The sequence below is a fragment of the Pelodiscus sinensis genome, chromosome 12 (genome assembly GCF_052426305.1).
Source record: "Pelodiscus sinensis isolate ZL-2025 chromosome 12, ASM5242630v1, whole genome shotgun sequence".
NCBI classification, from domain to species: Eukaryota; Metazoa; Chordata; order Testudines; family Trionychidae; genus Pelodiscus; species Pelodiscus sinensis.
Genome location: NC_143063.1, coordinates 46,657,402 through 46,763,370, shown reverse-complemented (window position 1 = coordinate 46,763,370; position 105,969 = coordinate 46,657,402). Strand labels below are relative to the sequence as shown.

The following is a 105,969-nucleotide window of genomic DNA, read 5'->3' as shown; positions in this document are numbered from 1 at the left end:
CTAGCACCATCTGCCCTTAGTGTGAAGAAGTCTCAGCTGGGCTTGCCAGGGGTCACCTCCTCAAATCCACTCACCACAGGCAACACAAATGATCTTCTCTATGCCTCGGAGACCTTCCTGTCCCTCTGCAGGTTAGCAACTGGTGCATCCCAAACCTGGAGAGCCTGCACACATGTCTCTGAAGTGTTCCAGCCCTTGTTCCATTGCCCCTTCTCAAGATCTGCTTCCAAAGAAACAGTACACCCCTGCTTCCCCGTGCCACCTGAGATAACTGCTCTGCTTAGCACACGACGTGTTTACACTGAAATCAAGAATAGGTTTATTTTAACAAAATGGAGAAATCAAAGTAATAGCCGGTGACAGTATTGGAAACAAAAAGATTACATTCAAAATCTAACACACATTATAGAGCCTAGACCTAATTAACAAGATACGCTCATGTCCTGTATCAGAGGGGTAGCCGTGTTAGTCTGAATCTGCAAAAGCGGCGAGGAGTCATGTGGCACCTGAAGTGTTGGAGCATAAGCTTTCGTGGGCAAAGACCCACTTCGTCAGATGCATGTTTTTATAAGACAACCATACGGTTAGCTTATCTCGTCAGGGAAGGAAACACAGTGTCTCTTGATGTCTTAGATATAGGCCTGAAGAGCTCATTGTCCTTATTCATAAACAGGATAATTCCTTGCTGATTGTTTCTTCCTTGGGCTCTTTCTGATTTTTTTTTTTTTAATCTCTCAGTTTTAGCATCAGGGTCAGTATGCAAATAGGCGTGCGTTGTGAGGCGGACAACATGGGTATGATCAGACAGGAAGATAAAAATCTGTTTCACTTGCCTGAAAGGAACATGTGCAGCATTGCTACATAACATCTTAAATATTATCTGTACAACACTCTGCTTCAACCTATGCCAGAGGTTGGCAATAAAAAGGCAACAGTTCACCATAGTTTGTCCCTGGTGGGCCCCACCACTATATTTACCTGCACCTCCACAGGTTCTGGAAATCGCAGCTCTCATTGGTTGCAGATCGCTATTCCTGGGCATTGGGAGCAACCGGAAACAGCGTGGAACAGGACACTGCTTGGCACAGCTCCCGTTAGCCAGCAATGGTGATCGGCAGCCAATGGGAGCAGTGATCGCTGGTATCTGCGGAGATGAGGTAAATACAGTGGTAGGGGCCCTCCAGGGACTAACCCTGGCAGACTAGATCCAGCCCGTGGGCCCGTATTTGTCCACCCCGACCTATGCCTTCTACCAGTTGGTAGGTTCCAAGGTCATATAGCTTGTCTAAACTTACACAAGAAATACTCTGCATTCAAAACCTTATGTTCAAAAAAGAAACGGATCGATTTTTCCCAATACCTACACAAGTTGGCTAATTTTAAATGCGCTTGCAAGAGCTACAGTTCATTTAAAGTAGTTCAGATCAATTCAGGCTTTGTTAGAAACAAACATTTTACAGACTTAATGTTACCTGTAATATGAATATCTCCACTCAGTTGTTCAGAACAGTCCATTTAAAAAAAAATGTTTCTCTAGTGTTTGCAATCCAATTTTGTAGCATCCTACATCTGTATGAGTACTGTACTAGAAAGTAAAAATGTTTCTGTTATGATTACAGTGATGCATACAGAAATAGTGAGTTTAATTTCACTGTTAAAGATGAAGTGTAAAGTAAACAACACAAATAGTGAAAAGTGGTTTTGATTTTCAAGTTTTGTTTATTTACGGAAATGTTGGCCCAGATTTCTTTAACATTTACTCCCATTTCAAAAGTAGCTGTGTCAAGTGCCTCATTTTTTGAGTACCCAGCTTGAAGGAATCTGATTTTCAGAAAGTGCTGAGCATCTTTTCTCTGTAAATTGGGCCCACGTAAAGTATTGCAGATTGCTCATCCAAAAATAGAGGTGACCAAAAATCAAGTTACCTTTGAAAATCTTTGTCCTTTTAAAAAAAAAGTTTGGTGTAATAGTTTTGTATACAGTCAACAAGTTGGGTCTCAACTGTTTGCACATGATTACTGTAATTTTGCCTCGAGTTATGATGGGTGTATATAGATTAAATTATTCTAGAAGTCTGAATGGTGCATTGGTAATGAAAGCCCCGCAAATCCACGGATATTCGCTTTTTATCTTTGGGTATCCTCATCTGTGGACATGGGTATGGATATCCACGGATCATTTTTGAGGACACAGATGTGGATACAAATTTTGTATATAAAATCCTGCAAATTTGTGGATATCCGCTTCATATCCATGTGGGTATCCCCATCCGCGGATGTGGCTATCTGTAGTTCATATTTTCGGATACAGATGCGGATACAAAATTTTGTATCCACACGGGGCTCTAATGGTAATATCTAATTTTTTCTAAACGTGTATAATGAGAGAGGTGGATAAATGCTTATATAAACAATTTAAACTTTTAAAAACAGTCACATTTCCAAGACCACTAGATGGCACATTCTGACAATACAGTACAATATTTTGTTTCTTGTTCCCAGGAGAGGGAAATGCTGGTAGAAAACAACTGGGGAAAGAAACCGTACTACAATTTGAGGGTGAGATCTTGCAGACGTGTATGGATGAGTAATCTGAGACATGGGAGTTGTCCCAATAACAGAGCTACTCACCTGTGCAAGTGTTAGGAGAGTTTGATGTTAAAAGTTGGAAATTTTAAAAACAAGACTTAAGCTCTCTTCTGGAGAAGTTGTTTATGTGCAATGGACACTCATGAGCAAAGGGATCTTCCAATGGTGAGGGTACTGGCAGACCAAAGTTCAATGCACTTCTCTGCCACAGACTCCTTGGGCAAGTCGCTTATCTTCTCTAGGTACATCTACACAGCCTGCTTGGTAGATTGCTTTTTATATTGAGGCTGGATTTTGGGTTTTCTTTCTGTTTCACAGCCTGAGTTCCAAACTCAAGTGACAACTTCCAAGAGCTGCTCTTGTTAGAGTGCTAGCTACAAGCTCCACAACTTCAAGTCTAGGGCAGTGCCCCTGCCTCAGGGATGTGGTAAGGACAAATCAGGTAAAGGCTGTGAGTTGCTCACATGCAATAGTAGGCCGGGTCCAGAGTGGGCCTAGTGAGTAAAGTTAGTTATATGCTTAAAGAGCAGTGGATTAATGCTTGGGAAACCATTTAGAAGTACTGCCTTAAACTAGTAGGGAAGGGGGGATTGGTGTTCTAGTCCCTGACTTTACCCCTGGACAAAGACGGATACTTTTAAAATCAGTTGGGTGGGAGAACCAGGCGTCCCTTGTGTTTCAGAGGGGAGGAGGGGTTTATTTTCTGGTTCTCAATGCTATTCCTGCTCCAAGTTGTTACTGTTCACATGCCTGGTGCTCACATCCACACAGGGCTGTAAGGCAGTGGGTGCACCCAAAAGCCATCAGGGCGCTATTTAAAAAGCTGGCAGGGACCCGGGTTGCAATAGGACAGTGTCTGTAAGGAACTGCAGGTTACTTTCCCCGTTGCAGCCCCATGAATACATTAAGGCTGCGTCTAGACTGGCAAGTTTTTCCGCAAAAGCTGTCTCCACGGGCCACTTGAGTTTGCACAAAAGCACTGATGTTCTACTCTCCGAAATCAGTGCTTCTTGCGCAAATGCTTTAACGTTCCCATTCGGGCAAAAGCCCTTTTCCAGAAATGTTTTTGCGCAAAAGGGCCAGTGTAGACAGCTAAAAACTGTTTTGCGCAAAAAAGCCCCTTTGGCGAAAATGGCGATCAGGGCTTTCTTGCGCAAAACCATGTCTAGATTGGCACGGACGCTTTTCCACAAAAAGTGCCAATCTAGATGCTCTTTTCCGCAAATGCTTTTAACGGAAAATCATGCCAATCTCGATGTAGCCTAGGCTACAGTCTAGACCGGCCAGTTTTTCCGGAAAATCAGCCGCTTTTCCCGAAAAACTTGCCAGCTGTCTACACTGGCGGCTTGAATTTCCACAAAAGCACTGACTTCCTACTGTAAGAAATCAGTGCTTCTTGCGGAAATACTATGCTGCTCCCGTTCGGGTAAAAATCCCTTTTGTGCAAAAGGGCCAGTGTAGACAGCTGTGATTTGTTTCCTGCAAAAAAGCCCTCGCTCGCGAAAATGGCCATCGGGGCTTTTTTGCGCAAAAGCGCGTCTAGATTCGCCACGGCCGCTTTTCCGTAAAAAAGTGCTTTTGCGGGAAAGCTTTCTTGCAAGCCTAGATGCTCTTTTCCGAAAATGCTTTTAACGGGCATTTGTGGAAAATCATGCCAGTCTAGACATAGCCTAGATGTGTGTATGGCGGGAGGGGGGTGCAGCCTAAGTTGGTTTCCTGGGGGGCGGGCAGTAACCATCAGCGCCTTAAGAACGGAGGCTCCCGGGCACTGAGTCTGCCCCTCTCGCGCCGGGCAAAGGGCAGCCGCGCCTTCCAGCGCCTGGTCCTGTCTACACGGCTCCTTTGTGCGCTGCTCCGGCGGGAGAGCGCGGGGGACTGCGGCGCGGCGCTGCGGATCAACCCCCCCCTCCCGGCGGCAGGGCAGGGGCGCAGCCACCCGCCCCCCATCCTCCCGCTTGCAGCGCTGCGCCGGCCCGGGCGAACACGTGCGCGCCCGGCCCTGTGTGCGAGCCCGGCCCTTCTCTCCGCCCCCGGCCCTTCCTTCCGCCGGCTCTTAAGGGCAGCAGCAGCCGGGCGAGCAGCGCGCTCCCCCCGGGACTCCGGCTCCAGCATCCTCCGGTCGCGGGGGCCCCCGGCCGCCCCTAGCGCGGCCCGGCCATGTCCGGCAGCGGCGGGCTGAAGAAGCGGAGCTCGGCTGGCTCGGCGCAGGAGGAGGAGCGGCAGGTGATGGAGAAGATGCTGGAGCCGGCGGGGCCCGGCGGCGGGGCGCAGGAGAACGGCTGCGCCGGGGCGCCGAGCCCGCCGGCCGGCGAGCTGGGCAGCCCGGACAGCGTGGCGCTGAAGCGCTCCATCACCCTGGTCAACGGCGTGGCCATCATCATCGGCACCATCATCGGCTCCGGCATCTTCGTCACCCCCACCGGTGTGCTCAAGGAGGCCGGCTCCCCGGGGCTCTCGCTGGTGGTGTGGGCCGTCTGCGGGCTCTTCTCCATCGTGGGCGCCCTGTGCTACGCCGAGCTGGGCACCACCATCACCAAGTCCGGCGGCGACTACGCCTACATGCTGGAGGTGTACGGCTCCCTGCCCGCCTTCCTCAAGCTCTGGATAGAGCTGCTCATCATCCGCCCCTCCTCCCAGTACATCGTGGCCCTGGTCTTCGCCACCTACCTGCTCAAGCCCCTCTTCCCCAGCTGCCCGGTGCCCGACCAAAGCGCCAAGCTGGTGGCCTGCCTCTGTGTCCGTGAGTATCTGGCCACAAATGCCCCCTCTCCAGCTGCCCACGGTTGGCTCGCTGCCCTCCGTGTGGTGTTGCCCCGTCTGTCTCGCTCGCTGGCGGCTGCCCCTCACTCTGTTACTCGCCTCCCGGGGCTCCCTGCTGGACCCACGTGCTCCCAGCTCTCACCTGCGCTGTCTTCTCCTTCCGCACCCTGGCCACCGCTCTGCCTTGCCTGCTTTGCTGGGGGAGACCAACCCCCGGTCAGGTTTGAGCCAGGCCCTCGTCAGGATGCTGACAGGAAAAAGTAACGGCTGGGGGTTGTAACTGCCACCCGGCAGGTTCCTGAACAACCCCCCCCCCCCCCCTTTCTGAAATGATCTCCAGAAATGGCCTCCCAGCGCCGCATGTGACAGGTGCAGGTCTGTGCCTAGGGGCGAGAGGCCTGGGCTTAGCATCCAAGGGTTGGGGAGGAAAACATCCATTGGTGGGGGCGAGGCACTCGGGTGCCCTGTGTGATGGAGCGCTACAATCACTGCGGTCGTCTGTGTGAGGAGAGGTGTCAGTTGGGGGGGCCGGTGCTGAAAGTGGTTTTGCTGCGTGCAAACTCTTTTTAGCACCGTTTCTGAAAGTGTGGTTAAGCTGCTCCCTGGCTTCCAGGAAGCAGCCTTCAGGTGCATCCAGCACTGTCACAAGGTGCTTTTTCTTTTGCTAAGTAAGGCACAGTGGGGTGAGAGCGGTGTCCCACACTGCCCTGCTAAATCTCGGGGCGCTGCCATCCAGATCACCAGCCAGAAACTTGCCCTTCTGCTGAAATCAAGACGGTTTCCTTCCCCCTCACTGTCTTGAAGTCCAGTGGTTCCAAAATGGAAAGTTTACCCCAGCTTCCATACCCCTAAACATAGGGCCATTTTCCTTCTTGGTTCCAGTGCCATTTGAGCCGAGTTGGACCCAGTAGTCCGCTTCTAGATCCTTGTTAAATCAAAATATTTCTCTTGCTATTCATTTTGGAGTAGGGTTTAATTTGTGTGTGGGTTTTTTTTGCATGTGATTGTCTTCGGGTTTAGTACTTGTATCGAGCTCTTACAGCGTGCCTTTCATCCCTACTTCTCAAAGCACTTTGCAAAGGAGGGTGGGTGATTGACTGTATAATTGTATTGCCTATGTGTATTTTTTAAGGTTATGGAAGGATTCTAGTTACTTGGAATATCTAAATGGGCCATATTTATACTAGACTTCTGCACCATTTGATGATGGCTGTTCATTGACAGGTGCTGCATTTGGGCACGTGGGTCTCTGAGTTAATTCACGCACAAACTGCCGTATTGCTTCACCAGCACCCTGAAAAACTGGCTTGGCTGGAAATGGCAAGCTAGGTAGATTGTGCAAACAGATTATCTGTACCAGGTTTAAAATTTCTCAGCTGGTGGCTAAATGGTTAAGTGTGTCAAGATTAGCATAAACCGTGGCCACGCACCCATCTGTCTATTTTGTGATAAACTAGATTGAAGTATGTGTGTTGTGGGTGATTTAGGTAGATGTAGCACCTCATGGAGAATGAGAAGCCTCAGTTAGATGAGAATTCTGTTGATTTCCTCAAACCTGTATCAAGCATCTTTTGCACTGGTGGCCTTGGTGCCAGCATGCAATATGTTTTATTGCTGCAAATGATACCACTGAGAGGGTCTGTATATGTAATGTTCAAATTATTTGCTTGCCACAAAATGTCTAGATTTAGAGTAACATAAATACAGATTTCTTAATTACAGTAAAACCTGTGTTATCTGGCACGCTCGGGAATTAGGGTGTTCCGGTTATCTAAAAATTCCGGCTATCTGAGGGTCCCATCAACCTAGGAAAAACCAATGGACAATAATAGTAAAACTCAAGTTTTTAATATTGGTAGTTTTGTAGTGTGAGGCAGTTGGTCTCACATTTCTATCTTGAATTAAAGATGATTAGTACTACTTCAGTAAAAAATTGTTAAGCCAATCATGGTCGACCAAGCTAGGCCTGTGTGCCTGAAGATGTGACAGTATTGTGGATGGGAGCCATGCCGGATAACAAAGTTTTCTGATTAACCAAGTGCTGGATAACAAAGGTTTTACTGTACTTCTGCTGAAACAGTGCAGGGCTGAGTCTGAGAGTTGAGTGCTGAATGTATCCTGGGTTTTTTGGGGAGGGCAGTTATAATGCTTTTGGGTTTTTTAGTCTATTTTTAACAACTTTTTATTTTTATGTAGATGTTCCAAAAACTAAGGTCTTTCGGGCCTTTCTCTTTGTATATGCTGTAATAAGTAATCTCTTGGTAATATTCCATAGCAGGGATGTAAAAGGTTAACCAGTTACCTGGTAAGATTAGCCTTACCTGCAGGCTTACCTGTTAACTGGAGGGTCAGGCCTGGGAACAGCCCCCCTCTCATGGCCGACAGCCTGGCAGAACGCTGCTCACAATTGGCCCAGTGGGAGCAGACCTCGCTTGCAGCAGACCCAGCTGGGCAGGAGGAACCCCCCCCATCCACAGCAGGCTGGCTGGCAGGACCCCAGTTGTGCGGATCTGTGCCTGGGGCAGACCCCAATGCGGGACCGAAGCTTCTTTGCACCAGCCGACCACAGTTAAACAATTAAAATTATATCCTTTAACTGGTTAACTTTGTAATGGGTATTTACATCCCTATTCCATAGTGTGCCAAGCAGTGCCATGTTGAAACGCACCAGGAATCTTTAATGCACGCTGCATGGCCAATTAATGGGCAGCATGTTGGCATACTTTAGGTCAGCGATGGGCAACGGGCTGACAGAACCAGAGCCGAGCTTTGATTGGCTGCAGAGGGAGCGCATGGCTCTCACTGTCACTGTTGTGTGCAATCAGCATGTGCCTTGCGCTACGTGTGTGTCACATTTGTAATACCGGTAGGGGAAAAAAATGGAAACCAGCGGAATCTGGCAACCCTGAGCGTGGGTAGCGGTAAGCAAAATGTCTCATGGGCCGCACACACAACCCTGATGGGCTTCCGATGGCTCATGGACCACAGGTTACCCACCACTGCTCTGGATTTCTGGATCCCAAGCCCAGAAAGGGACCACAGTGGCTATTTTGACTGACCTCGCTGTATAGTACAAGACCTAGAACTTCCCCCAAATTAAAGCTTTAGAAATCAGCCCCCCATCATTCAACATTACAGCTCTTTGTAGAAGAGCCCTTAAGTGCTACTCGCCATGATCAGCGTTTTACTGGAGTCTGAGTAAATACTGATTTGATTTGATGTTTTTTAAATGGGGGGATGTTTATTGTTTAAAACCTAAAATCTGAGGTTTGGTGGCAATACTGCTTAACATTTCTCCTCTTCAAAGCTCTGTATATGAATTAGACCTCCCAGCAGCCTGTGAGCTAAGGTGATTATCCCCATTTTACAGATGGGGAAATGGATGCCGGGAGTGAAGTGACTTGCCCAAGGCTGCAACCTGTGTCCAGTAGCAGAGCAGGAATGATAACCTAGGCTCTCCTGACTCCCAGTTCTCTAGCCTCGTGGTTCTCTACCTTTCCAGTCTATCGTACCTCTTTCAGGAGTCTGGTTTGTCTTACACACCCCAAGTTTCACTCCACTTAAAAGCCATTTGCTTACCAAATCAGACATGAAAATACAAAAGTGCCATAGCACAAAAATTGCTGGCTTTCTCATTTTTACCAGATACATCAATTGTAACAGAATAGAAATATCAAACTTACATTTCAGGGTATAGTATCGAGAGTTATTGTCTGTATGAAATTTTCATGGGTAGTGACATTGCTAGTGCTTTTTATGGAGCCTGTTGTACAAGTAGGCAGATAGCCGGATGAGTTGATGTACTCCCTGGGAGACCTCTGCATTAAGGATGTTACAGTGCGGTTAGTTGACTAGTTGATAGGCACTTCTGCATTCCTCCTTTGAAATGTACAAGAGCCCCTGCTGGGGCTCTTGTACATTTCAAAGGAGGAATGCAGATCAGGGTGCACAGCTCAGGGCCAGCAGGAAGTCCCGTTGACTCCAGGCTGCATGCGGCGTGTCTGCTTTGAAATGCACAAGGGCCCCATGATATGCACAAGGGCTGCATGCTGCTAGGAGCCCAGGGTCAGCTGGGGACTTCCCAGCTGACCCCGGGTTCTGGGGAAATGCTGCAGGGAGCCCGGGGTCAGTTGGGAAGTCCCCAGCTGACCCCGGGCTCCACTGCAGCTGCCCCTTTGAAATGCACGAAGGCGTCACTATTGCCACCGTGAATTCAAAGTAGCTACTTTGGATGCAGACGAGCATTTTGCAAAGACAGATAGCACTCCCGTGCCTGTTCAAAAGTCTGAGGGGTCGCCTTGTTAGTCTGTAACTTAGAAAGCAACGAGTAGTCCTGTGTCACCTTAGAGACTAACAAAACACATAGATGGCATCGTGAGCTTTCGTGGGCAAAGCCCACTTCTTCAGATGAGCTTGAGCATCTGAAGAAGTGGAGTAACCCAAGAAAGCTCATGATGATAATATATATATATATATATATATATATATTCTTGTTAGTCTCTAGTTAGTGCCACAGGACTACTCGTATGCTTGTCTGATTTGTGTCAATGTGTCCCTGAATGCAGCAGGAGAAATTTTGCATAGATTTTGAAATGCAGCCAGGTGAAACTGGGATAAAAGAGAAGCTAGTAGAAGACAACAGACAATAAACAGACACACCTCAGGATTTCATGAAATTTTACCCAAACTGAATACTTTCCTCTTTTTAAACTCCCTTTTTTAGAAGCACCTGTTTTATTTCCATATCTACAAAACCACCTTTGCCTCCAAGGTTAGGGTACTTCACATGCAGTCTCTGATTTCTCTTTTGCAGCAGAAATCCCTGGGAAGGTGGCTGCGCTGTGGCAACAAGCTACACATTTAGGGTCATGGGCTTTATGAAAAATCCCTCACAGCTTTTAGCTTGGATCATGCTACTTGGACTGCCTTGCATGAGCTCGGTATGATAGCTGGTAACAGTCTACTCCATTATGCTCACTCTCTCGGCTGTGTTTGACATTTTCACCATGGGACTCCTGGAATGTCGGAAATCCCCCTGCTGAAGTCGCTGAGCGGGATTATGGTCGGTTTCTCTGGAGAAGTCCTTCCCATTCGTGAGAGTTTAGAAATCCAGAATCCCAAAGCACACTAGAGTGACAACACCGAGCATTTACACGCAGTACAGTTCAATGGGGTGTTTTTGTGGAAACCAAGGTTGTCTCTCCCCTAGAAAGTTGAAAGTGTAGCAGTGACAGCGCTTAAACATGGCAATGTGGCCATAGCAGGAGTTCTGGGAGAGATCTCCCTCCACGTTCTCGGTAAGTTACATCCACAAGGTTTACACAGGTGCTTTACAGCACCTTAACTCGCTGTGCTTGCAGGAAGGGAAGTGTGTTTCTGAGCCAGAAAGTTGCAGCGCAATAAAGTGCCAGTATAGACTTATCCCACGATAGAAATGGCAACGAGTGCAAGGTGTGTTACATGGGTCATCCCTTCTTTCCCTTTTTGATAGCTACTCCCTCTGGTCTCAGCTTTATTGCTACCAGTAGCTAATATTACTCTGTTCAATTAAATAGGGTTTATAAATGCAATCTAAGTCGTGTAACCTTAGCTGCGTAGCCATGGTTCCAGTGACATCCCTAAGAACCTTATCAAGCAAATGCACAATTAAGGGAACAACTCAATCACTTCATCCAAAGCTCATCAAAGCTCCAAGCCATCGTTGCAGGGACAGGTTAATTCTGAATATCAGTGGTGTAAAATAAACCCACCCAAGACGGATCAGTGGAATACTTATTCTGTGCCCGTCCACTGAGTGCAAATACAACACGAGTTTGCCATCCAGCAGTCGGCTAGTTAGCCAGCTGCTTACCGAGACGTTAAGGACATATCACACTTCCATGGTTGTTCCACAGCAAGTCTAGTTTTCAGTTGAAATGGGGTCATTGAAAATTCACCTTCTCATAGATTTGGGTCACGACTCAGCTTACACTTATGGTAAACAGGAATTTAAATCTTTTGGAGAACCAGGGTTTTTAGTAGAATGCTCATTCCTAAACCCAGCAGCTAGTAACGTTCACACTTCTTGTCTACTCCACAAGCCAACCCATGCACTGCAGCTCTGCAAGGTCTGCTGCATATTGTTCAACAATTGGAGCTCTCCTGCCACATAATTAAACCAGCCCCAGCTTGGGGTTGGAAGCAGCCAGACAGGAGAGTTCTTGCCCGCTGAGAGTTCTTGCCCGTGACAGGCAGGTGGGGGAGGACTGCTTGAGCCAGGCGGGAAGGAACACCCTCCCCTCCCAGCCCATTTAATCAGTAAACTGGCCAAACTTAATGTTAAATTTAACGGGATTTTACATCCTACTCCAGAACAAGCGCCCAGATTCTTATCTTACTTCCCAAGACAGTCTCCTCTTTGGGATATTTATTAATCTCTCTAATATGTACAAGGAGCAAATTTCTCCCATCCTGAACTCTTGAAAAATCTCCTTTCCCCACAGAGCTGTCAGTACAAACATTTAACAAACTGGCTGATTAGCAAATCGCCCAGTGGCTGTCCCTTGTTATTTCCTCAGATCAAAATTATAAAAAGGATACCTTCTGCTTTACCTGTGGGGTTTGGCACCTTGCCAGCGATCTAAGCAATTCAAGAAATCAAAGGTGCAGAAACTAACAGGAGAGAAAAGTCTGTTACTAGAAGCATCGGGTGACATGGTAATATTTACAGGAAAGAACACACATGCAAAGATTTAACCAGAAGTATAAACAAAGTGGTACCCTAAGGGGAAAATAAAGCTTAAAGAAGCCACATATAAAAATGACGCAGATCTGTAGAATTATGAAGTCCTTTCCCATGGCATTTTGTACCAGACATACGAGACTGAACTCTGCTCCAGGAAAACTATTAGTTTTAATTATTGGGTAAGAAGAACTGTTAGAACAGTGGTCCCCAACCATCAGAGGTTGCCGGGCACCAGGGGGCGTGGCCGTTCGCCTGCCCGGCGCCCGGGGGCAGGGACACTTGCGGGGCCGAGGCCCCCCCCATAGCCGCGGGGCCGGGGCCCCCGCCAAGCGCCGCGCGCCCGGGGCTGGCTCTCTCCCCCCCGCCAAGCGCTGTGCGCCTGGGGCCAGCGCTCTCCCCCTCCCCCAAGCACCGCGCGCCCAGAGCGCGGGCGGTCAATCCACGGCACTCCCGGGGCCGGCGCTCACCGTGCGCCATGTGCCCGGGGCCGGCTCCGGCACCGCGCATGTGCCACGTGCCCGGGGCCAGGCCAGCCACGAGCACTTGGCGGGCACACACAAATGCGGGCGCCGTGTTGGGGACCACGGTGTTAGAATATATTCATATTAACCATCAGAGAAGCAAAGCAGTCCAAAGTAGTGGGTCTCAAGGAGGGGTAGGCAGATGCCTGGGGGCATGCAGAGTAAGGATAAAAGACTAGTCGACAAGCATTTGCTTATCGGATAATATTTTGACTAGTTGACTAGTCGGTATTCCCCCGCCCTCCCTTTTGCTGCCTTGATGATGAGGTAGTATGGAATTCCACAGCAAATACATAAGGAAACCTTGGAACTTAACTTCATTTACAGGTTTGGGACCCATCACAAAGGTATGAATAAAGACAGTACCTGGCTAGCACACTAGCTTTCACATGCTAATAACTTAAAAAAACCTGAACAATGGGTACTTAAGAACAATTTGCACCTTCTCTATCAGTTTCATGTAACATGAACACTCTAATTGACTCCCCCCACCTTTTTCCCTTCGTTCTCCCCCCCTCCACTCTTTATTTTGGAATTGGACCTTTAATACTCCAGTCATCTGAAGAATTGGGTTGTGCCCATGAAAGCTCATGATACCAGCTACATGTTTTGTTGGTCTCTAAGGTGCGGCTAGATTATTTGTTGTGTTTAACGTTTTTCCAGTTACAGACTAATTTGGCTCCCCGTCTGAAAATTTTGTTGTTGTGCCACAACGATCAGTATTGGTGTTGTCTGTGCACTTGCTGTTTTTCCGAGCGCGGGATGCTCTGGATATTTGCTCCTTATTTTCACAGGATTACGAATTTCGTGGGGTGCTTAGAAATGCTCTGCAGATATTATCAGTCACCAGGGTCCGGGTGTTTGTGTAATACATTCTTGAGTAGTGAGCAAGCACTTGCAGCATGTGGGTTAGAAGCCAGCTGTCCGCGTTATTTTGTGCGTTGTTTTAGGATCCATTTTTTGTCAGCACTGTTGTGTAGTGTGTATTGAAATAAGAAGGTGCAACCTCTTTCTAATATCTGTATGACGGGGAAGGACGTGTTCAGGAGCTTCGTAACTGCTGCATCCTGGAACTGCAGCTCCAGAAGGAGGCAAAAAGTCCGGTAACCACAGTGTAACAGATGTATGAGTAGAGGAGGTTTGAAGTATAGCCTGTATGATCAAGCATGCCCATGCTGCTGCTATTTGTGGTATATAGTAGGGATGGGAGCGACTAGTTGCTTATTCGATAAGCAAGTGCTTATCAGCTAGTCGACATGCTGGTCGACAAGTCGCTTCCCCCTGCCTTGCTGCCTTGATCAGAAAGAGGCAGCAATGGGGTGAGGGGCGGGGTGCCGCGTGCAGCCTGGGGGCAGCTGGATGTCCCCTGCTGGCCCCGTTCACCCCACAGCGCTTTTGCCTTTGAAGTATAGCAAGAGCTGTAGGGCTGTGGCTACGCTTCAGAGGTGGAGGCGCCCCCATCAACTAATCGAGTAGTCGATGCAAATTCAATTAGCCAGTTAATCAAAATTTTACATCCTGCTGAGTTGATGGAGCATACTGAGGATTCTGTCTTAGGAGGCGGACCCATGTTGTCCACAAAGTATGAATTCGTGGGAAACTCTCAGGGGGAGGTGCCGTGGGATTAACTTTGGAAAGGGAAAAGTGATGCTCTGGTGAGTTCTAGTCACCACAGCATCACTTTGTTTTCATTGCAAGTGAACTGTTCGTGACGGCTCCTCTTGAGTTTGTGATGCCTGCCGTAAGGGATCCTCACCATCTACAGCCAACCAGCAGCTGGATTTCTGCCCAGCCAACCAAACCTAGACCGCGGTGGACAATAGTTTTTGAAGGGTCGGACCACTTCGCAAATTTCTGAAGTGGTCCTGAGCCGCCCTGAAAGGGTCGGGGCCTCGATCAGAAGGGGTGGGGCCAGAAAACTTCCCGTGCTCTTCCCCCCCACAGACCCTGATTGGCCTGGAGATGGGGGAGCATGTGACGTCTTCGCCCCCTGCTCTCCAGTGCCTGGAGAGAACCGCCAGCCTCCAGTATCTTCTCAGGTGACTCAGCACCAGCTCAGGTGGTTTGGCCTGCAGCTGAATCCATCCCAGCCTGCCTGCCAGCTTGATGCATTTGAGCCACAAAAGCTGGCTGGAGAGAACCTCATGGACGGCCTCTACAAACTCTACAAAGTCATGACGCCTCACCTCCTCACCGCAGTTTTTACCTAGAGCAGGTTTCAACACTGGCAGGAGTCCAGGCTCTCTGGAAACGGGTGATCCCAAGTGTGAACATTACTTAACGAGCAGATGGCCTCTTTCTGATGCTCTAGCAGCTATTCTTTCTCGGTTGGTCTGGTGACTGTTAGTCACATGCATCCTTCCTTCTCATCCTGCAATTCATATGTACCTACTCTTGCCTACCTCCCTCCCCCATTCGCTCTGCCACCACCAGGAGAACAGATGTCCAGGGATTTCTCCTGTTGGTAGAAACAGTCCTTGGTACTGCACCTTGATCTTTGGCAAACAGACTACACCGCACCTTTTCCTTTTCCTCCCTCGCTCATAAATAGCATACACAAGGGAATTATTTATCCTCTTTATATACAGGCAGTCCCCAGGTTACGTACAAGATAGGGACTGTAGGATTGTTCTTAAGTTGAATTTGTATGTAAGTCGGAACTGGTACATATTGTAGGGGAAACTCTAGACAAACATTTCTCCAGAGCTCAGTTTTAGTCTCCCACACCTCACTTCCCTCAATCCTTTATTCTCAAGCTGAGGTGTCTGCTGAGAAAAGCCGCTCCGCGTCTCCCTGGTCTGCTGGGGGGGGGGGGGCGCTAGCTTTGCGTCTCCCTGGTCTGCTGGGGGGAAGCAGCTAGTGCGGGGTTGCCTCACCCCGTTTGTAAGTAGGGATCTGATGTAAGTCGGATCCATGTAACCCGGGGACTGCCTGTATAACCACATTGCCATTGGGTTTCTGATACTATGGGTAATGTTGTCTTTTTTTTTTTTTTAATTTAAAGAAAAGCTGTATTTCTGTTAAATACTTTGCCTCTTCCCCCTTCATCCTAAGTTTTGTGTCTAAACTAAAAATGTGAATCTTTCTGCTTTCAAGATCTGTTGCCTTTGCATTATGATGTCACGAATCTGATCCTGTGACTTGACAGCAAGCGCTGCACCCCAATGAGAGAGAAGCCTGTTTTAAACATCTGTATATTTAACAAGGAAGGAAAATGGTAAAGAGCAAGCAAGGGTCCATTTCCAGTACCAGTGGATCACCTCTGAACTGAAGTATCTGAATGTTGCTCTGTGCAGTGCACAAGTCTCTTGCTATTTTTCAGGAAACCCGTTTGAATCTCCAGGGATCCATTTTTGTGTAAACTCAAGACCGTTGGGACTCTGTGTCCATAGAAGCCATGTCCATGCCATATAGAGTGTAAAACAGAATCAATTCCCCTTATTCACAGTTAGTGGAGAGGACAAGAAAAATCACACTTTATAAAGCCCACTTCACAATTGCCTGTTGATAGAATCACCTTTGTTTTCCTTTGCTAAACAAGAATTTCTTGCTGGAGGTAGCGAAATGACCAACTGAAAGGATGGATCTTATAAAGACAGCACTTTCTTGACCACTAAACCTTTCCACAGAGCAGCAGAACGCTCGCCAAGAAACAAATCCAATTGAGGACTTATCTAGTGCCTATGTTTACTGGCCCTGGGTTTGATTTAGAGAGCAGGTTTACAAAAAAAGGTCTGTATAAAACCTCACCTCATGCTAGTTTTGCCCTAGCTTTTCTGGCTAGGTTTCCTTTGTGAATTTAACGTGCAAGTGTCTGAGTAGCAACACAAGCAGCAGTCAGCATTTTTACCAGGAAGCATGCTTTCTCTTTTCCTCTTGCCCTCTTTAACTAGTCACCTGTCCCTTCGCACCCCATACTGTGCAAAATTTAGCTTTGCTGAAGGCAGACCTTCTAATTTGTGATTTAAGCAAGAGTCTTTGTGTCTGACTGTGAAAGTGGGGTGTGTCTGCCTCTCCTTGTCTGTGTGAATTCTGGGCAAAGGTTCCGGTTCACCTGTCCTGGAGACTGAATTTATCTAATGCAGGATAAGAGGACAATCCTTGCTAACTCTCTTGCATAAGAATGGCTGTACTGGATTGGACTAATAGTTCTTCATGCCCAGAATCTTCTGACTGTTGCTGTACAGGGCTGTGATCAGTGTCCTCTAGTCCAATAGACTGTCCCATCTCCCATCTTGTTTCTTCAGCCCCAACTTCTGACAGCCAGAGGGTTAGGGACAACCAGACCGTGGGTTCATCCCTCCACACGTTGGCTAATACGCCTTCATGAGTTGATCGTTCGTGTGTGTGTGTGTGTGTGGTTGGTTTTTTTGTTTTTGTTTTTTTTTTTTAAACTCATGGTATTTTTGGCCTTCACAACGTCCTCAGGCAGCAAGTTCCACAGGCTGACAGTGCATGGTGGGAAGAGCTGGCGGATCAGCCGAAGAGGCCCAAAAGCAGGCCTGGCCGCCGAGGAAATCGGATTCTCAAATGCTAGGAAAGGGTCCAGGAGCCCCAGAGCCTGTTTTAAAAATCGTTGTTACATCGTTAGGCTCATCACTTGGTATCAGTACGTCTTCTGCTTTCCTGTCCTGAGCTACCTTGCAGTTCTCTGGCCTTTCTTTATTCATGGTCTTTCTTACTGTGATGGGGAATGCTAGGCCTGAAGAGATAGAAGATGGTATAGGGATCGGGTGCCTCCAACGTGCTCAGACTGGAGGAGAGCCTTAAAAGGAGCTTGGAAGCCCAGGCAAAGCGTAGTGGACGGGCTGCAGGAGAGAGGATCCTTCTCCAGGAAAAGGGAGCACAGAGTAGGCAAGTCCAAGGCACCCACTGCTCCCTTTGAGAACTCCTGGGTCCGACAGTGGGCAGATGTCCCTGCTGTGCCTCCTTAGGGCCTAGACCCAGATGTGGGTAGAAAGCTGAAGATTCCGAGCTTAAGGTCAGGAACCGGTACCTTTACCACCCTGACAGAGGTAACAGTTTGTATCGACTACACGATTAGTTGGTAGGAGGCCGCCCTGCAGAGCCACAGTGGGGGTAGCTCCCGGAGCCAGCTGGAGCTAGGACTGAGCAGTGCCGGCTTGCCCTGGCTCTGGGAGCCGCCCGCTCTGCAGCTCCGCATTTTAAATGTGGTAAGAGCCACCGGGTTCTTCCTACATTTAAAACACAGAGCTGCAGCATCTCGGACCAGCGTGAGCCCAGACTGCTCGGACCTGGCTTGTGCCAAGTCCAGCAGGCCCTGTTTGCGATGGCCAGGGCTGCCTGCAATCAGCGGCTGCTGCTGAAGCAACCTTCCCTTTTCCCCTCTGCTGCCACCTGATAGAGGCAGCAGGTGAAGGGGCAGGCAGCCCCATGGAGATGGTGCTGGGCGGAACCAGCTTTTAATCTGGCTCCCCCTAGCACCGGCTCCTGTTTCCGGGGGGAAGCGGGTAGTCGAGTGCTCCATACTCGGTACCATCCCTGCTGTTCTCCCCGTTATTTGCTTTCATCTTACACCAACCCCTGTCGTGCTCCTAAAGTCGGTTTAGGAGGTGGGTTACGTTATTGTACTAGTCACACGACTGGCATCTGAGGTCCGAGAAGCTGCTGTCGTGTCGATTGGGGGGCTCAGTCAGGTGATGCATCATGCTAACACAACGAATATACTTCATGTGATGGGTCCCTGTGTACGTAGGCCTGCCTTTGGGTTGCCAAGCCTCCAGGATGGTTCTGGAGCTTCCAGGAATTACAGAATCATCTTCAATGAAAAATAATGTCGTATCATGAAAGTTAGTAGCCCTGGCCTGTCGTGAACCCTGCAGAGGACAATAGGTCGTTCTGCGTTCAGTGTAAAGTACTCCCCTGTTTGTCCCGAAAGGAATAGGGTTACCTTTCCATGCAACATCTGTTTTCCTCATGACTTACAACATGGCATTTCTGGGCTGTGTTCTCTCTTTAAAATGTCAGGTCCCATTTCATGCCTGGGCCGTGTCCTATTTCCGCTTCGTCTTTCATCTCCTGCTTGTTGGTGAATTCAGCTCGTCTTATCTCTTACAAATTTTGGAATGTGGGTGCATCTGCCCCTCCAGTAAAGCAGCTTTGGCCAATTAGCAATTCAGAAACAGCAGCAGGAGCAGCCCACGCTGTAGGATGGGGTGGTGTAAACTGGTTGGAAAAGCTCCAGGAGCAAATTTTGGTAAAGGCACCTGCTCAGAATATGGGCACTAGCTCAGAATGACCAGGCGAGGCTTTTCAGTGACTGCTTAGCACTTAAAGCACATTAGACACCCAAACCCTCATTGGGTGGGGTTCCACCGGGGGAGCTACAGTAGAGGGGTTGTGATTTGCTTTACGTTTGCTCCCCCATAAAGCTGAAGTTAGCCCTTTCCTCCCTGAGCAGACCGTATGGTACAGACCATGCGCCTTGCTCCTGTGGTCCTGGAAGCCTGAGAATGGGACAGGACCTTACTTTCGGTAGCTCCAAAATGGGGATACTTGTCTGCCTGTCACAGAAGTGTCAGATTAATTTCATTTACATCTTCAAAACAATCTATGGCTCTTAATCATTTTTCCCTATAAGTTTGTGCAGCTGCTCAGGAATGATTCAAATGCTGCCCAGATGATTAGCTGAGTACCCACAGCTGGATTTTTGTTTCTACTGGTGGTGCACATTCATGCCTTGGTGCACATGAAAATTATTCCTCACATGAGTGGGGAAAAAAATCCACATATGGATGGAAAAGATTAGAGGGAACTTTGCTCCTGAGCAGAGTATTAACATGGGAACCGCTACAGTCCAAAACCAGATTCAGACAGCTAATAAAGCGTGAGGAGGAAAGACGTAGCTGATGGGGGAGAGGGGGCTTCCTTCCTAAAGCTCTGTATTGAGATACCTATATAGAGAAACTGATGCATCTCTGTGTCACACAGACAGTATCTCTGGATTTCAGCAGCGACTGATGCACTTCGTGTCTAGCTTTTATAAACCGTAGTAGTCAGAGCAGACCCATTAGAATCCTTTTTCTTCTTCCGTTGACTCCCTGTGTAAATGTGTCCCTTACATTTACACACTGGAGATTTTATACACCTTTAAAAGCGCTTTGGTGTCCTGACAGGAAAGATGGGTATTTGTGCTCTATACTTTATGTGCATGTCTGTAGCAAGCCCCTTTCCCCTCCAGCATCTGTTCTGTGCGCTGCACGTGATCTAAGCAGGAATCTGCTGCTACATTAGCTCAGCCAAAGCTGCTTACTTGTTAGTTTGGGGAGTGGGACTGTGTTCCTTTGTGATTGCCCTATTGTTCTGGATTTCTGGTCTTTGGCCCAGATCTTGTATCCATAGTTCCCTGGAATTTACTTTGCACTTTTTGGGCGTGACTCCTCCACTCCCAAGGTGTCGTGTGGCTCTGTGGTTGCTGGGCTGTTGGGTCATGGTGTTTCTGATGCAATTGCCCTCTTGTGCTTGCAAGCCAGTGTAAATAATGTCACGTTAGCATTGGGCCGAGCCGCATCTCTGCAGGTTGGGCAGAGCCATTCTCTGCTCTACAGTCAGAGCTGTAGATGTGAGTTCGTCTTTGCTGACTCAGCCTTGTAATACTCCTTCGGCCCTTTTTGAAGGGCCTTATTCGTGATGCTGTCAGCTGGTGATCCTGTTGTAAAGGAATTCATTCATAAAGGCTTGCTCCCAATGGGGTCAGCTGTAAGTGCGTGGGGGGCAGGAGGGGCATTACTGTGGGATTGCACACGTTAATGCATTGGTCCTCAGTCCCTCAGCAGAAAATGATCTGGGGATGACAGTGGATGAGAAGCTGGATATGAGTCAACAGGGGGCCTTTGCAGCCAAGAAGGCCAATGGCATATTAGGGTGCATCAGGAGGAGCATTGCCAGCAGATCCAGAGAAGTGATTATTCCCCTTTATTCAGCTCTGGTGAGGCCACATCTGGAGTATTGTGTCCAATTCTGGGCTCCCCCTTACAGAAAGGATGTGGATGCATTGGAGAGGGTCCAGCAGAGGGCGACCAAAATGATTAGGGGGCTGGAGCACATGACCTACGAAGAGAGACTGCAGGATTTGGGCTTATTTAGTCTGCAGAAGAGAAGAGTGAGGGGGGATTTGAGAGCAGCCTTCAACTTCCTGAAGGGAGGTTCCAAAGAGGATGGAGAGAGGCTGTTCTCAGGGGTAGCAGAACAAGGAGCAATGGTCTCAAGTTGCAGTGGGGTAGGTCTAGGTTGGAGATTAAGAAAAATGATTTCCCCAGGCAGGTGGGGAAGCACTGGGACGGGTTCCCTAGGGAGGGGGTGGAATCTCCGTCCCTAGAGGTTTTGAAGTCCCGGCTTGACAGAGCCCTAGTTGGCATGATTGAAATGGGGGGGGGGTCCTGCTTTGAGCAAGGGGCTGGACTCGACTCCTGGGGTCTCTTCCAGCCCTAGGATTCTGTGGTTCTATGTGAGGTAAGAACGCACCCTGTCCATTGCACAGCCAGAGAACTGAGGCACAGATTAAGTGACTTGCGCAGATTTATGCCGGGAGGCTAGGGCGGAGCTGGGACTATGACCCACAGCTCCTGCCTCCCTGTCCAGTGCCTTAACCACACAATCACGCTGTCTCTCCTGGAACCCCTTGGGTGTGCGTGCGTGTGTGTGCGCGCGCGTGTGTGTGTGTGTGTGCTGCTGCTGCTTGCCCAGGGTAGAATATAGGATTTCTCAGCCCTGTGTGCTGAGCGGAATCGTTTTTCTATTAATGCTCACTATCCCAGGCTGGCGCTCAAGGCGAGTTTTAAAAATGGGATGAATACAGATGCTTCCGCAGCATTTTACATGTAAGACCGAGTGTAGGCTTTTTAGGCAACCCCTTCCAGCATCTCTAGCAGAGCCTTGCTGTTCGGAGCGAAACCAGAGAGCGCAAAGGGGCTGGGAAGAGACCTGCGTATAATGTGCAGGATAAAGGGCATTTTGCAAAGGAAATGTTTACATGAAGAAAAATAAATGGATGTTAATTCTCTGTCTATACTAGGGGAGAAAGTGCCGCCTTAAACGTGGTTCATGTTTTCAAACCCTCGCATAAACAGGGCTAGTTGTACTTGAACACGTTTTCTCGCTGGGGGGAATGCTAGTTTCTCTGTAGAACAGGGGTGGGGAACCTAAAACCCGGGGACTGGATGTAGCTCTTGGGTCTGGTCCCTGAGGCTGAGGGCTTCCTTAGCATTGGGGAGCCCGCGCTGTCTGTCCAGCCTCCCCCTGCAGACCCCCAGTCCTGAACTGATTTTTCTGTGGGTCAGTGGCCCCCGACCCAAAAAAGGTTTCCCCACCCCTGCTCTAGAATTTGCTACTGAGTTATGTGTTAAAAGATGGAAGCTGTTGTAGGGATGTAATAGTGTAGTCGATTAACCGATAAGCAAAAGCGTATCATTTAATGCTATAGACTACACACTCCTCCACCCACACACACCCCCAGTAAATTATTTAGCAGGCTGGTCAGCAGTGTAGCTCAGATTTGGCTCACACCGGGTCCGGGACCTACCCCTGCTGCAGCTCTGCCTTTAAAGTGTATTAGGAGCCAGGTGGGCAGACAAGCCAGAACTGAGCTAGGCTGAATCACGTCTGGGAGCTCAGCTGTCCCCCAGACAGGGGCTGCTGCCACCCCGCGCTGCTGCCTCTGTATCAGAGGCAGCAGCATGGGGCAACAGGCAGCTGGTCCGCTAGGGAAGTTGGTTTATAAACTGGCTCCCCACACGGACCAGCTCCCGCCTGGCATCCCGAGCAAGGGGTTCCTCAGGAGTGGGGCCGGAGCACACTGGCTGCTGGCCCCACCTCTGGGGACTATAGAATGGTCAAATAACCGATACGAATTTAAGAGGTTAATCGACTGTTCAATTAACCGCTATTTAACATCCCTAAGCTGTTGTATGTTAACGACCCCTGTTCTCCTAATGTAAACATGCCCTAAGGTTGCCTTACTTCCCCTGGCAGGGAGATAGGAGCACTGTCACGTTAGCTATTTTATAGACTAAGAAAATACCCGAGATACAGATGTGGGGTGTTCTCTTGTTACACAATGATAGGAGCCCTATCTCTTGGCCCCACTCCTGCTGAGCTTTGATAGTGCTGCCTTTCCTAGCAAATAACCTCAAAGTCAGACCTCTTGGCAGTTTCGTAAGGAGGCACAGTGATATGGCCTATCTCCCCTGAAAGATATGTAGCAAAGGAGCTCGAGGGTGTGAGTTTTAATTGCTATGGGGGGAGGTTTTTTCCATCTTGCTACAGGGCACTAGTTCTTTTTCAGCCAAAAGTGCAGCCCTTGTAGGATGCGTCAAAGAGCGACATCTGCTCTCAAAGGAACCATTGTAGGTGCAATTTCAGCTCCTGCAGGTGATGTTTTTCCATCTTGACCTGAGCTGTATTCGTGTCATAAACCTACAACATTCAAGTTCATGAATCGGGGCTCCCTGAAACAATCCGATTGGCTCACAAATTATGACACACGCATACACACGGGGGTTTTTAAATGTGCTTGCTAAGTTTTGAGCCATTAGGCTACTTCGGGTCATGCTTTCATGCTTTTCTTTGCCACCACGAGGGCCAGAATTGTGTTGTGTGTGTGGGTTTGGGGTTTTTTTGGGATGAAAGCTGCAATCCTCTCATATTCACATGACTCCAGAAGCAAGAACTTTTAAAAGAAGCCCCTCTAATTGTCATGAGAGTTGCAACAAGGAACATTTCATTGTAGGACTCATTATCTGGTGTAGATTCTAGGGCTAGGAGGGGCCATGGCGCGGGGGGGAGAACCTCTTGTCCAGCACAGGCCAGAGACCTGCTCCAGAATATTTCCTAGGTTAGATCTTTTATAAACCCTTCCGGTCTTGATTTAAACATGACTTGTCATGATGATTCCACCATCACACTGGGCAGAAAGTTGCACGGTGGTGGCTGGGAGCTGTTCTGTTTTATACAGATTTGGTGCAGCTTACACGCTTCTGCCAAGCTCCTGTTGCCGCCCTGGGGTGGGTGGAGTTTGCACATGAGAACAGCCAATCCTACCCCGTGTCCTCGCCACGCTGTACGCTACAACCAGCGTGCCATGCTGGCTGAATGAATGATGCAACGGTGCTGTCCCCTTGCTTAGCTCTGCTCTGAGTCACCAGGAAATCCACTCACCGTGATGACTCATTTGAGCCACTCTAGCTGTTTCTGTTAGATCCGCACCCGGCAGGGCCTGTCCCAGCACAGGAAGTTACTGAGCCGGCCTGGGCGTGCACGCCTGCGTTTATACAGCAGCACAAGTGCTAGTCTCAACGCTGGAAGCGGGAGTTGTGTAACTCTCTGCACCTGCTTTCCACGGGGTGTGTCTTCTGGACACGATGTTGAGAGAGAGAGATTTTGCTTGTGTGTGTGTGTGTGTGTGTGTGTGTGTGTGTGTGTGTGTGTGTGTTCCCCTCTCTCCTCCACCCCACTTCAGTTATCCGTTTTCTCTCTTTGTTGCCTTGCGTGGGGAACCTTATCTGGGCTGGGGGCCACTGAGCCACAGAAAAGTCAGTCTGGGACTGTACACAAGTGAGAAGGGGGGGAAAAAAACCAGCCCCTCCCTGACGTAGTCCCCCACTGAGAAGGAGAAAGACACTCCTCCCATGCCAGAACCTAGGGGGACCCAGCCTAGTAGATTTTGTGTCCTCCAGCCCCACGGTGGGACTGAAGCGCAAGTGCGGGCTCCCTAAAGCTGGGGGATGATTCTGAGCCTTAGGGGCCGGATCCAGGCAAGCCAGGGGCCACAACCGGGCCCCGGGCCTGAGGTTCCCCACTCCTGCCTTATAGAGTGGCTGTGAGGCTCAGTTAACTGCTGGAGATCTGTGACTGTAGGTCAGAAGGCAGAGCCATTCTGTGCATAGGACAAATTGGGTGGCCTGCTTTGGAGGAGCCTGCGGTGACAGCCTCAATCGTCCTGTGGACAGGAGAGACCCGGGCAAATATGGACTCTGGTGTGGGGCAGCAACAAGCATTCTCCTCTCCCCGCCCCACCACAACGGGGTGCGCTGCTTTTCAGCTGTAATCCCCCGGCTTGTGTTGCTTGGAGGAGTGGGCAAGGGAGTGGGGCATGGGCAGAGCTGGGGGCAAGGCCTGAGGTAGGGGAGTTGCCCTGGGCCCCACACCTGGGGCACTGGGGATTGGTTGCCCCAGGCCCTGTGTCCCCCTAGGGACAGCCCAGGCTGTAGGGAAAGGAAAATTGCCGGGAGCTGGCTTATCGTCTATCAGCTAGTGTAGTTTGGAGTTTCACCGCTGTGATTGTGCCAGTTTGGGGTACATCAGTCCTGAGGTACAGGGTGTCGGCTAGTTCAAACGCTGACTGGCCTGCCCAACTGCACAGCCTAAGCCCCTGCCCTTTGTGCGCCTAGCGCTTTGTGCAGTCTCAGCAGTTTCCGCTTGCCTAAGCTTTCTGCACAGCTCTCCTGGGATGGCTCCTTCAGATGGCCAGAAGAGAAAAATCCGCTCGTTAATCACCATAACGATCAGGCTGCAAGTCCCTGGGTGACTCTGCTATTCAGGATCTCAGCGCCTGTCCTTCCCCCCATATTTGAAAATAGAAAACCCCTTCCAGCGCATCCCCCCTGGGGATATGAACATGGACACGGTTACACACAGGCTCCCAGTGCATGTAGTGAGCTGGCTTAAAAGCCGGCTCCTTGCATGCCCTAGCTCCTGGGAAAGCAACTGCTCTCCCTTGTGAATGTAAATTTCATCGGTTACACATTTACTTAATTAACTGCATTTTAACATCCCCGATCACACCCATGCTGTACCGCAGGTGTATACTCTGACCTGCTCTGCGAAGAAGGCTCAGCAAAGCCATTCACAGCACAAAGCAGCAGATCAGAGAGAGGATCATCTCCTCTTAATATCTACAATGTTGATTGTGTAGGTCGGGGAGGGGACCCTTTTTGGGGAGCCCTCGAGTGAGAAGGGGAAAGACACTCCCCACAATCTCCTCACACACCAGAGCCTGGGTGGGGGCTAGCCTAGTAGATTTTATGTGCTTCAGCCCAGCGAGGCTACAGTAGGGGGGCTGGAGTGCCAGCATGGGCTCCCCAATGCCTGGGGACCAGATCCTGGCAAGCCGAGGGCTGCATCTGGCCCTGGGCCTTAGGTTCCCCACCTTCTGGTGTAGGCCCTGCCTTGTGCCAGTGAAAAAGCAGTTCAGCTGCTGGTAATGCTGGATCGGACCTTGCCTCTCTGTGTTCTTGCACCCGTGGGCCTTTCTCTGCCCAGGGAGCTGAGAGAGGGAACTGACTAGTGTGGCGGGAGGTGGGAGGAATACTTGAGAGTAATCTCTCTCTTAAAAAAAAAAAAAAAATTCTGCAGAAAGTACCAACTTGCTTGGGGGTTTCCCACCTGTAAATCCACTTTCCCCGCCTCCGAGAAGGAGCCCGTGTCTGCACCCTGTGGAATGTGGATGGAAGGAGAAGAGCTGATCGACCAGAGGTCGAGTTAGAGGGCAGGACTGCCTTAGCCCTGCAAGCCGTCTCTGCCACTTGGGGAAGGCGCAGGGTATGGTCTTCGTGTGTTGGCCTCCATTCCGTCGGAACCCAGCAGAAAGAGACCACACTGCAGCCGTCGTGGCCTTGCTTCTGGATAGGAGAATTTGTTCATTCCCCTGGAGGCATGATCACCTGGTAGCTTTGCATCGTCCACCCTGCCTGTGCACTGCCTGCTACTCCTCCCCTCCTTTCCCCAGGAAAAACGCTGTAGCCCATTTTCACTCCCTTCTGCCCCCATCCTCCGAAATCACACCCATCCTGCCCACCTCACGGTGTAGCTGGGAAGCGAACGCCTGACCGGAATACTGCATGTCGTGGGGAAGTGTTGCTGTATTAGGATCCTGTGAGCGTGGGCTGTGCTTGATAGGGGATGGGGCAGCCTTGTGTTTTGCAGGCAGATGCGTGTTGCAAAAAGGAACGTGATGACAACCCTGTATTGGAATGTACAGTAGCCTGTGGTCTAGTCTGACCCGTCCCGGAACATATGCCGCCCCCCCCCCCGGATGACTTTGTCCTGTGTTGTCTTGTTAGAAAACTCGTCAGAAGACTAAAAATATCCCCTGCAGCCCACAGGCGCGAGGATGGGAACCAACCCACGTGCAAAATCACGGCTCAAGAAAAATGTCCACAAGATCCGCTGCCCCGGAGACAATTCAGTGAGGGCCTGGATCCGGGCCTGCTCCCAGCTGTGGGGGCAGAACTGGGTCCAAGCGCTGGGGCAAGCATAGGCTGGTAGCCTCGCAGAGAGGAAATGGGCGTAGATTTGGGTCCCAGAGGAGACTTCTGTAGCGGGTTTTCAGACGATGGGTCGCAACCCAGGGCTGGGGCGTGGAATGTGGGGGTCCTGGGGATCATTGCTGCAGGGGGATCAGGTGAGCCTTGGGGGGGGGGGGGCTAAGGCAGCTCCCGCCTGTCCTGGCACAATTCGGACTGCGCTGTGCCCCAGAAGCAGCCAGCAGCAGGCCTGACTCTTAAGTGTGTGTGGAGGGGTAAGTGCTCAGGGCTCCGTGCACTGTCCCTGCCCCCAGCACTAGGTCTGCACTCCCATTGGCTGGGAATCTGCTGCCAGCTGCTTCTGGGGACAGCATGGTCTGCGGGGCCAGGAGGGGCAGGAAGCTGCCTTAGCCCCCGCTGCACCACTGACTGGGAGCCACTCAAGGCAAGCCCTTCCTGCCCCAGCCCTGACAATCCTCAGAGCGCCCCCCCATGCCCCAAAGCTCTCAGCCCCACTCCAGAGCCCATGCTCCAGTCACATTCTGGTGGGTCACCATTTTCTTCACCCGCGAACAAAAGTTTGCAGACCGTAGGCCGCTGCCCAGCGTACGATGTACCAAGGTTCGCCTGCCGCTGCTTGCTCACTTCCCCAGCGGGCAAGCGGGACAAGGAGAGTGACCACGGGATGCAGCCTGTCGTGCGATGCTCTGATCATGCCCCATCTTGTTCGCTAGCGGCTTTCCTTCACATTCAAGGCGGCCACATGCCTTGGGCTGTGCTTTGGAGGCAGTGTGACCTAGTGGTCTGGGAATGGGAAGGCTTGCTTTCCGTTCCCACTGACCGGCATTGAGACTTTCACAGGAAGCTTTTTCCTTTCCCTCCCACTCCACAGTCTCATTAAACAAGGCAAATACGAACACTTCAGGGGAAGGACTGTCTTCTCCTGCGGGATTTGTACAGTGTCTCACACAACAGGGCCTCAATTTCAATTGGGTGCTGATGCAATGCTGGGAATAGATTGAAATAACTCCTGCTGTCTGCGTTTCCATGGAGATTATATGTACCCTGGCTTGACCATAGGAGTAATGGGGTTGGTTTAGGAGGTATCGAGGCCATGTACTATTCTTATTCTATATCATTGAAGCAGTTAACCCATTAAACATTATGTTTAACCAGTTAACTGCTTAAACGGGGGTGATCTGGGGGGCTACTTCAGCCCACCGGTTAACTATAAGCAGTAAGCATCACCCGGTAAAGATGATGATTACCGGTTAACCATTCACACCCTTAATCACTATACCCATATAAGAGGGCATGTCCCTGCTCCAAAGAGTTGTGATCTGTAAAGACCATCTTCTCTAAGACAAAAATTAGGATGGGGAAGGGATTTGGCCCAAGAAAATTGTATCTTAAATTAGGGGTGTAATAGTGTAGTCGATTAACTGATTAACAGATAAGCTAAGCCTTAATACTATAGACTACACGATTAATGCTAATGCTACACAATTTCCCCCCCCCCCCCGCCAGTAAATTTTTTAAAAGGCTGGCCAGCAGCCTGGCTCAGTTCCAGCTTGCACTGAGTTCAGGACCTACCCCTGCTGTGGCTCTGCATTTAAAGTGTATTAGGAGCCAGGCAAGCAGGCAGCCTTGCTCAGTTCTAGCTCACGTCGGGTCCGGGAGCTCAGATCTCTCCCCCATCCCAGACCAGGGCTGCTGCCACCCTGTGCTGCTGCCGCTGATACAGAGGCAGCAGTGCGGAGTGCCAGGGGGTACCTCGGGAGTGAGGTCAGAGTGCACTGGCTGCTGGCCTCACCCCCAGGCATTATAGAATAGTCGAGTAACCAAAAAGAATTCACGAGGTTTATCAACTGTTCAGTTAACCGATATTTAACATCCCTATCTTAACTATTTATTTTTAGTTCCTACATGTGTTAGCAAAAATATGCCAAACCTTTGACTATACCGAATGATGAACTCCAGGGAGCACAGACCTCGTGTCCATTAAGTATTCTCATGGGCTAGCAATTTCTGACTTTGTGGATAATATATCGAGGGATTATATTACATTTAAATAACATAGTTATACTGCTTAATATAATATGATATAATAATAATATAGAGATTTTTCTACCAAATCTTTAGAAGGCAAAGGGTCCTAAGATGGCCACAGTTGTGAGTTCCTTTCTTTTCCTTTCCTTTCCTTCTTATTTGTGCTCACCAAATCGAGAAGTCCCATGATACGCTTTATGTTCTATAGACTCGTTGCACTGGAAACTGATTTTTCTCTCCCTATCTCTTTCTCTTTAGTGTTACTCACGGCGGTGAATTGTTACAGCGTGAAAGCGGCCACCCGTGTCCAGGATGCGTTTGCAGCTGCAAAACTGTTGGCTCTTGCTTTAATCATCATTCTTGGCTTTGTGCAGCTTGGAACAAGTGAGTATCTCTCCTATTTTGCTGAGGAAGAGCAAGCAGGCAGGCGGTTAGAGCAGGGGAATGGAAATTCAAATTCCTGGATTCTTCTAGCTCGGCCGCTTATTGCGTGATCTAAGTGGGGTGAGGGGTTATGTCAATAGATGTAATCAGTAATGCACATACAACTCTTCTTTGAGACCGGTAATTATGTTCTATGATGCAACCTTAACTGAATTCCTTCCAGTATCTTTAAAAACAAACACACCAGCCCAGGTACTAAGCAGTTGTACCTTCACACCTGGATTTTTAAAGGATCAGGATAGGTTCTTTCCTCCTTTCCATCGTTCTCAATGTGACTGAATTAGTTTTCTTGCCAAATAGCTGATAGGGGAACTGCTTATATTCTTGCCCTGGGGAAGATCAGGAGTTGATTCTGCCAGTCGTGGAACAAAATTTTTGTCTTACCACATCGTGAAATCGCAGTCACCGTATCGTCTCAACACAATGCATCACAATGACTCCGTTTAGCCTTGTTGTGATGCTAAAAAATACATGCAGTAATTTTTGTATTGTCCTGAGGAGTTCTAGTAGTCCGAAGTCTTTTAAACCCTTCCACAAGGGTTAGCGCCCCCCGTTGGACAGATCATAGAACACTAGAACTGGAAGGGACCTTGAGAGGTCATCGAGTCCACTGCCCTGCCCTCATTGCAGGACGAAGCACTGTCTAAATCAGCCTGGGCAAAGTATGGCCCACGGGCTGGATTCGGCCCACCAAGCCACTAGATCTGGCCCGCAGAGGCAGTGGGGAGCCCCAGGCAGGCTCCCCTGCTTGCCCCGCTGCCTCCTACGCGGCTCAGAAATGTGGCTGTGGGGCTCTTTCTCTTTGAGTCCAGAGGGGAAGGTTTAGACACTGCTCCCACCCCCAGCACAATCCCATTGGCTGGTTTCTGGACAGACACTAGCTAGTGGGACCTGCCTGTTTGAATAACAGGCAGCCACAAAGCACACCTTCCTGCTCACTCACTCAAGCACATGGCCAAGCAGGCAGAAACATTTTAAGCTCTGCAAGTCTTTAGCTCCGCAGGCAGGCAGGCTGATAAGTTTCCTGGCGAGAACCTGCCTCTGGCACCTCAGCCTCTCCCTTCCCCGACCCTCTGCCCCACACTCCTGCCCCATTACTCCATATGCACCCAGACTTGGCACCCCAATCTCCTGCCCAAGATCACAATCCCCTCCTACCCTAGGTCACGTCCCAAAACCCTGCACCCCAGTTCCATGCCCTAGGTCAACTGGTAGCCCCGAGCAAAAAAAAAAAAAATTGTTGAGCAAACAAACAAACAAAAAACCACCTGGGGAAAATTGGTCGAGGGCGGGGAAAGGTCGGGGGAGAATTCGGGAGTTTGGACCAAAATGCAGCTCGCCCGTTCCTAAGGCCAGCTCTGCCCTAGGTCACAAACTACCTCTTTCACCCAAACTCCCTCCCAGACTCCATTCTCCCTCCTGCACCCTAATCCTTTACCCCGAGCTCCTTTCTGCACCCCCAGTCCGCACATCACCTCCATTAATACCATGGAAGAGAGTGCAGCCCTCAACCACTTTCCAAAATCTTGGGAGCGCCCTCCCCCCCATCAAAAATTATTGCCCACCCCTGAGTTAAATGATCTTAGACGGTTCTGACTGTTTGCTGGCTCAGAAAGAGTTCAAAGTCAGCCTTTTTATGCCAAAATCCCTTTGGTTGTCTGTTGGTCCCTGGACAATCCGGTCTGAATCTGTTCTAGGCAAGTCTTCTCCGGTGGTGGCATCTCTCTGCAGGTGTTTGCAGCCTGAGTGATTTGCCTTAATTGCCTTCCACTGTGTTTAGTTCTAGACAGAGGCTGTGGTAACTCTCTCCTCCCCCCCCCCCCCCACTCCACAATATGATCCCTGGCCCACAATGGTGCATTAACCATTCGTATCAGGCCCACATGCAGGAATTTCTATAAAATGTAGCCAGCAGAAACTTCTACGTAGGAAGGGCAGGGGCTTCAGCGGAGCTACTGAGCATGCTCAGTAACCCTAAATTCTCCCCACGGAGCACAGTTCTATAGGGAGCAGCTCTGCACAAGCCACCGGCTGGGGGAAGGCAGGAGGAGTGTGCTACCCGAGCTCCCTCCCCCATGATCCAGCCGACTGGGACTGATTCCCCCTCCTGCCCCAGGGGCAAGGCCTAGCCCCAGCCCCTGCCCCTGCCCCAGCCTTGCTCCTGGGAGGGAGGGGAGATCAGCCCCAGCCTTTCCCCGGCCGGCTGGAGCACAGTTATTTGGGGGAACATGGGATGGGGGGAGGTGCATTCACACCCTTCGCACCCCCTTGCATATGGGCCTGCACATGGTCCCTGAACACAGCTATGGCAACCCCACACGCTGCCCCAGGGTTGGCCTGAGCACATCTGTCCTCTGGCAGCCAGGAAGCTCTGTTTCCAACAGGGTCATGCTCATTCATTGAGAGCTAATCCGTGCCCTTATCTCTGCTGTTGGCCGTGGGTTATGAACTGCACACTAGAGCGGCAGATGTAACCGCTGTGTGCTGCACCAGCCAGCTATTGACAATCCTCCCTGCGTATTCAGCACCCCTCCGTATGCAGGACAGAAATCGGACCCCCCTTCCCCCTACAATGCTGGCTGCTGCAGGTTTTCACCAACGGAGACGGACCATTGTAAGTGGTCAGATTGTGCCCTCTATTGACCGCTGAAAACAGACCAGCAGGCAGGTGACAACCACAACAGAGAGGGAGCCTTTACTACTGGAAGATGTGTGCAGGGCTCCTTTTCCTACAGGGGCTGAGCTTGTAGCTTCTGCAACACACTCAGGCCAGGCTACAGGAAACATTGCGTAAAGTTTGCCCACTTCCTGAGGAATCTAAAATCAAGTAGATTTCTTTTTTTGGCAGAGGTATAACGTGTGAGGTTGGGGGAACCAGGCAGCTGTGTTCGTTGATGCCTGTTGCTCCGAGGAGAGCTATGTCATTACTCTTGTGTGTCTTCTGTGTAACTGTTTAGTGGGTTGCTGTCTGTTTCCTCGCAGTGTCTGCATCATCAGAAACACCCCCCAATTGTCATTATCTTTCCAGAACTGTCTGTGCACTTTACTGTACATCGTCTCTCGTGTAGGGAGCATTCTCCTTGGACTACTAGACCGTAAGGCCACTCCCATGTGGGCCTCCATACCCTTTCCCAAGACCCACTTCTGTTGTGATGACACTGCATAAGAACGGCCATACTGGGTCAGACCAGTATCCTGTCTTCCGACAGTGGCCAATACCTCAGGAAATGAACAGAATAGGGAATAATCAAGTGATCCTCTCCTTCCACCCATTCCCAGCCTCTAACGTAAAGAAGCTAGGGACACCATTCCTACCCATCCTGGCTAATAAGTATTGATGGACCTATCTTCTATGAATTTATCTAGCTCTTTTTTTAACCCTGTTCCATTTCTGGCCTTCATAACATCTCTGGCAAGGAGTTGCACAGGGGATGAACATTTTGAAATCTGGATTTTATGAAAAGAAACTTCTTTCAGGGAGCTATCCTGGCGCTGTTTATGTTCACTGTGGATAACCACATATTGATAATGCTCCATCCTAGCTTTCAGTTCTGGCAAATTCACTCTTCTACACACACACCATTTTTAATTCCTGCCTGACCTTAGGGAAATGCTGCTATCTCTGCAGAATACCTTGCTTTTTCAGAGGATTTTATTCCACTTCCAACTCCATGCCAACAGCTCCAGAGGAACAGTGTACAAGGCTTTGTTGCAAAATATGCTTTCCTCCCTTCTTGCTTTGCTGAACTTTTATCACCTTTAGAAGCAGAAGACACAAACAAACCCTCTCCTCCGTTTTCTTGACCAATAACTGCGGAATGCAGTCATTACTCTGGGACAAACAAAAACTTTGTTTTGGAATTTCCATGTATTATAGATATAATAACAGTGCTATCCATCTTTGGATCACCGTTACTCCACACAAATCTTACTCTCTGGTGTTTTTCAGACTCCCATATGCAGAAGTGTTAAAATCCATAGTAAAGCTACTGACTCACAGGTGTAACCTGGGGTGTGTCTAAACTACATGGCTCCATTGATGGAGCCATGTAGATTAGGCTGATTGGCAAAGGGAAATGAAGCCGTGATTTAAATAATCGCGGCTTCATTTAAATTTAAATGGCTGCCACGCTGAGCCGACAAACAGCTGATCAGCTGTTTGTCGGCTCAGCGCGCTAGTCTGGACACTCCCCTGCTGACATGAAAGCCTTTTATCGACCTCCCCGGTAAACCTCATCCTACGAGGCATAACGGGGAGGTTGATAAAAGGCTTTCAGGTCGGCGCGGGAGCGTCCAGACTAGCGCGCTGAGCTGACAAACAGCTAATCAGCTGTTTGTCGGCTCAGCGTGGCAGCCATTTAAAATTAAATGAAGCCGCGATTATTTAAATTGCGGCTTCATTTCCCTTTGCCAAACACACAAATCTACATGGCTCTGTCAACGGAGCCATGTAGTTTAGACGTACCCCAAGAGTAGAATTTAGCCCTGTGCATGTAGCAACCACCCTCTGTCTTTCTCCCTTATCAGCTCTTTACTCGGTCTTTTGCAATCTTACTTGATAACCTCCCTTCTTCCTTGTCTTCGTGCCTCTTCATTTTTCTTTCCAACATTAGTGTAAGCTTGTGTTAGCCAGCCACATTTCTGCCAACATATCAGAGGTATTTTATATCTCAGTCCCTCCAGCAAAACCTATCTTCTTGGAGCTGAATGTTCCTTTTTTCCATCCCTTTAACAGGCCTGCCTGGGTGCCTCCAAGTTTCGCAACAGGGCAGGTTGACTGGATTATAAATTCTCTGTTCTCTCATGAAGATGGAGGTTTGCCCAGATGAGATACTATTTACCTCTGTAAATGCGTTTTGGGATATGGTTTGCATGGAAGACGTTAAATGAGGATTTCATATTTTTAGTGGGTTGATCTTCCCATGCCCTGCAAAATCCCAAATATGTCAAGATCTGTGGCATGGGATCTTGAATTTATAAGTCACTTCGCCTGAAGCAGATAACTCTGGAAGAGGTATAATGTGTGGGGTTGGGAACCAGGCAGCTGTTTTTCCTTAACAAAAGGTAGAGTTCTCTCCCTTGTCTAATACAAGTTGAACCTCTCTAGTCTAGCACTCCCTGGTCCGGCATCGTACGTGGTCCAGCATGATTTTAGTGAGTCAGATGTCCACTTAGCATGGGTGTGGCCAAGTTTCCCACAGTCCCATAAAGTTTGTTTACAGCCACCAGTCCTGGCTCTCAGTGTTCGGTGCTGTATTAGCTTGTATTGATCCCTAAACTACTTCTACGAGCCCAGTAAGCAGCGGAAGTGTTGGTAATGCTGCTAGACAATATTGGCTTCTAGTGGTGTGGCAAATTCTGTGGTTCGGCACCGGTCAGGTCCCGAGGGTGCCAGACTAGAGAGGTTCCACCTGTACTTACTTTCATCAACCTCACAATGGAAGACGTAAGAGATCTTGCCTACTAGAGTCACCTGTTTCTCTTATGTGCCCTTTCTTATCCTCCATTCGTATTTTAGTTTCCACCTTCCCAAAGCTATTGCACTTATCCTTGCATCTCACCAGAGAGCTCTAATCCTGTACAGTAACAAAGGGGACTGTATTTCTTCTTTCTTCGGTAAACAGAAGTACACTAATATCACACAAGGTTGCACACCATCTGGTTGCTGGATCTCTTGCAGGTTAATATCAATAGGCCTTGTGTGTAAAGAAGTTGGCTCTTTAAAATGGGTAATTTTTCTCAAAGCCTGTTACGCTGAGTAGGTGGGTGACAATAAATCCCATTTCCATGGGAAATATATTTTTCTTCTGTGTGTCCTTGTTTCCTTTTAGACCAGCCACTGTACTCTTGGGACAAAAGGAACTAGAGGGCTCTGTGAAGTTGCTCTTTGGCTGGAAATTATCATTGCAGCAAAATGCACATCAAGTTCGAAATATTTTTTGCAGCAACTTGGCTGGCTCTGAGGTCTGGGGGATAGAAGGGTTGGTATGTTCCCATGACATTTCATTTTGTGTCTGAATGGAGTGAATTAACTTATTTTTTCCCCCTTTATTATTTTCCCTACTGCTGTTTTATATTTACATGATCAGTAAACAGTGGAAAGTAACAATATTGTCTCTTACTCAGATGTGGAAACTTCGGAGACTTTATAGCCTGTCTGTCTGCAATCCCCCGCCCCCCACCCCCCTAGTCCTTGGCTCTGTCTCCCTCTGTGGTGAAGTGTTTTTGTTACTTTAAGAACAGCAGTAAAATTTTATGACAAAGAAAACAGAAAACATGTGACCATATTACCCTTGTGCAAATCAGCATGTTCTTGTGAGTTTTCTGTTTACATAATGCACTGATGAAACCTCCACCTAGATTTACCCATCATTGCTCGAGTCCTTGACTCAGTTCACTTTTATTTTCATTTAAATCATTGCTCTGAGGTGGGGGGCTGGGGCTGAGGGGTTCAGGATGCAGGTTGCCTCGGGGAGAGAGGACAACCCCAGCCCTCTGACTGCAGCAGCTTGAGGCCAGGTGAGAAGCGCCTCTCCCTGGCCTCTGCAGCTCCACTGGGCACAGCTGGGAGTCGGGTGGATGTTCCCAGCTGGGGCAGGTGCAGGTGTGTCTGCCCCTTGTGCTCCCCAGCCAGAGTGAGGAATGTAGCAAACTGCACTTTCCCTTCGCTTCCTGACCAAGGGGAAGAGCCAGCAATGTCCCATACAAATCAGAGGGGGGGACTTTAGCTCCCCATCCCTAAAGGGCACCTGGGGGGAGTGAGACTCGGGGCTGGGGCACAACCCCAGCCAGCCCCTTTCACTTGCCCGGTGAGTCTGTCTCTTTTCCTTATGGTTTTATGGCATAAAACCATACGCATGAGTTGGGAGAGCTTCAGCCTCCTTCCCACCCCCCAGACAGCCAAACCCTGACCTTTAAGAGAGAGCTGCATCCCAAATGTGGAGGTCCTAGTTCTTACCATTCAAGACCGCGTTGTCCAACCAGTTCTGAAGCAGTAGCCCTTACAATGGCTACTGCCAGATAGCGAACTAGCCACGTTATTCTCAAAAAGTAAATTATTTGGTGAACCAGTGAGCCACGCTCAGGTGGCCACGTGTGGCTAGCATGTTGGACACCATGGATTTTTAGAGGCGTTCTTGAACAAGCAGACAGGCTCACTCGCTCACTCACATCAGACAAAAGCAGCGAGGAGTCCTGTGGCACCTTATAGACTAACTGAAGTGTTGGAGCATAAGCTTTTGTGGGCAAAGACGATGCATGCATCTGACGAAGTGGGTCTTTGCCCACGAAAGCTTATGCTCCAACACTTCAGTTAGTCTATAAGGTGCCACAGGACTCCTCGCTGCTTTTGCAGATTCGGACTAACATGGCTACCCCTCTGATACTTCACATCAGACAGATTCTCTCAAATATAGACTATATAAAATTACCTTATGCTGGTGCAGTTATTCTGTTTCCAGGATATGGACCTGTTTCCAGGTCATAACAGCATCCACGCTGGAGGATGGGTTGTCCCAGTGTGGAAATATAGTGAAAGGGGGAGAATTTTCTAGTATAATTTTGATGACCTTTTGTTTTTTCCTTCCGCTGTTACTACAAACTGTCTTAGTTCTCTCTTCTAGTGATCTGCTAGTGTTTACTTAGTACCTTCTGTCCAAGCACGTCTAAATGCTTTTTGACCAGGTATTGCCTAGTGAAGAGGAAATGTGATGTAGTAGTTAGAACAGGTGACTGGGAGTCTGAACACCTGAGGCTAGAGTCTGCTGCTACATTTGTTTGGCTGCAAGATTACCTAGTCATCAATGGAGCCCACATGGAACAGGTGGCTCTTGGGTTGTATTCCTGGGTCTACCTCTGATTTTGTTACAGTTTCACTAACATTTGTGGATGGATGATGTGTATTTTGGAGGGGACTTTAAGGGAGAAACCAAGAGGACTGGGGTGGCCTTGACTATATGGCAACTTTCTGATCTTGGATTGGGAGGTTTTGGTCTATTTGGGGACCGGTTCTGTTCAATATCATCATCAACAATTTAGATGATGGCATAGAGAGGACGCTTATGAAGTTTGCAGATGATACCAGTCTCGGATGGGTTGCAAGTGCTTTGGAGGACAGGGTCAAAATTAAAATGATCTGGACAAACTGGAGAAATGGTCTGAGGTAAACAGGATAAAGTTTAATAAGGACAAATGCCAAGTGCTCCACTTAGGAAGGCACAATCTGTTTCACACATTCAGAATGGGAAGCGACTGTCTAGGAAGGAGCACTACAGAAAGGGATCTAGGGGTCATAGTGGGCCACAAGCTATAAACAGTATGACAATAATGCAAAAAAAAGCAAACATGATTCTGGGAGGCATTAACAGGTGTGTTGTGAGCAAGACATGAGAAGTCATTCTCCTGGTCTACTTTGCACTGATTAGGCCTGAATTGGAGTACTGTGTCCAGTTCTGGGTACCGCATTTCAAGAAAGATGTGGAGAAATTGGAGAGGGCCCAGACAAGAGCAACAAACATGATTAAAGGTCTAGAGAACATGATTTATGAGGGAAGACTGCAAGAATTGGGTTTGTTTAGTTTGGAAGAGAGTAGACTGAGAAGGCACACAATAGCAATTTTTAACTACCTAAAAGGGTGTTACAAGGAGGAAGGAAAAAAATTGTTCTCCTTGGCCTCTGAGGATAGGATAAGAAGCAATGGGCTTTAAACTGCAGCAAGGGAGGTTTAGGTTGGACATTAGGAAAAACTTCCTGCCTGTCAGGGAGGTTAAAGACTAGAATAAATTGCCTAGGGAGATTGTGGAGTCTCCACAATATCTGGAGATATTTAAGGGCAGGTTGAATAAACATCTGTCAGGGATGATCTAGATGGTGCTTGGTCCGTGAGTGTAGGGGTCTGGATTTGATGATCTCTAGAGGTCCCTTCCAGTTATAGTGTTCTGTGATTCTATGATAGAACCATTAAGTTTTCCAAGGAAGTGAGCCAAATAAATTACAGGCAGTCCCCGGGTTACATGGATCCGACTTACATCGGATCCCTACTTACAAACGGGGTGAGGCAACCCCGCACTAGCTGCTTCCCCCCCCTGCAGACCAGGGAGACGCAAAGCTAGCGCCCCCCCCCCCCCCCCAGCAGACCAGGGAGACGCGGAGCGGCTTTTCTCAGCAGACACCTCAGCTTGAGAATAAAGGACTGAGGGAAGTGAGATGTGGGAGAATAAAACTGAGCTCTGGAGAAATGTTTGGCTAGAGTTTCCCCTACAATATGTACCAGTTCCGACTTACATACAAATTCAACTTAAGAACAAACCTACAGTCCCTATCTTGTACGTAACCCGGGGACTGCCTGTATAGGATAATTATTCCCATTGCATTTCTGCAATTGTTGCATTTAAACCATAGAACCTATTGCAGGCCTGCTTTAAAAAATCCAACTTGTAAGGATTTGTTTAAACAAAAAATATAATAGTTTCACTGGAATAGTTTTAAAGCTGGTGCCTCTAATCTATGGCACCACACAAGAGTACACTGGTGTATTTAGAGGAGGAAAACATAAAGTCAAAACCAGATTTTAACATTTTTCTACAGTTTTTCATTATGAAAACTGAGCAGTCTTAAAATCACAACTTCCTTTTTTGCTATTGAAGCTGGGTGATTTAAAAAACAAACATTGAATTAGGGTGTGTCTAGACTGCACCCTTCTGTCGGAATACGCTGCATAATTTGTGCTATACAAAGTCTAGGTCAAAAGAGCTTATTTTGAAATGTGTAGCTAGCACCAAATCCCTTAACCCTCGTAGAACGAGGGTTACAGTGGTGCCAGAATAGCATGCTCACTATTTCGGGAAATAGCAGGTGCGTTTAAAGACGCGTCATTGCTATTTTGAGATATTTCCAGTATCCTGAAGTAGCGCTGTAGTCTAGACATACCCTCAGTCTTGGTCAGTGAAAACAGTCATCAATAATTTCTGGGTCCTGTGTCCAATGCTGCAGTATTTGGGTTACAGACTCGTTACGCCTTTGGTAATGCGTCAATACAAATCAAATATCGGTGTTTTTGGAGGGTGCGCGTGGGAAAGGGAGTAATGAAATTCATATTTCTGTGAGGATACGGCTTTTTAAAAATTCCTGAATTCTGGTTTTAAATCATTTGCCTGTGAGCCTCAGAGCGACTGCCTTAATTCTCAGTGTTACCCCCCACAGTGGATTTAAGGTTTCTGTTTTATCCTTTACTCACTACTGCTTTTTCAGAGACCTAACAGAACTGTAGCTATTGAATACAGGGTGAATTAAGGACAGGCGAAGGTAAGCTGAATTTCAGCCTTTTGCCACTGAGGGGTTAGATTAACCCTGAAACCTCATTTTTTCCTTTAATTATATACAAACAATATAATCCCATACTGTTGGGTCCCCCACCTTGTGGATTGGTTCGCTGTTCAGGGTAAACCAGTCTTTAAAAGAATGATTATGCCTGGCAAATTTCTCCCTGTGCGTGGGACTGTTTTTAAAATAAAAGCTTGGAGCTGAAGATTCAAACCTTAAAGATTAAGCAGAGCAGCACAGAATAAAACCCATAAAAGCCGAGTAGAAACATTATCTACCTGCTCTGGTTGCAGGGCTTTGTGTTTGTGTGTGTGTCTTTATTTTTAATTGAATCTCTTTCCCTTTTGCCGGGAAGTTCCCTTTTGATCTGCCTCCTTCAGTGAGGTTCATTTTGCTAATTCCATGGCAGGAGAAAAAGAAAATTGCCTTGTTTGTGGCAAATCTCCTGATTAGAACAGATCCGAGGGAGGGAAAGTTTACTCTCTGCTGGCAGTAATGGCAGTTGACTGCGCTGAAAAAGCCTGTCAGAACAAATCGGTAATGAGACCAAGGGACAGTGTGAAGTAACTCTTGTTAATAGCAAAAGATTGGTCGGGTTATAGCAGTCTGGTTTGCTCTGGAGTCCCATGAAAGAGACATTAAGAAATATTCCGTTGAATTGACAGGGAAATTTGCGGTGCTTGGCCGGTGATTAACAAAACCTCAGGCTTGAAGGCTCTCCGACTATAAACTGCGGACGGATACTGACAATACATAGGGCCACAGATCTGAACAAGCGTTGTCATTGTCCGTGTTCCCTGCATTTCATACCCAGAGTTAATTATACGTCACCATTCAGAGACCAGCAGGCAATTAGCATAGTTCCAGCAGTCAGTAGATTTTCCTCTAATGTCTCCTGGCTGGCTTGGGGGACTGGTAACGGAGTATAGACCTTGGATGTGAAGCCTCCTTATTCAGATCCAGTGGTGGCCAACACACGAGAGTGGGAAATGAGTTGGGGGGGTCCGAGTACAAATACTAAGTGGACAGCTCCCCCCGCCCCTCCCCTCCCCCCCTCCCCCCCCCCGCTCACCTGCTTTCCCCCACCTGTTGCTCTTTAGCAGAGAGGCCAAGAGCTATAGCAGCTCTTGTTTTGAGTGTGTCCCTGCAGGTTGAAATTGATGCACCTGCAGGAATAAGAGTAAGGGAAGCTTTCCCTGTGGTTGCCCACATTGTGTCCATGGCATGGATCTGAGAAGAGAGGCTGTTTCCATGGCTGTCCATCCATCACTGTTTCCCAGCACTGAGGTTTCTGCTGGGAGGAGATCAGCATCAACAGTGTGTGTGTGTGCGTGTGCAGAGTCAATGTGTGGGGGAGGGAGGAGGATGGGGAGAGAGAGAGAAATGGGTGAAAGAGTGAATAAGGCACATTCCACACAGCTCTCAATCCTATCAGACCGGCCACGTGCTGAAGCCTTAATCCGGCGTTTCACACGGGAGGGTGAATAACACAGTTATGCCGGCTTGCTTGATGGGCTTCTTGCTCTGTAAATGGCCGTTTAATCTCCAGGCAAAGATGGATGCTATGTCTTTCACCAGGCGGCATAGTTGGTGCAGGCACATGCCCATTGCCTGAGGTCTGTTGGACGTGGCAGGTTCATGCGAGGCAGTTGGCATGCTCTAGGTTGAAAGGAGGCCTAATTAGTTTTTACCCAGCCAGTGGGTTCTTGCCAGCTGCTGTGTTAAAAGCTCTTGGTGACCACGGCCAGGATTAGTAACACCTAGACTGTGCACATGTGCAAAGAAATTAACGTGCATAAACATGTAGTGTCAGTGATTTTTCTTCCTCTCCTCGGGCCTGTGAAGTAAGGCTGTGTCCAGACTCAGGGGTTTTTTCGAAAAAAGTAGCCTTTTTTCGAAAAAACCTCACCTGCGTCCAGACTCAAGCCGCGTTCTTTCGAAATTAAATCGAAAGAACGCGGCTTTTCTTTCGATGGTGGTAAACCTCATTTCACGAGGAAGAACACCTTCTTTCGAAAGTTCCTCTTTCGAAAGAAGGCGTTCTTCAATGTAAAGAGGGCTTCTTCGAAAGAGAGCATCCAGACTCACTGGGTGCTTTCTTTCGAAAAAGCAAGCCGCTTTTTCGAAAGTTCAACGTGCAGTCTAGACGCTCTCTTTCGAAAGAGGCTCTTTCGAAAGTATCTTTCGAAAGAGCCTCTTTCGAAAGAGGCTTGCAGTCTAGACATAGCGTGTGTGTTTGTGTGTGTGTGTGTGTGTGTGTGTCCCACCCTGCAGATGTAGGTAATGACTCTTTAATGTTGCATGCAGCCAGTGGTCACAGGCAGCGTGGTAACCCTGTATATTCATCTCCACTGCCAAGTTTGCAACCTTACATGGGCAAAACACTTGTGCTTGTGGCTATATACCTCTTTCGGATGACTCCCTGTCTGTATTTGAGAAATGCTCCTTTGCGGGTACCCAAAATGCACTGTCTTCTCCTAGCGGCGTCAAAGTTAGTGCTTGAGTTCTTGGATCCATCAGTGCACTGAAAACTCATCTAGGCCAGATTCAAAGCAGCAAATCAGATTAAAGGTTCTATTTTAAAAGCAGAGCCGCACTAATACTGTGTAATATTTTGCTCTTTTTTCTTTCACATCATGTTGCCTCCCCCCATAGTTTCTTTCTGCCTCTAAACAGCCTTTGATTGTAGCTGTAGCAAGCTACACCATTGATGGATCGATGCAATCGATGGCTTTTCTTGTGTTTTTACGCTGTACGTTCCCCACAGCTTCTTACTGAAATGAGACTATGATCAAAGGCTATGGACTCTGATGATTGCGATCCTGGAAACAGAGTACAAACAACAGATGGGTAGGTACGCCATCCTCAGGGGTTGTTGGCTTTATGGCAGAACAAGCTTGTGGCTTTCAATCAGTCCCTATTCAGGAGCCTAGTTCATGGCTTCCCCCCACAACCGTTGCCACAAGTTTCCGTGGCTGTAGATTAAACCTGCTGTGCTCAGTAAAGTAAGCTAGTGGGAAATGGCTGGAAATACTTGGACTGTTTGGAGTTTGCATCTCGCCACTAGCCTGCCCTACTAGAAAGGGGAGGCCATTACTTGTGAATTGCTTCTCTGCCCCTAAGATAAAAATTACAGGCAGTTGATAACATTCCTTAAAATCTCTGAACGCTGCCTTTGCTTTCTCTGAGTGCCATAGGAAGTTTACCCTGTGCCGGGAGCGCTGCGTGGATGCAAAATTGGCATCTGCTTGTGCAAAAATGATCCATGGAGATCCGCCCATTTGCAGGGTTCTAGATACAAAATTGGTATCCGTGTCCGTAGCTACAAAAATGAGCTGCGGCTCTCCACGTCTGCAGCTGTGGAGACCCGCGGATCTGCGAGGCTCTGCCTGTGGCAGACGCTAAGGATGGAAAAATATGTTTAAAACTGTGCAACTGTTAAAAATCATAGCAGCTACGCACGCTGTGGGCCCTGCCGTATAAAGCTTCAATACATTCCATTCTGGTGGATACAAAAGTCTCAAGAAATCAAGAATGGCTTTCACAGGGGTAGGGGGTGATTTTGCTTCTTTATCGATGCTGAGGAGATTAAGAACCGGTGTGCCCTTTTAGTGTGTGTACACAGTGGCGAAGTGGTAGTGTATGAACCATTACTGTTGAAATGGGTTTCCTGGGTTTTGTGGCTTCCGATAACTTATCAAGAAGACTGTTGCCTGAGGCTAAGAGAATATCATTTTGGTCCGGCTCTAGCAGGAGCCATAACCAGATGACGGTTTGATGCAGTGGTTCGGAAGGCAGATTGTAGGCCGCCATGAGCTTCCAGAACACGACCGGAGTGGCCAACTAGTTCTTTCCTACCCTGCATTCTTCTGAGAGCCCGGGGCTCTTGTAACAACAATAATGATACACTTAGAAGAGAAGGAATTTGGCAAACCGAACGCCCTTTGGGGCTCCAGGCCTTGGAGTATTGTTATTAATAGGGTGCGTTAGCTAATGTTCATCAAGTGCTATTAATGATGATAATAATAATTAATAATAATAGCAGTTGATGAACGTTAGCTAACTCACCCTTCCAGCTTTCTGGGGAGGGAGGCTTTATTGTATTCTACAAAAGGGGGAGCTGAGCCCCGGACATGTGCTCCGACATGCCCCGGATCACGCCGATTAGTGGCAGGCGCCATGAATGACGCCCAGGAGTCCTGATTCACTAGCAGAGTCTCAAGCGCCGTTGCCCCTCAGGAGAAGAGAGGCGGACCCGTCACCTGCCGCGGAAGGTGGCGACACCCATGTCAGTCCCATCTAAACAATTGCCATGGGATGGGGGAAGGCATTATAAAAAGGGGTTTCCCCACACTAAGCCTGCTGATGCTTCATTCCGCCCTGGTTTTAAATGACCCCCCCCAACAGGGATCCCCCTTTGCCACAACTGATTGGCTGTTACCACTGGGAGCTTTCTTGGCATCCAGCATAGGTTTCCTTTTGTCCACGTTCGTTACTAAGTGGGACCCTCTTGGCAAACTCTACGTAGCTCTCCTTCACTCTTTGCCTTAGACGGCAGCGTTCTCCTCTCCTTGCCTTTTAGCCCAGCGACACCGGTTTAATTACAGTTCATTGCCTAAGCTCAGTAGAAGCGCCTGCAGTATTAAAGCTGGAATGGACATGACCTGAGAGGGAGCAGATGCTTTAAAAGAAAAGGTCTGAACATGCAGCGCACGGCATGAAGGATTCCTTTGGCATGAAGGCCCCACACGCAGGTAAAGCTGCAGGTACAATTACTGGCGTCTTGGCGACTGGCAAGAGCTGCAGAGAGGGCTTGTGCCGGAGCTTGTTACTTTAATGGGGCCCCTGGGGCAAGGTGTGGGGTGTGACTCTGTGCCACTCCCTCCCCTCACGCAGCCCTTTGGTTTCTGTCGTGCTTAGAGATCTCTGTCCTGCCTGCGCACACAGAGCAAACGAGCACACCCCTTACAAAAGGAAGAATCTCCTTGGCTGGTGGCAGTTCTGATTTGGGCAGGTATCTGATGATAAAGCCACTTGGCTCTAGCATCCTTAGGCGACTGAGGTCTTGTCGACGCTGGCAGGTTTTGTCGCCAAAAACTGCCTTTTGTTGACAAAACAGTAAGAGCGCGCACACTGCAGTGCAACTTTTGTTGGGAAAAACACCCAGTTTTGGTGACAAAACAGTTCCAAGACACACACTTTTCCCTTCCCTTTAGCGTCGACAAAGAGCCATTGTGGACTCTGCTGTTTGTTTTGTCGAGAGAACTGCCTTCTAGCAATATCCTAGAGTGCCTGCCCTGATGGCTCTGCTCAGTGTTCTGTGATCTCAGCTGCCTTGCAGGCCTGCATCCCTCCCCTTTCCAAAGCGGAAAGCATCTGACAGCTGAGTGAGCGGCTCTGTTTGGGGAACAAACAAAAAGAGCAAATCATTGGAATGCCGATCACTTTAGCTCACTTTTGCGTGTCAGCAGCACTTTGGATGTGAAACCTTCCCAATGTAGACACAGCCTTAAACTCCCTCCTCCGGTTCAAAGGAATAGGTAACAATAAGGACAGCTTGCATGAGATGTCTGTCAGAACACAGGCCTTAGCGAGAGCGGTTTTGGGTGGCGCAGGTCCTCCTGTAGGGAATGGAGGAGGCCATGCACTGCTGGCACTAAGGGCTACCAAAGGCTTTGTTGGTTTAAATCCACTAATGGGGAAGGAGCCGTGACAGCAGGGCAGAGACCGTGAAGAAAAGCCCGTGTGGAATGAAAGGCACGGGGATGAGGTGGAGATGAGTATTAAATGTGATTCTTCCATCCAAACAGGCGATGGAGGTGGGTAACTCCCACCGGCTCCGACTTGGAGTGTGTCTTACTCAGCTAGCTCAGACCCGTCCCGTTGCAGGGAAAGTGCCGCTGGATGAAAATGTGCACGATTCTAGCAGACTCCTTGTCACCCGGCTTTACTTTGTGTTCCTTTTCTTCCCAGCCTGGCTAAACATAATGCTGCTAAAAGCCCGGTGGGGCGGGAGAGCTGGAATTTTGCAGCACAAGAGAAAAGTGGTGGCTTGGCCTTTAATACTCCTTCTCTGATACGAATCTGTGGAATGCAGCCTCCCAAAGGGGAGAAGGGCTAACCCGAGCACAGAAAGCGCTGCTGATTGCCATGTGATGAGGGCTGCCTGGGGGAATTGGGCAGATCCCTGCTGTAAGAGGAATCACATGGGAGTCACCCACCCGGCCGGTCAGAGGCTAATGTGCCTCACCAAATCCTGTGCTGTTCCCCCGTCTTCTCCCTCACAAAGGAGAGCACTTGTTTCACTGATGGAGAAGTGGCTTCCTTCACCCCAGGCCTGGATTTCGGCTCCAGATCAAACAGCTTGAAACAAAATAATGGCAGCAAAATTGAAAGCAAAACAAATAAACCCTGCAGCTGCGCTGGGAGGGTTTTCAGGCCGTGTACAATCAAATCTTCTTTTTATGGCTTTTTAATTCAATGGTGGATAAATAACAGGAACTTTCACTATTGAGACTCGAAAGTAGCAGACTTCCCTTCCCACAGTTCAAAGAAGATGCCATAACGTGCTGCTTTCTTGGGTCACCTGTGAAACTAGAGGAAATCCTGGATCGTTATCGAGAAAAAGCAGCCTTTGGTGGCAGGGCGAGGTCTTTTAAACCTCTTTCAGGCAGAAGGATCCCAGAGCATTTTGCATGATGCAGGAATCATTCCACCCAAAGCTGAAATGCAGCTAGCACTGGGGTGGAAAGAGCGGCTGTTCAACAGTCACCCAGCAGCCATTTAGGACTGGGAGTAAGAGGATCCCAGTAGAAATGGCTCCGAGGCAGGAGAGAATTGTTCTGCTTGAAATCTAGCCAGTGCCCTCAAGGCCCCAACTTCTGGTATTGGCACATAAAGTATAAGCTGCCACTTAAGCCAGTCTAATGTATGTTGCTTGGGGGGTGAAAAAGACACCCTCCCCCCAAGGGATGCAAGTTACAGTGACCTAAAACAGTGCTGGGGGGGGGGGGGGGAGGGAGAAATGCTCTCCTGCCAGCACAGAGAATTTTCTCCAGATGTGCTACAGCTGCACCGCTCTAGCACTTGCAGTCTAGACTGAGTCCCAACGTTGGGGAGTCGAGGAGAGACCGCACATGGGCTTGGTGCTAGGGGTTAGCCCTTAGGAAAACGGCTGCTTTCATGGCACTTTCCTGATTTCCGCTTGCTAACTTGCATCAGAAGACGCTAAAAACACATTTGCTCCTTCATGTTACTTTCCCATGGACACAATGGTGGCCAGTGTCAGCATGGGAAGTTCTGCAATGGTGCATGGGAGGGGAAAAGTCTAAGAGGCACTGTCTGTGATCTACGCTGTGGGAGATCAGAGAACTCTCGCTGTAGTTAGTTGTTAATTTAACTTCTCGTGGTTTCACTGCAGTAGAATCACCCCATGTGAAACTGGAGTAATGGAAATGATCCTGAAAGAAACCTGACTACATCTACTCTTAACACAAACTCCACCTGCTTTGCTGCAACAAAACAAATGCCCAATCAGCTGATTTTTTTTGCCTCCGGGGGTTGCCAGATCATTTGCCTGCCTAGCTCTCGTCTGTGTCACCCTGCAAATGTCTCTGGGATTCAGCCTTGGTCTGCTTCTCACATCTTGATATTTTGTCTGGGGCTTTTTTGTCCCTCTGTAGATGACGTGTCAAACCTGAATCCTGAACACTCCTTTGAAGGCACCAAAGTCGATGTGGGGAACATCGTGCTGGCTTTGTATAGCGGTCTCTTTGCCTATGGAGGCTGGTAAGTGGCTGGCATGTTACTCATTGCCGTGACTGTGGAGTTTAGTTCTTTTCTGCTCTTTGAGCAAGTTGACAGAGAGCGCATGGCCCAGAACTGCTAGTCTAGCTCTACTCATCACCGGTTCTATGGGGAGTGAACACCAGGCAAACCCAGAGACCCCCAAATAAGGTAGAATTGTCTGGTTGGAACCAAAATTGTCATAGGCACAGACGGGTATTTGAAGAGTCGGAGATAGCGAGGCTGTTCCAGCTGATCAAAGCAGCATGGGAGAGAAGGCTCATTGCATGCTCTGAGCCTGAGAAGGATCCAGGCTTCATTTTGGGTAGGAGTTCAGACCGTACTGAACAGAGATAATATGCCTTATGTGGGCCATTGGTTCAAATTAGCTGGATTTTGGTAAGCCAATGGCCAAGGCTTACGTCTGAGCAAAAATCAAAGTAGAAGTTGTGTGCCCTATAGCTGTGACCAGCAGCGTTCTGAATTGACCCATCTGTCTGCCAAGCCAGAATTCCTAGAAGTCTCTCTATTAATCCTTTCACATGTGGTCACAGAAATGTGGGCCCAGTTTATTTGCAGTAGAAGTAGAGCCAGATTTTAACCCTCCACTAGCAAGACAGAGGCGTCACTAGCTGACCATAAGTTGGGTTGCCAGATGGTTTCAGAAACAATACCAAACAATAAAAACACGCCAGGAAAAAATTTGTTGACCCCCCCCCCCCAAAAAAAAGAAGGACCCTGAGAGTTGGTAAGCGCAAAAAAAAAATCACCATGGCCCCTTTAAAAACCACGTGGTGAGGCTCTTTGGCCCTACCAGGCTGCCAGTGGCTGCCCGCCATCTTGCTTCCCTGCGCTGGGCCGGACAGCTACCTGGTAAGCACTAGGGTTGCCAGGCTGCCTCTGTATTGAGCCCGGGATTTTCACCTCCTGGCCGGGAAAAACTCAGAAGGTACCGGATAGTTTAGGTGTCTGGTATTCTCTGTATGTTTCAATACCGGACACCTGGCATCCCTAACCATAGGTGTTGTCAGGCAGTGACCCATCTTGTGCCAGACAGGCTGGCCGCATTGCATGCTGGGATCTGCAGGGAAGGTTTTGTAGACAGCCTCAGTCCTTGTACCGTAGATAGGAGATGCACGTTGTGCAGTCTCAGATTTGCAGAGCATGTTTTTGTTGGTCTCCCTCTAGTGGGATTTGCATATGCATGTTGAGGTCAATCTACCTGCACATCTACTGATGGGATATATGCCCTCATGAGCCAGTAATGTGTATTTGCCAAAATGGACAGCCTCTGTGCCAAAGATAAAATGGACACAGATAGACATCAGGAAGGGTAACATACAGAAACCAGTAGGAAGATATTCTGATCTGTCTGGGCACTCTGTAACAGATTTAAAAGTAGCCATCCTTTTATAAAAAAAAACCCCCTTCAAAACCAGACTACAAAGAGAAATATCAGAGCTGCAATTCATTTGCAAAGTTAACATCAAATTAGGACTGAATAAGGACTTAGAATGGTTCTCTCAGTACAAAGACAATCTTCCCTCTCTTGGTATTCACACCTCCCCATCACCTGCAGGGAATGAGCCATATCCACCCTGACTGAATGACCTCGTTAACACTGGTCCCCCACTTGATAAGTAACTCCCTTCTTTTGAAATGCTAACGCTCATCTAAGTGGATTTTACCCATGAAAAGTGATGCCCAAATAAATATGCTAGTCTTTAAGGTGCCACTGGAATCCTCGCTGTGTTTGCAGATACAGATTGAGGCCAGGTCTATGCTGGCAGAGAAAATGGATGCAAGATACGCAACGCCAGCTATGTGAATTGCATAGCTGGAGTTCATGTAGCTTGCACCGATTTTTTGCGGCCGCTGCCAAAGCGGGAGGTTGACAGGAGAAACATTCCCATCGACTTCCCTTACTCCTCACAACAGCGAAGAGTACCAGCGATGATGGGGGTGCACTCAGCGTTTGTTTTAGCAGGTCTTTACTAGATCCGCTAAATCGAACCCTGGAGAATCGATTGCCAGCTACCCTTCTGAGATATGTTGAGGTTAAGGTTAGACTGTTGAATTCTTTGCCTAACTTCATTAATCTCAGCTACCATTGTCTTTTAAATTGCAGGAATTACTTGAATTTTGTCACTGAGGAGATGATAAACCCCTACAGGTATGTGTGCCTTGGCTAGAGAGGGAAACTCACTAACTGTTCACTCTCTAAACTCAGTTAATGTAAAGCCGCCCTTTGTGTGTGGCAAGTGTTATGAGCCATCCCTGGGAATGGGAAACAAGGTCTCAAGTACAGGGGGAAACAAAGTCTTTGCTGAGGGCGATGCCTGTTATGTAATGAAGCTGTTCTTGGTAGTAAAGGGTGGGGTTTCCTGCAGAAAAGAAGATCTCTGTCTAAGAAAAGCCCTTATTAAATCTCTGGTCTTATTTGAAAGTCCCATTTCCCCGGCATGGATCAACAGACACTTCTTCCTGTTGGAAGGAAGTTTTCTTTACGTTTGTTGCTTTATTGCAATTTCATTATCCTCCCTAATATCTATTTTCAGCAAAATCCATTGTTTTACGGATTTCCATGCACACTTGACCCCTCCATTTCTTTTCCCTTCCCAACAGGGGCCTTTCTGTCCTTTGCTTGTCTAAGTCGGGGTTATATGCTGGTAACGTGGGGCTGATCTTGCCAAAGCAGAACATTTCTGGCAAATCCCTGATGCCTGAAGGGTGGTGCAAACCTTCCGTGATTGCCAGCCCCGCCCCGCACTGCGCCTTCGGCCAATTCCTGACCCCCCCATGGCGATCAGTCCGTGCCGCGAAGCGTGAGAGTCCATTACCCTTTCCTTGACATGTGGATGGTGATTGTCCACCCCTCTTTCCAAATACAACCTGTCTGTGTGACGCCATGACCTCCTGCAGCTTTGAGCGCCACAGGCAAATTGTCGGCTGCACAAAGGAGAGTTTCCTTTTTAAATTAGTGGGCATAAACTAAGTCAGCCTATCAGGAAGAGCAAATCTGCCTTCACACCAGCTTCGCTTTGAGGCTATGTTTAGATTTCATCTGAGCCTGGTTCCCATGGACGGCAGGGGGCCCAGCCGGCTGTCTGGTGCCTGCCAGCTATGATCCCGACCTTCCTGTCTCCTTTCTAGACAGCCATAAGCACAAGAGACTGCTCTGGCTGGCTGGCTACTGTGCATTTTCTGAGGGCTTATCTACACTGGCAGGGTACTGCACTGTAACTTTCTTGCTCAAGGGTGTGAAAAAACACCTTCTCCTGCCTTGAGCACAGCAAGTCACAGGCCTGTAAAGCGCCGGTGTAAACAGGCTGCCGGCGCTGTTGGCTACTCCCCTCGTGGAGGTGGCTTACCTCGTGGAGGTAGAGCGGTGGTTCTCAAAGTGTGGTTCGCAGACCACTAGTGGTCCACAAGAGTTGGAGCTCCAGCTCCGGATGCCTACTGTTGGGGGGGGGGGGTGAGCAGGGTGAGCCTCGCAGGCCAATGGGAGCAGTGGGGGGCAGTTCCTGGGAGTGGCAGAAGGCACAGAGCCAGGTAAGCACCCCCCAGCTCCCTCATGCCCAAACCCCACATCCCCCTCATAGACCCACCTCCACCCAGCTCCTGCACCCTCCCTCTTTCCCAGAATGCCCACCCTTAGCCTGCTCCTGCACCCTACTTCCTGGCCATGACCCACCCCTTCCTCAGCCCGCTCCTGCACCCAACCCTCCAGCCAGACCCCCCAACTCGCTCCTGCACCCAACCTCCTAGCCAGACCCCCCCCACCCCTACCCACTCCTGCACCCATTTTGTCATCATGCGCGGTTGACTGCTGGTCCTCGGAAAGGTCTGCATTGAGCGGGGTGAGCCGTGGGCCAAAAAGTTTGAGAACCGCTGACCGAGAGTGCTGGGAGAGCTCTCTCCTAGCGCTGGTGCCGTGGCCACAAAGCGTTGCCACGGCAGCACTTGAACCCTAGCAGCATAGACAGAGCCTAACACTGATATCTGGCAGGAGGCCCCTGTGAGCTCCCATTTGCTCAGCTAATCAGAGTCCATTTCCAAGCTGTGTGGTCCCCACCAGTCCGTCTTCCTCTCCCTCCCAGCCACTGTGCCGACCTGCTTTTATTTGTGGATTCCTCCGAAGGGGACTGGGAGTCCTAGTTGCAAGCTGGACCCTCTGCAAGACCAAAGAAAAGCTGAATGAATTGGGCAATCTTTAAGCCAGTGCAAGGCCTATTCAGAAAGGCTGGTTGGTCCCTGCAGTAGCAGCGTCTCTCCTTACCATGCTGTCTCTTGAACGATGCCACGGACTGAGCTTCAGCGCCCCAGATCCTAATAAGTTGTTTTTTCCCTTTCTCCCCAGAAACCTGCCTCTAGCCATCATCATTTCACTGCCCATTGTCACCTTAGTTTACGTGTTGACGAACTTGGCCTACTTCACCACCCTGTCAACAGACCAGATGCTAGCATCTGAAGCCGTGGCTGTGGTAAGATGAATGACGCTGCTTTATCTGGTTTTCTCCACTGTCTGAATCTGCCGTGCTGTATCTAGTTGAATCTCCCAGTTCATTTGACACCGACGGTGGCTGCTTACACCAAGTTGATATTTGACTGGGGGCGGGGAAGAGTTGTCCACACGAGAGACGTAAAATCCCATTTGATTAGTTAACCGTAACACGTTAAGTTTAATTGGTTAACTCATTAAACGGAGGCAGGGTGGAGCAGGTAGGCTGCTCCCAGGTAACGGTTAACCGTTCACATCCCTAGTCCACACGTGACGCGGAGCTGGATTAAAGTAAGGGCGGAAATAAACGGCACCGTTGTTCATAAATAACCATACCTGCTACTGGCTGTGTTAGGGATGTGAAGGACTAGTCAACTATTGGCAAATTCTTATTGGATAGTCGACAGGCTAGTCGACTATTCGCTTCCTTCCCCTTGCTGCCTCTATCACAAAGAGGCAGCAAGCAGGGGGGAGGGGAAAGGATACTTCAAAGAGGCAGGGCCGTGTTGAGCCTGGGGCCAGATCCCTGGCTCCATGCTGCACTGCCGCTTTGAAACTCTGTGTGCAGCTTGGGTCCAGTTGGGGTGTCTCCAGGCTTCACACGGCATTTCAAAGCGGCAGCGCTGCGTGGAGCCTGGGATCAGCTGGTGTCAGGCTCCTCGCAGCATTTCAAAGTGGTAGCACCGCGTGGAGCCTGGGATCAGCTGGTGTCAGGCTCCTCGCAGCATTTCAAAGCGGCAGCGCCGTGTGGTGCCCAGGATCAGCTGGACTCCCCAGTTGACCTTGGGCTCCACATGGCGCTTTCAAAGGTGGAGGCGCCCTATCAACTAATCAAATAGTTAGTTGCAAAATGCATTGACTATTTGATTAGTCGGTTAATCAATATTTAACATCCTCAGGCTGTGTAAGTCTGTGATCAATTACCAGAGTGTGACATTTATGGGGAAAGGTCCCTCCATCTGTATTGAGCCAGGCTATTCTTGCCCTCTATCCCTTTGCTTTAGCTGCACTTGAATTCTTTTTAAACAAATCAGCTTTATTCTAATAGCTAAAATAAAAGCAGAGCCAGAAATCCTGCTCTCTGGCTCTATGGAGAGTGCAGCTCGGTGTGAGCATGGAAGCAAAGCAAGATTGGGACTAGAAACCTCCAACCATTCAGCCTGTCCTATATAAATTGGTGTTGGCGGGTCAGTAGGCAGCCCGCGCTCCTCTGAGTAACACTAATCCGTACAGCAGCCTGTTGCATCTCCGGTACCGTGCTGGGAGAGACGCCAGCTCTGGCTGCATTACTCCCGTTTTATTCTGAAGTGACGCCACTGAACTAGCGGACTTACACTGGTATAAAACCAGAGCAACGCTGGGATGAACCCGACTGTGCTGTAAACCCGAGACTCGTGAAAGAGCGTGTAGCGCTCCCTGGCAAAATAGGGGTGTCAGCTTCAGTGTCCAGGACATGTCTGATCCCTCCCGCCGTTGCATTTGGCTCCAGTGTTTTCCCAGACTTTCTGTCCAAACCACTGGGTGGTATTCTAATGGATGCCATGCTCGACCCCAGAAGTGGCTGTATGTCAGGGTAATGCCTTCTGCGCTTTGTGTGCAGTTCTGTAAAATGCTTTGGCCCTGTGAAAAAGGCCGTATAAAAAATCTTCAGTCATCTGTGCATATAGTCATCTCGACTGGGCTGTTTTATCGGTTAAAAACATGTCTGGGTGGTTTGAGATGCGTCCCCATAGTCACATTTGCTGACGGAATGTTGCTTCCTGCTAGGACTTTGGAAACTATCACCTTGGCGTGATGTCTTGGATCATCCCCATCTTCGTTGGTTTATCCTGTTTTGGGTCTGTCAATGGATCCCTCTTCACTTCTTCTCGGTACGTGTTTTGCTCAGTGCTGCAGATCCCGTTTCAAGAGCCTGTGCCAAACCTCTCTTCCTTGGGAGCAGGGCCTCCAAAGTGTTGCCCATGCACAGGCGCAGAGTGGGAAGGCAGGGGATTAGAGTGATCTTTTTTTTTTTTTTTTAAGACCTTAAACTGGTGATGCTAGTACTTCAGGAACCAAATTAGCAACTCACATTAACCAGAATGGCCACAGTCACATGCATTCAGTGTGTCATTGACTACAGTGCAGGTTGAACCTCTGTAATCCGGAATTCCGTCCAGCAATGTCCATAGTCCGGCATCGGCGGTGATTCTGTAGGTGCTCCGGGACCGGAGCACTCATGGGGAAAAACAGCACCAAGCTCCCTTCCTCTGCCCCCTTCCTCCATGCACTGGCAGCCCCACCCTTAGCTATTCCTCCCCTGCCCTCCCACAGCGTCCGGAGCACCGCAGATCAAGCCCAGGGAGGAAGAGGGTGGAGTGGGGACAGGGTGCATTCTGGGGTGGGGGGGATCCTGGGCGGGGGGGCTAGTGGCAAGGGCCCTAAGGGGCGGTGTGGCTCCCAGGCATAGGGCTATGCTGGGCACAAAGCCTGGGGTTGCTACTGTACCCCCATACTCGTCCAATGTTTATGGAGACCCGCTAGCACTCTGCATTGACCTCCCTTGGTTAAGAAACTTCTCTAGTTCGGGATGGGTCAGGCCCGCGGGGGCCAGACTAGAGAGATTCAGCCTGTCCTATATAGTTACATTTAAGCTGTCTGCTTTCCATGTGTTTGGGGCAAGCTCCAATCCAGCCCAGGCATGGACCTGGTGTGGACCGGGGCTCAGGCACCCCGGTCTTGCCCCACTGGAGCTACCGCGGCGTTGGAAAAGTGCCTCTCACCTGGCCCCAAGCTGCTTCAGTGCGGGGGAAGGGGTTGTCCTCTCTCTCCAAGACAGCCTACAGTTCCACCCCCCCTCGTTTCCAGCCCCACCCCAGAACCTCCACCCCTCCAAACCCCAGTCCTCAGCCCCACCCCCACCACACACCATCCATGGTGTGCCCCAGAATGGATTTTGTGTGCCCCAGAAGGGACATGACGTGTCACACGTCACCTCCCCATGGCTGCACATAAAATGCATCCCCCACATGGGTATACCGAAATGATAGGCAACATGGGGAGGTCTTCAGGGCTCACTAGATAGCCACTGGGAGAGTCAGCGCATCGTCAGTCCTGGACGGAGTCAGTGACTCGCAGGCACCTTGGCCAGATGAAGTAACTGCTCTCTTGCCCTCAGGCTCTTCTTCGTGGGATCCCGGGAGGGTCACCTGCCTTCTGTCCTGTCCATGATTCACCCCCGGCTGCTCACTCCCATGCCATCTCTCATCTTCACAGTAAGTGTCCTGCGGGCTTTCTGAGTCAGGTGGTGCGTGGCAGAGAGAACGCAGCCAGCCAAGAAGGTGGAGCCAAGCCCCGGTCCATCCATGCCCGTCCCTCCTGGGGCTGCAGGAGATACTCCACTGTATGTCTGTTGTTCCAGAAGGAGAACTTCCTCCTTCTCCTCTTGCCCATCCCCAGAGTGTCTGCCACACGGAGTAATCCCCCCAGGTCCTTCGTGTCTTGCTCAGTTTAATCACGTGCCTTGCATGGGGATATCCCAGGGAAACGGCTGCATTGGGCAGGGAGCTGGAATGCCAGGTGACCGTGACAAAGCTATTTTCTGTTTCTTAGTATGGAAATCGGTGTCAGCGGTTACCGGCGTATTGTAAGCTCTAGGAACGTAGGGGGGAGGAGAGGTCCAAACCGCCACCCACCTCAGCCCACTGGAAAGTCACAGTCGTCCCTGTAGTAAAATGTGCGTCACTTTGGGGCCGCAGAACCTTCTCCCGGAGGATCTGTAGTCTCCGGTTGTCCCCTGCCTTGCTCTGGGCACCCCCAGCTGTCAAACAGTCGCTGGAGTGGCAGCTTTTGCAGGCGAGAAGAACGTATCTCTGCCCTTTGAGCTTGGGGAGGGAGCGCGGGTGGGTAAAAGAGGAAGCAAAAGGCAGATAGAGAAGATCGTTCGGTCACGGAATGCAGGGTTAGCGGTGATCCCGGCTGAATCACTCGCCCATGTTTCAGCCCAGGTCCGCCTCGCACATGCTGGGGAGACCGCTTGCACTTCAGATTCACCAGAGGAAGAGCTGGGGGGGGAGGGGGTGGACGATGGCATGGCCAGAGGCTCCCACACAGCACAGGTGCTGCAGGATCGGATTGGGGAGGGCAGTGGTACAGCTGTGGCCAAGAACAAGTAGGGCAATAGCCCGGAGCCACGCTAGTCGTGATTGAAATGCATGGGACGAGCTGCGTGGAGGGTGCTCAGGCCGGGAATAGTAGGAGCCCCTGTCAGAACAGAGATGCCTTCGGCAGAGCTGTGTGGGGAAATTTTCCACGGCACCTTCCTCTTCCGAATGGGACCGATTTGGTCTGGTGCTCTCAGACCCTTAGTTCTGGGTGCACTGTAGGAATTCCATTTCTTTTCATCCCCCAAATACCTGCCCTTCTTTGGCACTCTGCGTATTTACATGCCCTTCATCATCTTAGTGTACCCCTGGAGTGGAGGTATAGTTCCATGCGGTGATCAGACTTGGTTCAATTAGTAAAAACGTAGCCACCACCTCTGAGTTTGCCTGGAAATCCTTCACTGCTCCTGGCTGGTGGGCAGTTGCTCTCAGACACTTGTCGTTAGTAGCGTACGGTGTCCTCGCCTTGCCTGCCCCTTGGCTCATGGCTTCTCTGTCTGGCTGCAGTGCCTCATGACCCTGCTCTACGCCTTCTCCAATGACATCTTCTCAGTCATCAACTTCTTCAGCTTCTTCAACTGGCTGTGCGTGGCGCTGGCCATCATCGGCATGATGTGGCTCCGGTACAAGAAGCCGGAACTGGAAAGGCCCATCAAGGTGAGGAGAGGTGGTGGTGGTGGAGGGGGTCGCCCTGCGGACGCGAAGTTTTCCCTTCTGTGCGGCTAGTGGAGGCTTTGTGGGGGTGTTTACAGGAGAGGGGCAATTCTTTTGTGTTCTGGGATGCGCAGAGGTGAAAGGAAAGTGGATGTGCAGCTCTGGCAAGAGCCAGCTGAGCTGCGGCAAGAGCCAACAGGGAGCTATTGAAAGAGCAGACCAGGACCTGGGTTGCTGTAAGAAATGTGAAGTTCCTTTCATTGCTGAGGATTTGACTTCAATGTATAGGAATTCCCCCCTCAGCAGTAAAGCTGAGAAAATCTGTGCAGGGAGGAGCGGAAAATGCAGCTATTTTACTATGTGGAGGGAAGTGCAACTTTATAGCAAGCCAAGCTAAATGTGGACAAACAGAAGCTGGTGTGAAATTCGTGGCTGGTGTCAAACTGGTTCCTGAATCCACAAACTCTGCCTCGGCTGTGCTTATTGGCTCCCTCGTCAGCCTAGGGGCCCAGGGCTGAGACAAAGGGATAATAGAAATTCACTCCATGCCAGGTGAGGTAACTTGACAGGCAACACATAGAAAAATTCTCTGCTAAACCTGCACTAGGGATTAATAGCGAAGGACGTCAGCCCGGGTGGCTCTCGATCAAACGCTTCATACCAGCGTGAAATCGACTTTAAAGTATTTGTTTAAAAAACAAACGACGTGAAAAAGAACTCGTCCTCTGCTACCGCAGCAGCACAACGGGCCGTCTGGTTCGAGGCCAAGATCACATCAAGCACTGGAGTCAGTCGGCCCCCGTGCTCTGCAGCCATCCTTAGAGTCTAAGTGTATTCAAATCCACCCCGAGCTCCAGGCGGCCAACGTTACAGAACCTTCCCAGAGCAGTGCTCCCGAGACAGCTCTGAGCAGGCTGGGGTCAGCTCCCTTGTTTGAAGAGTGCTGCCGTGTTCTACCCGCTGGGAGAGACTCGTTGCTCCGTCCTCAGCAGGGAGCTGCCGCTGTCGCTGAGGGAGAAATGCCCCTCCCCCTACCAGGCAGCTCCGTGCTCAGCAGCTCTGAGCCCCTGGGCGGGGCCCATTAAGCAGCTGCGGAGTCGTGCTGCACCGCAACTTAGGCGAGGTCAGTCCTGGGTAGGAAAAAACTACGCAAATTGCCTCTAGATGGGGCCAAATGGTAGAAAAGCCTCCTCTTTCGGAGGAGCCCTTGTTCCGTGTAGAACGAGGTATACAGGGCTCCCCGAAAGAGTGCGTTTCCTCTTCCAAGAGCAAACACGTTCTCTGGTTGTGGCGGAATTTTTCCTCTGGTATCCCGGAAAAACACGCCAGTCTAGACGTAGCCTTAGAGGGACCTTGCCCTCCACTCTTGCGGCTGCCCCTGCCCAGAGGAGCCTGAGGCTGCGCCAGATGCCATGTGGAAGCGGGTGCTGCTCCAGATGAGTCACTTGATTGTTCGGACCGTACGGGCCACCCAGACAGAAGGGACGTTGGTAGGAAGAAGCCCAGAGCATTGAGCTTAGATTCTCTGCTGGAGGAATCTGCCAGGGGTGCCCTGAGCTGGGACCCGACAGAGAGGACAGTTCCGGGTCCCTCTACCATATCCCCTTAAGGGCTGAGACTCAGATGTGAGTGGAGTCCAGAAAGTTCCCCAGCTGAGGTTAGCGATCAGGCACCTTTGGTAGGGGAAAAAAAGAGGCCAGTGATGCTAACCACTAGGCCATCCAGCCCTCCAAATGCCCTGTTTATGTCTTCTGTAAACGGGGAGGGGAGGGGTGATAATACTTCTACCTCTCCGGGGGGTTGCCACAATTGTTTGATGAAGAGCGTCACATCTTCCCCAGGGAAATCCGCGGTCTCGTTCACAGGTGCGAGCTGTCAGGCATGTCCTCTGCAAAGGGTCTGTCTCCACATCCCAACTCTCTCCCACCCCCAGGTCAGAACCTGGCAGGCACGTCGTAGGGAGATACTCACAACTGAAGTGTAACTTGCCTTTGCTTCCGAGCCCCCTTGGCTAATGTCCCACAACGTTGCTTTTATCCTTTGTCCAGGTTAACCTCTTGCTGCCCATCTTCTTCATCCTGGCCTGCTTATTCCTGATCGTGGTCTCCTTCTGGATGACGCCGGTGGAATGCGCCATCGGCTTTGCCATCATTCTCAGCGGGATCCCTGTGTACATGTTTGGGGTCTGGTGGAAAAACAAACCCAAGTGGATCCTCCAGGGCATCTGTAAGTGCTAACCAGGGGCATCAGCCTTGGCAGGGGGCAGCATTGGCTCCATGAATAATGTTTGGCTCTTACTGAGCCGCGCGGAGGCGGGTAGCACTGGCTGTCATATTGCCACGGCCTAGAATGGCTTTCAGGAGTCACTGGTCAGGAGTTGGGCAGCTTGTCAGCCCCAGCTCTGGAGTGATCTGTTGTAAGGGCAAATCACAGACCAAACGCAGGCCACTTTTTGCGCCCTCCCTCCCCCAACAGAGAAATGTTGGGATATTAATTTCCAGTGAGCTGCTGAGACTTCCTTTTTCCTGTCGTTGCTTCATTAACCGAGGAAAATATCCTGCTGGGTGAAGTGGGAGGGGGGTGGGGATACAGTGTGAAAATCTGAGTGCGGTGGGGCTAATTCTAACGAAGGCAAGATCAGAATTAGCCCCCACATGTCGCATACACTGGGGGGGAAGGGGTGACAAAAGTGCTGTCGACATGCAAAAGTGAAAACGGGTCAAACCGTTTTTTCTGTCGCCCATTGTTGACATGTCATGGCCACATTGCTAGGTCCCCTGTCAACAGACAGAGCAAAGGAATGTTGGCAGTGTGGTAGGAAGGCAGAGCTGATCTCTGTGCTTCTTGGGATTCCCTCAAAGTTCTCCCACAGCCTCTTCAGCTGCTGTGAGCAGTATCGTGAGTAGCTCTGTGAGCTCTCTGTGCTGAGGAATGTCAAAGCAGCACAGCCGTCTCTCCAGCCCGCCCCTTCTGGCAGGGCAAGACAGGAGAATTCCAATGATTTGGTTTTTTGGTTGTTCCCCAAACAGAGCTGCTCACTCAGCTGTCCGATACTTCCCGGAGCTTTGAAAGTGGTAGGGGGGGAGAGGGGCGCATGCTTGCAGGGCAGCAGAGATCACAAAACATTGAGCAGAACCATCAGGTCAAGCACTGTGGGATACTGGCGGAAGCTAGTTCTCTCGACCAAACAAACAGCAGAGTCTGCACTGGCTCTTTTCCAGCAATAAAGGGAAGGGAAAAGACAAAAGTCTCTCCCCAGGTGGAAGATTTTTTTGTTGCCAAAACTGGGTGTTTTTCCTAACACAAGTTGCATTGGAGTGTAAATGCTCTCGCTGTTTTGTCGCCAGTGTAGACAAGGCGTGTCCTGGTCCAGTCAATACTTCCCTTGCTCTCTGTGTAACAGCACAGCCTGGGAAGGGGAATAATAACTTGGTAGATTCTTTGGGGAGCTTTATTGATAAGGTCTCCCTGTAACATAGGTGTGTCTCAGCTGTCAATGCCTGCACCACGGTGAATGTTCAGGGTGGAAAGCTCTCTGCCAGGCACTCCCTCAGCTCTCTGTCTGAACAACTGATTCAAGAGAGTTAAGCTGTGTTGTCTAAGTAACTAAACTCCACCATCTGTCTGTTACTGATACAGCTGGCTGACCTAGAAAAGCAGACAAGCAGAAATGCCAAACCTTATCTGGGTGCTTTTAATGAACAAAAAAGAGCTTTTTAACCGTGCTCATGACTTTTTTTTTCAATTCTAAGTATCAGGCTTAGCTCTTGGTAAAGCTATTTCCACAGCAACTGAGTTGCAAATTAGCATATTAATTATGTTCCACCAGGATAGGCTTTTAAGCAGAGAAGAGAGGAAATAGCTGAGGAACACAGAATAAGAAATCTGACAAGTGTTGGACTGACACACATGCGTCATATGCCCACATATGTACTAATATAATGTAGATAATCTGATCATTAATTGTATCTGCCATGATTGTCTTATGTGCAGAGAACACTCAGTGTAGTAGTGAGGGTACAGAACCATTTGAAACACTTCTAAAAGATTCTGTCAAGGTAATTTAGGATTAAAATAAACCTTACAATTTATTACCCCACTTAGAAGTTCACAATTGAAATATTTCCTTGTTAAATTTCCTGCTCCTCCCCCTGTACCCCCATCCTGATGTGACATTGTGCACGTGCTCACCTATTTTGTTGTGCATAAGTGGTAGTCTGCACATTCTGATTTGCCCTTGTGTTGATTGCGTGTGACAGCACAACGCTGCCGTGTTTTTAAGGAAAATGCGTGTGCAGGATCAGCTATTCAAAACCATCAAGCAAAAATGCTGTCTCAGGACATGGCTGCACTATTAATGTGACTGTGCAGGAATGGCTCGTACTGTTCTGAAATCTGGGCCCAAATTCATTTATATATATACACTACACTACACACAAACACACACACACACACACACGCAGAAATACCCAGCGTCGCCCGGGGAAAATATAGTAAAATATCAGTGGGCCCAGTTGACGCTCTGGGGGAACCAATTTTGAAATATTATCAATCCAGTTATATAAGTTAGGAAATCAGTAGTATCGGTTCAAAATTTTGTGTTTCTAGCACTTGCCGTTTCAGAGATCTTTCAGGACAAACAAACTTTCTAAAATATTTATAAGATTAGCATTGTGAATGATTAACCAGTTAACCTTACTGGGTGATGCTTACCATAATGGTTAACTAATGGGCTGGAGCAGCCCCCCCACCCACTGTAGGCAAGAGTGCTTCAGCCCGGAGGGGCCTGCTGCAGGCGGGGGTGCTCCATTTCCTCCAGAGTAGCCCTGACATGTGGCAGGCCCACTGTGCCACAGACAGGGGCGCTCCAGCCCGGCCTGAGCGGCCCCCGTCTACAGCTGGCCCAGCTTGGCCTAAGCAGCCCCCATTTGCTCCTGTTTAATCGGTTATCTGGTTAAACATAATGTTTAACCATTAACTGATATATAATATAATATAATATAATATAATATAATATAATATAATATAATATAATATAATATAATATAATATAATATAATATAATATAATATAATATAATATAATATAATATAATATAATATATGCAGTAATAACTGATGATTCCCAGGAGTGTGCAGTTAATAAGACTGGGTATAGAAATGACCCCTTAGTCAATACACATCACCCAATGTAGGTGTCTTGAGTCATTTTTGCTCTGATTGTGCACAAAGTCCTGCTGTTACAGATGGGAGTTGTGGGTAAGGACTGAGGCAGCCATGGCCTGGGTATTTGATTTGCAATGAAGACCTATGTAGTATTTGGGCAAACTCCTTTGAAAGAAAAAAGTGGGACGGCTGCCAAGTCAGGCCATTTGAGGCAGAGGATCATGAAACAAGCGACCAGCTCTCCAGGCGGAAATGAGTAAAACTTGTATTCTGGTGCCTCTAACTTGCTCTTGTTTCCTCTGTTCAGTTTCCGTGACAGTCCTGTGCCAGAAGCTGATGGAAGTGGTTCCCCAAGAGTCTTAAGGAGAAAAAGCAAAGACGTTCGGCTCGGGAAAACGCACAATATTATTTTAAAACACAAAAGAAAATCGTTTCTGATCCCTCATCATTCTCCAAACCAGAAACACTTTGTCAGAGCTGCCACGTCGCTCAGTTCCCACCACTCGGCGTGCCCCCCCTTTCTCCACCCCAACCCCATCACCGCCAACAAGCCAAGCAGCAGAATACCTCTTTGAAGAGGAGTTCGCGGGGTACAAATTTAGTCTAGGAAGAGGTGTTTCCATAGGTAACGTCAGAAGGCTCCAGCACATCCGGTTACAGAGAAACTGATCTGGCACTCTGTGTGTGTATGTGTGATGGCCAGACTTCAGTTCTGTTTGTGCTTTCTTTGTTGCCATCTTTTAATTTAAGGTTAGCATTTCATTTTGGCATGACAGAGGCTGCAGCCAAACCTGCCACAGGAAGCTGAAATTCCAGGGCAGTCCGTGTAGCCCATCTGCTTGTGCAGGGACTGGGATTCCACACTGCCACCGGGCTACAAAACAGTCCTCCAAGTCCTTCTGTTTCAGATGCAACAAACCTAGCCCCCTTACCAAGCGGGATCGTCAGAAGACTAAACACTCGTAGGCCCAAATAGATTAAACAAATGGACTGAAATAGACATGATGCTGATATTAAACAAGGCCTTGCACTGAAGTTCAACTGGATCCCCGGCCCTTCTTTGCTGCCCTAGATTAATTTTTTTATTATTCTTATTTGTAGTGATACTAAAAACTGTACTCCATTGGCTATATGGTTTTGGGTTTCCCCACCACCATCTCAGGACCTCCACATGTTTCTCCTTTTCACTGACTTAAAATAAATATTGACAAAATTTTAGAGAGGTTTGCAAAGCAAAGATTATTCGAGAGGCGTGGGTTGATATTGGCACACACAAATCTACTCTGCTGGATGGTTTGGAGCTTGCCAATGAGGTGTCCTGGCAGTGATGCCCAAAAGTCCAGGGGGAAGCTGCATTCGTGTTTCAGAGAGCATGGGGCACTGCACAGGTCTTTTGATTTCATGCTGCTGCTGAAAAGTGCAAACTGGATCACGCCCAGTAGCCTGTGTTTTGCTGTTCAATCTTAGCCCTCTTGATGGTTAGGCCAGTATACCAACCTGCTTTCCTACCTACCCTACTGCTATTGTTATCCTTGAGTACCAGGAATCTACTCCTGCAAATTAGGACTGGGCTCCCAGTATGGGTCCAAAGGGCAGCGTTTCATGGGACGTTTAATCTGCCCTATGGGGAAATGAGCACAATGGGTGCACTCTCCATTCTCCTGAAGATGGGTTCGATGCAGTCACATACGGTGCCGTGCCAACAAGTGGCACTGTCCATCAGCATTCAGGGTAATTGATGCTTGCTCTTAAGTCACACTGAGAAGGTTTGGATGGATTCTCCTAGCTGACACCCAGAGATTGCATGCCAGCAGATTGGCTGCTGTGATGGCTTTATTAACGCCATACTAACTATGTTTCATCTAGAAATGTATTGAGAGGAGAAGGAAGGAAGTACGTTTGAGGTGGCGCGTCCCCAAACCGGAGAGCCTCCAGGGCTACCCATCTACCATCACTTTGACATTCTGTTTCTCTTGCGGCTCCTAGAAGTGATGCCCTGGAAAAGTGCTTCTGTCTGTAAAACGGCAGTCCCACATTCTGGCTAGCTGGCGTTGGACCTGCTTTTCAGGAAGTTCTCTGCCTTCCAGAGGTGGGCACTTTGAATGTTGAGCAGGATCTGCAGTATCACGGTCCATGTGAATGTCTCTCTCTGCTTTTTGGGTGACCATAGGGAGCCAGCTTTCCTATTCCAGCTTTATAGACTCTGATGCTCGCGTACAGATGCTGTAACCTGCTACATTCCCACATAATCAGGAGCTTTCCCTTAAGGACTGTATTGCTTCCTTACCTAAAAAAGCTGTCTCTTTAGGAAGATACAGAGCCCCTAATTGTATAATGAATTATATTGAACTCATCTGTGTTGATGGTGATGTTCTCTTTTAAAAGCAAACACTTATTTTCCTTAGGTGAGCTGTGCCGGTCTCTTCCAGAGTCTTTATGCTTTTGCCTGGCCATGCATCCTTAGAAAATGGTAATTAAACTTGTGCCCTGCCGTATGGAGTTTTTTGTTTTGTTTCAGTAAGGCAAGCTTCTTTTGAAGCAATAACCCCGTCGAGTTAATGGCTTAATACACTGCCTCTGTCAGGTGCCTGTCTGCTTTCTTTTGCATTTGTGCACTGTCCTTTCATGAATCTGTTTTGCCAAGAGGCTAGGCAGCTTGTTGCGATTCCAGACAGCCGCGTCTCCTAAGACCATCTGTAAAAAATGACCAGTGATTGTTGTTGAATCAACAAGTTATATAAGCGGCATTGTTGCGGCATTAAAAAAAACATTTTGTTCTTAGAAAGTACGTTTGGAAGAGTGGCTTGTTTATTTTTCCTGTAAAACCTCCCCCTGCTAGGTCACTCCTCCAGTTCGACCTGGGTCAGTAATGACACAGCCAATAGATATTCAGCTGTGGAGCTATGTGCAATGAGTTGATAGGGTCTCAGATCCATTTCTAGTGGACAAGTGTCTGCGTGACCCTCTCCTGGACCATGGAATCTGAGCTTTTCTTTTTCCTTCTCTTCCAGATCAAGGTTGAGGTGCTTTGGCAGGACAACAAAGGACTGCTTGCACTAACATTGCCTGAGCTGCCAGTACCTCTGCTGCAGATAGAGCATCTGAGTCAATCTGACACCTCTAGCGAGTGCTATATTTCCTGTTAGGGTTTAGTGTTCTTAGGGCCAGCCACATGGAATACCCTGCTTGAATTTCTGGATCTGCGCTCTAGCTCCCTTGGCTAGCAGGGATTTCAAGTGCCATGTAGGTAACACTAGAATTATCTGCGGGGGGAGGAGAGAGGGTTTTTCATCTCTCACTCACCGCAAGCTGAAATTAAATGAGTAGCTGTGCCAAAGTTTGTTTTTGTTTTAACTTGTGTTACTTAAAATCACGACCTACAGGCTTCTCTTGGATCACTTTCCTTCACTACAGCCACTAACTGCGAAGAATTTTCTCTTCTGTCAGTCTGCTTGCTCCTGCGGTGAAATCACAATGCTCCATTGTGACATCACCATTGTTGCTACATGGCAATAACAGTGTCATAAACGCAGATGTGCTGTATCCCCACAAGATGATGGGTATGCCAAGGCTGAAATCTCATTCTGAGTTTTTCCAGTCTGCAAGTGCATCTTTGAGGGACCAGATGGATTGATTGTCTTGGAAGGAAATCACACACAGTCCTCTTCGTCCTGAGGATAGTGGCCTAGATATGTGTATTTCCTGGAGTCGGGGGGGAATGGATAAAGGTAAAAACTGAATTAATATGGGGGGGAGGAAGGGGTTGAAAGCAGTTTTGGCAAAGAGAAGAAATTCTTGTCACACATATGAATGCTGTCAGCAGAATCTACATCCCAGTGCTAAGATGCATTACTATCATTCAGAAGCTTAGAGATGCCAGCTTTGAGACTGGATGCGCGAAGCTAAAGTTTGGTGTGAGAGGAGAGAGTACATCGATGAAAGACCTCTGCTGCCTTTCGGATCAAAAGTCGGGTGACGTGTCAGAACGGGCATGAGTTGCTGACCGAGGGTTTGGAGAGACTGTTGGCATATAAAATCATCTAGACTAGACATGGCTTTGCCTGGGATCATTCATTCTGTTGTATGTTCTGGGTGACCCAAAACAGGAGGAATACACACACACACACACACACACACACACAAAACCACATGGAAAGCGCCATTGTTACTTGTAACATACTAATAACTATTGATGTTGCAGCTTAGTAAATTTCCCCGATCAGTGACGTATCTTGTCAACAAATTTTATAGGATAGTGTTGTGCAGTTGTGACCCCCAACTGCTGAAGCTTACTGTGGTTTTAATGGAATAGAGTATATGGGATCATGGCTGTAGAACACTGTGGTGTGTGTGTGTGTGTGTATGTGTGTATATGTATATATATATATTATAAGTGGTTGCTGTGAATTACGTAGCTCTCTTGGTGACGTACTAATACCCCATCAACTATAAATATTAGGATGTAGCTAGTTTTTTAAGATTAATTGCAGGGAAATAATTGTCACTCAAGGTTCATGCAACTTTGCCTTATTGATACCAAGAGGGTAAGGAAGAACTGTCCTTGATTTAATGGGCATGTTCCCCCTGGCATTATAAATTCTGGAGAGAAGGTGAATTATGGTGGGTAGTCGTGTTTAAAAAAAAAAAGTTATCTGGGCTCCTTGTTAAACTTCTTGCAATAGTTTCATCGTTTTCCCCTCCTGAATGGCATGTTGTACTAAACAGGGTTTTATTTTTAGAGGCACCCACTGGAATACCTTCTTGTTGTCCAGCAAACTTTAAAGATCATCCCATTTGATTGAAACCTGTATTAAATTGCTCTGTTGTTCTTCCCTGCTTCAGTCACTGCCAACAGCTGAGGTGGGTGTATCGCTGACATTCCTCAGCATGGCTTGCTCGGACTCGGTTTGTCTCTGGTACTGGATTGGGACAGAAATGGAAAGACTGGGGTGCTGGGAACAGGCTGTGATGATTAATGAAAACTACTGATTCATAAATAGCGAGGCTGTTGGCAGTCACTGAAAGGAAAAAGTGTCCTAGTGATTTGAAGATGTGGCTGGAATGCATATTTAGGTTAGTCTGAACAAGACAGGGTCATTACCAATGTCTCTGGGATGTCTTTTGCCTTTTGACTGGGAAAACCCCCTGACACATTAAACAGACGTTACAGTATTCTGTGGTAATATTTCCAAATATTACAAAACACTAGAAAGCCACTACTGTGGGGCATGGCAGTATTTTCTTAAAAGGGTTGTGTAACTCCCCTTTCAGTGACATCAAAGGGAAGGCTAAAAGAACTGTTGAACCACTACGATTTTTTTATTATTTAAACAATAGAGAAACAATGTTCTTAAAGTTTGGGTTCTCTCTTCCAGCTGAAAAGAGGCAGGCTGGCAGTGAGCTGGCTTTCATTTCCTCTAGGACCTTTGCTGATGCTCATGCACTGAGCTGTCTGACATTTTTTACATCAGCAGGACATGCTGGAGTCCATTACAGCCTTGTATTCACTCTGGGAGCCTGCAGAGTAGCTGCTTTATCCAGCTGCTGGAAGTGGTATCCTCTTGTGAGGACAATGGAGTTCAAGGTATTAATTGCAGGCCAAAGCTCCATACTCCTTCAGGTGAAACTCCCATGGAAGTTCTCATGCTCCGTGAGATGCTGAATTTTTCGTGGAAGCTGGGCCCAGTTGTGGCCCGGATAAATTTGTTCGCTTGACTTCCGTGGGAATTTTGCCTGCGTGAGAATAGTCTAAAGTGGGATGGTGGGGCCTGATCATGAAAGATGCCTAGCTCCTCTGTTCACTGGGAGTCAGGGGCTTAGTCTCATCTTGGCTCAGTCCAGAGCAGGGCTCACCGTTCTCTCTGTTGCAGCATTGGGGGGCGGTAGCGTATGTAGATAGGCCCTGGTTGCTGCCAGTGGTCTAAGCAAGATGTCGATCAGATGTTTGAACAGGGTTAATGCACTCACGGTAACGCCGGCAGCCCATCTAATTGGGCTCTCGGTGTTTCTAGCCCGGGGAAAGTTGAACCTCGTGTTAGATGGCTCTTTGGAGACATGCTGTTCACAGGTCCTTTCCTTAGCAGCTCTTTATCACTCTTGTTCCTTGCATTAGAAAGGATGTTGCTCCCTCCAGTTATAGCATTTTAAGACAAAAAGCAATTATTTTTTTAAATATTGAATTAATTTGTAAAAGGCTAAAAGAGACGTACCTAAATTATTCCCTTTGTGTGACGTTGACCCCAGCACAGAGGGTCTGCACCGTGTCTTGCGTGCCATACTCAGTCCCATGTGGAGGGGCCAAACGATGCAGATAGCTTTGGGTCTTCTGCACTGTGGTGAATGTCACGCATAGGGAGATGTTTGCCCTTGTATGTTCAGAAGGATAGCGCGAAAACTTAAGTCCCATTTAAACCTTTATAGGGAAGTTTTAAGTGGCGTGTAGGCCTCGCGCTGGCCTTCAGAACAAAACCCGGGTGAATGTTACACCTAGTAAATCATCTGACTTTTCAGAAATGTCTTGCTTTTTAAAGTTTATATAAGTTTTTTTTGTTTGTTGTGGTTTTTGTTTTTAATTTTTTTAACGAACATAAATGGAAATCTAGATCTAAGTTAGGATTTTGTTGCTCCTGATTGCTTTTTTTAAAAAAGTACTAACTTTATGGTTGCTCTAGAATTTGTGTTTACTTTAATGGGTAAATATATTTAATCTTGATATTTCTACAGTAAGTGCTGTCTATTTACAATGTTTGCGTTTCTGTCAACGTGGATATTCCCAGATTGATCTAGAGTGCTGCTCCATCAGTCATTAGTAATTTAATCAGATTTTCTTGTAAAATGAGATGTCTAATGCGATGTATTATTTTTCTCTAGTATATTAACACGTCTGTTACATTAGAATGTTTTGGTTTTTAATGGATCAAAGAAATATGAATTATAATTGTTGTTGCTGGTCTTTGCCTTGAAAAAACTTTTATTTTGCAAAAGATTGCCTGCTTTGTCTTTTTAATCATGAATCTAAAGACGTCATCCTACATGGATCACTAAATTGCATTCTCAAGAGTTTTTCTTGAAGATGGGTGTTAGTCTAGTAATATAATGTAACAAAAATAATTTGCACTCCCATGTCAGTTTCATTCAGAGGATCTCAAAGACACACAGACATGAGGCTTTTTCTTGTATAACTCCCTTGTCAACCATGTATTATGAGCCCCATTTTACAGATGGGAAAAGGAAGACAAAGAAAAGTGGCATGATGGATAAGTCAGTGAAGTCTGTGCTGAGGCTCCTGCAGCTCCTGAGTTTTGAACCATGTGATCATTGTTGGTTTCTCTGGCCAAGTCTACACTAGACCTGCAAGGTCAGGTTAAGGTGTGTAACCCCAGCTACATAAAATATATAGATGGAGTCAGCTTACATTAAACCAAGCTTAGCACCATCTTCACAAATGCTCCCATCAGCTTCTTTTACTTCTTGGAACTGCAGGGAATACCGGCATCAACCAGTGCTGTCCTCAGCATTTGACTAAGTGGATCTTAACTAGACCCACTAAATCAAATGCCAGAATATCAATCTCTGGTGTGGCAACTAAAGACATAGCCTATGTGTTCTGATAGAAGGAGCTAGCCTTGTCAATGAGAGGGAGAAATCTGGAAAGCAATAGTTATGAAAGAGACCTAGACTGACTGAGACATTCTCATGTGATAAAAGTAGCCCACTCCTCAAAAAAGCCCTCTGCATGTTTGGGCAGCATAAACAGAGAGATGGAGTCTGCAGTTGGGAAGAGCTTGGTAGAAACATTTCTGCAAACTGGAGGGAAATTCAGAGAAAAGCAATAAAAAACGTTAAGTCTACTTGATGATATATGAGGTGAAATTAAAGGTGTTAGATATGTTAGCTTGGCTAAAAAGACAATAAAAGTAGGTCATGACATGAGCCTACGCAGCGCTTTTTTTGTTAAAAAAAAAAAAAGTAGGTCACGACATGAGCCTACACAGTGCTTTTTTTGCTTTAAAAAAGGTGCTGGTACTCCAGGGGAAAAGTTGTTGAGCAAAAAAAAGGGGGGGGGGGGCGCGACTGGCATTGCCCTTTTAAGACACGCGGCCCAGCCTACTGTCAGACATTTCCGTACAGAGGCGCCAGTACGCTCCGTTCTTTCCAGGTAAGCTCTGATTGGAGGTGCCGGTACTGCGTCTGGAGGTGCTAGTACTGCGTACCGGCCAGTACCGTTACAAAAAAAGCATTGAGCCTACAAATTCATGACAAGGTGAACACTAATGAGAAAGGGGAATTTGTTACAATGGGACTGGTGAGTATAACACAAATGTAGATGGAATAAATAAAGGGATAATTAGGCTGAATAAATTAGTGCAAGGATAATAAAATATAGGGGTAATGAAATTTACGAAAGGGATAATTGAGACAGGCAAACTGTCAGACAGATACATCAGGCAGTGCAGTAGTCCCTAAGGAAGTGATGGACAGAGCCCCACACGGATACAAAATTCATAACCATAGCCACAAAAATGAGTTACGTGCAGATATCCTTAAATGCGCAGGGTTCTGGATACAAACATGAACTATGGATACGGATATAAAGCAGATATCCACGGATTTGCAGGGCTCTAGTGATGGAAGTTCCACTTGCAGCTAAACTAACGGAAACTCTAACCAATGAGTTCTGTCATCCAACTGTACTGTGCAAGACACAAACGTGGGTGCCTTGGAAACGCAATGCAAGTAAATATGCACTCCCCACTCCAGTCACCCCTAGTTCTGCTGGAGAACAGCTTGTGGGTCTTCAGCAGCGGGTACTGTCCTATTGCAACCTAAGTCCCTGCCAGCTATTTCAATAGCTCCCTGCTGGCTTTTGCATCAGCTCTTGTATCAGGGCTCACCCCCTTACTTTTACCTCTGTGCTGTCAGCTTTTAATTAAATGCATGGGGCTACTGAATCTTTAACCAAGGCAGCCTTTCAACCTGGTGTTCATGAGGTGGTGAAACGAAATAGGCAAAACTAAACCAAAAAAACAAAACCTGATTTTAGACAGGCCCACACACGCGCTGCTCAGTTGTGTACAGATTCTACTCTCATGATGGTATCACTTTGCTGGTTCCCTGTCACCCTGGTTTTGCTACAAGACCTGAATTTTGAATTGGCGAGGAAGGAGTGGCCACACCTTTTTCCGCGGCATAAATAGAAAGAAAGATAAAAGGGCAGGACTCTTGTTTGTTTTTCCCTTTTCAGGGCACCTTTGACTTCTCCATGAGTAACTGTTAGTCCTAGGCAAGCACTGCTGAAGGGTAATGCAGGTTCTCCGAGCAGACGTTATAGCCTTACTGGAATAGTCCCCTCACAGTTTAAGCCAAAGTGGCCACTTTCATGTGAAAACACTATAATACAGGGGTTTCAAATGGGCCATCTAGGCCTTGAGCAGTTCCACAATACAGCCTGTGTGAGGTGACTGGCATACAAGTCCCTGTGACTGTGGGGTAGCAGCAGGGATCGGGCCCCTCCACATTCCCCACGGTGGCAGGAACCATGGGGAAACGGAGCAACACAGCAGCCTCTTCTCCACTCCACTGCCATCTCCCAGGTCAGCCCAGTTGCTCCTCTTCACTACTAGAAGCCTCTCTAGCCACGCTGCCAGTGATGGTGGCTGAGGTGCTGGAGGAGGGAGGAGGGTTTAGTCGTCCAGAGAGGTCAGAAATGGTCTGGTGACACATGAGAGGGGAGTACGCAGCGCCCCCCCCCTTCCACAGACCACTGCCAGGGGGGTGCCCACTGCCCCAGTAGGAGTTGAGCACTGGCCCTAAGGGAAATTGAGTTTGAAACCCTGTTATAACAATAATTAAGTGGGAGGTGTGGAAGAATAAGCCAACCTTTTCTTGGGTACACCCTTCAGGCGAAATAACTCGGCATTAGCCTCTTATGCGTACATAGCAATTTTCAGCATATCAACCCAAGGAGCACTTTGTATTTAATTTACAGTTCTCTTTCTTCATGCTCCACCTCCTGGAAACAAATCTAATACGAGCACACATCTCCATGCTTTTCTGGTGAGTAGGCTGCAAACAGACACTGTGAAAACGTTGCCAGCTGTTAATTTCCAAAATCTCTGTATCACGGGGGTGCACTAAAGTATAAGGAAAGTATCTGGAAAAATAGGTGACTTTTTTCAATAACAGGAGTGAGTAATAGCTGCAGGAATAACCTTTTAGAGGGAGGCAGAGCTGTTCTGTCCATAGGACAGTTTGCGGCAACTGCCCCCACGCTGGGTTCTGTTCCTGCCTCTGCTGTGGGGCAAGTCCTTTCCCATATGTAAATTGACACTACCCCAAGTGTGTGAAAGTGTTGTTATTCATTATTTGTATTACCATTGTGCTTAGGGATATGTCGTCACTAAATGGAAGATCAATGCTACCATGATCCATCTTCTGGAGTTCAATTTAGCTGGTCTACTGAAGACCTGCTAAATCGAACTCAGAAGGCACCCCTAACAATGGCCATTGCTCCTGGTTCTGCAAGGAGTAAGGGAAGCAACCGGGAGCATTTGCTCCTGTCAGCCTTCTGCGATGCAGTCAGCGGGGAATCTCGAAACAAGGTAAGTTGACGCCAGCTACATAATTAACCCTGACTGTAGACCAGGCCTAGAGTTCCTATTCGTATATTGGAACTCCATTGAATTAGATGCTGTACAAATTAGAACAAAGTCAGTATCCCTGCTTGAAGGGTTGTGCAGTCAAACCTCTTTGAGATCCACACCTGAAAACAGCTATTTGAGAGCTAGACATTGCCAATGTCACTGTGAAGCTTCATCAAATGTTCACATCTCAGGTTACCAGCTGAAATCTGTAACTGCAGAGTCTGGTCTTAGCATTTTAACTCTTCCATAGCGAGGGTGAGACCAGGACCGTGAGAAAAGTCTGCTACGTTCAGTGCCTCTTTTAGCTAGATCCTTCCTTAATGGACTGCCTTGCAAGGTGCCTCGCTCCTACATGAAATGAATTCCGCCAGCATGTTGTTGCTGAAAGTGCATTCATACTTGGCGCTGAGTTGTATGTGGGCTCCTCTTGTCTTAGGGCCTTGCTCAAATATGCATTGCAGGCAAATTGTCCCTGGATTTGGATCAGTTGACACCCCACTCGAGTACTATCCAATTACCCATCACTTATTATTCCAACGGTCGTTGTGCCTGCAGATATTTGAATGGCTGTACAGCTAATCAGAAGCTCGTGGGTAAGCATTAGCATCAGAATGCCGCAAGAGTCCATAGACCACTAGGACAAAATAACAGTAAGAGAAGCGATTTGTGAACGATTTCAAAGAAAACAGCCCACTTCTAGTTTGCATGAAGAGCTCTTTAGCGAACCAGCTTTTTTTAAACAAGCTGTCTGCCTCTGTTTTGAATCCTTACCCTATGTGGGCATGGGAGTTACACCGCAGCCTAGTTTTGTCTTTTCTGGGAGTAACATTCTGACATAACTCACAAGTTTACAGTTCTTCTGTGGTCTTTTAAAAATCTCACCTATTGCTTGCAGGTTATTGGTGGGATTTTCAAAATGCCAAAGGGTGCATGTCTCATTACAAGCAGACACAGATGTTTTTAATGCCTGTAAGGGCCCCATTTTCAATGGCATTTAGTGGCCTAAAGATGCAGAAAGGTGTCTAGTGGGATTTTCAAACATGTTTCACAGGTTAGGTGCCTAGCTCTCTCTCTGGGCACCTCAATATCTTTGAAAATCCCACCTTATGTGTGTGTTTTTGTCTTGTACAATGGTTTGATCTAGGTGAGCTCTCTAGCAGCAACAACAGTGTGAAGCAGGAGTACCAAAATCAACTTCCATGGCCCTTAAGGGTGACAGAACAAGCTTGGCAGCGTGGACACGTTGTTTAGAAAATCGACCGAATGTGGCTAAATTGGATCTACACTCCTAGGCTACGTCTAGACTGGCATGATTTTCTGGAAATGCTTTTAATGGAAAAGTTTTCCATTAAAAGCATTTTCGGAACAGAGCGTCTAGATTGCCACGGACGCTTTTCCGGAAAAGTGTCCATGGCCAATCTAGACACGCTTTTCCGCAAAAAATCCCCGATTGCCATTTTCGTGATCGGGGCTTCTTTGCGGAAAACAAATCTCAGCTGTCTACACTGGCCCTTTTGCGCAAAACTTTTGTGCAAAAAGGACTTTTGCCTGAACGGGAGCAGCATAGTATTTCCGCAAGAAGCACTGATTTCTTACAGTAGGAAGTCAGTGCTTTTGTGGAAATTCAAGCGGCCAGTGTAGACAGCTGGCAAGTTTTTCTGGAAAAGCGGCTGATTTTCCGGAAAATTGGCCAGTCTAGGCACAGCCCTAGTGTAGACCAGGCCTAGTTGAGTAATAATGTTCCTGCATTGCCTTAAGATCCATGGATCTGTGACAATGGGTATGTTAGCCAGGCTGTCGCAGCTTGGGGCCAGAAACTGTCCCATTAATCACTGCAGCAGGGAAATGTCCCTTGGTGTGTCTCCATAGCAGCAGGCAGGCAAGCACACCCAGCCCTCCCTGGTGCAGAGTTTTTCTGAGGAAAATTCCAACCTTTTGTTTTCAAACTGCTGTCTAATTAAGAATGACTCATAAGCTGGCGCAATAAATCCCAGCTGTGTCCCAGGCCTTTGCTTGCTTCTGGGGGGGGGGGGGGGGTTTCCCTAAGCTCCATTTCCCTGTCTAAAGTATCTTGCAGTGCCTGATGTCCCTGCAGGCTTCAGGGAGGGAGGCCCAACAGGCATCTGGAAAGGTGTGTTTCCTGGTCCACCTCCCCTGACTGAGGCCTTCGCTGTTAGTTTCCCCTTCACCCCTGACTCTGTTTCCCTTCCCTTGGGAAGAAAGAAGCCAGAGAGGAGTAGAGACGCCGGATCCAGTTGGCATCGTCTTAGCAGGGCAGTCTGGTACGGAGTCACCTCAGCCACCCTCTCCCAGCAGGGAAAAAGCTGAGCAGGACTGGAAAAACTGAGTCAATAGCAAGTGGCTTTCTGTCCCTCATCCTCATGAGGCGAGTGACATCAGGAGGGCAGCAATCCAGAGGCAAGATGGTGCCTCAGTCCCTAGAGCTATCACCAGCATGCAGGCTCCAGACACCGGAGTTCGGCCTACTTCATTTCCCCTGAGGCAACCCAATTGAAAAGCACTGGGCACTGCCAAAGCAGGAGTGTCCTCTTCAGACTCTGCCCGTCTGCCTGCTGCCACCTCAATCACAGGTTTTCCCCAAAGTTCCTCTCTGATGCCCTAGGGCTAGGCTGGGACCTCTGGAGGGAGGGGGGGCGGGAAACACAGGCCCCTCTAGCTCATGTGGTAGAGCAGCAGGACCTCCCATCTTTGACAAGCCAGTCTCAGAGCATCAGGTTTTGCAGTAGTTCATGCCCAAATCCCAGAGAGGTCCTTGAAAGATACAGAGAGAGGAGACAATAAGTCCGTATAAATACGTATCCCTCCTCCTGTGCCCTGGAACCAGGGCTGGCTCTAGGCACCAGCAAATCAAGCACGTGCTTGGGGCGGCACATTTCCAGGAGCAGCATTTCCAGGTAAGCCGCCTCCCCCGGCAATGCCCGGCCCCACCCCACCCCGCTGATTTTAAAGGGCCGTGGGAGATGCCACTACTCACTGTGCAGCGCTGGCACCACGTGTGCCTGGAGCCTGCTGGCCACCCTCTGCCTCCTGCTGCTGCCCGGCTCCACTGCCTAATTCGGGTCAGCCCTGCCCGTGAGGGGCCGGGGCGGGGTCGCGGAGGAATGGCCCCGGTGCAGGAAGCGCAGTCTCCCCTCTGGACAGGGCCATGATGAATTAATAGCTTTATTTGAGTTAAAAAGTCCTAAAACTTCTCCTCTAAAAGTATTAGAATTTATAGCAAGAAATGATTTTTTCACTCCAAACACTGCTATAGCATTTCGCATTCTTTTCATAGAATCATAGAATACTAGGACTGAAAGAGACCTCGAGAGGTCATCGAGTCCAGTCCCCTGCCCCCATGGCAAGGACCAAATACATGTCCCTGATAGACATTTATCTAACCTACTCTTAAATATCTCCGGAGATGGGGATTCCACAACCTCCCTGGGCAATTTATTCCAGTGTTTGACCACCCTGACAGTGAGGAACTTTTTCCTAATGTCCAACCTAAACCTCCCTTGCTACAGTTTAAGCCCATTCCTTCTTGTTCTATCCTCAGAGGCCAAGATGAACAAGTTTTCTCCCTCCTCCTTATGACACCCTTTTAGACACCTGAAAAATGCTATCATGTCCCCCCTCAATCTTCTCTTTTCTAAACTAAACAAACCCAGTTCCTTCAGCCTTCCCTCATAGATCATGTTCTCTAGACCTTTAATCATTCTTGTTGCTCTTCTCTGGACCCTCTCCAATTTCTCCACATCCTTCTTGGAATGCAGTGCCCAGAACTGGACACAATACTCCAACTGAGGCCTAACTAGCACAGAGGGGAGCAGAAGAATGACTTCTCGTGTCTTGCTCACAACACACCTGTTAATGCCTCCCAGCATCACACTGCTGACTCATATTCAGCTTGTGGTCCATTATAACCCCTAGATCCTTTTCTGCCGTACTCCTTCCCAGATAGTCTCTTCCCATTCTGTATGTGTGAAACTGATTGTTCCTTCCTAAGTGGAGCACTTTGCATTTGTCCTTATTAAACTTCATCCTGTTTACCTCAGACCATTTCTCCAATTTGTCCAGATCATTTTGAATTATGACCCTATCCTCCAGATTAGTTGCAACCCCTCCCAGCTTGGTATCATCTGCAAACTTAATAAGCGTACTTTCTATGCCAATATCTAAATTGTTGATAAAGATATTGAACAGAGCCGGTCCCAAAACAGACCCCTGCAGAACCCCACTTGTTATACTTTTCCAGCAGGATTGTGAATCATTAATAACTTCTCTCTGAGTACAGTTATCCAGCCAGTTATGCACCCACCTTCTAGTAGCCCCATCTAAGTTGTATTTGCCTAGTTTATTGATAAGAATATCATGCAAGACCGTATCAAATGCCTTACTAAAGTCTAGGTATACCACATCCACCGCTTCTCCCTTATCCACAAGACTCGTTATCCTATCAAAGAAAGCTATCAGGTTGGTTTGACATGATTTGTTCTTTTCAAATCCATGCTGGCTGTTCCCTATCATCTTGCCACCTTACAAGTGTTTACAGACGATTTCCTTAATTACTTGCTCCATTATCTTCCCTGGCACAGAAGTTAAACTAACTGGTCTGTAGTTTTGTGGGTTGTTCTTATTTCCTTTTTATAAATGGGCATTAGATTTGCCCTTTTCCAGTCTTCTGGAATCTCTCCTTTCTCCAATGATTTTCCAAAGATGATAGCTAGAGGCTCAGCTACCTCCTCTATCAGCTCCTTGAGTATTCTAGGATGCATTTCATCAGGCCCTGGTGACTTGCAGGCATCTAACTTTTCTAGGTGATTTTTAACTTTTTTCTAGGTGATTGTTCTTTTTTTATTTTATCTTCCAAACCTACCCCCTTCCCACTAGCATTCACTATGCTAGGCATTCCTACAGACTTCTCGGTAAAGACTGAAATGAAGAAGTCATTGAGCATCTCTGCCATTTCCAAGTTTCCTGTTACTGTTTCTCCCTCCTCACTGACCACTGGGTCTACCCTGTCCTTCGTCTTCCTCTTGCTTCTAATGTATTTATAAAAATCTTCTTGTTTCCCTTTATTCTCGTAGCTAGTTTGAGCTCATTTTGTGCCTTTGCCTTTCTAATCTTGCCCCTGCATTCCTGTGTTGTTTGCCTATATTCATCCTTTGTAATTTGTCCTACTTTCCATTTTTTATGAGACTCCTTTTTTATTTTTAGATCATGCAAGATCTCGTGGTTAAGCCAAGGCGGTCTTTTGCCATATTTTCTGTCTTTCCAACACAGAGGAATAGCTTGCTTTTTGGGCCCTTAACAATGTCCCTTTGAAAAACTGCCAACTCTCCTCAGTTGTTTTTCCCCTCAGTCTTGATTCCCATGGGACCTTACCGATCAGCTCTCTGAGCTTACCAAAATCCACCTTCCCGAAATCCATTGTCTCTATTTTGCTGTTCTCCCTTCTACCCCTTACTTAGAATTGTGAACTCTATGATTTCATGATCACTTTCACCCAAGCTGCCTTCCACTTTCAAATTCTCAACCAGTTCCTCCCTATTTGTTAGGATCAAATCTAGAACAGCTCCCCCCCCGGTAGCTTTTTCAACCTTCTGAAATAAAAAGTTGTCTCTAATGCAGTCCAAGAACTTATTGGATAGTCTGTGCCCCGCAGTGTTATTTTAACAACGTATATCTGGATAGTTGAAGTCCCCCATCACCACCAAATCTTGGGCTTTGGATGATATAGTTAGTTGTTTAAACATTATCAGTTTAAACATTATCAGTATCAGTGGCTTCTGGTGAGCGCAGTTTCTCAAAACTGAAATTACTAAAAAATTATTTGAGGTCCACCATGTCTCAAAATCGTTTGTCAGGACTCGCATTAATTTCAATTGAAAGTACCATTGCAAAAAATTTAGATTTAGGTTGCCATACTCTTCTGACCAAGATGGGTCCACTCACTGTTCCTTACCTCTGACAGGACAGTAGGGAGAGCAGCCCAATAATTAAGGTGCATTCTGCATAATCCTTGGGGGATGCTGAGGGAGAGTAATCCTCATTAATACCCACAATGCCCTTTGTTCCCCTCTCATGGAAAGGGAAGATAGATAAGACATTAACCTGGGGCTCATTTGATTTTCTGCTCTGCCACCAACTTCCTGTGTGACCTCTCTAGCATCCCTGTGCTTCAGGTCCCTAGCTGTAAAAACAGGGCGACTAGTCAATGCCTTTCTCATGGTGCTGTGAGGACAAATTTGCTGATTGCGAGGGGTTGGATGTTATACGGCTACTGTCGTGCAGGCATGTTGACCATGGACAGATCTTTATGGGTCTGCAATTGAACCATGGTAGCGCTGTGATTGGCTGCAGAGGGAGCATATGGCTCTCGCCGTCACTGATGTGTGCAATCAGCGTGCACCTCACGTCTCATGCCCTTGCTTTAGGCGCATGTCATTTTAGTAATACCAATAGGAACAACAAACCTACTCAGACAGAAACCAGTGGAATCTGTCAACCTTGTGCGTGGGCAACAGTAACAAAATGCCTGACTGGCCACACACAGAACCCCGATGGGCCGCTTGTGGCCCTCAGGCCGCAGGTTACCCACCACTGCTTTAGATCAAGAGGCCTTAGGCCAGTAGGGGGCAGCCTGCAGCCCAGTGGAGTTCAACATGTGGCCCATGATGCATTTTGTTTGCCCATGCATAGGGTTGCCAGATTCCGCTAGTTTCCGTCTGCATCGTTTTTTTTCCCTCCCAGTGTTACAAAAGTGAGATGCATTTAAATCATGTGATGGGAGGTGGGTGCTGATTGTGCACAACAGTGTGAGAACCGTGCGCTACTTCTGTATCCAAAAGCGCTGCTCTGGTTCAGTTCCCATCCCCCCGCAAATTCTACGCACTCAAGCGCAGTGAGCCAAGCTACCCTGTCCTGGGAGATCGTTTTGGTTATGACAATCTTGCCCTCATGAGGCCCACTCACTCATCTGGGTTGCCCCTCCCTGGAGGAGGGAGGGCTCTTATAATTTTTAACTTAGCTTGTGTAAGTGCAGAAGCTATTTTTTATTTGATATTTTAATGTGTCAGTTCTGCCTTCCAAAGAGAATCCTAAACAGCATCAGCCAGAACTCCTTTCCAGTCAGAAAACAGAGGTGTGTTAATGTGTTGTTCATTTAGCAGGCCAGGCTCCAGGTTTCAATGCTCTGATGAGGGCGTGTAGGGTGTAAGGAGAAGAATTTGTGTAGCAGCCTCTTCTCCTTACGGATGCAGTTTGAGCTGCTGGCTGCCTGATGGAATGGTAGCCGGTCTTGCCTCTTAGGCTCTGTTGATGGTGCTTTCTTCCAGACTGGAGCTCGCTAGAGCATAAATCAGGCATGAGCATTTTAAGCTTTCAGGACGCTTGTCGCAGTGTTGAGAAACATGAACGTGGTAGTTCAGGCGGGGTCCTCAGTGCTACTAAGCTGTAAACAAGGACGTCAGTTTGGTATCAAATATTTCCTCCTTGTGAGGACTGAGCATGCCCAGCCAGGTGCTGTGTGAATGTGAGCATGAGTGACTCAGTGGAATAAAATAAGCAAAACAGGGACAGGCATGCAAAGACTTGAGAAAAAGGATGCTGCTGGCCCTTTGCTTTGATGAAACACATATTGGCAAACTAAGGACATATGCACAAGAGGAAACGTTGTCATCCGGGGTAGAAAACGGTTGCAACCTCTGCACAGTCAAGAGTCTGTCCCCCATAAGAAAATCAAGCTGCATTATTATAGCAACAGGAATTTGTATTCAAATCCTTCTGCTAGGGAAAGGTCGATCACTTATAAAGATGTTAAAGAAAGACCTGACTTAGAGGTTCAAAGTCTAACCTGCCTTCTTCATTATCCTCGCACTAGTGTTGGCAACAAAGGGATTAGCTATTCACCAGCTGTGTGTTTGAGAGGTCCGGATATTTGTCCAATAGGAACTGGTCGGATCAGTGCTCCTGAGAGAACGTGCTGTACTGATAGCAAGCTCCGGAGCAGTGCAGATTGTTTTGTGCACTTTGCAGAATGTCAGAAATAATGCGGGGGGTGGCGGGGAGGCAGGGCCGGTGAAGGAGGAAGGAACCAATCATTCCTCCCCAAACTGGCCCACTCCTCAAATGCTGAGTTGGGGTCTTGAGGAAATCTCTCTCAGGCTGCAAAACTACAACTCTTGTAACTTGATTTTGTTTTCTCACCTTTTTGGCAGCTTTGTTAGAGGAACTGGGAACTAATGAGAGGTTGGGCCCTGTGTGTTCTAGCTCTTTGTCAGAAATCACATGGCCATCCAGGTGAGTTCTGCCACTCCTGGAGGGCATTATAACAAGTAACAGATTTGAATCTCTTCTCACGTACTAGTGCAGTGGTCCCCAACCTTTCGTGGCTGCTGGGTGCCCAGGGGCAGAGCTGCTCATGTGTTGGGTATCTGGGGGCAGGGCCGCTCACGTGCCGTGCTTCCGGGGGTGGGGACCGCCCATGCGCCCTGAGCCCAGGGCCAGCACCACGCACGTGCCGTGCACCCGAGGCAGGGGCCGCCCACGCACCCTGCGCCCGGCACTGTGCATGTGCTGCGCGCCGGGGGTAGGGGCTGCCCATGGGCCCTGAGCCCTAGGGCTGGCACCGCGCATGTGCCGCATGCCCGGGGCAGGAGCGACCCACGCTCCCGGGCCGGCACCAGCCCAGATGTTTCAGCGGGTGCACATAAATGCCCCGGCGGGCACCATGGCGCCCGCGAGCACCGCGTTGGGGACCACTGTACTAGTGTAAGTGTACTGCTGCAAAGGAGACGCCGATTTCCACTCTCATAGGGTATGTCTACACTACCCCCCTAGTTCGAACTAGGGGGGTAATGTATGCATACCGAACTTGCTAATGGAGCCCGGGATTTGAATTTCCCGGGCTTCATTAGCATAAAGCCGGCGCCGCCATTTTTAAAAGCCGTCTAGTGCAAACCCCGTGCCGCGCGGCTACACGCGGCACGGACTAGATAGTTCGGATTAGGCTTCCTAATCCAAACTATCTGTACACCTCGTTCCACGTGTAGACATACCCCATATGGGCTTGTCTAAGGCTTGGTCTACACTTAACAGTTTAAAGTGCAGCTGCAGCAAAACTGTAGCGTGACTCACCCTGCAACTTGCTGTGCTGAGGGTCTGTGTGTGTGTGCGTTTTCACACCCGCGCCAGAAAGTTACAGTGCAGTAAAGCGCCAGTGTAGACTTCAGGTACGTCTACACTGCAACACTATTCCGAAATAACGTAGTCCACATCTACACAGCAGGCAGTTATTTCGAAATAGTGTCAAAACACTGTCAAGCCGAAGGACTTCTCACTCCGACTCCTGTAACCCTGATTGTATGGGGAGTAAAGGAAGTCGGAGGAAGAGTGCTCTGTTTTGAAATAAGTGCTGTGTAGACACTCCCTATTTTGAAATAAGCTATTTCGAAATTAGCTACACAATTGATGTAGCTCAATTTGTGTAGCTTATTTCGAATTAAGACCTGCAGTGTAGGTCTTAAGGCACCCTTAGCCTTAATGTGGACGTTATTCTGGAATAAGGTAGGGTGAGCAATGCAACCTTATTAGAGTGTCCACATGAGGAGCTATTCCAGCTTAGCTAGTCTGGTGAACTTCCCAATGTGGACCAGTCCTAAGTGTCTGTTCAAAGTCTGTGGAAAGACTTCCAGTGACTTCCGTGGGCTTTGGACCAGAGCCTCAGGGAGACCAAGGATAATACTCTGCAGTAAGTTTCACAGCCTCTCTGGGAAGTAAGTCAGTATTATTAGGCCATTTTACAATTGGGGAAGCAAAGACATTTAGGATCCAATCCACTCCAACAACACAGGTTCACTGTAATGGGCACTGGATCAGGCCCAAGGAAATGAGAGCCTGCATTTTCAAAAGCGGCTACTTATTTTGTACCCGCAGCGTTTGAATGCTGAGCACTTGCACCACCCATTGGCTTCAAATGTGTCGTAGACAGAGTGAGCCAAGCTATAGGCTGACCGGGCTACCGCCCGGGGCGCCCCATTGTAGGGGGCACCGTGTGGGGCTGCCGGACCGAGTGGGAGTGGGGCCACACATGCGCCAGGCGCCTGGGGCCCGGGGGCACAGCACGCCCAGGGGCGGAACCGCACATGCACCACACTCCCAGGGCCTGAGGCACACAAATGGCTCAGGCCGGGAGTGATCGTAGATAGTCCCTGCCCACCCACTTTCAGTGGGAAAAAATCTCAACACTGTCAGTCCCCGTAATACACGAGGTTCGAAGGGATGCTGGAAAGGATGAGACCACAACTGGGGGTTTTAAAAAGCACAAACTGATTTTATTTTGATGGCGCCAGACAATCATCAGAACAAAAATTAAACAGATTGCCAGACAACACAAAACAATTCCCTGAGGCTTTTCTAAATCACGATAATTCCCAATAACTGCCCAGGGGTTAGGAACAGTTGAATTAACACTGGTATTTTCCATAAGGCTGATTATTTACACAACTTTATACAAGGAAACAGTAAAAACCCTAAACCACAACTATTTATAAACTAACTTAGTAACTTTTTAGCCACTGTCACGTGACAAGAAATAAGGACAACTAAGAAATCAATTAGGATAGGGATGATGGCGGGGGGGGGGGAGGGTTATACCAGTTCTGGAGACAGCAGGAACACAAGTACCGGTCGCATGCTCATAAACTGTCTCCACTCGGGTCGACCAACTCGGAGTACGCTCAGTAAGACTCGAGAGCGGGGGGTGCAAGGCGTCTGGGTGATCAGGCCAGGCGTTCACTCAATGCGAATCCCCCGTGAGAGAGGGGCTGCCTGCCTGTTTTATTGCCTGTGAACTTATCACCCCATAGGTTGGTTTTTGCAGTGGGTGGAGTAGCAGGCCTGAGCACAAGTCAGCCCATTAGCTGATCTTTCACTGCAATGGGTGGAGCGAGCAGGGGAAGATTATTAATTTACATGCCCTTATATGGAAAACACTCCACCTCACAGACAGAGCCCCCTATACCAGCCTTAGAGGTATTACAGGCTGTGGCTCCCTGCGACGGGCAGCCATTCCTGATGTTCTGTCTCGGACAAACACAGGGAGGCATTTAATGGTGCAGCGCTCAGAAGTAACCCAGTAGCTGCGGCGCTAACTAAGATATAATAGTTTCTACTCCTCCTGGACCCGAGCAGTTAGCCAGAAGTTGGAGCTGAGCAGGTTGTTTCAGCTAGGACAAGAAATTGATATTGGGTATTGCTTTGATACAGTGGTTTGTTTACAGCAAATATCTGAAGTCCTTTTTCCCCAGATCGTAGCAGGAATCAAACAGCTCTCAGTTACACTCAGTTCCAAACCTCTTTTCAGCCAGCACTCAGCCCTAAGATTCCTTCTCACTGAGTTTTTTTTCCCCCTCAGGGCCTCATGCTCTGTGGTTGTTCTGCCTATGTCCTGGGCTTTCTGCTGTTTTTCCTGCCTCTCTCTCTCACTCATGGAGATGCTGCCACAAAGCAATATCCAGAGATACCTCTCTGCCCACAAGGCTGAACTAAGGCCAGGTCTATAGTAGACCCAGAAGGTCGGCAGAAGATACGCAACTCCAGCTCCGTAAATAACATAGCTGGAGTCGATGCACCCTAAACCGAGTTTGGTGCCATCTCCACAGTGGGAGATCAACAGAAGCAAATGTTCCCATCGGCTTCCCTTACTCTTCATGAGGAGTAGGAGTGCCGACGCTGATCAGGGGTGTCCTCAGCATTCGATTTAGCAGGTCCTTACTAGACCCTCTCAATTGAATGCTGGAAGATCAATCTCTGGCTCGGCAAGTGGGGACGTGACTTCAGGCTCGTTTGTTGGGTGTGGTTTTGTTTAGGGTGGTGACCTGACCCTTTCTTTTGGATGGAAACTCTTATCATGTCAGCTAACAGCTTCCATAAAGAAGCTTAATGACTTCTTACAACTGTCTTAAAATAAAAAAGTGAGTTACACCCACCAATTCCAAAGAGGTTTACTGCAGCCCATAACAAGAACATAAAACCTCCTAACATTGATTACTGTGGGTTGGGAGTAGAACAAAGAGCAAAAGTGGTGTCTATAGTTGGTGCAGAAAGTTTCTAGCTTAGTCAAGACCCGGGCCATGAAAACCCTGCATCTTAGGTCTATATAATTTATATCACTCATGGGTATGAATAACCCATTCATCGCGTGATGTATGTTACACCAACCAAGCCTGGGTGGACTCTGTTTTATCAGTGGGAGAGCATCTCTTGCCAGCATAACATAGCTCATTGTGGTGGATTAAATAAGTCAAGGGAAACGCTCTCTCCAATCAGCTTAGAGCAGTTGTATCGGCCTAGCTTTGCCATTGTAAGCCCTGTAGAGTAGTCATTGGGGTAGGACTGGCACGTAGCAGAAGACAACCTTTGGGAAATGGAGAGTAGTCCTGTAGGACCTATATTGTATCATGAGCTTTCATGGGCAAAACCCACTTGCTCCTCTGAGGAAGTGGGTTTTGCCCACAGAAGCTCATGATACTACATAGATGTATATCTATATAGTTGTTAGTCTCTAAGGTGCTACAGGACTACACTTTTTTTAAAGTTACAGACTAACATAGCTACCCCTCTGAGACTTTTCGAAATGGTGACCCTGTACTTTCTCCATTTTGTGCTTGTGGTTTCTCAAAGGTATAGCTGGAGGCAGACACAGGTTCAAACAAGTAATAATCAGGTCCCGTTCCAACCAATTCCTTTGTTTACAAAGAGCCTCCATTGCCTGTTATCACCGCCTTCTCTGAGTGGTGCCTAATAGCTGTGTTGGGAAATGTACTCCCTCCCATTAATTGTGCGGTACTTATATTGCTGTAATCCCCAAAGGCTCCATGCAGGATTACAGACCCATTTTACTGAGTGCTGTACCCACAGAGAGCTCCATGAGTAATACCTGTAAAATGCCTCATATATAATTAATGCTTCCAAGCCTTCGTCCTGTTGGAAATGCCTTGCAGTCAAATCATTTCAACTTTCTTGCCTGCTTACTGTCCTGTGCTGCAGATTTGGCACCGTTCACAAGTGCTAAATGCTAATGCTTAGCTAGAAGGGGAATGAGAAGAGACAGGAATCAGAGAGAAGGTGATGAGACTTTTCAAATATCCTAGGGTGTTAAAGCCACCTGAAAGGTAAATAGCCTATATAGTATTGCCGGCCCCAAATGTCCAAAAATTCATCAGTCAGGCTCACCAGAAATCATGAGAGTGATGTTAAAATCATGAAAATATGCAAAAAGAATAGACTTGGTGTTCTTTTTATTTGACTGTTGCTTTGTAAGTCTTTAGTGCCCTGGGGTCTCATTTTGAAGCTTTCTTCCCACTCTTGAGGGGTAGAAACTTACGTTTTCTTTAAGAACAAAAGCTGAAATCACCATATTTTTTAAAGCCCTGGCTGGGATGATTTAGTGGGGATTGGGCCTGCTTTTAGCAGTGGGTGGTACCCCATGACCTCCTGGAGTCTCGTTCAACCCTAGGATTCTATATATCCACTGGACGCCAGGAACTGGAGTTTTAAAGAAAACAGTAATGATCGTGAGACTTATGAGAAAGTTGTAAGAAATGGCACCACCGCTTATGACTTTTTGCTGTCACTTGCTTACTCTAGTGTCATGCATTCAAAAATCAGCATTAGCCACAGTTATATGCTGCCCTTCTTATGGGACAATGTGAGAAAAGAAACCCAGAAAAGATGTGGCTAAGTGAGAAGGCTGATGCCTAAAGGTATGTCTCCACTGCAGTGCTATTTCGGGATACCAGAGATAACCTGAAATAGCTACCCTACATCTTTTGAACATGTCCGCTATTACCAAATATTGTGGACGTGCTATTTTGGCATCCCTGTAAACTTCATTCCACGAGAGATAAGGGATGTCTCAAAATAGTGTGTTATTTCAAAATTTGAATCGTGCAAATTGTGTAACTTATTTCAAGCTAAGGGTACATCTAGAATACATGGCTCCATCGATAGAGCCATGTAAAATAGTTTACTCGGCATAGTCAAAGAAGTGGGTTTTTAAATAATCCCTGCTTTATTAAAATAAAAATGGCCGCTGCGCTGTGCCGACGATCAGCTTATCTGGCACAGCGCGGCAGTCTAGACGCAGCGCGGTCGACAAGGGAAGCCTTTGTTGACCGCTCTAGTATGCCTTGTGAAACGAGGTTTTCCTGAGCGGTCGACAAAGGCTTCCCTTGTCGACCGTGCCGCATCTAGATTGCTGCACTGTGCCGGATCAGCTGATCGTCGGTATAGCGCCATCACAGGCAGATTTTCAATGGCTAACACCTAATTAAGTAACAAAGGATCTGGTAGCACTTTATAGACTAACAAAATGTGTCGATGGTATCATGAGCTTTCGTGGGCACAGCCACTTCTTCAGATGACCGGAGTTATGAGTTTGGGATGTGAACATTCGAAATAAATAGGAGAGGGGAAGGAGGTGGGGAGATTATGGGAGGCGGTCATTTTTATTTTAATGAAGCGGGGCTTCTTTCACTATGCCGAGTAAACTATTTTACTTGTAATCTAGACGTACCCTAAGTCAGCTTAGCTGCTAGTGGAAGATTCAGGCTCAGATAAAAGTGCCAGGTCCTGCCATACAGTCATTCAAAGGCTTGATAACTAAGGCTTAGGATGTGTATTCAGTTAGCAGAATATTACTAGTACCAGTCAAAATATTTGAGCTGAAAAAAATAACGTGGGGGTGAAAATCCTCCACTCTGCTGAAAAACTGTGGAAAATGTTCATGTCCTTAAAATGTTTCTATTTTTTTAATTAAATATTGAAAACCGAAAAGTTTTTCTAGTTTTGGAAAACTCTGAAAGTCTCCCACCCACCACCCCATCCAATTTACATTTTTCAGTTGCCTTGTTTAATGTTTTTTTAAAAGAAATACATGGAAAACACCAGTAATTTTAAAAAAACTGAAAAAAATAGAATCCTTTTCAAAATGTGTTATGAAAAAAAAGCTACCATTTTCTGCCCAACTATACTAATTGAAGAAGAATCAACATATTTTGCCTTTCTTTGAGTAGTAAGCTAAATTTAAGGGGAACGTGGGTAAAATGCTCTGTGGGGCATTTTCTTTTTATTATTTGGCACTGAGGGGCCAAAATTCTCTTGTAACCCTTTTCTGCATGGGGCACAGGCCAGGGGAGCTTTGGGGCTCCCTAATTCTGATCTCCTGCTTATTTGTAACAGCTCTTTACGGGCCATGACCTCACAAGAAAATAGCCTCAACCATTGACAGCTGTCACTGTGCAGCCGGGGCTGCTCGAAGCTTCCCAGGCTTACAACACTCATCCCCCTGTTCCAAGAACACAGGCCTTTGCAGCTTCAGCTACAAAGACACTTAATTAGGTGCTTCAGGGGGTAGCTGAGTTAGTCGATTACAGAAAAAAACAACAAATGGTCTGGTAGCACTTTATCGACTAACAAAACATGTCGATGGTATCATGAGCTTGTGTGGGCACAGCCCACTCCTTCAGATGACCGGAGTTATGAGTTTGGGATGTGAACACTCAAAATAAATAGGAAAGGGGAAGGGGGGGGGGGGGAGAATCAGGGAGGTGGGTAGGAGACAGAGCATCAGTAAGTATCTTGACTTAGGTTTAAGTACCCATTCTCCAGATACTTACTGATGCTCTGTCTCCCACCCGCCTCCCATAATCTCCCCACCTCCTTCCCCTCTCCTATTTATTTCAAATGTTCACATCCCAAACTCATAACTCCGGTCATCTGAAGAAGTGGCTGTGCCCATGAAAGCTCATGATACCATTGACATGTTTTGTTAGTCTATAAAGTGCTACCAGATCCTTTGTTACTTAATTAGGTGTTAGCCATTGAAAATCTGCCTGTGATGGCATTCACTGGTCGCTCTGCTTAGGCTGTGGGTGACCCCTACTGGCCTGTGTCTGGAAGCACTGCCCAGCGAGGGGTCGCCCTGAGGACCCTCAGGTCACGTAGTCCATGGCCCAACCCATTCTTACCTGACCAGGAAAGGGGTCTGGACAAAGGAAGGGTGTGGCGTGGAGAAGGGGCAGTCTTGGCTGGGAAAACATGAAGAGAAGAGACGAAGTTGAGTACTGAGGGTTCGGGGCCTGTGGACCCCTACCCCAATGGGGCTAAGGCTGCCTGGCCCTGACTCCTGTAATCACATCACGTCTATGCTGTGCTGTATCCTGGGAAAGCAATAATCCCTCTCTATTCTACTGGCTGGTGGAGTCTCATCTTGCTGCAGACGGGGGTGCAGGATCAGGGGGTACCCACCACACCGCCACACTGCTATACAGTAGATCCACTATGTTTCTGTCCAATATGGAGAAGCAGCAGTGCACATACACACTCATGTTTTCGTGGCCATACAGAAGTCCCCCCCCCCCCCCAGCTGTGATTTAGTATAACTACACAATAATGAATAGTCAGTGAATCACAAATTATCCTTTGCCCATGGGCTGGAAAAAGAAGGTGAGGGTTGTGAAAGAACTGGAACAGGCTGGGCCAATTTTGTTGCTTCGTTACATTGATTAGACTAGCGGGGGAGGATGCATGAATTTGATTTTATTACTCTTATTAAGTTAACCCAACTAAGTGGACTTCCTGACTCATAGTCCATTGTTTCCTCAGGCACAGAAGTCTGGTACCAAACTCTGCTTCACCACTGCAAGTTGAGGCTGGGTGAATGATGCATTCACGGTTCATGACGCTTGCCAACAGGACTGGCACTCAGGAGAGAGGCATGTTCAGACTCCCACGGAATAGTGCTTTGGCTACCTGGTTGCGGCAGAAACAGCTGTTGGTCTAACAGGAGTTGAATTAGGAATCCAAAGGAACTCCCTGTGAAAGCTCTCTTGAAAGCTACGTCGAAAGTCAAAACATCGAGACAGGTTGAGGTGTTCTCTCTTGCCTCCTGATGAGGCAGGCAATTAGAAGAGATGAAAGTTGGCTTTATGAGCAGCTGTTAGCCTCAAATACGGGTGAGTCAGCAATAGGACAGGTGCCTGAGAGACACTGAGGCTGGGGAAAGGGAAGGAGAAGAGACAAGAATCAGAGATAATTCCATCATGGTGGATGGGCAAGTTAACAGAGTTAGACTGTGGGGGGCCTTGAACACAGAGGCTGTGTCTAGACTGGCCAGTTTTTCCGGAAAATCAGCCGCTTTTCTGGAAAAACTTGCCAGCTGTCTACACTGGCCGCTTGAATTTCCGCAAAAGCACTGACTTCCTACTGTAAGAAATCAGTGCTTCTTGCGGAAATACTATTCTGCTCCTTTTGTGCAAAAGGGCCAGTGTAGACAGCTCAGATTTGTTTTCTGCAAAAAAGCCCTGATCGCGAAAATGGCGATCGGGGCTTTTTTGCGGAAAAGCGCTTCTAGATTGGCATGGACGCTTTTCCGCAAAAAGTGCTTTTGCGGAAAAGCATCCGTGCCAATCTAGACACTCTGTTCCGAAAATGCTTTTAACGGAAAACTTTTCCGTTGAAAGCATTTCCGGAAAATCATACCAATCTAGACACAGCCAGAGTGAGCTTACCTATGCAGCTGAACAAAAAGCAAAAGGCTGCTTAGGAACAACATCCCTACAAAGTATATAGCGTGTCTGGTTTGGCAATAGAAAGAGACCGGCCTAGACAAGAAAACAACAGTACTTAGGGTCTGAAGCCTGGACCTTCAGGGCTAAAGGCATAAGGTCTATGGTTTGAGCTAATTCCATTACCTGGGAACAATAGCAGATTTATAAACTTCTTATGTGGGCCATCTTCTAGAAGAGGAAAAGACACACACACGCACACACACCTCCAATCGTGGGCAGGCATTGCCCTTAAAAGGAAGGTGGAGATGACAGAGGATCCATGGGAGGTATAAAATCAAACAGCACCCCAGCCTTCATTTGCTAAATTGAAGTGTTACCTACTAGCTCTGTGTTTGGGGGAACCAGGGCACAGAGCTCATGAAAACCTCCACCCCCCAACCTCTGCTTGAACCATAGCAGATCAGAGGGAAGACTTTATAAAAAGCAAAAAAAAGACAGAGGAGACACACCTGGACAAGGGTGATAGGATTAAGGAAACATTCCAGCCTCAGCTGCATCGAAGATGGGACCATGAGGCATCTCCATTAGCAGACAGAACGGAGACCAGCTGTTCCAAAGCAAGAACCGCACTGAACTCTGGGACACAGAAAGCAGGAAAGCACTGCCTGATGGGATATCTCTGCTCCAGATGCTAATGAACCTATGCCTGCTCACACCCAGATGAGTCATTATCAGACCAAGTTTAGAAATAAATCCTCTATTGGTATCCAAAATAGTGAAACTCCTTAATTGCATTATGAGCTCTCTCAAAGGAACACTGCCCAAAGCCAGGAACGACCCGTTCCTATTGTCTAGCTCAGTGGCTCCCAGCCTGTTGGAGCATACGCATCTTTTCAATCTATTCAAATTTTACAGACCCTCCCCCCAAACATTCCATTACTTGATAAACATTTGAAATGTAGAATAGTTCATGTTATCTAAACAAATATAGTAATATTGGAAGATAATACAGGGTGTCCACAATGAAATGTAACAATTGTTAGGTGTTTTTATACATGGTACATTTATTTTAATTTCTATTTTAAACTTTCTGCAGACCCCCTACAGTACCATCCTGGAACACCAGGGGTCCGTGGACCACAGGTTGGGAACCATTGGTCTAGTCCAGGGGTGGCCAAACCATTCTGGGCAAAGAGCCAAGATAGCAAAAAAAACAACCAACCAACCAAAAAAAGACAGCCCCCTTTGCCCCTTTAAAAGGAGCCCCCGGTCGCGTTTGGTCGAGCCAAAAAAAAAAAAAAAAAAAAGCTGAGCCCCTTTAAGAAAATGCTTTTAAATGCATTTTGAGGTTTTGGGCCACACGAGGCTACTGCCGCCCACCGCCATCTTTAATTCTGCATCTTTCATGCCACGCCTCATGGCTCCCCTGCCCAAGTCAGCACGAGAAGCTGGGAGGAGAGGGCCATTTTAGGGGCACGGGGGTGGCTTATGAGCCACGGGGAGGGCTTTGCTAGCTGCACCCGGAGGGGCGGAGGGGAAGAACCACATGCAGCTCGCGAGCCTCGGGTTGGCCACGGCTGGTCTAGTCTAAACAAAACAACTTTAGAAGACTCCCTTGAACCATCAGTTTATCCACCATTGTTGTGTCCCTACAAAAAACCCTACTCATGCTCAAGGAAAGTGTCCTAATGCTCGGATCTAAATCCTGCATCAGTTCCACTGAGACTTCATCTTCTTCTGACTGACCATGCTGGGGCCTCTCCTCTGCTGTCTCCAACAGGAGGTAGGGGGGCTGGACTTGATGACCTCTTGAGGTTCCTTCCAGTTCTAGTGTTCTAGGATTCTGTGATTCTAACACTCTGGACCTCTCAGCCAGGGGTAGCAGGTTTGTATAATTTTTGGCCATTAGCCACAGTCCCTGACCCCTGTTAACCACACCCCAACCCCATTAACCACGTCCCCTGACCCCCGTTAACCAGGCCTCTGGAGGTAACACACTCGGGGCAAGATGCACACATGACCAGAAGTAAAAGGTGTCATGTCACCCTTAGACTCATAGACTCATAGACTTTAAGGTCAGAAGGGACCATTATGATCATCTAGTCTGACCCCCTGCACAGTGCAGGCCACAGAATCTCGCCCACCCCTCTTAGAATAATCCTCTCACCTATATCTCAGATATTGAAGCCTTCAAATACTTTTAAGGCCCCAACATGCAGAGAGTCCTTCAGCTGTGATCTGTGCCCCATGCTACAGAGGAAGGCGAAAAACCTCCAGGGCCCCTTTTCGAAGGACTTTTCCCACCATCCTCCTACCAACAGGGATTTGGCCCCCACCAAAACCCCCTCATGCAACTATTCTGCAATTGCATTAACCCAATGTGTGTGACATTAACCCGGGGGTATAGAGGCTGGGGGGGAAGTGTTCCCTCTAAGGCTCTGTCTACACTTGCAGCTTCTTGCGCAAGTACAGTCATTCTTGTGCAAGAACCCACAGAGCATCCGCACTGCCCGCCTGCTCTTGTGCAAGGAAATTTAAACTACGGCGTGGTAAGAGAGGGCATCTTGCGCAAGAGCTACGCTCTTTTCTAACAGGTGTAAGCTCTTGGGCAAGAAGGCAGTGTGGATGCTTGGCAGGGATTTCTTGGGCAAGAAACCCCTGTGGCTAAAATGACCATTGGAGCTTTCTTGCACACGAAAGTGTCCACACTGCCAGGGATGCTCTTGTGCAAAAACACAGCTCACACATAGCAGTGTGGACATGTTCTTGCACAAGAAGCTGCCAGTGAAGCCCTAGCCTAAGAGTTTCCTCCCATGAGCAGAATGAATTTTGAGTTGTGCACCAGTACTGAGTTCACGTGGCTTGTTTGGATGTGCCATTGTGGCACCCAAGTTATTAACAAATATTTTATAAACCTTTATCTTTTCTCTCTGCTGCCATGTCTCCTCCCCTTGTTCCATCAGCTCCCCTGGTGCCTGCTGCCCCCCAACTCCTCACCCTCCTCTGCTGTCCTGACTCCTGCCCTTCTCACTGCCCTCAGCCTTCCTGTGACCTGCCCCCCCCCCACCAGCCCTTCTCTCCTCCCTGTGCCCACTCCTCCAGTAGCCCCACTCTGATCATGTGAGCTACCCCTCCTCATCCCCTCTCCTAACACCTCCCTCTACACACCTGCCCTGCCTCTCTCTGGTGCTGGTCCCTCCCCTGCAGGTGTCTGCCCTTCTGCTTCACCCCCAGAACTCCTGGCACCTGCACCTTCCCTTAGCCCTGCACCCTCCTGGTGCCTCCCCCTTCCCTCACTGCGCCTGCCCCTTTTGCCCTCTTTTTCCCTGATGCCCACCCCCTCACCACTCTCTGCCCCCATTCCCCTCATGCCCCTCTGTGCCCTCACACGACTTGCTCCATCCCCACCTTTCTCATACCCACCCCTTCTTTCAAGCCTTCTCCCAGCAGCTCCCCCTCCCTCCTCTAGCCCCCAATGCCCTTACTCTCTCCGTTCCCAGCATCACCCTGTCCCCCCTCCTGCCCTTTTCCTCACTGTCTGCACTTGGCCCCCTGGCATTTGTCTCTCCTCCAGGCTGTCCCTTGGAGCCTTCCCCTTTCTTCCCCCTCCCCCACCCCCTCCTCCTCCGCACAAGCCCCTTCCTCTCCCACCCAGTCCCTTATTTTCCCCCTCCCCTCCTCTAAAGCCCCTTCCTCTCCCACCCCTTCCCTCTAGTTTTCCCCCTTCCCCTCTCCTACCTTACCTTACTTTACCTTCTGCCTTCCACTTTGCGGGGACGGAGTCTGTGCTTGGGCCCCAGAAGTCCCCGGACTCTGAAACCGGAGCTAGGCCATGAGGCACAATGCCGAGCCGAGCAGTTTTAAAGTCCCGGGCCGTGATGTCATGTCACGCCTGGGCGTCTCCAGGCTCACCTGTAAATGCTGCGCATGGCAGCAGCAGCCGGCAGCGTGTGCCGGCAAGGGGGAGCCGGACTGAAAGCTGCGCACAGTAGGGCCGGAGCCAGGGGGAATGCTCTGGGGCCGGGGTGGGAGGACGCATGGGGGGGGGCAGCAGGTGGGGGCTGGGGCCCACTCCAGGCAGGGTCGGGGGAGAGACCCATCTCCAAATATTGGTGGAGCAGGGCCCCCGGCCCTGAATATTGCTGGACCATGGGTACCACGAGCCCATATAACTCGCTGCTCATGCTCCCAGCTACCATCACCAGCTGGGAACCCCAGTCGATTCAAGCTTCACGGAGTGATGAGATCTCTCTCTCTCTCTAAGTGTAGTCTCCTGACCCCAGTGGCGTAGCAAGGGGAGAACGGGGAAGGTGCCAATTTAGCTGCCGGGCCACTGGCTCCCTGCAGACAAGCCGCCAAGGCAGGGCCGGGCAGCGGGAGTGGGCACTTCAAAGGCCCAGCACCCTGGCTCGAAAGCCGCTGCTGCCCCCACTGCACAGTTCGGCGGAGTTTTGCCTTTGCCTCACACCACTGGCACATAACACCCTCGCTACGCCACTGTCTGACCCTGCCTTCTGTGAGGAGTTTTAGCTTGCTAGCCCTAACTTCTGTAATCACAGATTTAAGTTAGGTTTAATATTGTAGTGGTTGTGTTTGTTTAGCTCCACTTTTATGGTTACTACCTAGAAATAAGTAACTTTCATGGTTAAGCTGGTTGTTTTTCTTTCTCTCTCCCTCTCTGTTCCCTGCACCCCTCCACTGCGGGGTGTTGGTTTTGACTTTCCCTGTTTTTGGCTGAGTCCAAGGACGCAAGTGGGTCACAGCTTGGCTTTGCTGTGCAACCAGCTGACTGAGTCCAGGGACATACGAGTAGAGCCCTGCGCAGATACAAAATCTGTATCCACACCCACAGGTTATATCCACAAATAGCACCATGGATATCCGCATCCATATCAGAGGATGTGGATACCCATGGCTATAGAGTAGATATCCGTGGATTTGCAGGGCTGTACATATAATGGGTGAGCTTGTGAGTGCTGATTAACCGGTCCTCTCAGATGTGCTCTGGTAGTGGGTGTGAGGGGGGCGGTGTTCATCTGATTCTGGGAAGAACCCGGCCCTGTAGGAGAGTTTGGGTGAACTCTCCCATTGGGAGAGAATTGGCAGCAGGGAGAAGTAAAACTCCATATGAGAACACAAGTAACATAGGCATATGAAGAGAGATATGAAACATATGAAAAGAGATTAAAGAGAGTAGGACTTTTCACTTAGAAAAGAGGAGACAAAGGGGGGATATGATAACGTTCTATAAAATCATGAGTGGTATGGAGAAAGTGAATAAGGAAAAGTTATTTACTTGTTTCCATACTATAAGACAGTGGTCCCCTACGTTTTGGGGCTGTCGGACACTTGGGGGCGGGGCCACTCACAGGCCATGTGACTGGGGGCGGGGCCAAGCATGCGCCGCACGCCTGAGGCCGGCACCAGCATGTGCCACGACCCCGGGCAGGGGCTGCCCAGGTGCCGCGCACCCGGGGCCGGTGCGGCCGGGGCCGGCACGCGCAGCGCACCCGGGGCCGGGGCCGACCATGCACCCGGGACTGGCACCTGCCGCACGCCCGGGGGCGGGGCCAGCCCAGATTGCTCCGCGGGCACACATAAATGGCCCGGCGGGTGCCATGGCGCCTGCGGGCACCGCGTTGGAGACCACTGCTATAAGAAGTAGGGGCCACCAAATGAAATTAATGGGCAGCAGGTTTAAAACAAATAAAGAAGTTCTTCTTCACACAGCGCACAGTCAACCTGTGGAACTCCTCGCCTGAGGAGTTTGTGAAGGCTAGGACTATAACAGGGTTTAAAAGAGAACTAGATAAATTCATGACAGTTAAGTCCATTAATGGCTATTAGGGCTTGCCAAGTGGCAGGAAGCCCCGCTCGCTAGCCGAGCGGTTCTGTGCTCTGCGCCGGCTCTTCTGGGTTGTAAGCTACTCGCCATGGGCAAATAAATTACATTATTTGTCAAGCCCTGGCTATAAGCCGGTATGGGTAAGGAATGGTATCCCTGGCCTCTGTTTGTCAGAGGGTGGAGATGGATGGCAGGGGAGAGATCGCTTGATCATTACCTGTTCAGTTCACGCCCTCTGGGACACCTGGCATTGGCCACTGTTGGCAGACAGGATACTGGGCTGGATGGACCTTTGGTCTGACCCAGTGTGGCTGTTCTTATGTGAAGCAGCACATGGATAGAATTACCACCTCAGAAGAGTAACCCCGATAAATGAGCGTACCCCAAAGCAATGGGCAAAGCTGACAACAGAGGCTCCCCTCAAAACAGCTATGAGCAGGACTGGATTCCCAGGTGCGATCCAGTCTGTGGCCTTTTCCTCAATACTGCCAGTGAGGCCCGGCGACGGGGGTGGATTTCTTGAGCATTTGTCAGTAGGACGACGCGCACCATGTCATTTCATAGCTACCACCAAACTGGCCACGTTTTTTCCAGTGCCCTGCGGGGTAAGGATCCTGTGGCCGACTTTAAAACTTTCTGGTGGCACTGGCATTTTCTTCTGAGACTTGATCGAGTTCTGGGGACTGAAGAAGGAACTGCCGTCTTCTGTAGCCGACTGAGGAATCCTCCAGTCCCCACCCGGGATTAAGAATGTTTGGATAAAGGACTCACATACTAAGGAAGCCACATTTGCTAGGGATGCATCTGGCAGAGTTCTTCACTGCCTCAGGCAAGACGGCTTCAGCCTCTCCTTGCACTGGAGGGCTACCCCTTTTTTCGTATCTGTTTGCACCGATAAGAAGCCATCATGCAACTAATGTGAGCTAACAGCTTTGTGTCGAGGAAACGACCTTCCGGGCAGACTGCTTTGCTGCTGGTTATAGAGCAGCCTGGTGGTATTTCAAGAAGGGAGGAAGATAAGAGCCTGTGATTTCAGTGACGGTTAGATGCAGCCTGGGAACAGGAGTTGAATGTGGCAGCGAGACGCTTCCTTGGCACCCCTGCGGGAACTTTGTTTATTTTTCAGAAATGTGAAACCGAGTCTGCTCTGACCAGGGGCAGCTGAAATCCAGACCAGCTTTTTACCACCACCTCGCGGCATTAGCTCACGTGATTCAGCGTCACAGTAACCCACAGAGCAGTGGTTCTCAGTGTGTGGCCTGCGACCGGCTTGCGGGCAGGCCGCGGATTCAGGGCTCACACCCTCCCCTCCGCAGCCGGGAGCCTGTGCGGTGCTACAGCCCTGCGGTCCCTCCGCTTGTGAGCTTGGAGTGCCAGTGCTGGGTTGAGCCTCGTGGGCCAGATACGGCTCCGTGTGCTACTGCTTGCCCTTCCCCCTGGCTGGGGGGAATGGCAGCACAAGAAACTGCTTGCCTGGAGGCTTTCCCCGCTGCACCCATTGGCCAGAATCAGGACCAATGGGAGCAGCAGGGGGCAGTGCCTGAGAGCAGCAGGAGGCACCAAGCCAGGTAAGCGCCCCCCATCTCCCTCATGTTCAGACTTTACATCCCCATCCCCCCCATTGCTCTACTCTCCTGCCGAGACCATGCACCCCCCCAACCCACTCCTTCACCCAGCCTCCCACCCAGACTCCCCCAGTCTCAGCCTGCTCCTGCACCCAGCCTCTCAGCCAAACCTCCACCTCCACTCCCTCCTGCACCCATTTTGTCATCATGGATGGTTGGTAGGTTGCCATCCTGGCTCAGCCCCTTGTCCAGACACTGCTGCCTGAATGCAATAGCCTGGTCTCGGCCAGGTAAGGTAATCCAGCCCCAGGGCCCCCACATACTCTGCTTCTCACCCCCAGCACTCTGCCCTGCCTCCTGCACCTTCCACACACCCCAATCCCCTGCCCTGAGCCCCTCCTAGGGTTGCCAGGTGTCCGGTATTCACCCGGACAGACCAGTATTTTCACCTCCTGTCCGGTAAAAAAATTCAGAGAATACCGAACACCTGAGAGGTCTGGTATTTTCTGAATTTTTCCCCTGCCAGGAGGTGAAAATGCCGAGCACCTGGCAACCCTACAAACACTCAGCGGCTGGCCTCCCCCGAGTCCCCTCCAGTCCCCAACACCCCCAGCTCCCATGCTTACCTGGTTCTGCCAGGCTGCCAGCACAAAATGGCTGCTGGCCAAAAGACCAAGGGGAAGCAATGAATCCCTTGGGTCTTAGTGCTCAACCATGCCCCTGTTCCTATCCCTGTTAAAGGGGACATGCAGTTTTACTTTATTTTATTTTTTCTGGCGTAATAAGTCTTCGACCTCTTTTTTGCTCAACAAGTTTGGTCTCCCCCCCACCTTTTTTTTTCCTTCAACAGAATTTTTTCCCGGTGGTTTTTTTTTTTTTTTGGTTGGGGAGGGTGTTCGGTATTTTTATTTCAACCATCTGGCAACCCTAGCCTCTCCTGCACCCTGACCCTGACTCTTGTACCCCCAGCCCCACAAACTGCACCCCCAGCAGCAGCAAAAGCCCCATTAAATAAAGTCTGTGGTGCAAGATTTCATTTATGCTGTTATTAATCACGTCAATGATCAATACTATTATGTTGTGTACTTTGTCATGCCAATGGGCATTCTTATGCTGGCGCTGTTGACCACTTGTTCTGAATTTTGTTGTCGTTTGAAAAGGTTGCCAACCTTCGGCCACTGGAGGACCCACTCCACCTTCCTGCTGTCAGGAGGTGCCAGCTCCAGTCCTGGACAGGTTGGCAGTGTTTGCCTGGCTCCTCTGGGAGTGGGTGGCTTGTGCTGGGGCTGCACGACGGCCTGGTTCTGGCACACGGTGGGCTGGGTATGCTGCTGCTCCCAGCCCGGCTGTAGCTCCAGAGCAACCCACCCGCCCTGCCAGCTCCTGCCCTCAGAGGGTAGTGGTGGCTGCCCAGCTGCTCTTGGGGCATGTGTGGGGGGACTTGAGTCTCTAGCCCCATGCTTCGGAGGCTGATGCCCTATCCATTAGCCCTCTGGAGGACCCACCCCACCCCTCTACCTCCAGCTGCTGTCTTATCTTCCTTGTCTTCACCCCCCCCACACACACACTCCAACCCCATTCCTTGAGTCCATCATACACCTGAACCCCCTGCCCTGAGCCCCTCATACACCTCCTTCCAGACTCCTGCACCCGCACCTCCCAGTCCCCTGCCATAACACTCCTACATGCCCCCACATCCCAACCCTGTGCCCCGAGTCCATCGTACACCCAACCCCCCTGCCCTGAACTCCTCATATGCCCCAACCCCGACTCCTGCACCCCCACCTCCCCAGCCCCCTACCATAACCTCCCCACACACACCCCAACCCTGTGCCTTGAGTCCTTCATACACCCAACTCCTCTGCCCTGCCCCCTCATACACTCCCACCCAGACTCCTGGACCCCCTCCTCCCGAGCCCCTGCCATAACACCCCCACACCTCAACCCTGTGCCCTGAGTCCATCATACACCCAACTCCCCTGTCCTGAACCCCTCATACGCCCCAACCCAGACTCCTGCACCCCCACCTCCCCAGCTGCTTGCCATAAGATTGACAGAAGACAGCCTGAACGCACGTATGAGGCTGGATTTGACCAGTTATGATGTAAACCTCAAAAAACCATGTGAAAGGAAACAGCCGCCAAAGTCCCATGAAATAAAGTCCGTGTGCACAGTGTATCATGGAAGCTATTATTATTCATGCTGTCAATTTTCAATAATATTACGTTGTATCACTTCAGTCATGCCCACAGGCACTCTTGCTCGGCCGTTCATTGGCCACGTGTTCTGAATTGCGAGGTAGTCTGGCTCTTCGGTTGGGAAAGGTTGCCAAGCCCTGCTCCAGAGGGATCTGATGCTGCTCCTGTGCAGATGAAGGTGGCAGAGAAGGAATTTTTTTATGTCCCATCACACACGCAACCCTACCTCCTTCCCCAGCACCCATGGATTGAGGGCCGGAACGAAACTGGCATTAGCCCTCGGCAAATCTGGTATGAAAGACGTTGGCTGGAATAAGTGGGAATGGAGAACAACTGTGTACTAATTGCAGCTCTGAAACCCAGTCCGTCTGTGCCCTCAGGGAAATCACAGCACCTACATGCCTCCATTTCCCAGTCTGAAAGGACAGTGTCTCAAAAAGGGAGGTCCTGTTTGCAAAATGCCAGATATGTTTATATTGCCCCCAATGTAAAAAGTACTAGGAATTATTGTCTTACCGTTCAAGTGGCCATGTACAGCTACCCTTCACACACACACACACACACAGAATTGCTACGCAAGCTAGACCTGACAGCCACACCACCACCTAAGAATTTATATCCTGGGAAAATGAGAAGCTGTGCTGAATTTGAATGGCCCCTGTGGCAAGCTGATTCATACGTCCCGGCCCTGGTACACACGGGGACACACACCCGGCAGGTAGCTGAGCAAATATTTGTGTCTGAATGGGATGTAATTCCCAACCCTCCCATCAATAGAACGGACCATTTGTGTGGCGTGCGTGAGTGGGTCGGCTGGCCTGAAATAATGAAGCTCATGACAGTTGCTGTAATTAGCCAGAGGCGGAATAGAAAGAGCCATGATGTTATCACCAAGATGACGCGTTGCTGCCCTTTCCATGAGGTGAATGAGTTCGCAGCTCAGCCACATGAGATAACGGGCGCTTCTGTGTTGTGGGGTGGGAAGTAGGTTGATGGATGTTAGTTCACTGCTGCTGCTGCTGCTGCTGCAGCTTGGGATTGAGAACAAAACCCTTCCATGCTAAAGATTAATAAGTGGCTGATAGATCCGGTGCATCATCTCTGTCCGAGCGCCCCGAGACAGAGAAAAACCCAGTGTGTTGTAAGAAGGGGATGCTCTCGTTTTAGAGAGGTGTTAAGGTAACAGGAAGGCATAGGCAAGGACAAGAAGTCCAGCTGCTCTGGCCGGAAGAGGCCAAAGCATGGATGGTTGCAGCAGAGAGGAGAAAACAGGGTCATGCACGGGCCACCCTAGCCTCCAACACCTTTCTCGACTCAGAACTTTCTCCAGGGGACGCCTCATGGGCGGGGGAATCTCCTTTTCCCTTGCTCCATGTGAGCTTGGAGTTGGGAGAAAGTTTCGGAGCAGCCAGCCAGAGACCCCAGCCAGAAGGAACCAAACCAGCCAAAGCCGGGATGTTTGGTCCTTTGGAGACTCTTCCGTGGTGTTAACTGGGCTTTCTTTACTCTGTGCTCTGCGAATCGGCTCTTTGCTTCTATCCATAGCTGCAGGAAGTAGGAGAGAGGGGGGATGCTGCATCACCCCTCAGGTTTTACACCCCATGCCTGGGGTCCCAGCTGTCAGCTCCCAGGGGTTCTGGCTGACAGCCCAGTAGGGCTCTGCTGTTAGCCCCAGGGCCCTCACCATCAGCCCCATGCTTGGGATTCCACTGCCACCCCCAGTTGTGGCCCCAGCTCAGGATAGTGAGGGGGTGGACAAGGTAAGGTGGAGGAGCAGCTCAGCACCCCCTAATTTTTTTTCCAGTGCCACTGCTTCTACCATCCTGCACAATCTCTTCACACCAGTTTCACTTCTCTGACCCTTTCCCCTTCCTGCCCCTCGACGCCCCTTCTGTTTAGCCGATCCTTCCTCCCCAAATCCACCAAAACAAAAAGAAAGTCACAGAACTGCTCTGACTTTGCTACCATCCGCGTGGTCCCTCTCTTGGGTGTGATGCCCTTTCCCTGTCCTGGGTCTGTCCTGTTTGGTGTTCTCTGTCTGTACAGCTCTTGGCACAATGGAGCCCCGGTCCATGACTTGAGCTTCTAGGCTCAATAATAATAATAATAAATTAATAATCGAAGTGGTACAGTATTGTGGTAAATGAGCAAGTGCGAGTACAGATGAGACTGTTGTACTGGATGAAATAAGAACTTTCCAGCTGTGTGTTTATATCCTCTATGGTGTTGACAACTAATGGCAAATATCCTTTAGGTAGAATTAGAGATGCCGTCTGTGCTTAAGGAATGCAATTATGAACGATCATCCCCAAGAGTCAGAAAATAATGGGGTCAGATTCATCATTAACCAGTGCCATGCCCCCCCTTAAACATGCAAGCTGGGGTGTGGAATGTTTCTTACTCCTACCAGTTTGAGCCAAACTCAGCCTTCACCTATGTGCAGTAGGAGAGAAATTCATGCAGGCAAATCCACAAGATAAATTCCTTCCCCTATTCAAATATTCTAATACTCCAGCGAAACACAAATTCCTATTCATCAAGATGTGCACGGCACACCCAGGTCCACCGGCTAAGAGCTATAAAACTAAATGTCATGTTTATTTTGCAATGATGCAGGAAATCTTCCAGGGCTAAGCATTTCACTGAAGATGCAGATTTACGGTCGGACGCATGATAAGAGTGTATTTAGCAGGTCATCACCCTACTGACTGTAGAGAACCAGACTGAACTTGTGTGTGACAACAGATTAAATCCCTCAGTCATTTATTGCACAGACTAATAAACCTTGCTCACAACATGCTGACAAGGCATTAACCAAGTAATCTTACCGTGGTATCTGTAGTACTGTTACTCCCCAGGAAAAATGGCCACTCTGTTGAGACAAGTATTTATTACCTTTTTTTTTTATTGTAAAAACAACGAGAAGTCCTGTGGCACCTTAAACACTCAGGGTATGTCTACACTACGAAGTTAATTAGAACAGCCAGCCTGGCCACCAAAGGCCACATGTGAACCCAGGAGCAGGTTTGCATGAAAATCAAGTTGGTCCAGTGAGACCCCCGACCCTGTGCTTAGAACATAAGAACGTAAGAATGGCCGTACTGGGTCAGACCAAAGGTCCATCTAGCCCAGTAGCCTGTCTGCCGACAGTGGCCAGCACCAGGTACCCTGGAGGGGATGGACCGAAGACAATGACCAAGCCATTTGTCTCGTGCCATCCATCTGCAGCCTTCCACAAACAGAGGCCAGGGACACCGTTCCTACACCCTGGCTAATAGCACTCCATGGACCCAACCTCCATGAATTGATCTAACTTCTCTTTAAACTCTGTTATAGTTCTAGCCTTCACAGCCTCCTGTGGCAAGGACAACGAGGAGTCCTGTGGCACCTTATAGACTAACTGAAGTGTAGGAGCATAAGCTTTCGTGGGCAAAGACCCACTTCGTCAGATGCATGTGAAGTGGGTCTTTGCCCACGAAAGCTTATGCTCCTACACTTCAGTTAGTCTATAAGGTGCCACAGGACTCCTCGTCGCTTTTGCAGATTCAGACTAACACGGCTACCCCTCTGATACTGTGGCAAGGAGTTCCACAGGTTGACTATGTGCTGTGTGAAGAAGAACTTTCGTTTATTAGTTTTAAACCTGCTGTCCATTAATTTCATTTGGTGTCCTCTAGTTCTTCTATTATGGGAACTAATGAAGAACTTTTCTTTATTCACCCTCTCCACACCTCTCATGCTTTTATAGACCTCTATCATATCCCCCCTCAGTCTCCTCTTTTCTAAGCTGAAAAGTCCCAGTCTCTTTAGCCTCTCTTCATATGGGACCTGTTTCAAACCCCTAATCATTGTAATTGCCCTTTTCTGAACCCTTTCCAAGGCCAGAATATCTTTTTTGAGATGAGGAGATCACATCTGTACACAGTACTGAAGATATGGTGTACGATAGTGTTATACTTCCCCTCCTCCTTCTTCCCCTGGCTTCCCCCTTCCAGCTCCCTCCTCCCAGGTTTCCTCCTCCCCTCTTCCATCCTGTCTCTTCCCCTCTCCCACCTCCTTTTCCCAGGCTCCCCAGAGGTTAATTCCCCCCCCCCCCCAGTTTTGTTAAATAAAGAGAGTTTCTATTTTTGAACACATGTGTCCTTTATTTCTTACATCAGGAAGGGGGGCTAGGAAGGGGTAAATGGAAGAAGGTGAGGGAGGAATGGGGCACAAGCCCCCAATGGGGAGGACAGGGGTGGCACTGTGGGCTCCTCGGCGTGGAAGCTTTCCTGCAGGGCCTCCTGGATTCTGACAGCCTCCCAATTAACCCCCCCGGATGGCAGCCTGAGTCAAGTGCAGCCGGGCTGATGGCCGAGTGCTGTGATGTGCCGAGTGAGGGCACTCAGGGCACTCCAAGTCAGGACTGCCTTGCTGTCCCTCATTGAGGTAGACAAGCAAACGGGGAACCCTGAGAACTGTCTGTCCGGAGTGGGGGTCGGGTCCCTTTAAGCACAGCCCTCAGCTAGCCTGAGGCAGCAGACCCACACTCTAAATCCTAACCTGATGCCCTGCTGGCACTGGTTCCGGCCAGCCTTAACTTCGGTTCAGGGTCCACTCAATGTGGACGCGCTATTTCAAATTAGCAAAACGCTAATTCGAATTAGTTTTTAGGTCTAGATGCACTAATTCGAATTAGCTTAGTTCGAATTAACTAATTCGAATTAAGTTAGTTCGAATTAGTACTGTAGTGTAGACATACCCTCACAGATTTATCTGGGCATCAGCTTTCCCCACAGGATATAATGCCCAAAGAAATCTGTTAGTCTTTAAGGTGCCAATGGACTTCTCGTCGTTTATGCAAATACAGACTGACACAGCTACTCCTCTGAGACTTATTTTTATTGTGGCAGCTTTCAAGATTAGCATGGCGGTATACAAACATATGTGAAGAGACACTCCGTCCTAAACTGCTTACCCCAACAAAGGTGGGCCCGTAGATTTTGTGCCTGGGCTCGAAGATGGTTGTGACGGCTTTGCAAGGCTAAGGTATTGCAAATATCTGTCAGTTATTTAAATACCCAACAAATTAGACCTCGGCAGCTCAGGGGATTGGTAATAGGATTAAAATTCCATTTAGGTCACCAGTTCAGATTTGTCCCACATGGCAAGTGACCAAAATCTATTTCCAGCCACTGGCTGTCGGGTAGCCCATTTGAAAAGAGTTCACGGATTTTGTCCATTTTCCAGGGTGCAAATTATAAAACCAACACAGCTAGAACGGACAGATGCCCTCATTGACAGTTGTCACAGAGCACAGTAACAGACTTTCATGCGGGCGCAGCTTGCCCATGGAGTAGCTCGTCGGTGGATGAAAAAACACTGGCTATTTACAATTCCAAAAAAGAGTCTCGACTAAGCTTTCTTGCTAGCTGTTTTGTGCAGCTGTTAATGAAGCTGTGAAGGAAGCAGAGAGGTAGGTCGTTTGGCTTGGCGCAGAGCTCGGGGGAAATGAAAATGTTTGCAAATGCTGATTTTGAAAATGGAAAATGTCCGTATTCAGCCCAGCACTAAAACATAGAGGAGGCTTTCTGTGCAGAGGTGGATTGAGTGTGAGAGCAAGATGGGTAAGAATGCAGTTTCAGAATGGCCTCTTCCTGTACGTACCATCAAAATATTCAGCACTTTAAAAGGGGATGTATTTGTGTTCACCCTGTGTTGATCAGTGTGGTGTGTTGATTCGAGCAGCAGCATGCCTGGGTTCTAGAGCAAGGGTGGGCAAATACTGGCCCAAGATCCAGATCCGGCCCACTAGGGTTAGCTCCTGATGGGCCCCCACCACTATATTTACCAGCATGGCTGCAAGTACCGGCGATCGCAGCTCTCATTGTCCGTGGATCACCATTCCCAGCCAATGGGAGCTGCAGGACACAGTGTCCCAGTCTGTGCCATTGCCTGCCCCACCCATTGGCTGGGAATGGCGATCGGTGGCCAATGGGATCTGTGATAGCTGATACCTGCGAATGCAGGTAAATATAGGGGCGGGGGCCCACCATGGGCTAACCATGGGAAACCAGGTAAATATAGCGGTGTGGGCCCACCATGGGCTAACCATGGGAAACCAGGTAAATATAGCAGTGTGGGCCCACCATGGGCTAACCATGGGAAACCAGGTAAATATAGTGGTGGGGCCTACCATGGGCTAACCATAGCAAACCAGGTAAATATAGCAGTGTGGGCCCACCATG

General features: G+C 48.7%; 1 protein-coding gene across 1 annotated transcript; it reads left to right on the top strand.

The window, feature by feature from the left end:
• The first annotated feature begins 4,503 nt into the window (after positions 1-4,503).
• SLC7A5 (solute carrier family 7 member 5) lies at positions 4,504-65,965 on the top strand. The gene is made up of 10 exons (XM_089781539.1): positions 4,504-5,328; positions 29,162-29,287; positions 47,351-47,456; positions 49,582-49,626; positions 51,814-51,937; positions 53,722-53,825; positions 55,112-55,208; positions 56,604-56,753; positions 58,799-58,976; positions 62,223-65,965. Exons 1-10 carry the CDS (start codon positions 4,746-4,748, stop codon positions 62,276-62,278), a joined length of 1,569 nt encoding a protein of 522 aa, XP_089637665.1. The 5' UTR covers positions 4,504-4,745; the 3' UTR covers positions 62,279-65,965.
• The last annotated feature ends 40,004 nt before the right edge of the window (positions 65,966-105,969 follow it).

Coding starts and splice junctions, on each gene's coding strand:
- SLC7A5 (XM_089781539.1), top strand. CDS start 4,746: ATGTCCGGCAGCGGCGGGCTGAAGAAGCGGAGCTCGGCTGGCTCGGCG. Junction 5,329..29,161: donor GGTGGCCTGCCTCTGTGTCC/GTGAGTATCTGG, acceptor CTTTCTCTTTAG/TGTTACTCACGGCGGTGAAT. Junction 47,457..49,581: donor CTCTTTGCCTATGGAGGCTG/GTAAGTGGCTGG, acceptor TTTAAATTGCAG/GAATTACTTGAATTTTGTCA.